General features: G+C 53.8%; 9 protein-coding genes, 1 long non-coding RNA gene and 1 other non-coding gene across 17 annotated transcripts in view; 2 read left to right on the plus strand and 9 right to left on the minus strand.

Annotated features, from left to right (window-relative positions):
* Positions 1–13,720: 13,720 nt before the first annotated feature.
* On the minus strand, positions 13,721–18,950 carry MCRIP2 (MAPK regulated corepressor interacting protein 2). Its single transcript, XM_090277364.1, has 5 exons — positions 18,760–18,950; positions 18,540–18,654; positions 14,676–14,803; positions 14,338–14,439; positions 13,721–14,107 (listed from the first exon to the last, which is right to left on the minus strand). The coding sequence occupies exons 1-5, from the start codon at positions 18,809–18,811 to the stop codon at positions 14,037–14,039; spliced, it is 468 nt and encodes a 155-aa protein (XP_090133490.1). The 5' UTR covers positions 18,812–18,950; the 3' UTR covers positions 13,721–14,036.
* A 3,974-nt stretch (positions 18,951–22,924) lies between these two features.
* On the minus strand, positions 22,925–26,170 carry LOC150009540 (uncharacterized). Its single transcript, XR_016511180.1, has 3 exons — positions 26,080–26,170; positions 24,223–24,607; positions 22,925–23,185 (listed from the first exon to the last, which is right to left on the minus strand). It is a non-coding gene; the product is annotated as an uncharacterized LOC150009540 (long non-coding RNA).
* On the plus strand, positions 25,824–25,894 carry TRNAG-CCC (transfer RNA glycine (anticodon CCC)). Its single transcript has one exon. It is a non-coding gene; the product is annotated as a tRNA-Gly (tRNA).
* Positions 26,171–26,211: 41 nt separating the features above from the next.
* Positions 26,212–28,056, plus strand: METTL26 (methyltransferase like 26). Of its 3 annotated transcripts, none has more exons than XM_090277367.1 (6): positions 26,212–26,481; positions 26,624–26,786; positions 27,005–27,064; positions 27,510–27,598; positions 27,686–27,764; positions 27,834–28,056. In XM_090277367.1, the coding sequence occupies exons 1-6, from the start codon at positions 26,285–26,287 to the stop codon at positions 27,879–27,881; spliced, it is 636 nt and encodes a 211-aa protein (XP_090133493.1). In that variant the 5' UTR covers positions 26,212–26,284; the 3' UTR covers positions 27,882–28,056. The 3 variants fall into 3 exon arrangements, with proteins under 3 accessions (XP_090133493.1, XP_090133495.1, XP_090133494.1); XM_090277369.1 differs by having other exon boundaries at positions 27,564–27,598; XM_090277368.1 differs by having other exon boundaries at positions 26,213–26,481; positions 27,531–27,598.
* A 426-nt stretch (positions 28,057–28,482) lies between these two features.
* On the minus strand, positions 28,483–31,957 carry WFIKKN1 (WAP, follistatin/kazal, immunoglobulin, kunitz and netrin domain containing 1). The gene is made up of 2 exons (XM_090277370.1): positions 30,737–31,957; positions 28,483–30,031 (listed from the first exon to the last, which is right to left on the minus strand). Exons 1-2 carry the CDS (start codon positions 30,905–30,907, stop codon positions 28,559–28,561), a joined length of 1,644 nt encoding a protein of 547 aa, XP_090133496.1. The 5' UTR covers positions 30,908–31,957; the 3' UTR covers positions 28,483–28,558.
* A 46-nt stretch (positions 31,958–32,003) lies between these two features.
* Positions 32,004–64,009, minus strand: RAB40C (RAB40C, member RAS oncogene family). Of its 2 annotated transcripts, none has more exons than XM_090277366.1 (7): positions 63,811–64,009; positions 62,855–63,080; positions 40,728–40,788; positions 40,155–40,215; positions 35,178–35,255; positions 34,660–34,882; positions 32,004–33,828 (listed from the first exon to the last, which is right to left on the minus strand). In XM_090277366.1, exons 2-7 carry the CDS (start codon positions 62,994–62,996, stop codon positions 33,548–33,550), a joined length of 846 nt encoding a protein of 281 aa, XP_090133492.1. In that variant the 5' UTR covers positions 62,997–63,080; positions 63,811–64,009; the 3' UTR covers positions 32,004–33,547. The 2 variants fall into 2 exon arrangements, with proteins under 2 accessions (XP_090133492.1, XP_090133491.1); XM_090277365.1 differs by lacking the exon at positions 63,811–64,009 and adding an exon at positions 63,214–63,256.
* A 4,726-nt stretch (positions 64,010–68,735) lies between these two features.
* On the minus strand, positions 68,736–79,498 carry PIGQ (phosphatidylinositol glycan anchor biosynthesis class Q). The gene is made up of 10 exons (XM_090277371.1): positions 78,800–79,498; positions 76,769–76,900; positions 76,494–76,614; positions 74,424–74,550; positions 73,979–74,132; positions 73,724–73,835; positions 72,826–72,906; positions 72,078–72,192; positions 70,350–70,411; positions 68,736–69,517 (listed from the first exon to the last, which is right to left on the minus strand). The coding sequence occupies exons 1-10, from the start codon at positions 79,486–79,488 to the stop codon at positions 69,365–69,367; spliced, it is 1,746 nt and encodes a 581-aa protein (XP_090133497.1). The 5' UTR covers positions 79,489–79,498; the 3' UTR covers positions 68,736–69,364.
* Positions 79,499–85,793: 6,295 nt separating this feature from the next.
* NHLRC4 (NHL repeat containing 4) lies at positions 85,794–86,158 on the minus strand. The gene is given in 2 exon segments (XM_090279378.1): positions 85,794–86,029; positions 86,032–86,158. Coding segments are annotated over 2 exon segments (333 nt in total). The 5' UTR covers positions 86,129–86,158.
* Positions 86,159–88,725: 2,567 nt separating this feature from the next.
* On the minus strand, positions 88,726–90,991 carry PRR35 (proline rich 35). The gene is made up of 2 exons (XM_090279188.1): positions 89,866–90,991; positions 88,726–89,597 (listed from the first exon to the last, which is right to left on the minus strand). Exons 1-2 carry the CDS (start codon positions 90,957–90,959, stop codon positions 88,964–88,966), a joined length of 1,728 nt encoding a protein of 575 aa, XP_090135314.1. The 5' UTR covers positions 90,960–90,991; the 3' UTR covers positions 88,726–88,963.
* An 8,962-nt stretch (positions 90,992–99,953) lies between these two features.
* Positions 99,954–126,508, minus strand: CAPN15 (calpain 15). Of its 3 annotated transcripts, none has more exons than XM_090277372.1 (12): positions 126,457–126,508; positions 105,819–107,286; positions 104,653–104,861; positions 104,389–104,572; positions 104,089–104,312; positions 103,156–103,281; positions 102,920–103,076; positions 102,332–102,489; positions 101,928–102,160; positions 101,696–101,847; positions 101,444–101,622; positions 101,133–101,377 (listed from the first exon to the last, which is right to left on the minus strand). In XM_090277372.1, the coding sequence occupies exons 2-12, from the start codon at positions 107,262–107,264 to the stop codon at positions 101,200–101,202; spliced, it is 3,246 nt and encodes a 1,081-aa protein (XP_090133498.1). In that variant the 5' UTR covers positions 107,265–107,286; positions 126,457–126,508; the 3' UTR covers positions 101,133–101,199. The 3 variants fall into 3 exon arrangements, with proteins under 3 accessions (XP_090133499.1, XP_090133498.1, XP_090133500.1); XM_090277374.1 differs by having other exon boundaries at positions 101,307–101,373; XM_090277373.1 differs by lacking the exon at positions 101,444–101,622 and having other exon boundaries at positions 99,954–101,377.
* A 3,735-nt stretch (positions 126,509–130,243) lies between these two features.
* The window catches only part of RAB11FIP3 (RAB11 family interacting protein 3), a 113,496-nt gene continuing 106,015 nt past the window's right edge, over positions 130,244–137,724 (minus strand). For both annotated transcript variants that reach the window (XM_090277376.1, XM_090277375.1), the window contains 6 exons: positions 136,469–136,609; positions 133,843–133,924; positions 132,853–132,990; positions 132,472–132,627; positions 132,215–132,355; positions 130,244–132,130 (listed from right to left, as the gene is read on the minus strand). In XM_090277376.1, coding sequence (XP_090133502.1) covers positions 132,017–132,130; positions 132,215–132,355; positions 132,472–132,627; positions 132,853–132,990; positions 133,843–133,924; positions 136,469–136,609 — 772 coding nt within the window. In that variant the 3' untranslated portion in view covers positions 130,244–132,016. The remainder of the gene's footprint in view (positions 132,131–132,214; positions 132,356–132,471; positions 132,628–132,852; positions 132,991–133,842; positions 133,925–136,468; positions 136,610–137,724) is intronic.

The following is a 137,724-nucleotide window of genomic DNA, read 5'->3' on the forward strand; positions in this document are numbered from 1 at the left end:
CCCATTTCCAATTCTTGTGCTGAACGTTATATTTGAGTGAAAAGAAAAGTTGTTTATTTAACAGTTACACATATCCTCGCCTCCCCTCTACCAAACCTAACCCGTTTTAGGGGGGGGTCAGAAACACCGTTTCCCTACTTCCTAGGCACAGTTCAGCTTTACCAGCAGCTGCCAATCACTCAATCTGATTGGGGAGGTCCTTTCTGTGCTGTGGTGCCCTCCAGCTCTCGGTGCAGGACCACCTGGATTCTCAGCCTCCTTGCGAACTGTCTTCTTTCTGTAAACCGCGTGGATCTCCTCTTCTTCTCCAGAGCACCTCTGCGAACACTCACCAGCGAGGGAGACAGCCCCCGAGCGTGCCCCCGCCACCCAAGGTGTTCGCAGCTGCCTATATATCCCTGACTGCGTCCTCTGACGCAGTGGGTGTTGCCAATAGTTCTGACCATTGGCAGAACCCCACGTAGGCTCTGTGCGCTTTCCATACAGTCCCCTGGTTCAAGACTCCTCCCATCCACCTGAGGCTTTGGATGCATTAAAGCAATTTACATAATGAGAGGCACCGGCCATCAGCCTCAGGCATGTGGAGGCATTCTGAAAGCTGCTTCCTTCTCCCCATCCCCCAGCCACAAACTCCGGGGATTTTCGGACTCCCCTGTTTCTGTAACAGTTTCCCCCCTCTCAGACTTAGACCCTTTATAATCTTATAAAGGACAATGGGCGAAGGTCTCATGCTCTCCTAACTGCTTCCTGCTGGATGTGGTCGTCGTCCTCCCTACCCTTGGGTCTAGAGATCCCTAATAAGAGTGGGGATGTAGGGGAGGGTGGCCTTTCCACATGGGGAAAGATCTTGCAGAGTCCAGCTTAGTTCGCTGTTTCTGGGTAGCGGTATGCTTAGTTTCCAAGGGCTCGCACTGCTGCACAAGCTGGCGTCCTTGTCGTATTCTGGAGGCAATAGATTTAAAAGGAACAGGGTTAAAAAAAAAAAAACAAAAAAAAAACACACAATTCAACCTACAACCACTATATACAAAAGACATCATTAAAACCATAATCACTAGATGACAGAAAAAAAAAAAAAAAAGCAGGGATTTATCTCTCAGTGCCTCACATTACAAAAACAAATGGCTTCTTTGGAGGAAGGTGTGCAGGGCGTGTCACACCTGTCTAAAGCCCTTTTGCCCGCTTCACTTAGCTTGGGCTGAGGGGTATACTTTAAGATTTCCCCCCCTCTCAGACCTCTGGGCCCTTTCTGTCCAAACCACTATGACAGAAAAGACAGACCAGTTTTAAGGTGAAGCCCACAGACCACCCCATACTTCACCAACTCAATCACTCAGTTCAGCCAAGCCGTTGAGTCTCAGGAGGTGGGAATGCAGATGGGCTTCTTCAGTGAGGCCTATACATATGGACAACCGCTCAGGTAGAGATCATAGGTTTATGCCCTATGAAAACAGGGGAACAAAAAGACAAACTAAAAACAAAACAAAACACACACGTTAATTCACACAACACGATTCACAAACCGGTCTCTCAATTTGCGAGACTGTCCTATTGGGAAGACCTCCAATTGCAAGGCCCCTGCTGTTCTTCTTGCTTGTGAATAAAGCGTCCTTTATAATGCCACAGACCTGGTCCAACTTTTAAATGAAAACAACCCTTAAATGAAAATAAACTTTAGGGACAGTGAGCTGCACTAGTTTATGGTCTACCACTGAGCATTATGATTTTCCTTGAGTCTTGATTTTTCTCCCTGAGATCACCCTCCTTGTCAGTAAAGGGACGGCATTAAGTCCATTTATAATTTAGCCTGTTCATTTGCATAAAAACAACAAGAGCAGTGATTGATCACATATGATCTTTAAGTCTACTTTGCTGGAACTTACAGTAGGAACCTTCATGTTGACTTTTAGTTTGCCCGTCAGGGCACAGGAGCTGAGCCACACACCTGCCATTCAGCCTTGTCTTTAAGCACCTGCTTTCCCAAATCCTTCAGGTTTTCCATTATGCCTTAAGGTTCCTTCTAGCCACCTTTCAGGAAAGCAACCTTCGTTCCTTCCCTCGAAAGGTTGCCGTGAACCGCACAACCAACCACGGTGCCAGGCTTTGTCTTCTGGGCTCTCCTTAGCTTCAAAAGTCAAGTCTGGTTCCTCAGGGCTTCCTGGTGACAACCAGAGCCCACGCATGCCTTCCTCAGGCATGTCATTCCAGCCAAAGTCTTGGTAAAAACCCCTATTAACAACTGGTCTTGTTAGTTTTATGCAAAGAAACCTAATGTCATTACCTAATTCTTCAAAATTGCCAAATTCTGGAGGGATCAGGTAAGGAGAAAAATACACAGTGTGGAGGAAAATCCTTGTCCATCTATATATGGCCAGTACCAATACACAGAGTTCCAGACCTCTCCTAGGGCTCAGAGAATTCTAGCCAATACAGAGAATTCCAGACCTTTCCTAGGTCTGAGAATTCTAGACCTTTCATAGGTCTCAACGGCCAATACCAATTCAGAGAATTCCAGCCCCTTCCTAGGTCTGAGAATTCTAGACCTTTCATAGGTCTCGAGGCTAAATGCCAATACAGAGGTATGGTAACCATACAATAAGACCACAGGTTGTTGAGATTTCCTTTTCCCAGGTTTAAAAACTTTCACGACCTTATTATACAACATTTCCAGGCTTGCCATATATTTACCCATTCGGATTTCAACCATAACCCATTTCCAATTCTTGTGCTGAACGTTATATTTGAGTGAAAAGAAAAGTTGTTTATTTAACAGTTACACATATCCTCGCCTCCCCTCTACCAAACCTAACCCGTTTTAGGGGGGGGTCAGAAACACCGTTTCCCTACTTCCTAGGCACAGTTCAGCTTTACCAGCAGCTGCCAATCACTCAATCTGATTGGGGAGGTCCTTTCTGTGCTGTGGTGCCCTCCAGCTCTCGGTGCAGGACCACCTGGATTCTCAGCCTCCTTGCGAACTGTCTTCTTTCTGTAAACCGCGTGGATCTCCTCTTCTTCTCCAGAGCACCTCTGCGAACACTCACCAGCGAGGGAGACAGCCCCCGAGCGTGCCCCCGCCACCCAAGGTGTTCGCAGCTGCCTATATATCCCTGACTGCGTCCTCTGACGCAGTGGGTGTTGCCAATAGTTCTGACCATTGGCAGAACCCCACGTAGGCTCTGTGCGCTTTCCATACAGTCCCCTGGTTCAAGACTCCTCCCATCCACCTGAGGCTTTGGATGCATTAAAGCAATTTACATAATGAGAGGCACCGGCCATCAGCCTCAGGCATGTGGAGGCATTCTGAAAGCTGCTTCCTTCTCCCCATCCCCCAGCCACAAACTCCGGGGATTTTCGGACTCCCCTGTTTCTGTAACAGTTTCCCCCCTCTCAGACTTAGACCCTTTATAATCTTATAAAGGACAATGGGCGAAGGTCTCATGCTCTCCTAACTGCTTCCTGCTGGATGTGGTCGTCGTCCTCCCTACCCTTGGGTCTAGAGATCCCTAATAAGAGTGGGGATGTAGGGGAGGGTGGCCTTTCCACATGGGGAAAGATCTTGCAGAGTCCAGCTTAGTTCGCTGTTTCTGGGTAGCGGTATGCTTAGTTTCCAAGGGCTCGCACTGCTGCACAAGCTGGCGTCCTTGTCGTATTCTGGAGGCAATAGATTTAAAAGGAACAGGGTTAAAAAAAAAAAAAAAAAAAAAAAAACACACAATTCAACCTACAACCACTATATACAAAAGACATCATTAAAACCATAATCACTAGATGACAGAAAAAAAAAAAAAAAAAGCAGGGATTTATCTCTCAGTGCCTCACATTACAAAAACAAATGGCTTCTTTGGAGGAAGGTGTGCAGGGCGTGTCACACCTGTCTAAAGCCCTTTTGCCCGCTTCACTTAGCTTGGGCTGAGGGGTATACTTTAAGATTTCCCCCCCTCTCAGACCTCTGGGCCCTTTCTGTCCAAACCACTATGACAGAAAAGACAGACCAGTTTTAAGGTGAAGCCCACAGACCACCCCATACTTCACCAACTCAATCACTCAGTTCAGCCAAGCCGTTGAGTCTCAGGAGGTGGGAATGCAGATGGGCTTCTTCAGTGAGGCCTATACATATGGACAACCGCTCAGGTAGAGATCATAGGTTTATGCCCTATGAAAACAGGGGAACAAAAAGACAAACTAAAAACAAAACAAAACACACACGTTAATTCACACAACACGATTCACAAACCGGTCTCTCAATTTGCGAGACTGTCCTATTGGGAAGACCTCCAATTGCAAGGCCCCTGCTGTTCTTCTTGCTTGTGAATAAAGCGTCCTTTATAATGCCACAGACCTGGTCCAACTTTTAAATGAAAACAACCCTTAAATGAAAATAAACTTTAGGGACAGTGAGCTGCACTAGTTTATGGTCTACCACTGAGCATTATGATTTTCCTTGAGTCTTGATTTTTCTCCCTGAGATCACCCTCCTTGTCAGTAAAGGGACGGCATTAAGTCCATTTATAATTTAGCCTGTTCATTTGCATAAAAACAACAAGAGCAGTGATTGATCACATATGATCTTTAAGTCTACTTTGCTGGAACTTACAGTAGGAACCTTCATGTTGACTTTTAGTTTGCCCGTCAGGGCACAGGAGCTGAGCCACACACCTGCCATTCAGCCTTGTCTTTAAGCACCTGCTTTCCCAAATCCTTCAGGTTTTCCATTATGCCTTAAGGTTCCTTCTAGCCACCTTTCAGGAAAGCAACCTTCGTTCCTTCCCTCGAAAGGTTGCCGTGAACCGCACAACCAACCACGGTGCCAGGCTTTGTCTTCTGGGCTCTCCTTAGCTTCAAAAGTCAAGTCTGGTTCCTCAGGGCTTCCTGGTGACAACCAGAGCCCACGCATGCCTTCCTCAGGCATGTCATTCCAGCCAAAGTCTTGGTAAAAACCCCTATTAACAACTGGTCTTGTTAGTTTTATGCAAAGAAACCTAATGTCATTACCTAATTCTTCAAAATTGCCAAATTCTGGAGGGATCAGGTAAGGAGAAAAATACACAGTGTGGAGGAAAATCCTTGTCCATCTATATATGGCCAGTACCAATACACAGAGTTCCAGACCTCTCCTAGGGCTCAGAGAATTCTAGCCAATACAGAGAATTCCAGACCTTTCCTAGGTCTGAGAATTCTAGACCTTTCATAGGTCTCAACGGCCAATACCAATTCAGAGAATTCCAGCCCCTTCCTAGGTCTGAGAATTCTAGACCTTTCATAGGTCTCGAGGCTAAATGCCAATACAGAGGTATGGTAACCATACAATAAGACCACAGGTTGTTGAGATTTCCTTTTCCCAGGTTTAAAAACTTTCACGACCTTATTATACAACATTTCCAGGCTTGCCATATATTTACCCATTCGGATTTCAACCATAACCCATTTCCAATTCTTGTGCTGAACGTTATATTTGAGTGAAAAGAAAAGTTGTTTATTTAACAGTTACACATATCCTCGCCTCCCCTCTACCAAACCTAACCCGTTTTAGGGGGGGGTCAGAAACACCGTTTCCCTACTTCCTAGGCACAGTTCAGCTTTACCAGCAGCTGCCAATCACTCAATCTGATTGGGGAGGTCCTTTCTGTGCTGTGGTGCCCTCCAGCTCTCGGTGCAGGACCACCTGGATTCTCAGCCTCCTTGCGAACTGTCTTCTTTCTGTAAACCGCGTGGATCTCCTCTTCTTCTCCAGAGCACCTCTGCGAACACTCACCAGCGAGGGAGACAGCCCCCGAGCGTGCCCCCGCCACCCAAGGTGTTCGCAGCTGCCTATATATCCCTGACTGCGTCCTCTGACGCAGTGGGTGTTGCCAATAGTTCTGACCATTGGCAGAACCCCACGTAGGCTCTGTGCGCTTTCCATACAGTCCCCTGGTTCAAGACTCCTCCCATCCACCTGAGGCTTTGGATGCATTAAAGCAATTTACATAATGAGAGGCACCGGCCATCAGCCTCAGGCATGTGGAGGCATTCTGAAAGCTGCTTCCTTCTCCCCATCCCCCAGCCACAAACTCCGGGGATTTTCGGACTCCCCTGTTTCTGTAACAGTTTCCCCCCTCTCAGACTTAGACCCTTTATAATCTTATAAAGGACAATGGGCGAAGGTCTCATGCTCTCCTAACTGCTTCCTGCTGGATGTGGTCGTCGTCCTCCCTACCCTTGGGTCTAGAGATCCCTAATAAGAGTGGGGATGTAGGGGAGGGTGGCCTTTCCACATGGGGAAAGATCTTGCAGAGTCCAGCTTAGTTCGCTGTTTCTGGGTAGCGGTATGCTTAGTTTCCAAGGGCTCGCACTGCTGCACAAGCTGGCGTCCTTGTCGTATTCTGGAGGCAATAGATTTAAAAGGAACAGGGTTAAAAAAAAAAAAACAAAAAAAAAACACACAATTCAACCTACAACCACTATATACAAAAGACATCATTAAAACCATAATCACTAGATGACAGAAAAAAAAAAAAAAAAGCAGGGATTTATCTCTCAGTGCCTCACATTACAAAAACAAATGGCTTCTTTGGAGGAAGGTGTGCAGGGCGTGTCACACCTGTCTAAAGCCCTTTTGCCCGCTTCACTTAGCTTGGGCTGAGGGGTATACTTTAAGATTTCCCCCCCTCTCAGACCTCTGGGCCCTTTCTGTCCAAACCACTATGACAGAAAAGACAGACCAGTTTTAAGGTGAAGCCCACAGACCACCCCATACTTCACCAACTCAATCACTCAGTTCAGCCAAGCCGTTGAGTCTCAGGAGGTGGGAATGCAGATGGGCTTCTTCAGTGAGGCCTATACATATGGACAACCGCTCAGGTAGAGATCATAGGTTTATGCCCTATGAAAACAGGGGAACAAAAAGACAAACTAAAAACAAAACAAAACACACACGTTAATTCACACAACACGATTCACAAACCGGTCTCTCAATTTGCGAGACTGTCCTATTGGGAAGACCTCCAATTGCAAGGCCCCTGCTGTTCTTCTTGCTTGTGAATAAAGCGTCCTTTATAATGCCACAGACCTGGTCCAACTTTTAAATGAAAACAACCCTTAAATGAAAATAAACTTTAGGGACAGTGAGCTGCACTAGTTTATGGTCTACCACTGAGCATTATGATTTTCCTTGAGTCTTGATTTTTCTCCCTGAGATCACCCTCCTTGTCAGTAAAGGGACGGCATTAAGTCCATTTATAATTTAGCCTGTTCATTTGCATAAAAACAACAAGAGCAGTGATTGATCACATATGATCTTTAAGTCTACTTTGCTGGAACTTACAGTAGGAACCTTCATGTTGACTTTTAGTTTGCCCGTCAGGGCACAGGAGCTGAGCCACACACCTGCCATTCAGCCTTGTCTTTAAGCACCTGCTTTCCCAAATCCTTCAGGTTTTCCATTATGCCTTAAGGTTCCTTCTAGCCACCTTTCAGGAAAGCAACCTTCGTTCCTTCCCTCGAAAGGTTGCCGTGAACCGCACAACCAACCACGGTGCCAGGCTTTGTCTTCTGGGCTCTCCTTAGCTTCAAAAGTCAAGTCTGGTTCCTCAGGGCTTCCTGGTGACAACCAGAGCCCACGCATGCCTTCCTCAGGCATGTCATTCCAGCCAAAGTCTTGGTAAAAACCCCTATTAACAACTGGTCTTGTTAGTTTTATGCAAAGAAACCTAATGTCATTACCTAATTCTTCAAAATTGCCAAATTCTGGAGGGATCAGGTAAGGAGAAAAATACACAGTGTGGAGGAAAATCCTTGTCCATCTATATATGGCCAGTACCAATACACAGAGTTCCAGACCTCTCCTAGGGCTCAGAGAATTCTAGCCAATACAGAGAATTCCAGACCTTTCCTAGGTCTGAGAATTCTAGACCTTTCATAGGTCTCAACGGCCAATACCAATTCAGAGAATTCCAGCCCCTTCCTAGGTCTGAGAATTCTAGACCTTTCATAGGTCTCGAGGCTAAATGCCAATACAGAGGTATGGTAACCATACAATAAGACCACAGGTTGTTGAGATTTCCTTTTCCCAGGTTTAAAAACTTTCACGACCTTATTATACAACATTTCCAGGCTTGCCATATATTTACCCATTCGGATTTCAACCATAACCCATTTCCAATTCTTGTGCTGAACGTTATATTTGAGTGAAAAGAAAAGTTGTTTATTTAACAGTTACACATATCCTCGCCTCCCCTCTACCAAACCTAACCCGTTTTAGGGGGGGGTCAGAAACACCGTTTCCCTACTTCCTAGGCACAGTTCAGCTTTACCAGCAGCTGCCAATCACTCAATCTGATTGGGGAGGTCCTTTCTGTGCTGTGGTGCCCTCCAGCTCTCGGTGCAGGACCACCTGGATTCTCAGCCTCCTTGCGAACTGTCTTCTTTCTGTAAACCGCGTGGATCTCCTCTTCTTCTCCAGAGCACCTCTGCGAACACTCACCAGCGAGGGAGACAGCCCCCGAGCGTGCCCCCGCCACCCAAGGTGTTCGCAGCTGCCTATATATCCCTGACTGCGTCCTCTGACGCAGTGGGTGTTGCCAATAGTTCTGACCATTGGCAGAACCCCACGTAGGCTCTGTGCGCTTTCCATACAGTCCCCTGGTTCAAGACTCCTCCCATCCACCTGAGGCTTTGGATGCATTAAAGCAATTTACATAATGAGAGGCACCGGCCATCAGCCTCAGGCATGTGGAGGCATTCTGAAAGCTGCTTCCTTCTCCCCATCCCCCAGCCACAAACTCCGGGGATTTTCGGACTCCCCTGTTTCTGTAACAGTTTCCCCCCTCTCAGACTTAGACCCTTTATAATCTTATAAAGGACAATGGGCGAAGGTCTCATGCTCTCCTAACTGCTTCCTGCTGGATGTGGTCGTCGTCCTCCCTACCCTTGGGTCTAGAGATCCCTAATAAGAGTGGGGATGTAGGGGAGGGTGGCCTTTCCACATGGGGAAAGATCTTGCAGAGTCCAGCTTAGTTCGCTGTTTCTGGGTAGCGGTATGCTTAGTTTCCAAGGGCTCGCACTGCTGCACAAGCTGGCGTCCTTGTCGTATTCTGGAGGCAATAGATTTAAAAGGAACAGGGTTAAAAAAAAAAAAACAACAAAAAAACACACAATTCAACCTACAACCACTATATACAAAAGACATCATTAAAACCATAATCACTAGATGACAGAAAAAAAAAAAAAAAAAGCAGGGATTTATCTCTCAGTGCCTCACATTACAAAAACAAATGGCTTCTTTGGAGGAAGGTGTGCAGGGCGTGTCACACCTGTCTAAAGCCCTTTTGCCCGCTTCACTTAGCTTGGGCTGAGGGGTATACTTTAAGATTTCCCCCCCTCTCAGACCTCTGGGCCCTTTCTGTCCAAACCACTATGACAGAAAAGACAGACCAGTTTTAAGGTGAAGCCCACAGACCACCCCATACTTCACCAACTCAATCACTCAGTTCAGCCAAGCCGTTGAGTCTCAGGAGGTGGGAATGCAGATGGGCTTCTTCAGTGAGGCCTATACATATGGACAACCGCTCAGGTAGAGATCATAGGTTTATGCCCTATGAAAACAGGGGAACAAAAAGACAAACTAAAAACAAAACAAAACACACACGTTAATTCACACAACACGATTCACAAACCGGTCTCTCAATTTGCGAGACTGTCCTATTGGGAAGACCTCCAATTGCAAGGCCCCTGCTGTTCTTCTTGCTTGTGAATAAAGCGTCCTTTATAATGCCACAGACCTGGTCCAACTTTTAAATGAAAACAACCCTTAAATGAAAATAAACTTTAGGGACAGTGAGCTGCACTAGTTTATGGTCTACCACTGAGCATTATGATTTTCCTTGAGTCTTGATTTTTCTCCCTGAGATCACCCTCCTTGTCAGTAAAGGGACGGCATTAAGTCCATTTATAATTTAGCCTGTTCATTTGCATAAAAACAACAAGAGCAGTGATTGATCACATATGATCTTTAAGTCTACTTTGCTGGAACTTACAGTAGGAACCTTCATGTTGACTTTTAGTTTGCCCGTCAGGGCACAGGAGCTGAGCCACACACCTGCCATTCAGCCTTGTCTTTAAGCACCTGCTTTCCCAAATCCTTCAGGTTTTCCATTATGCCTTAAGGTTCCTTCTAGCCACCTTTCAGGAAAGCAACCTTCGTTCCTTCCCTCGAAAGGTTGCCGTGAACCGCACAACCAACCACGGTGCCAGGCTTTGTCTTCTGGGCTCTCCTTAGCTTCAAAAGTCAAGTCTGGTTCCTCAGGGCTTCCTGGTGACAACCAGAGCCCACGCATGCCTTCCTCAGGCATGTCATTCCAGCCAAAGTCTTGGTAAAAACCCCTATTAACAACTGGTCTTGTTAGTTTTATGCAAAGAAACCTAATGTCATTACCTAATTCTTCAAAATTGCCAAATTCTGGAGGGATCAGGTAAGGAGAAAAATACACAGTGTGGAGGAAAATCCTTGTCCATCTATATATGGCCAGTACCAATACACAGAGTTCCAGACCTCTCCTAGGGCTCAGAGAATTCTAGCCAATACAGAGAATTCCAGACCTTTCCTAGGTCTGAGAATTCTAGACCTTTCATAGGTCTCAACGGCCAATACCAATTCAGAGAATTCCAGCCCCTTCCTAGGTCTGAGAATTCTAGACCTTTCATAGGTCTCGAGGCTAAATGCCAATACAGAGGTATGGTAACCATACAATAAGACCACAGGTTGTTGAGATTTCCTTTTCCCAGGTTTAAAAACTTTCACGACCTTATTATACAACATTTCCAGACTTTCCATATATTTACCCATTCGGATTTCAACCATAACCCATTTCCAATTCTTGTTCTTTTTTTTCCTGCACTGTAAAGGACTATACTCAAACTCAGTATCTGGCAGCTAAAAATTCCCTAGATTTGCAGAGATATCCTGCAGTTTTCTTAAGCTTAAGACTTTGCAAACACATGTCAAGCAGCAATGACCTGAATGTTTATAGACATACACCATTTTACAAACAAAGCACATCACCTTAAGAGCATACCTAACCCACCATTTTGCCCACTTCAAAGACGGTAGCATTACATGCAGCATCTTTAAAGACAGCGGCACCCATAAGTGCCACCCACAAGACGGTGGCAAACCCACGTGACTCTACCACCATGGTGCAGCACTCACGTGGCTTACCCAAAATGGCAGTATACCTATAAGGCTCAGTGTCCAACTCACAAGCTTCATGCGGGCTCTGGAGGGAGAGACCCATTTCTCCTCCTGCAGGGGTGGAGTCATTGGCTTTGCAGTCACTTCAGAGGCCAGAACCAAAAAGGGTGGTACGAGAAAAGTCCCTTGAGTTTGCAAAGGGGTGAGCACTGCGGAAGCCACTCCCACCTGTGGAGTGGGTGGTGTGGTGGAAGCCGCCTCCACCTGGGGAGAGGGCAGTGCCGCAGAAACGACCTCTACCTGGGGAGAGGCAAGGACCAGAAAACATATATACCACGTAGGCATCCCCCTTCTCAATTTTTTTCTTTTCACTCTCCAGGCGTATTTAGGCGGTCGACGCCCTCAGAAGATGTCTTCCAAGGGGATCGGCCTGCCACGGGCAATTTATTAATGTCCCACCTGGGTCGCCAAATTCTTACAGAGCCCCTGGGCTGCTCCAATTGAAAACAAACCCACGGGCTCTTTAGTGAGGGGTCTGATTGCCCGCCGGCAAAATTACAACTCTGAACGTTATATTTGAGTGAAAAGAAAAATTGTTTATTTAACAGTTACACATATCCTTGCCTCCCCTCTACCAAACCTAACCCGTTTTAGGGGGGGTCAGAAACACCGTTTCCCTACTTCCTAGGCACAGTTCAGCTTTACCAGCAGCTGCCAATCACTCAATCTGATTGGGGAGGTCCTTTCTGTGCTGTGGTGTCCTCCAGCTCTCGGTGCAGGACCACCTGGATTCTCAGCCTCCTTGCGAACTGTCTTCTTTCTGTAAACCACGTGGATCTCCTCTTCTTCTCCAGAGCACCTCTGCGAACACTCACCAGCGAGGGAGACAGCCCCCGAGCGTGCCCCCCCCCAAAGTGTTCGTAGCTGCCTATATATCCCTGACTGCGTCCTCTGACGCAGTGGGTGTTGCCAATAGTTCTGACCATTGGCAGAACCCCACATAGGCTCTGTGCGCTTTCCATACCGTCCCCTGGTTCAAGACTCCTCCCATCCACCTGAGGCTTTGGATGCATTAAAGCAATTTACCTAATGAAAGACACCAGCTATCAGCCTCAGGCGTGTAGAGGCATTCTGAAAGGTGCTTCCTTCTCCCCATCCCCCAGCCACAAACTCTGGCGATTTTTGGACTCTCCTGTTTTTGTAACAGGTTCACACACACCCATTGACAGTCCAACCCTTTCGAGGGAGCGTGCACACCTGGGTACTCCATCTTAGGCATAAGACCTGGGTTCTGAGAATCCAGGTCTGGTTTTAGCAAGCCCCGGCAGTAACTGCTGGTGTCTGGGACTGCCTAACCCCCAATAAATCTGCTGCCCCCTCAGTAATCGCTGATGCCAATGATTGCCTGTGATCTTAGCCTGCTGACAAAGCCTGTGTCCTTCAAAGATGTCTTAGCTTACTGGCAAAGAATTTAGTAACTTTTCTGTTTTAGTAAGCTTCTTTGTTCTGAGAGCCAACTCCCCCAAAGCCATCAACAGTCTCTTCCACTCCCTTCTCCCTTACCCCTTTAAAAATCCCTTTTATGTTGTCTTTTTTTTTTTATTTGACCATCTAAGGGAAAAAAATCAGTGCCCCTGACTAGTCAGATATTGCATGTTTCAAAAATTCTTGCAGCACACTGGTTGATAATCATTGCTCTGCATTGTAAAATCTTTACATCTTTGACCCTAGTCACTAAATGCAAGGAGCCCTTTCCAATCACTGACACAAAAATGTCCCTAGTCTCTCGCTAGAGAAGACATAACTGTTCCAAGCTGAGAGCCCTACAAGTCTGGGCTCTGTGAACAGGTCGAATAAGGAATACAGCTGTGAGGATGCACCACTGAACAGGAGCTGACCAAGTTATCAAAGATCCGTCCTCCTGTCCACACTTAGGTGCATCAGGAATAAAGAAAGAAAAGAAATCCCTTTGTTTGCTGCTGACACCTTCCTGCCTTCCTCCTTGACCTGTTGTGCAGCTGGCCAAATATATCTTTTATTAGACTCATGGCCTCTTCTCCAGTTGTTTTTCCTCTCTCACGGGACCTAACACTCCACTTCATCCTGTTAGCTGTTAAGTCAACCGCCCAACCAGCTAAGCAATGTCCCACAAGCAGCTAAGGCCAAGAAACCCCAGATCCCACACTCACCCCAGGGCTCCCCCAGATCTGTGGTACACCTTCACCCACTGTCCCACAACAGGTCTGAGGGACAGGACGATGGGTCCTGAGGCCTGACCCCAATCCGGGGTCACTGGGACCCCATCCCAAGGCCAGTTACATACAATAACTTCTCTGGGCCTCCAAACTGGCTCAGGCACCTGCCAACACCAACAAGGAGAGAAAGCAGGAATAGAGGTGAGGTGGGGTAGGGTGGGGTTCACAGGCTTCCAAGGAAGATGAGCTGGTGCCAGCACTGCTGTCAGGACACAGGAGGGCAGCTAGGCAAGAAGCCGAGAGGACCCTTTACCCACCCCTCCTCCCACCACAGACCAAGTAAAGGCCACTCTGAAAAGATAGTTTCTTGACTTTATTAGTCTGGAGCTCTACCATGCCAGTCCCAGAGGCTGGTCCCCAGGCACAGTGAGCAGGATTGAGGTCAGACAGGTTCAGCCCTTGGCCCCTGGCAGCCTGGGGCAGCTGGGCCAAGGGGTCAGAAGGTATAAAAGTCCAAAGCTGGCACTTCAGGTGTGGCCGGCATCCAGCCTGGCCCAGGGGGAAACACCATCTGTAGAAGTGGGTATATAGGGTGCCATGGTCCTCTTCTTGCAGAGGGTTGGCCACGGGGCAAGGCCAGGCCTGCGCAGGCAGTGTTCCTTCCAAGGCAGCGGCTAGGAGCAGTTAGTGATTCTAGCCAGGAACTGCTGTGCCCACCACTCATCCAGGTCGATAGGCACGAAGTCTATGGACAGAGCAGAAGGCTGAGCAGTGATGTCACCTCCCAACCTGTCAGTATCTCTCCCCTCAAGCTGACCCAAGCCCCTCACCCAGACTCCAAGTGTGGCAGGTAACTGTGAAGATGTGGGTCAGGTTCAAGTCCCCCCTGCCATTCCCTGGGGCTAGAACCAGGCAGGCACCAGGTCAGGATGAGAGGGAGTGGAGGGGACTCCCTGAGGGTGGGGGAGGGCTCACTCTGCAGCCTGGGGTTGGGGGTCCTCTCCACATACTGCACAGGCCTCGGACTGCTCTCACCGGCTGGGCCACCACCCAGCTGCTGCTCCACTTGCTGCCAGGCTGTAGGGAGAGGGCAGTCAGGCTGAACCAGGCCCCTGGCACCTTGTCTCTTCCCCAGAGCCTGGTGACCACTCTGGACCACAACCCAGAAATGGGAGTGGGCAGCCCGCTGGACAGTCACAGGACAGACAGGCCGAGAGCCCAGGAAGAACCCAGCCACCCCGGCAGCTGCCGAGTCAGGTTACAGTGGGGAAGGGGACCAGTGGCCCAGGCCATACCCTTGGGCCTCAAACTACCTTCGGACACAAAGCGGACGTTCTCCTCGTGGGCCAGTGTGTAGGTCTCCTGGGTTGCCTCGATGGATGGAGATGTGGTAGGAGGCCGCCGGCCATTCACTCGATTGAACACGAGCCTTGGCCCTGGACTGTGGGAAGAAGAAAGAGATGGTTGGTGATTGTCCCAAGCCCAGGTAATGCCTGACAAGAGTCCCAGGAGCAGCCTCAAGCCGCACTCACCACCCCGAGGCCAGGCCCAGCCTCAGCCCATCCTTGAACTGCAGCCTTCCTACAGCTGGTGGCCAAGGCCTCTCTCCTGCAGGCCCGACCCCCAGCAGCTCAACTCACACCTGCAACCCCTGGCCATGAGGAACACCTGTGTCCCAGTTCCCCAGCAGGGCTCCATGCTCAAGGGACACAGGCAACCCCCTCCAAATGTCTCTCAGGCATCCCTCCTGCCTCCTGCTTCCCACCTCTCCTGGACTAGTCAGGCCTCCAACAGCTGAGGTTCTGACTGGAGCTGTGACCAGGTCACTCTGTCCCAACCCCACCCACCAGGCAGAGTTCTTGGACATCTTCTCCACAAAGAAGCTTCTCCATCTTGCCGATGCCTCAGTGTGAGAAGAAGAACCCAAACAAGAGCCTGGTGGCCTTTGCTCCAGGCTCCATAGGGATGAGCCCCAAGGAATGGAACCCAGTATGGTGTGGGCCATCTTGCATGGGGAGTGTGTGACTGCAGCCCTGGTCCATCCCTGCAGACCCGGCCCATCCCTGCAGACCCCAGACAAAGGCAAGGCTCTTGCCCACAGGGGTGGGAATGCTGAATGAGGAGAATGCCCCCAGGTGCTGGAGCTCAGCCCGGTGGCCATGCTATGTGCAGTGGGCCACTGGTCCCATCCTGGCCAGCTGGACCCAGGGCAGTGATGGGCCGTGGAGGGAGCGGGGCCGCACCTACAGCAGGAGGTGGGAGCCAGGAGTCCTGGGCTGCACGTGCCACTCCGCCAGGCACTCGCCTGCTTGCCATCCTGGTCTCAGGTGCCCCACCGCCGCTCGGACTTCCTCCTCAGCCAACAGGGGCACTAAAATAAAGAGGAGGGTCTTGAGGGGCCACCAGTCCCACCAGCTCTGGGCTGCAGGGAATCTAGAGGGGCAGAGCTCCTCCCAGTCTGAACTGCACAAACAAGAGGGCGTGACTTGGGCATCCTTTTGTCTACCCTCCACCCCAACCCCTTGCAAGGGCTGCAAGCTTCAGGTAAGTTTGCAGGCTGGTCAATGAAGAAGGAAAAACAGAAGGGAATTGTAGCCCTGGGCTTCAAATAACAGGGACCAAGGTGGTGGCTAGTACCCATCTGCCCCTGCCCCTGCATGAAATTACTGTGGTTACATAAAGCCAATACACAGGCCCTCTGGGAGAAAGGGCATGGGCTCCCACGTGCTCCTGTGGATGAAGGCCACCCTGTGCCTGCTCCCAAGGACGATGCCAACAGGCAAGTTTCAGCCCACAGCACTCAAGTCTGTGCTCAGCACCAACAGGGCATCCTCTCACCTAATCCCCTCCATGACCCCCAAGGTAGACCACCTGCTGGTTTTCAGCCCAAGAACCTGGGCTCAAGAGGGAAACGCCCAGTCCGAGGTCACGTGCTATGAGTGGGTGGCAGCATCAGGACTCAACTGCACATCTGTCTGACCTTAAAGCCCACTGCTCAGTACAGTTCCCCAAGCCCCTTTCCTACCCACCTGATTGTCTGCCCCTGGACCTCTGGTGATCACATGACCCATTTAATTTTCTCCCAAAAGTTTATATCACCTCCATTGATCTGATTCTCTCTCCTGTCTCTGGCTGGGAGGGAGAGCTTGTCAGAGGTACAGATCCATGTGACCTGTTCACCATCGTGGGCAGCACCCAGACCCCATGACCAGAGAGAATCCAAGCCCATCCATTTAGCAGGTCAGACACTGTGAGAATCCGCAGAGCACCAGGCCTGCAGGATGGATGTAGCAGTGGCCCAGACACCCCCCACCCGCCCTCTTGGGCAAGTCAGGGTGAGGGATGGGGGGTAGCGAAAAGTCTCTGCAGAGAAAAAAAGCAGGGAATGTGAGCTGGAAGTCAGGGCAGAGCCATTTTAGAATGGCTCCTGAGAGGTTGCAGGAGTGGAGGTGGGGGTTCCTCCAAGTGGAGGACAGCTGGCTGTTCTGGCCTCCTGGGAACTGGAAAGAGGCAGTTCAGGGAAGGGTGAGTGACCTGGAAGGGAAGGACAACCAGTAGAGCCAGCACACTCTCTTCCTGCTCACCACTCCTCTGCTCCCTGCAGGACAGTGTTACCTGGGTAGGCGGCCCAGCTTGTCAGAGCCCTGCTGTATGGGCCTGGCTGGCATGCAGGAAGACGGAGATCAGGCCTCTTGGAAGTTTTAAGGCTTCTGTACTATCTTTCCCACATCCATCCCCAGCCCCCCCCCCCAAACCTGCCACTTGGCCTTCCCCAGCAGGAGGGCCATAGAGAGGAAGGCAATGAGTTTTTCCAGGTAAGAGGGTGGGGTGCACCCTGGGCCATTCCAGCCCCAAGCTCCCTGACTGGGCGACCAGTGGTAGCTACACACCCAGGCCTAATTCCCTCCCCTGCAAGATAGGGGGGTGGCTGTGAAGTCCAAGGCCCAGTTGACAGGGCAGTGTCACAGCACAGTCTGGGTTCCAGGGAGCACCCCTAAAGGCCTGCTCACCTCCCTCCCCAGGAGGCACCTGTGGCTGGCCTAGAACATTTTCCTCACTAGGACCAAGCCACAAATTATCAACATGCCCCCAGCAGAAGACCCCTGGGAGGGAACTCAGCCCAGAAGGGTCTCCACAGGGTGCCCCCACCTGTGGCATTTAAGGTCTGTAACTGAGGGGTAGGGGCAGGCTAAGGAACAAGCCAACCCTCCCACTTCCTGCATGTGTGCGCTAACACCCCTGACCTCCTGGCCAACCTTGGAAGCTGTTTGTCCTCAACTTGGGAAGATCCCTAGCCAGTACCGTCCTCCTGAAGCTCTCCTCAGCGCTGCCTCTGGGGGCACTAAGTCTGCTGCCCCCACCCACAGCCTAGGCCAGTAACCCTCAGTCTGTGTGGGCCTGGACCAAAGCCAACTGCCCAAGAAATGCATAGACTACTTGGAGCCAAGGCCAGGGCTCCAGCTAAGTAAAAAGTTCAGCTTGCGGGGGGAAGGGGATCTGACCTCCACGTCACAGTAGCATGGAGACTGAAGTGTCCAGTACTGAGCCTCCTGTGGCTGGCCTCAGGCTCTTGGCACGAGCAAAACTGCTGGTCAGAAGAAGCAAAAACTGCACTCTCCAGCAAGCCCTGATCATTTGTGGGGCAGCCCAGTGTATTTGGGGTGAAGGGCAGAGGAGGGCAGTGGTTTGGCAGGGCCACAGGGAACCACGTACTCCTCCCACCCAGCGAGCTCTGAAAGTAGGAAGCTGGCAGCCAGAGACAGGATCCCGAAGGGTCAGCGCGGGAGTCCAGCCCGCCTTAAACCTTAGGCTCTAAAGTCCAAGGTCGCCGGGATATCTGACTCAGACACCTGGAGTCCCTCCGACCTTGGAGCTAATAGCTTTCTTCCGGGGTCCCACAAGGCCCTCAGTAGGGGTGTCGCGTACATCGGACCCAGTTCCCTTCGACCCAGCTAAACGCCAGGAGAGACAGACACGCTTAAGTGTGGGGGCCGGAGCAGCTAGCGAGGGCAGGGCGGGCACGGGCGGGGTCATTCCGCCCCGCCCCTCTGTGCCCGCCCACCCCGAGCACGTGGCCGGTTCCCCAGTAACCTTTCCCCAAGGTCACCCTCTGGGCCCTAGGGCGGACGGAGGGGGAAGGGAGAGCCGGACTCAGGTCAGGGCCGCGCGAGTCTCACCTCGACAGGGGCCAGGGTCCCGGTGGCTGCTCCCGCGGGGGCGGCGGAGTGGGCGGAGTGGGTCGGCATTTCAGGAGCTCGCCGAGCCTGCTTTCCACTTGCTGCTGCGTGGGCCCTGCGGGTACAGGGAGGGCCGGTCAGCCGCCCATGCGCCTAGACCTTGGGCTGTCCACGCGCACGGACTCCTATCCGGCCCTACCCGCTGCCCTTCCCTGCGCACCTGTGCGGCGCTGCGCAACCAACTTGCTGGGCCCCTTGGTGATGGTGTACATGGTGCGGAGGGCCGCGCCCGCACGGTGCTAAGACGCACGCCCTCGCCTTTCTAGCCAGCGGGCAGGTCCCGCGCCCTCCACCACAGCTTGCGCTAAGCAGGCGCCGTGAGCGCTGTCCCTTTAACTGACGTCCCTGCACGGCGGGGCGGGGGCGGGCCCGCTACACGCCCCTCGGCCCTTAAAGGGCCAGTGCAGCTTGGGCCGGCCCAGGAGCACAAGGCGGAGGCGGTGTTCCGGGTCTTTGCTGGAGTTGACCAGATCCTGCGCGGCGAGGCCAGGGCGGGGCCGGCTAGAACAAGCGCCCCGCCCCACACGGCTCGAGGCCAAGGCACAGTTAGTGTCACGGGACCTGAGGCGCAAGGCCACCGGGCTGCCCAGAGGCCAGGTGAGCCAAGGGGCACTCAGACGGTGGGCGAGCCTCTCTCCCAAGCCCCTTGCGAGGTCAGCAGTGTTGTCCAAGAAGCCAGCGCCCCTGCCCTGGACAGGCGGTGGGGTGTTCTGTGTGCACCCTGGAAGGGAGGGTGCTGCCACTCTTGTCGGTGGTCTCAGCCAAGGTGTTTAGGTAGGCCGGGCCAATGTGAGTGGTCCCTCTTGGTCTGGGTGTTGAGACTGAGGGGGTCAGAGACGAGAAAAGGGGTGACCCCCTGGGTTTGGGCAGTTGACAGACACCCTGGAAATCTTCCTTCCATCCCACGAATAGGAGCAGTGGGTGCAATCTGCTCCGTGTCTAAGTCTCCATGCCCAGGTGTACCCCCAGCTCCAGGGTTGGGGAGGCCATTTACCAATCCAGGAGCCAAGTGGGGGATGGCATGTGGGGAGAGAGAAGGTGGGCCAGGCGGCCCAGCTTGCCTGTCATCCTGCATGGGAGAGAGCAGTTATCCCAGCCACCCTCCCTGAGGCATTGGGTCTGCCACAAGACCCACTGCACTGACTTTGCCTCAAGGCCATTGTCTGTTATCTCCAGGCCCAGGAACCAGGTAGGGGGTGGGGATGGATGGCACTGCACCCTAACCCACATGGCAGCCCTATCAAGGAGGGTTCTTCCCCATAGGTTTACCTCATGAGAATCAAATGAAGGTGATCTTCCTCCCAGCTCGTAGGCTGCTCAGGGCTGTCCCAGGCTGTGAGTTGAAGACTTAGATGGGGAGGGGGAAGCAGAGCACTCTGGGTTCCGGGTTTGTTAGCTTGAGCACCCAGTGGTTCCCCACTTGGTCGAGATCAATCCTTAACATCCTCTCACCAAAGAAAGCAAACTGCTTAGATTCCAGGGGTCATGGAATCTGCCCTAAGGCTTGTGCAACCACCTCAAGCCCTCAGGGCTTTTGCATTGCTCCTACAAATATTTGAGGAGGCTCTGGTACCAGGGCCTGGGTTGTCCAATGGGGCCTTATCTCAACGTAGGAGCCGCTGCCCCCCACCCCCGCCACTACTGGGAAAGGGGTCTTGCTCTCAGCACAATGAACCAGTGGGTTCCTGGAGCGAACCCAGCGCTCTCCCCAACACCCCACCTTCAGAACAGAATGCTCTGAAGCCTCACAGCCAGGGAGGGCTGTGAGGCCAGGGCAGACAATAAGCAGAAACCACAACGAGAAGAGAAGAGGGGTGTACAGGGCACCAGACCAGCAAGAGGAACCCCTCACCCAACATGCTCTATGCTCTGTGCTGAGTCCCTCCTGGGCCACTCCATGTGCCTGAGTGACCAGGCCTGCTCAGAGACCCTCAAGGAAGGTTGCTTGCATCCCAGGGCTGGCTGTGCAGTCTTTCCTGTCTTGTGCCCCCCACACACAGCTCTTTAGCTCTCCATCCCATCCTAAGCAAGGTTCAAGAACAAATGCCCCCTCCCAGCTGCCTCTTCGGGCTGAGCTAGGCCTGTGACCCTGAGAGGCAAGAAGAGGGCTGGGCACCTCAGACAAGAGCATGTCCAGGGAGTCCAGGATTCCCTGTCCACTCCAGTAGTACCCGTCCCTCCCCCCAACAGCATCAAGGCCAGGGTGTCCCTGCATCATCTGTGTGGGCTGTCTTGGCTTTTCTGGTGGTCTCCAGCATGCTGCTCACTCACATCTGGGGAGACACCACAGGGTGAGGGGTCTGAGGGGGGCCTGTGTCCCAAGGGTTTGTGTTCCAGGCAGAGGGAGCAAGTCCCTGGAGCACACCCCCACCCCTCATCCCCCAAGCTGACACGGGTTCTCTGAGAGCTCCTCCTTCCTAGGCACCCCCTCAGGCTGACCTGGATGAGGCGAAGGACAGAGCCCATTAACAGGCAGACAGTCCCAGCTTTTGCTGAGTCCTCTGGTGGCCAAGGCCCCAAGGCTGTAATGTCCTGGCCCTGCTCACAGGCCTTGTCTGAGGTCAAAGGTTGGGTCCAGAACCCTAGGAATGGCCCTGGGGAGATGAGCCCAATTGGAATGGTCCTAACAAATGAGAGGGGAGGGGGCACAGGTCAGGCAGGGGGCTGGAGGGGTGCAAGAGAGCCCAGTGGTTTCCGGGAGACCCTGAGCCAAGAGAACAGGGGAAACAGAGGAAGGCCAGGTTGTGGGGGGGCGCCTGCCCACAGGGGCAGGCCTCCCACAGAGGGGCCTTACCAGCCTCACTGCTCCCAGAACACAACTATGAGCAAAAGACACACCCTGGCCTGGGGACAAAGTCTGGCATCCAAGGGGCATGGGATGTGCCCCACCAGAGCCTCCAAGAATTCAGCTTGGTTCTCCTGAACCAATAGGAATACCAGTCAGCACAAGGTTCTGCCCTTCCCCCAACCACCACCTCCCTGGCCTTCCCCTGTGTGGAGAGACTGTTCAGTGACTTCACTACTGTGGGACCCTTGAACTAGATCTAGCCAGAACAGAGATTGCTTCCCCTAAGTCTCCTCAGAGACTGTACAACAGACCCTTCTGTGCTCCAGGCATGCTGGGTTGTGCTAGTTCCTGGAACAGGCCATTGCCCTTCCCCAGGGGAGCATGTAAGGTGTTTTTTCGCTTATCTGGGGCAGATCACACCCCAGTACTCCCACCCATCTTACACTGTCCTATGTAACTCCTTAGTGCCTGCCACATTAAGAATTGTTAACCTGTTTCTTTGGTCTCTCAGCCTTGGGAAATTTATGTAACATCCTGGATCATAATATCCGTAATGTTGAGTTGTGCAGAGGCAGCATTTTTCAGCCAGCAACTTTCCCCTGGTAGAGAGATTAGAAACCCATCCTGGAGTTGGACAGGGAGGGTTCTCAGCCAGCATGCAGACAGTGGTTGTCTGCGTAAGAAAAGGCCTTGACCTCACAGACCCCAGTCATCATAATAACAACAGGTACTGCTTTTCTCTTTAAAAGGGTGCTAGTGGGCTCTCTCAGGAGCACATCCACGCCTGTCCCTCCCAGGCATGCATCTTTACTTCTCCTAAACTCTAAGGGTCCCCACGAGACCTGCAACCAGGAGAGCAGTGGGCAGCAGCAGCTCTTCCTCGGCTTAAATCCTGAACCTGTCTCCAAAGCCCCCTTTCCTCTGACTTCAGTGAGCTTACAGCAGCGCCACCGCGTCTCACTTCTTACCTATAATATTCTTAGAGAGCCAAAGCAGAGCACCGCCTATGCTCTCTCCTGTTGCTTCTACTCTAAAAAAAGATTCTAGATACAATACTAAAGTTTTATGTAAAAGAAGAAGCTTCCATTTTCAGTCATCCTCAATCACTTTCCAGATCTGAAATCCTTGCCCTACCAACCCAGACTGGAGAATGGACTTCTGCCAATGGAGGAGTAGCCAGTAGCTCCAGGTAAAAGCTCTGGCTGGATGCTCCCACATCCACTGCCCAGCCTTTAGGACTTGCCCCCGGTCCATTCCCAAATCCAGGTGCAGTGGGTTGAGTAGTGGCCCCCAAAAGATATGTGCACCCCAAGCCTTAGAATGAACTTATTTGGAATAAGGTAAAGATTGTGAGATAAGGTCATCCTGGATTAGGGTGGCCCCTAAATCCAATGATGAATGTCCTTGTAAGAGAAAGGGATATTTGGTCACAGACACACACACAGGAAACAGCCAGGTGAAGATGGAGGCAATCTGGATGAGGTGGCCACAAGCCCGGGAATGCCTGGAGAGGAAGCAGTGAGGAAGGAGCCTCCAATGTGCTTTGAGGGAGTTGACACATTTATTTTATTATTATTTTTATCCCCACCCGAAGACATTTTTTTCATTGCTTTTAGAGAGAGAGGAAGAGGAAGGGGAGAGGGAGAGAGAGAGAAACACATCGATGTGAGAGAGAAACTTCTATTGGTTGTCTTCTCATACATGCCACATTGAACCCACGACCTTTCGGTCTGTAGATGACGCTCCAACCAACTGAGCCACACCAGCTGGGCTGACACGTTTATTATGGATTTCTGGCCTCCAAAATTGAGAAAATAAATTTCTGTTGTTTTAAGCCACCAAGTTTTAGGGTAATTTGTTACAGCAGATATACTAAGGGAAATGGTAGTGCGTGAAGGAACTGGAGGGGAAGCACCCAGGGTATGCAGAGGGCCTGGGAGGAAGTGAAAACCCCAACTGGGGTGGGGAAGGGGGTTCAATGAATAGTGGGCACATAGGCCTGGGCCCTGCTGTTGGCTCTGGTTGTCTTGGGACCAGCACTCAGGGTCTCTTGCTCTACAGCCCCTTTGTGGATGAGTGCGACTGGGAAGAGGTGGGGAACCTTGCCCAGGAACCTTTCACTCACCAGGCACTTCCTGAGCACCTGTGCACAGGCCCCGAGTCAGGCCTGGAGATGGAAGTGCAGTATGGGATGTGCCTCCTTTGAAGGAAGAAGTGCATCCGGGTGGGACTGAGGCCTGAGGCCAACAGCAGAGGGAGATGTGCAGTGTGGGCACTCTGAGTCTGACACACATCCAAGATGTTCCAGAAAATGTGTGCTCACATATGTTCACACAAGCTCATACATGCACACATTCACACACTGCCCCAAAGGCTGCCACTCAGCCTTGTCCAGCTGCATCTGTCACAGGCTCTGAGCTTGGTAAGTACTGAAGGCAGATGTTAGCTCATACTGCATCCAGCCTACAGTGATGGACGTGACAGGTGATTATCAACCTGAGATCAAGTACTATTAAACCAAAATTGTCGCTGGCCATTTAGGCAGTTCCTTAAAGCAGCCCATATGACATGGAGGAAGCAAGTAGGTCCGATAGTCTCGGACTCCTCCCCTCTGAAAACACAAGGGTTGTAAAGGAAAACTTCTTTTTCTATATTTATAAATACTTCTGACATCAAATGTGTCATCACCAAGCTATTCTCCAGTTCTCTGTGCTTTTGACAGGCCAGCTATAAGTTGGGGTTCCCACAACTGATCTCCTTGGGTTTCATAATTAAAGGGCTCACAGAACTCAGGGAAATGCTTTACTTGTGTTACTGATCTATTATAAAGGATACAACTTGGGAAGGGCGTGGAGCTTCCGTGTCCTCTCCAGGAGTGCATCCTCCCAGCATCTCCACATGTTCATAACCCAGGTCTCCAAACCCCTTCATTTAGGGTTTTTATGGAAGTTACATTACACAGAATGATTAAGTATTCGTCCTTGGTGATTAGTTCAGTCTCCAGCCCATGAACCTCCAAGGAGGTCAGGAGCCAGGCTGAAAGTCCCAACCCTATAATCACAAGGTGGGTCTCCTCTGGCAACCAGTCCTCATCCTCCAAGAGTCACCTCAGTGGTATAAACCCAGGGTAGGGCTGAAAAGGGCTTTTTAATAATAATAAATCCTCCTCTCACTCCATCACTCAGGAAAGCCCAGTGTTTTAGGAGCTCTGTGCCAGGAACTGGAACAAAGATGGAATATATATTTATTATTTGACAATACCACAAGGTGGCCCATGCACAGGGAATCCCAGGTGAAGCCAGCAGGAAGCTGGTGCGTTAGTGGGCTAGGAGTGGTGGGGGGCCTGGGTGGTGAGAGTCATAGGCAGTGAGCCCTCAGGTGACCTCACTGGTCACAGGTGGAGGTCAGGGGCAGGGATGTGCATTGAGAGACACCTCTCCTCTACCCTGAGGACAATGCTCAGCGACAAAACAGGAGAAAGTGAGGCAAAAAGCGAGTCAAATAGAAAAGAACGCTGAAGGACGTCTCATGGTCACAACGCAGAATGCCAACAGGTCTTCCTGGAGGGCGGGAGGCCCGTCGCCAGTCCACTGCTGGGACTTTCCCTGGGGGCTGTCTGGACCAGCAAATCCCACACCACTCAGTTCCCTCCACGCCTGACCAGATCAACACCATGGCGCCTGGTCCCACCCTGCACGCCCCGTGACGGGCAATCCCAGACTAAAGTCTGGGTCAGAGTCTGAGTGCCATCGGTTATGGGGTCTCAACTCGTGAAAAATTGCCCATCAAAGGAGATAAGCTAGTCTTGACTGCGGGGCACGGTCCTCAGCCTGCGTCAAAGGGCCCCTCTGAGACATGGGCCCCAAGATGAAACTGAGGAAGGACCCTGGACACAAATCGGCCTCGGATTCGATTTAAGGATCACAGACCCCTCACAACATCCGCGGGCCAAGGGCTAGCGCTGGTCATCTCCGTGTCACAGACAAACCCTGATAATCAGACTTTCCTTCCCTCAGGCCTGACCAGTTCCCGCAGGCTGGGACCGCCCCGCCCAACTGCAACCCCGCTCACTTGAAGCTCCGCGCCAATAGGAGCCCTGCCACGGACCCCCGCCCCCTCCGGGCCTGGAAAACCCACGGTTGCCATGGTTTCCTCAATGTAGGCCCGAATCCAGGTGGTCCACACATCCGCTTCTCTCATCCAGTCTCCTTCCCCTCCAGCGCTGGGCACCCAAGGAACACTGACACTGAGATAACTCCCAGCACCGTGGACTCCGTTCAGCCGGCATTCCTACCCTAGTTGACGGCTGCGGCACGCTGGGCCCTACAGCCGCCTTGGCGGTGGCGCAGCGCAAGTGTTAGGACGTTTCTGGGCGTGCTGAGCGTAAGTTTGCATCACAAGCTCCTAAGTCTCAGGAGTCAAGGTTCCCTTAACGAGCGCCGCTGGTGTAGTGGTATCATGCAAGATTCCCATTCTTGCGACCCGGGTTCGATTCCCGGGCGGCGCACTACCTTCCCTTTTAGGTTTTTCTCCCCATCTCAAAAAAGTAGGGGAGATAGAAATTTCAGGACAACAAAACCGGAAACATGGTGGAACCATTCATTCTGTAGCACCACGAACGAGACAGTTTAAGGGTCACAAGCGCTATGAAAATGTTAAGACAGGGTGCTGAGTTGAGGAGCGTCTACATACCTGTAACCCAAACTCTCTGCCCGGTACTCCGCTGAAGGTGCCACTTCCGGCGCCCCTTCAGAGGATTGCGGGCCCTTTAAGCCGGTGCACGCGTCCTTCTGGGAACTGTAGTCCGTGGAGGCGAGCTTCGCGACGGTAGGACTACAACTTCCGGCCGGCCTTGCAGCGACCGGACTATGGCTCCTGGCGGACAGGCTGTGCGGTCATGATGGTAGCGGCGGCAGCGGAGCGGAACAAGGAACCCATCTTGCGCGTGCTGCGACAGTACGTGGACCCGGCCCAGCGCGGCATCCGCGTCCTTGAAGTGGCCTCGGGCTCCGGCCAGCACGCAGCCCATTTCGCGCAGGCCTTTCCCCATGCCGAGTGGCAGCCGTCTGACGTGGACCAGCGCTGCCTGGACAGGTGCAGGGGAGGGTGGGACCCCGGGTGGTGAAAGTGGACCCAGTCCCGCTACGCAGTCTCCCCACGCCACTGTGAGCAGGGCTGCAGGGGGCAGCAGGAACGGGTGTACAGGCCACTCCCACGAAAGACTTCCCTCCGACAGCATCTCGGCCACCACTCAAGCCCAGGGACTGTCCAACGTGAAGGCTCCGCTGTACCTGGACGTGACCTGGAATTGGGAGCAGTGGGGCGGGATCCTGCCGCGATCGCTGGACCTGCTGCTCTGCATTAACATGATCCACATCAGCCCCCTCAACTGCACCGAGGTCTGTGGGAGCGTGGGCGAACTACCCAAGGGTCAGCTACCTGCCCCATGCTGCACCCTTCCTCCTGCTTTGGAAGGGAGTGAGGTGCCAGGCTTGCCCCATTTCATAAGGGGCTGAGGCCTGGAAGAGGTCAGGTAGAGTCTCCAGCCCCCAGCCCACTGCTCTTTTGGAGGCCTAGGGAAAGTTTCTTGCCGCCACCCTGCCTCTCCCCTCCCTAGGGCCTCTTCAAAGCAGCAGGACACCTGCTCAAACCCAAGGCACTGCTCATCACCTATGGGGTGAGTATGCCTGCCTCAGATGGCACTCTCCTGGCCACATTATCCCAGCCAGCTTCAGCTGTCCCCTCCTTTCTGGACTCCCTCCCTCCTGTCTCAGTATTTTCAGTTGCTTTCTCCCCAACTACCTGTCACCATTGAAACAGGCCCAGACCTTTCCCTCTCAAACAGTCTCCCTGACCCTGGATGATGTAGCTCAGTTGGTGGGAGTATTGTCCCATAGACCAATCTAGAGCCAAGCATGTTCGGTTCCCAGTCAGGGCACATGCTGGGAGGCAACCTATCTCTCTGGAATTGGGGGGGTGGGGTGGGGTGGGGGGCAAGGCTCCCTGTATACCCTAGGCCCGTGGAAACAGGGAGCAGTGTGTCCTTTTCATCCTCTGGGAGCCAGCCTGCAAGTCTGCCTGGTGGCTGACTGAAGAATGGCTGACCCTGGGGCTGTGGACAGTGCTGCGCCCTGTCTCCACAGCCCTACGCTGTTGATGGGAAGATCTCTCCACAGAGTAATGTGGACTTTGACCTGACCCTCAGAAGCAGGTTAGAGCTGGGTGGGTGGTGGGCCTGCCTGGGAGGGCAGGTGAACAGGGTGACCGCCCACCAACTCTACTTCTTTCCCTCCTGCAGGAACCCAGAGTGGGGGCTGCGGGACACAGCCTTCTTGAAGGACCTGGGCCGCGCTAGCGGCCTGCTCCTGGAGAGGATGGTAGGTGAGAGGGCTGGGGGCCTGGGTAGCCACCCTGGGCAGCTTCTCCAGCCAGAGCATCTCTCCCAGGTGGATATGCCAGCCAACAACAAGTGCCTGATTTTTCGGAAAGAGTAACCTTCACTTCTCCCACATGCCTGTGTCTCCACTGAGGCCTCTTCTGGGACAAAGCCAGACAGGCAGCCCCTGCCTCCCTGGACCAGGCCATGGGGACTGGTCCTGCCCATTTGGGGGGCTCTTGGCCAGTGGCCACAGGGCTGCAGAGAACCTGGGAATAAAGTGTTTCCTGCTGTCCTATTGTTCGAGTCCATTATGCTTCCTCCTGGTGGTACTAGGTGGGCAAGCTATGTCTCCAAGGCCTCCATGACTGGGGGCAGGAGGGGTCTGGTCTGTGGGGTCAGGGCTTGGGGACATCCTGGACCCTGCTGCTCCACTTGGGCAACAGAGAAGAAAGGGAGAAGATCCAGGGACTGCTGAGGCAGGACTGAACTGGCTGCATGGCCCTCCTACCACCGGAAGTGACACCTCCCTCCAGGGCTGGTCATGGTTTGTGCTCCTGCAGGGAGACTGGAGACTCCCCAGCTGGGGGGAATCCCTGGTGATTCTGAATTGGAGCCAAAGCCCCAGTGTGGTGGCAGGACCCCAGCTGGATTACAGACTGGATGGGGGAAGAGTGGTAACCCTTGGGAGACTCAGCACCAGCAGGCCACACGTTGGCTCCTGGGAAATGCGTTTATTTGAGGGGACTGGGGGGACTGAACGGCAGGGGCAGGCAGAGCTCCAGGCAGGCGGAGCTAGTCCTGGAAACGGTTGAGCAACTCGCAAGCCCTCTTCTCTAGCAGCTCTGAGATCTTCTTGATGCGCTTCTCACTGGCGATGCGGACATAGCTGCCAGCGTCCAGGATGGCCACACCATCCCGCACTTCACCCATAATGACCAGTGGGCCATCACCTGCTGTCACATTGGGGCAGGGGCAGGCCCAGTCCATGCCACTCAGCGTCACCTCCAGATACTTGGTGCCCAAGAACCTAAGGCCCATCTTGTCATCCTTGAGCACATCATCTAGAACCACACGGGCAATACTGCTGCCACCCACCTCAGACTCCTCCAGCACCTCCGTGAGCCGCCCTACAATGGCAAAGTCACTGCGGCATAGGCTCAGTGCCAGCTTGCTCCTGAGACGGCAAGCCCGGCAGGGCGGCAGGCGCGGTATGGGGCAGGCATCCTCACAGCTCTCTTGGCTCTCAAAGTTGTTGCTGTTGCCTTCACAGCCGCCATACACAAAGGGGTGGCACTGCTGCAGCAGCGGGCTATAGGCCCAGCGTGGCTCCCAGCCCTGGCAGGGGCCCTGCACAACTGGTAGCACACAGTTATCCCCAGGTCCACGGGCACAGGCTTGCTGGCACTCCTCATAGGTCTCAAAGCCTTGGGCGCCCCCATCACAGCTGCCAACTGGGAAGGTCATGCAGCCACCCCGCTGTGCGTCGAAGTGCCAGAGGACACGGCTGGAGAGGGGGCCAGCACAGGCCTGTGCATTGGGCAGGCACTCAGCAAGGGTGCTGGGGGCCCTGTCCCTGGCCAGATCCCGCTGAACCACGGAGAGTGGGAAGTCAGCCCGCAGCAGGCCAGCAGTGTTGCGTGCAGTGCAGGTGTAGAGGCCAGCATCCTCAGGCTGGGCATTGTAAAGCACCAGCTGCCCAATGCTGGTAACCACCACATTGCCATACATCTGGTCTGGCCGCATGATCAGGTTCTCCCGTTGGTCACTCTGCTTCTCCCAGGTCACGGTGGGTGGTGGGCGGCCACTGACATCACAGTGGAGGCTGGCAGTACCCCCCACATACACCACCTGTGGGGAAGGGCTACTGTAGAGTGCAGGTGGCACCGGGGTGTCCCCAGGCGTTGGACGGGCAGTGGTCTCAGGTGGCCCTGGGCTGCTGGGTGGCCAGCTGAGGATGTGTTTGCAGGGCACGACGTGCAGGCGGAGGCCACGCAGGCAGGCCTCTGCATCCATGTAGCAGCGATTGTAGTAGGTGAGGCCATCTGAGGCACAGGTGAAGCTGGGCTCCTTCTCACAGCGGTCACGGCAGCGGCACACAGGCTGCCCGTCCCAGATATCGCAGTCGGAGCCCTGCTGCGGGCACGAGAAGCCCTCGCACGAAGCCACCAGTGCAGGCGTGGCCAGGCCACCCTCCGGGAATCGGGCAGCCACACAGCTCTGCAGCCCGCACACGTTGGTGCAGCACTTCTCAATGGCCAAACAGTCCTGGGGGGTCGGGGGCGGCTCAGCAGGCGCCCAAACAACCCTCCAGCCCCCTACCCCCACCCCAAGGCTCTGGCTTTGCCAGGCATGTTGTGCCCTTTTTGTCTCCCTGAGGTTCAGTTTCCCTTCTGGAAAGGTGAGCATCTTTGTACAAATTTGTCTTACATTCAGTGCAATGAACTACACAGCTGCCTCACTGTCAGTCCTATATGTCATCTCACTGAACTCTCAGAACCCCCACCAAAGGTTTAATTATTATTCCCATAGTACAAATGAGAAAACGGAGGCCCAGGAAAGACACACAGCCACTTCAGGGGATGCATGGCCAGGCTGCAAAGGTGGGACATTAAAATGTGGCCCTTGCCTTTCTACCTGGCTAGTCCTGAGATTGAACATACATAACCTGATAATGGTATTCGATTAACTCAATTAAAAAACAGAACAACACACACAGAGGGGAAAGAAGACACTTAGAAATGATTTTTCTTACTAATAAGGGTGGGCCGGTTTGGGGAATGATGAGGGCAAAGACTGGGGGTGTCCCTTGAGATCCTCCTAGGAAGCATGGCCTAAAACCTCCACAGGAGTGTAGGAGGAGGAAGTGGGCTCCAAGGGCGGGGGAACAGGGGTGGGGTCTGGGCTTCCCCCAGGTCACTCTCCTTCCCTGGAACCCCCACCCAGCTGGGTGGGGGTGATGCCCACACTCACCTGGTCCCCGATGCACTGGCGCTCACAGGTACTCTGGGCATCTACCCACAGGTTGGGGCTGAGCTGGTTGGGGCACATGCCTGGGTGGCTTCCGGGTCCCTGCAGCAGGCTGGCCCCCGAAGTCAGCCCAACCACAAGGAGTAGCAGCAGGAGCAGCCTCTGGGTTGACATGGGGACCACTGGCCCGGGGGCAGAGGTGTGCGGCTGCCAGCGCTTCAGGCTCCGCTTTGCTCGATCCCTTCAGGCATCCACCCTTCCAGTCCTGTGGTCAGCGCCCCTGACTTTGGGCCCCTGGCCGATCCTCTGGGCTCCCCTTTGGCCCTCAAGATCTGAGCCCACAGCAGATGCTCTCAACACCCCTGTACGAAGGGGCTCAGTGGGTTCAAATCTCTCTGAGCTCTGGCTCGACCCCCTTCCCAGCCTGGCTCTTCTGGTCAACGCAGGGCAGGGGCGTTGATGGGGGGAGGGGCTGAGGCCCTGGAGCAAGGAGACACTGGCCAGGAGGGTTACTGAGGGGCGGAGAAGGGCCGGCTCTGGCCGGAGTGGGAAGGGGAGGGAACACTGTAACCGGAGGCCCTCCCCCTCTCCAGGCCCTGGGCTCAGGGGGATGAAAGCAGCCTCACAGACCCTCCCAGCCCGGGTTCAGAACCCGGAAGGAGGGGGAAGGGAGATCAAACACAGGGGCTGCTAGAATCTGCCCTTCCAAACCCTTCCCTGGGGTCTGGGGCCCCAGAAGCATCTGTTTTGAAACTGGATGGAAAATGTCCCGGAGACCCTGTGTCTGACCTTCTGACCCAGGAGGCAGGGTAATAAGAGCCTGGTCTGGTCAGAAAATGAGAGAAGAGACACCTCTGTCTGCCCTGAGAATGGCCTCAGGCATTGGGTGGGGGGCACTGGGCCAGATTTTGGATGGGGCTCAAGGCCCAGACTGCTACAAAGCTGTAGCCTGAGTCTCTGGCTCTATGCTACTGCCCTCTCAGGCAGCAGTGAGCTCAGTGGTTAGGCCCTCAGCAAGGGTTCAAGATCTCAGGCTCCAGCCCTTGGGGTCAGCAGGGAGCAGATGGTCCCTCGAGCCCTTTGCTTTGCTACTCCACAGGGAGGGACAGGCTGGGGCGGGATGCCTGCCTAGCCCACTGAGAAACGCAGCTCACTCTCATGGCCAGTCAGCGAAACCAGTCATGGGGAGTGGAGGGATCAATAAAGCAGCCCTGGACCCACCATGTGAGAGTGCAGACTCACCCCACCACATCACACCTCCAGCCCACCAGCCAGTTAAAACCAGAGACTTTAATTCACATAAAATGTAGTAGCCTGGAGGTCAGAGCTGAATTACATTTACTGTACAAAGAAAGAAAAAAAAATGTTCAGAATGAGCTCAGGAATGGCGCCAACCTGAGCAGCAACGGGTAGTGTTTATGTGGTGAACACAGGACGGTCCACACCCTCAAAATAAAGTCCAGGTTATTTGGTTCAAAGTCCAAAGAAAGGGGCTCCGTTGGCAGGACAGGACAGTGGAGCCTCCTCTGCCTAACTTTGCTGGTGGCAAGGCCTCAGTCAGGGTCCCCAGGTGCCCCTGCTCAAATGGCCCATGGCCCCCTGCCCAACTTGCCTCCCAGAACAGCAGGCGTAGGGCTCCCCCAGGGCACACCCACTGCAGGAGTCCCAGAGTGAGGAATCTCAGGTCCAGGGAGAGCCTAGTAGGAGGTAGAGTTGAGCACCAGTGTGACCAGCAGCTATGTCACCAGCCAGGCAGGCGGAAGGCCAGGCCTCCAGCTAGAGGCTGGCTGCAGAAGGAGTCCACCGCAGCCACTGCTCCATGTGGCCTCACTAGGAACTGGGTCAGAATGGTTCTGGTGACATGTGACCTCAAAGAGGGGCAATCCTGGATGAGGAGCAGCTATGGGGTGACACCCAACATCAGGGAACAGAAGCTGGCAAGAGTAGGGTCCAGACGCCCAGCAGGCAGGCGAGTGGGCTGAGATTCAGTTCGAACCTGCAGAGCGCCGGCAGCCCGAGTATTTACCTACAGACAGCTTTGCATCTCTTCACACAGAGAGCTGAGCCTGTCTCACAGAGCAACATATGTAAGTTACGGAAGGTGCCTCCACACAAGGAGGGATGTGAGGTGCACCCCACTTCTCTTCTCCCAGAAACACTGCTTGGAGTCCATGGCTCCGAGACACACAGGGACATCACCCAGGAAGCTGCAGCCCCTCTGTGCAGACCACCAAGCCCACACTCACACTACTGCCCAGTACTGTGTGGAAGGCCCACTAGCCACCATGCTCAGAAAGGCCAGCATGGGGAGCGCAGTACAAGATTGCTGCCCAAAGCTCCATGGGTGCTCACTGGCCCCTGCATAGCCCACACCCCAAGTGAAGTGTACGTGATGGTGGATTCCTTTCCATCTTTGCCTCCAGTTCCACCATTTCACATGTCCCAAAGCTCATCCCCACGAGCAAATATGAGCTCACCCCGTGGCTATATTAAGGCTTCCCTGTTGGCCCTTTAAAAAGGTATAAAATTGGTGAAATATTTTCTATATAAATAAGAAAGTGAGCCACGCCCACAGGACCTTGAGGCAGAGAACGTGGGGACTTGCGTTTGTTTCAAAGCACAGCCTCTGCTGTCCCACAGGGCTTGTCTTGCTGAGACCACCTGCTTACTAGGTGTGCCCCAGGTTCCCAGGAGGGGTCGCGAGGCCAAAGTCTTCCCTGCACGTGGTGCTGTCCCAGCACCTGGAAGGAGCTTCCCCGAGCCTGAGACCTCACTCCCCGAGTGTGTCCAGATGGGCAGCACCTGCCTGCCCTGCTAGGAGATCTTGCAGTTGCTCCTGGAGCAGTTCTGGGGCGGACTCTGCGGGGGGCGGATGGACTTAGACCTCTTGAGGCTGTTGCCTTTGCTGCTGCCACCCCCTGCCCCACTGGCCAGCGAATAGGAGCGCCCATGCATCATGACAGCGTTCATGCCATTGGCCATTGAGAAGGACTTGAGGTGGCTCTTGATGGTGACGGGCAGCGGGAGCTTGTCGATGAGGTGAACGGGGGTGCAGGAGACGATGGCGCGGCAGCAGAGGTCCTGCAGGCTGAACACTGTGGAGGGTCGGAGGGGCAGAGTCAGACGACAGGGGTCAAACCATGGGGGGAGGGGGTCAGTGGTGGGGAAGGTGTCAGGTGGGGGGAAGATCAGACTATGGTGGTGGTCAGATCACAGGGAGGGTGGTCAGATGATGGGGAGTCTCAGACTGGGGGGAAAGGCAGTGAGGTGTCAAGAGATCTTGGGTCCTAAGGACCCAAGGTGGGGGAACACTGAGGGACGAACTGTCATCTGTTCAGATGAGCACAAGTGATGCTCAGTGGGGACTAGAGGTTCCCAGGCCAGGACGCTAGATGCTCCGCTACTCCACTTGGTGCCGGGCACCATCGGGAGCAGCCCCTGGAAGGCACCCTGCTCATGCTTTCTCCCTAGAGCTGCACACTTAGAAGTGTCCTTTGGGACCTCACTTCTGAGGGCCTAGCCAGCTCTGCCCTCAGCACCTCGCAGGAGACTGAAGCTTCCAGGAACACTAGCCACCTCTGGCAGCTCTGGGGGGTACACAGCTTGAGCCTGAGGGACAGGGAAGTACACAGGGATTAGAAGCCGTTCCCCTGCTTGCTCTGGGATACATTAGGGTCCACAGCAACCCCCCCGCCCCGGCATGAGGGCATTATCAGAATGTAATGCACAGTTTCCTCCCGTAACTCTGGGACCCCCAAACAACACACATGCAGGATGAAAGCTGGTTCAGCTGCACTGCCTTGTGGAAGTTCTATGTCTGGGGAGCCTGGACACCTGGGAGGGACCACAATCTCTGAAGAGTTGCCTGTCCAATGCCCACAACACTCAGGTCTCAGGGCCCAGTGGCTCCACTGGCCGCGCCTCACCTCGGTTGGGCCTCCAGATCTTCTCCATGCCATGTCGCATGAGCACGATACGGGACAGCTCAGTGAAGGACTCAGTGACATTGAAGTTGCACAATGGGCTGACCTCGAAGAAGGTCATGCAGTTCTTCTCTGCGTAGGCACGTGCCTGCTCTGTTGGAACTTGCCGCTTGAAGGCCAGGTGCAGCCGGTTTCCAACCAGGATCCGGGGGACCCCAGGTGCATGCTTGGGGAGGTAGAGGACTCAGCACAGGTACAAATGCAGAATGCCCCCCTCTTAGCTGCCCCCATCCCCTGATTCTATGACTAGGTGGGGCTCGGACCCATGAGCCATGGTCCCTTGAGGCATGAGACCCTGATCTTCAAGTGCCATGGTGATCAGTGTAAGAAAGGATGCTCAGGGCTGGGGCCACAGGAGAGGCAGCAAATGGGAGCCACAGAGGCTCTGGTGAGGGATGGGAACACACGCACCCTGGGAAGGGGGTGACCATGGAAGGGGGTATCTGCAGGTGCATATCTACCTCATCAATCTCCTTGATCCACCGGTCAATGCCATCAAAGGACCAGCGGTTGGTGATGTCATATACCAGGAGGATCCCCTGCAAGGAAGACACGGGTATCACAAGCCTGAGGGGTCAGCCAGATGGAGGCCTCGTTCTGTCATGAAGCCCAGTGTAGATACACACCCTCACTCCTAGCAGAGGCAGGGTAGGGACACTTGGCACAGCAGACAACTGTCAGGAGACCATATGGGTTACTTAACATGCGGCAGTGTAGACAATGCACCGTGAGGCATCCAATCATAATTAAGAAAGGCCTCTGGTATTGGGCACTGTGACTCCTCACCTTGGCTAGGCCCATGTGACCCTAGACACCCTCATGTGGGATGGTATGAATGTCATCGACAGTCAATGATCTCATAGGCTCAATGCTGCCTCCTCCCTTTCTTCAGTGACTTGGCTGGGGCAGAACTGGCATTTTTTTCAACTTCTTTCCTCCAAGCAAATTGTAAGCACTATCCCATGACCATTTAGAAGTCGTGGGAGCTAACACAGGTGCAGGCAGATCTAGGGTGAAGGGCAGACCCTGTGGACAATCCTGGCAGGCAGATGTGGACAGCGTCCCTGTCACTTGGTCCAGCAGTATACTCCACTTTGGGGTAACAAGGGAGCTGAGCAAAGGTGTTTTGAGTCTTCCAGCCCAAACTTGCAGAGCAGGACATCAGTCACTCTGGCAGCTCATGTACAGCCCCACCAGCTAGCAGAGGGTTTGCTATGGGACTTTTCTGTCACATCCCTTCGACTAATATCTCGGAACTCAGCTCTGGGCTGTCTCCATTGGCCCTGAATGTCTCAACAGTGACCTGTCACAGGCCTCAGGAAGGTGACTTCAGAGAGCATCCCCAGATGCCACCCCACCCACATGGCCCTGCCCTCCACTCTTGAGGCAGGCTCACACCTTCCCCATCCCGCCGTCTTCACTCAGCCTATGTGTCCATCACACATAGGCAGGAAAAAAGTGCAGCTGAGATGGAAGGCGCAGGATGTCTCCATATCAGAATGAGTGATTTTAAAGCCTTTCCCCTTAAAAATGTCCTTAAAATTTTGGGAGGCTTAAGTGTTACCCCTAGGTCTTCTTAAGAGGAATGTAGCCATTACTTTAACACCCACCCAGTGTCTCCTGCTCTTTGGATGGGAAGCCTTGTACAGAACAAGCAGAGCCGCCTGCCACCCTGGGAGGAAGGGCTATGTCTGGAAGAAAGACCCCCTTGAGTCCACTTGAAGAAGCAGACACCAGTTTGGTGAGAGTAGAGAGTAAAACTGGAAGGGAACTACATGGTAGCAGGAGTGAGTCCTGTAGCCCAGGGCACAGGGAATAAAGGCCTCTGGTCTGGGGTCAGGTAAAGACGTGCCACCAACCCTCCAAATCTCCTCCTAAGAAATCACTGAGGATGTGTCGGAAGACCAGCCCTCGCAGATGTTCATCACAGTAAGAAGCAAACTGCACGCACAGTCAGGGGGCTGCTGAGTAAGTCAAGATGCAGACCTGCCTCACAGATGATCAGACTAACAGCGGTGCAACTCAGAGCACATGTGTTGGTCCTGGGGCAGGTACATAACAGATTGCATGGTGGGAAGCATGTGTCCCAGGCAACATGTACAGTGTGTGCCTTAAAACAGAAATATAGCCCAGGCTGGTGTGGCTCAGTGGATTGAACGCTGGCCTATGAACCAAAACATCCCCAGTTCAAACCCCAGTCAGGGCTCATGCCTGGGTTGTGGGCAAGGTCCCTAGTTGGGGGCCTGAGAGAGGCAGCTAACTGATGCTTCTTTCTCACATCAATGTTTCTCTCCCTTTCTTTCTCCCTCCCTTCCCCTCTCTCTGAAAATAAATAAAATCTTAAAAATAAATAAATAAAAAAGAAATATAAACATCCAGCACACCACACGGAAAATGTTTCCAAGATCTAACTGCATTTTGAAAGGTTGGATGAGGGTTTATCTTCTTGCTTACACTTACCTATGCAGCATTTAAAAGCTTAAACTACTCAGCAAAAGCCTATCTTACAGGCAACTCTCAAATGGTCCCTGACCTATATACCTAGCCACCTGGTCAGTGACAAGATGCATGGTGGGGTCCTAATTAGCACTCACTGAATGATAAGTGCACTCCCCAGACCATTTTCCATGTGAAACCCCTTTTTCTGTGAACAAGTTGATCCCTCTCTCCAGGAAGAGACCAGCACCTAGCCCTGCTCTTCCAGTTGACCATTATCCCTCACCCCTCCTCCAGCTCTCTCAGCACCCTGAGCCCAGGGGACCTGCTCTCTTCAGCAGCAGAGGTCCTGGTCTTCCAGGGCAAGGAGTGGCCCCTTAGACCTCAGCAATAGGAAAGAAGGGCCATGGGTCTAGGCAGTTGGGGACAGAAGGGTTATTTCTCACCATGGTAAGAACCACAAGACAGTCCTATTGCTGAACAGGTGACAGCAGTCAGCGGTTGGCAGTAGCTTTTGTGACCTGGGCCCTGAGGGACCCATAAGGTATCTAGTCCTAACCAAGGGTGGGAGAGTGACTGGAAATACAAAACCTGATTGGGAAAGGCAGTCCTGCTCCTCAGCGTACCATCAGGGGCTACACAGAGCACCAGAACTGGGTGGGGCTTACTCTCGATACTGCCTTCTCATCTGCACTGCCACCATCAGGCAGGATGGGAATGGGACAGAGCAAAGCAACAACACTGAGGGAAGAGCATCCCAGGGCAGCCTGGAGCACAGAGCCCACTACTCACCACTCAGGCCCGAGACATGCAACTGGCTCCCTCGGCCCAGAGTCAACAAGAACCTCCAGAATTAAAGCAAGAGCAACAACAAACACAACTGACTGGACTGGACGCTTTGGAGAGAGCAAGGATGTGATGACACAGTGTTTGCTTCCCCCAAACACTGTGTAATTTGGCAAATGTCCAAGCTTGTTAGGTGTCCTTAATTAGCTGAACAGAAACGAACGTCTGGTATGTTCCACGCTCGCACCCAGGGTGCACAGAACAGCTGAGTCCTCTCCGAGTTGACCTCAGTGCCTTCTTGATGTTTCCCCATTGCCTTTGATTACTACTCTTTATCTCTTCATTTCCTTTTTTATTACAAAATTCATATGTGTTTACTGCAGAAAAATTAGGAGATATTCAAAAGCAAAAGGAAGACAACAGAACTCAGTCACCCTGTTGTTTGGGGTAACCAACACTGCCATCTGGACCACAGCTTTCTCATCATCTTGTATGTATAAAGTCTTTCTTTTTTAATCCTCACCCAAGGATATGTTTACTGATTTTAGAGAAAGAGAGAGAGAGAGTGAGCAAGAGAAACATCGATGTGAGAGAGAAACACTGATGAGCTGCCTCCTGTGCGCACCCTGACCAGAGACTGAACCTTTTGGTGTACAGGAAGTCACTCCAACCGAGTCACCTTGTCACTTTGCCAGGGCTGCAGTCACGTCTTCTTTAAAAAAAAAAAAAAAAGGGGACCCATGGGACATGCTCATCTGAAGGGCACTGGGTTCTGCAGGCAGTTCTTGCCACTTAACCTCACCTCTAGTGCTGATGTGAGGTGCAAACAAATGCCTCCAAGCTGTGGCCCACATTCTGATTATTTAGGATCAGCTGCTTCAGGCCCTGCAGGCCCCCAACACCAGCACACACTGTGGGGACCATCAAGCTAGGGCTCCAGGTGCCATCATGCACATCTCTGCAGGAGCTCCCAGGGCAAGAGCTGTTAAACCCAGCCTGGGGGTCCTCCGCACCCCCTTCGGCAGAGAAGAAGGCCACATTCAGTTTCTCCCTGCATCTCACCATGTCTGAAAGGCCACTACTAAGGGAGGCCCTGGAGAAAGATGCAGGATGGGGTCCCCAACAAAGCCTAAGCAGATTCAGCCAGACCTCCGCCACAGACTTCTCTCTCTCGGCCCCTACAGATCTAGTGTAGCAGCAAGATCAGCAGGAGTGCAGAGCGCCAAGGCAGCTGCAGCCTTCATCAATCCTGACTAACAAAGCAAAAAGGATACCCCAGGGGGGGCTCCCCATGAGCCCAAGCCAGAGTGAGGGGGGTGACAGGAAGTCACAGCTCCTGCTCAGTGCAGATCCACCTGGAGCTCATGCCCTATAGAGTGTGATGCCCCCAAACATGCCCAGGTGTTCTGTCTAACACGAGTACATGCTATTCCTGGCAGAGAGCCCTGACAGTGTGTAGAGCAGGGCTGGGTAGGTCTGAACTTGGGGCTCTCCTTGGCAATACGAGAAGTCTGGGAGTGTCATGACCTGTTCTACATTACAGACAGGACTGATGAGGCCCCTCACATTGACAGTGGCGACAGCCTATAGCTGGCCTGTTCATGCAACTACTTCTCCCCTCTCCTTTGAGCCTCGAGTCATACACTGCTCCGCTCAGCAGGCAAGCATGCTCGGGTAGCTCAGAGGACACAGAGAGGCTTGAGCGAGCTCTCATGTTCTCCCCTAGGGTGCCCCCACATGTTCCCCTCAAAATGCCCCTGTATAGCACCCAGGGTGCCCTTGCACCCCTGCACACCCACCCAAACTTGGGTGCACTTCCATGGCAGCCCCAGGATACCTTCCACCTCCTGCTCTTTGCTAACATCCTGCTTCTGTGAGCAACCCTGGTTAGGGATCCAGCCCAGCTGCCCTGGGAGCCTCAAGTCCTGTGATAGACCGGGCTGCCCTAGCAGCCTCCTCGCTCCAGGAATTCATTTTTGGTTCCTGGACCTAGTGGCATTGCCATAGTATAGGGTCCCAACACCAGCCACAGGAACTGGTGGGGACACAGAGAAGAAACACAGTGCGGGGACACAGGCACCTGGTGCCCTCTGACAGCTGAGGTCCCTCATGCAGAGGGCAGCCTAGTGGAAGACAGTCACGTAGGTGGAGTCTGACAGCACAGAAATATGACTTGTCCCTCTGGAGAGCAGCACCGGCAGTGTCGTTGGTCTTACCTGTGCGCCCCTGGAGTAGGACCTGAAGATGGTGCAGAACCTGCCCTGGCCCGATGTGTCCCTGAAACACATGGCAGACAGTGAGATGTGGCCTGTGCGATCATGGCTTGCGCAGCGTGATCCATGCAAGGTGCCCTCCCTCCTCCTCCACAGCTTTCACTGGCTAACCCTGGTGGGCCTGAGTACCCCGGGAGACCACTCTGTCAGGCTGCGGAACCCCAAACCTACGGGAATTGACATCTAGATTTCAAGGTTCTGGAAAGTGCTCCTTCATGTGTAGCCCAGTAACAGGCGAGGGGAGAGGGGCCATGGCTACTGTGGAAATGAGTCTCTACAGGCAAAGGGAACTGGGTTCTATTCAGAATAGCCCTGGACCTTTTGGTTTCTGCATCGCAGAGCAGAATCCATTCCATGTTTACACAGGATCTTTTAAAACAGCTATTCCACTTAAAATGTAAACAGGACTCCTACCTTCCTGTTCCTTTAAGGATTCTTGACTTACTTCATTTACCTTCCAAGGCTCTAGCAATAACTCCACCCCGAAGCACCGCAACCCCGCACAACCGGACTCACCAGAGCTCTAGCTTGACCCGCCGGCCATCCAGCAGGATGGTAGTCGTTTTGTAGTCAATCCCTGCAAGGAAGCAAAGGGCGGCTAGAGGCAATGCCTGGAGACGAGCCTGCCAGGACTTATCTTCCAGAATCCTCCTCGCCAGGGCTCAGTTGGGTGGAGGGGCATGTTACCCTCAGCTGGAGTCTTTCTTGTGGCTCCAGTCCAGGGAACCAGGAGCATTGGGCACCACAGCACTGGGCAAAGGGAAGACGGTACAGGAGTGGAGTCCAGGAGGCTCCTCTCCCACTGACCTACTCTGTGTAGATCTCAAGTCGATACATTTCTGAGTTTCTGGGTTCACCATAGCCCCCAGGTACTGACTACTGGAGTGTGCTTGGAGCATTATTAAGGGTAAAGTAATTTCTAAAATGTCATTTCTCTGGAGAGCTCCCTGAAGAACCTATGCATGCCATAACTTTAATTTTTAATTTTTTACACACAGATGGGAAAAAGTCCAAGAGAGGTAGGTAGGATCAGTGCTAGATAGGTTACCTTACTCACAAGACCTTCAACTGGTCTATGGACCATCCAGAAACTTCCTAAAAGCTCAGTGTTTCCTCCTTCCTTCTTAAGCCTTAAAAAAAGTCATCAGTTTCGTGACTTTTTATAATGCTTACTCCAAGAGGGCTTGGAAATGGGCATTTTCACAGAGGTGTTTCTCTCACACAGTCTGTGCGTGTAAGCTGTACAAGTTGACCTCAGAGTCTGCAGGCGGCACCCTCCTGGTGCCTCTACCCACACTGTGCTTCTGCTTGGTCAACTCCTAACTGCAAGTCAAAACCTGGCTCCCAAGCACCAAATGACACTCAACAGAAGAAAAATGCAATCCATGAAATGAAAGAAAATATTTGGAAATCACATATCTGACAAGGGATTGCTGTCCAGGATATATAAAGAAATTTTACAACTCAACAACAACAAAAAAGTCCAATTAAAAACTGGGCAAAAGACTTGAATAGACATTTCTCCAAAGAAGATCTACAAATGACCACAAACACATGAAAAGATGCTCAACACCACTGATCATCAGAGAAGTGCAAACCAAACCACAGTGAGAGATCACCTCATATCCACTGGATGGTTCTCACCAAGAAAAACAGAAAATGACAAAGGTTGGTGAGGATGTGGAGAAATCAGAATCCTTGTGCACTGCCGGTGGGACTGTAAAGTGATGCAGTCACTATGGAAAACAGTATGGCAGTTCCTCAAAGAATTAAACACAGAATTACTATAAGACCCAGAATTCCACTTCTGGGTTAGTACCCCAAAAAAATGAAAGCAGGGAATCAAACATGTATGTATTTGTACACCCAGGTTCTTAGCACTGTTATTCACAATAGTCAAAGGTGGAAACAGCCCAAGTGTCCAATGAGTGATCAATGGATTAACAAAATGGTCTACACATACATTGGGATACGATTCAGCCTTAAAAAGGGATGAAATTCTGATACATGCTATAACATGGATGAACCTTGAGGATATTATGCTCAGGGAAATAAGCCAGTCACAGAAGAGCAAATACTGTATGATTCCACTTCTATGAGGTTTCTAGGGTAGTCAGTTTCATAGAGACAGAAAGTAGATTAGAGGTTACCTGGGGCTGAGGGGAGTCAGTATTTTTTTTTAAAAGATTTTAGAAGAGAAAGAGAGGGAAAGAAATATTGATGTGAAGGAGGTACTTTGATCGGTTGCCTCTTGCAAGCGCCCTGACCTGGGACCGAATCTGCACCCCAGGCATGTGCCCTGATTGGGAATCGAAATGGCAGCCTTTGGCTTTGTAGAACAATGTTCAACCGAGCCAGATGAGTCAGGGCTGGGAGTCAGTGTTTAATGAAGACAGAGGTTCATTTTGGGAAGATGAAAAAGTTCTAGAGATGAATGATGAGTCACACAACAGTAAATGTGCTTATGCCTCTGCCCTGTACACCTACAAATAATTAAAATGATAAATTTCATGTTATGTATATTTTACCACAATATTTTTTTAAAGTGAGAGAAGATTCTCTTGCACATACTCCCATGGGAAAGAACTATTCTTCAGGAAGAAATAAAAGACAGACCTGTCTCTACTGTACCTCCTCTGCATTTGCCCTTCCTCCAGCTCTCCTTTGCTGATAACCAGCTTCTTTGGGTGGAAGCTCCTGAATTCAAACAGGAAGCCCAAATTTGGCCCAGGACTCACCTCCTCTTGGTCCTGTCTCCACAGCCCCTATAAGATGGACCCTGTGAGGGTAATTTCCAGGAAGACTGTGGATGTGGATGCCGATCCTCTAGGCAACGTCAGATCTGCCCCCATGTGGCAGATCAGCCCCCCAGGCTCAGGCCTCCGGAACTGGACACTGACTGCTCTGCTTCACTCCCCCAAGCCAGCCCTCTTGAAAGGAGCCACCCTGCAGCCAAGAGGCCCTGAGGTGGCACTGTAGCCCAATGGCCCTGCAAGAAACTGCAGGGAAGAGAGGGAACCCAGGAAGGGCTCAGGAGGAAACAGGGTACAGGGGGTCAGTTTCACCCTCCACTCACCTCTGAGCTCCCTCCCGTAGCCAGCATTGTAAATGTTGTGTGCCCTGGGCACCGCGCTAACCCATCTTCCTGAATTCCAGTCAGGGCAACAGGACGTGAACTTTGGTCAGAGTCAGAAAGGATGCCCAGTCCCTCCCTGCTCTCTAGAAGCTTTTCAATGCTCTGCTGAACACATGCGTGGAACCTGTGCGGACATGCACTCAGAGCTGGGAACTTTTAACAGGAAGGGCTACCGTCCTCCCAACACCCCTCCTGCTGCACAGCTTCCCTAAATGAAGGTCAGAGGGCTCATTAGAGAACACGATTTCTCAGCGAACACTGCAGAGGAAAAGCTGGAGTTCAGTTTGATGGCTGAGCAAATATCACCACTGAAGTAATTTAGACTCAGACAGTGACTGCACTCTCGAGCCCTCTGGTGCTGGCCCTGGCTTCTAGGAGAAGGTGGCCCCCACGCCTGGCACCAGCATAAGCATCCCCAGGAAGGCTGAGCACCCATGTAAGTGGACTAAGGAAAGTGGGCAGCAGGTCCCTAAAGGGTAGAGCAGGGAGGGTCCAGCTGAGAGCTGAGGACAAGCCCCCAGAGCCAAGAGGTCAAAGGGGGAGGGCATGGTGGGGATATGGCATGGGTGGAGAATGCTTCGGCTCACACACTCACTTGGATATTGTAAAGTTCAAATTAAAACATATTATTTAGCCCTGGCTGGTGTGGCTCAGTGGATTGAGCACCGGCCCATGAACCAAAGGGTCACCAGTTAAATTTCCATTCAAGGCACATGCCTGGGTTGTGAGTCAGGTCCCTGGTTGGGGTGTGCAAGAAGGAACCAGCTGATGTTTCTCTCCCTCTCTTTCTCCCTCCCTACCTCTCTCTCTGAATACAAAATAAATAAAATCTTAAAAAAGAAACATATTCTTCATGCTCATGCTGCTCTTCACCCTGCCATATTCCAAATCTAGATAAAAACTTTTTTAAAATTACATTTTATTGATTATGGTATTACAGCTTTCCCAATTCTTCCCCCTTTGTCCCCTTCCACCCAGCACCTCCCACTCCCTCAGGCCATCCCCTCACCATTGTTCATGTCCATGGGTCATGTGCATAAGTTCTTTGGCTACTCCATTTCCTATGCTGTACTTTACATCCCCATGGCTATTCTGTAACTACCTATTTGTAGTTCTTTAAAAGATGTTATTTATTTACTTTTAGAGAGAGGGGAAGGGAGGGAGAAAGAGAGGAAGAGAAACATCGATTGGTTGCCTCTTGCACACCTCCAGTCAGGGACTTGGCCCGCAACCTGGATATATGTCTTGACAGGGAATCAAACCGGTGACCCTTCAGTTCGCGGACTGACACTCAATCCACTGAGCCACTCCAGCCAGGGCTATTTGTACTTTTATATCCCCTCACCTCTTCACCCATTCCCCCACAACCCCTCCCATCTGGCAACCATCAAAACGCTCTCCATATCCATGATTCTGTGTCTGTTCTTGTTTGCTTAGTTTATTTTTTAAATTTAATTGACAACTATATATTTATTACCATTCTATTAGTCATAGTTTTGATCTTCTTTTTCTTAAATAAGTCCCTTTAATATTTCACATAATGGTTTGGTGATAATAAACTCCTTTAGTTTTTTCTTGTCTGGGAAGCTCTTTATCTGCCCTTTGATTCTAAATGATAGCTTTGCTGGGTGGGAGCAATCTTGGCTGTAGGCCCTTGCTTTTCATGACTTTAAATATTTCTTGCCAATCCCTTCTAGCTGCAAAGCTTCTTTTAAGAAATCAGCTGACAGCCTTATGGGAACTCCTTTGTATCTAACTGCTTTTCTCTTACTGCTTTTAAGATTCTCTTTATCTTTACCCTTTTGTATTTTAATTATAACATGTCTTGGAGTGGGCCTCTTTGCATCCATCTTGTTTGGGACTCCGTGTTTCCTGGACTTGCATGTCTAATTCCTTACCCAAGTTAGGGGAGTTTTCTTTCATTATTTTTTCAAATAGATTTCCAATTTCTTGCCCTTTTGCTTCTCCTTCTGGCATGCCTGTGATGCAAATGCTGGAAAGCTTGAAGTTGTCGCAGAGGTTGCTTATACTATCTTCATTGTTTTGGATTCTTTTTCCTACTTGTGTAAGGGATAAAGAAGCCAGTGACTCTCAAACCATTAGGAGATAATTAACAGACACATCACGGAAAAGGGGCGAGGAAATGACATTCCGTAGCTCCTCACACATATCTCTGGGATCAAAAGGAGGAAAGTTGTCATCACCAAACACAGAGAAATGGGAAGATGTAGCCAGATAACTTTGCAAATAAGTTGGAGATAGACCTATAACTAGATTACCCTTAATCACACCCTTAGTTAAGTAGTTAATCACATTAGATTGTGAACCTGGATTAACCAGTAAAGGAGAAACGTGGGAGGAGAGGGGAGGGGAACTAATCGGTTTAGGGAGGGGGAGATAATTGCATTAGTATAAAACCAGTTTACTTTGTCTACTTTGCGATCACATGCCCCTGGCTGGCTGTGCACTCTGCGGACTCATGAATAAACATCTCACTTTGCTGCTTAAGTCCTGTGTCCTGGTGTTTTATTGTGAGCATTTCTCACAATTGTTGTTCTGATTGTTTTTTGCTTCCTTATGCTCCAAATCACTGATTTGATTCTCAGCTTCATCCACTCTACTGTTGTTTCCCTGTAAACTGTTCTTTATTTCAATTAGCGTTTCCTTTGTTTCTGACTGGATCGTATCTATGCTGCTGAGATCCTCACTAAATTCCTTGAGCATCCTTTTTTTTTTACCCCGGCGGCCCGTCTGCTTTGAGCATCCTTATAAGCAATGTTTCGAGCTCTGTATCTGACAGATTGTTCATCTCCATATTGTTTAGTTCTTTTTCTGTAGTTTTGATCTGTTCTTTTATTTCGGCCATGTTTCTTTGTCTCCTCATTTTGGCAGCCTCCCTGTGTTTGTTTCTCTGTATTGCATGGAGCTGCTTTGACTCCCTGTCTTGGTACCGTGGCCTAGAGCAGATGTCCTGTAGGGTCCCGTGGCACAGGTTGGGTATTTGAAGTGTACCCTTCGTATGGGCTAAGTACACACTCCTCTTGTACTTGAGCCTTGGTTGCTATTGGTAGGTCAATGGGATGAATTTCCCCAGGCCAGTCAGCTGCAAGGACTGGCTGTGACCACTGACCACCAACCTTCACCCTCCGTGGAGGATCAGCTGTGCGGGGGCAGGGTGCTGATTTTCTGGTGTCGTCTGTAGCTGTCCACTGGGTGCGCAGGCTCTGGGATTTCCTGGGTGGTGCAGACCAATGTTAGCCCCCACCCTTCCTGAGCTATAAAGCCATCTGGGATGGCTGCTACTTGTGCTGGGGTTGGAGATCCCCAGGTGAAGCCAAGCTGTCAATCTAGGCTGGCTGCTCCTAGTGCCTGGCCTGGGGCCACATAGCTGTTGCTTGTTTGATAGGATTTAGGAAATTGTGAAGTATGAGCCAAGACCAGCCATTCATATGGAAAAGTCACGGTTAACAGTTTGGATGGGCCCGTAAATTGGGTGAGATGGAGTCTCAGGGGATCTCCAGGGCGGAGCAAACAGTGTTAGCCAGGTTTGATGGAGTCTCAGATAGGGCATTCACCTACAGGCTCTGTGGTTCCCTGGGGAGAGGGCTCAGAAAAGTGACAATGACCTCTGCCTGCCTTTCTGTCTGGGAGAAAACTGTTCCCCAGCTCCCACCTTGAAGCCAGACACCTCAGTTCCTCCCTGTATGCCACTGGTCTTTCAAGCTGCTCCCCCGGTGGTGCTAGAGCTCAGAGGAGTGTGTCTGTGTGACTCCATGTGTGGGTTCTTTAAGGGGAACTGCTTGGGGCTTCAGCAGTTTCTTCCACTGACTCAATCCCTGCTGGTCTTTGCAGCCAGAAGTTATGAGGACTTGTCTTCCTGGCACTGGAACCCTGGGCTGGGAGGCCTGGTGTGGGGCTGGGACTCCTCGATCCTGAGATATCTGTCCTGAGTTTTTATCCACCACATGTGGGTGTGGGACCAGCCAGTTCCACATCACCACCCTTTCTACCAATCTGGACAGATGTGGTTTCTTTAATTTCATAGTTGTCAGACTTCCATTCAACTCGATTTCTGATGGTTCTGAGTGATGGTTGTTCTATATTTTAGTTGTAATTTTGATGTGGTTGTCTGAGGAGGCGAGCCATATTTACCTAGGCCACCATCTTGACCAGAAGTTGTCCTTCAACTGGATAAAAACTTACAGTGTGCTTTATAAAGCCATAGAAAATATAGACATAGCAAGTCCAAAGAGAGAGGCCCTTAGAAGGTACACTCCCCCTGTGGTAAAAAAGATAGGTTCCAACCAAACTTCACTATGAATCAGCTCTGACAATTCTTTGGTCTGAAGATTTGTTGCTAAAGAATTTCAATCACTTACTGCCTCACTTCACCCCATCAGTCCTTAAACATAGAGCAGTTATGTCCAGTGTTCTGGGAGGTATTTTTCACTTTCTATGCTGGGAACACAGGAGCCCTTGAGGTCACCAGTTCACCCCTCTATCCACATGCTCCTCTGTCCCAGATCCTGGCCTCCCATTAACCAGAGAGTGACCTAATGGCCAGTTTTCTCATCTTTTGCGTCATTGCTGTTTTGTTTTGTTTTGTTTTTTAGATTTTACTTATTCCGACTGGTGTGGCTCAGTGGATTGAGCACCAGCCTATGAACCAAACAGTTGCCAGCTCGATTCGCAGTCAGAGCACATGCCTGGGTTCTGGGCCAGGTCCCCAGTGGAGGGCATGCGATAGGCAACCAATCAATGATTCTTTCACATATCAATGTTTCTCTCCCTCTTTTTCTCACTTTCTTCCCCTTTCTCTAAAAATAAATAAAATCTTTTTTTCTTAAAGTTGTCCATTTTAGAAGAAAATCTCATCACCCATAGTGACACCTATACTAGGTACATTTTTACTGTTACCTTCTCAGCATCTAGTACAACTGTACCCAAGCACTGACCTACCGAAATTCAAATGATCTTATGACACCTTGCATCCCTTTCATTCTCCTTTATATTACATATATATATATATATATATATATATATATATATATATATATGCATGTCTGTTTTAGTTCTGAGTGTAAATAGAAGATTATCTACAAATATCTTTTTTTTTTTTTTAAATCCTCACCCGAGGACATACTTATTGATTTAGAGAGAGGGGAAGGGAGAGAAATATCAAACAGTTGCCTCTTGTACATGCCCGACCAGGACAGAACTCACAACCTAGGCATGTGCCCTGACCGGGAATCGTATCTGCAACCTTTTAGTTCACAAGATGATGCTCTGACCAACTGAGCCGCACTGGCCAGGATTGAATTTCATTCCTTTTCAGCCCAGTAAAGGGAATGTTGCAAAGCAGTGGTCCAGAAGGACAGGCCTGGCCTCAGTGTGGCACATGCTAGCAGCCTCCCCACACCATGCCCCTGCATTGCTGGCCTTGTGTTCCAGTGATGCCCCCATGACCCTGTTGTCCCTTGACAACAGCCAAGGCCGGGAGGAGCACAAAGCAACTCACACACTCCAGAAAAATGCTGACATAGGCTGGAGTTGCAGGAACATTGTCATTACCTGTCTGCTGACCGCCATCCTTTGAAGAGATATTTCATAGCACAAACTCAAAGGAGGTAGAGGAGGAAGTAGGAATGTTACAAAAACGATCACTAAAGTCTCAATGTTCTGGAAAATCACTTCATTTTCCAATAGTTGCCACATCCTGGTGATTTGGGGAGTTCACCCTTTCTGCCCACTGAGACCCACTTCACCAGGAGCTGTAAGCAGAGTTGTGGGGATGCAAAGGAGGAAGGCTGAGCGCTGAGTGGCACTGACGAACAGGACGTCAGGTCTGTCTTCACCTGGCCTCCCATACTCAGGAGTGGGGCATCCATGGCCATGTAGCCAGACTGTCAAGGACAACGTGGTGCACAATCCATTCTTCTCAGGCTGGTTACTCTCTAGCACAGCACAGCAGCAGTTCTGCTGGCTGAAGTCAAGGCACAGTGTTCCATCAGAAGCCACGGGACAGAGCAAGCTGAAAGTCACAATTTCCTCCTCTATGTCCCTTCTTTTGGAGGTTCACAATGCTCACAGGTCTGTTAGCACTGACATAGAACAACAGACCCCCAAGAAAACCCACCCTCACTACAGCCCTAGAAAATTACGAGGTAATCAGGGCATGGGAACGAACACACATGAACAAGAACCAAAAATTCTCAGCTGTCTTTTTAGATCCACCCTCTCAGCTTTGTTTTGGGTGCGTAAATCAAGATTTTTGGATGTTTTTAAGTTCAATTATACAGTGTTCAGAGGGAGCATGGGCCAGTCACAATGAGGACCACTATTCACAATGTGGCAGTCCTCTGGCGGAAGGCACTTACCATGCACCTGCCCAGATTCCACCTGGACCAAGCAGAGGGAGCAGGCAAGGAGGGATGTCACTTGCCCAGATGGCATGTTCCTGAACACCTCTTTTCCATCTGAGGTTTAAGTCTTTTGTGGAAGGAATGGCAAACGCCAGTGTGTAATTAGCCAGCTACTTTCCAACATGATTAAAAGCCACAGGAAGACTTTTAAAAAATTCTTAACACTGAACAAAAAATGAGGAATGAAAGACTGGATTTAAGAATGAAACAGAAAATGTTAAACAATGTCTTCCATTGCAGTGTTTAAATCAGGCACCAGAAACTAGAATGCTGGCTGGTGTCCAAAGGAAAGGAAACCATTCCCAGCAGGTTTTCCCCATAGTGCAGCTCCATGATGGGACTGGAAGCATCCCTGGGCAATGTGAACCATGAACATCATGCCTTCACAGTTAGGTAGAACCAGCTGAACCTAGGTCACCTAGTGATTTCAGAGAAGGCTCCAGTGCAGCACTGCCCCTCCACACTGGTAGGAGATGCTGTTAGGTTGAAAGCCCAGCTTGTTAGTTTTCTACATAGTTCCCAGATCTCACCTCCTGGGAAACACAGCCCTAGCCAGGCTGTCTGAGTGAAGCACACTCCTGTGTTTTCAACATGACATCCAATGCTGAGAGTGAGGATACCACCCCCAAACCCAAGACAGGCAGCTGCTGTTTCTTAGTGTTACTCCTTGGGGGGGCGGGGGAGTGGGGCGGAATAAGCTCCCAAAGGCACATGAAAGTGAAAACAGAAACCAAAAAAAACTTTTCATAACACAGGCAGACACAGGAGGTGTCCTGGGATCCACACATCAGCCATCCAGACAGGCCCAGGTGGTCCTACTGTACATGCTGCAGCCTGAGACTCTTGACCAGCCTTCACTCCTCCTCTCCCATGGGAAAGGCCACAGCACTTATCTATCCCAAGGAAATACTGGTGTGCTAGGGGACAGAAAAGGGATCTCGCTAAGTCCCAGCAGGCATGCAACCTGGTACAGCTCCACGGAGGCAATACTAAGCAGTGTGGCGGGCACTCTTGGGTGACCCAGGATCCTGCCTCCTGGCACTCATGCCTCTGGGTATATCCCTCCCCTTGGGGGTAGCAGGAGCTGATACTTGATTCTGACCCGAGTAAGGCCAAGTACTGGATGCTCCCTCTGTGATCATGTTACATAAGACTCCAGCAGGCAGATTCTCTTCCTTGCTGGCTCTATGAACAAGCTGCCCTATGGAAAGGACCATGTAATCAGGAAAAAAGGTGGCCAGGTGCTGCCAACAACCATGTGAGTTTAGAAGGGATTCTGCCTCAGCCCACACCTGACTACGGCCTGGGAGAAACCCGGAGGCCCTGTGAGGACTTAGCTAAGCTGGGTCCAGATTTCTGACCCAAAAAACTACGTAATAATAAATGAGTGCTGTTTAAGACACTTAGTTTGTGGTAAGTTCTTAGTTGGCTTGGGCTGCTATTAACAGAATATTGCAGATTGGGGAGTTTATAAACAACAGAAATCTATTTCTCACAGTTCTGGAGGCTGGAAGTCCAAGACCAGGGTACCAGCAAAGTCAGGGTCTAGTGAGATCTTGCTTCCTAGTTCACAGACAGTCAACCTCTTGCTGTGTCCTCACATGGCAGAAGGGGCAAGGGAACTCTGTGGGGTCTTTATAAGGCCCTATTCCAATTCATAAGGCTCTCCACCCTCAAGACCTAGTCACCTCTCCAAGGCCCCACCTCCTAATCCATCGTCTTGAGGGTTAGGTTTCTCCATATGAACTGGGGGGGCGGGGGGGGGGGCAGCGGCACTAACATACAGGCCATAGCAGTAACTAATACCAGTTATGACAAACATACACTCCTCTGACCAGCCACTATATCTATGAAAATCTATCAAAACAAAACAACAAAAGAAGTTTTTATAAAGGTGTGGTGATAGAGTAACAGTCGGACACACCCATATCCTAATCCCTGGAACCTGTGAATATGCTTTCTACAGGACCAAGGCACTTTGTAGATGTGACTGGGGTCATGGACCTTGAGAGGGAAGAGGATCCTGGCTTATCCCAGTGGGCCCAGTATCATCACATGAGTACTAAAAGGTGGCGACCCTTTCCCAGCTGAGTCAGAGAGATGAGATTGGAAGCAGGAGACTCAGCTGGGAGGGATCTTGATCTGGCTTTGAAGATGGAGGGAGGGGAACACAAGCGAACAATATGGGCAATGTCTAGAAAGCTGGCATGGTTCTCAGCTTACAGCCAGCAAAAAGCAGGGACCTTGGTCCTATAACACAAAGAACTGAATTTTGCCAACAACTCAATGAGCAAAGAAAAAGACCTCCCCTAGAGCCTGCAGAAAGGAACACAGCCCAACAACACCTCAACTGTTGACTTAGGACCCATACACAGAACTGTAAGATAATGTTACAGCAGTAACAAAACAGCAATATCTAGGTATAAAAAGTAACTAAAGGGTATTAACTATTTGTATTAGTTTTTTCATTATAAATAAACTGGACACAAACTAAAAGAATCCAACCACTGTGGAATGTTTAAATAACAGAAGGTGATCCACAGAATGGAGGCTACACAGTTGTTATAAAGAAACAGGCATCCGATGAAATGAAAGCAGGAGATGGAGCAAATGGAACTTTTATATGCTCCTGATGGGACAGAAATCGTTTACTTCGGTAAACTGTTTGGTGGTGTCTGCGAAGGCTAAACATATGCACACCCTACAACCCAGCAATCCCATTCCTCAAAGTATCCCTGACAGAAATGTGTGCATATATGCACCAAAAACACGGACAGGCAGACTTTGTTTTACTGCTCTACATAAGTGTGTGTTTTTTACAAACTAAAGGCAAGACTTTCTACCAGCAAAAAGATTACAACTTGCTCTACCGAAGTGATCTAGAACTGAACCCATAATATTTCCAACGTGTGCCTGTGTAAGAATTTTTGTAGAAACACTATTCAGAATACCAAAAAAGCCATCTGCAGAAACATAAACACATGGCAGAATATAGTGAGGTCTATATAACACAAAGGAGTGAACTACAACTACACAGAATAACGTGGGTGGCTCTCACCAAAAATGGAGAAACAAAGAAGCCAGAGACACAAAAATACATATGGTGTGCTTCCATTTACAGAAAAACTCTAGAAATGCAAATTAGTCTATAACAGAAAGGCCAGCGGTTGTCAGGTCTGGGGACAGAGGGGGTTGGTATGCAAAGAGCACAAGGACTGAGTATGCCTACCTGCCAACACTCATTAAACTTGAAACTTTACATGGATACAGGTTTTTAGTGCAATGGAACCCTCATACATTGGTGGTGGGAACTCAAAATAATACGAGTGACCTGAGGACCCAGTTTGGTGAGTTCTTGTAAGTTAAGCAGACACGCAAGGACTTGTGCATTATGAATATGCTTCAGGCCACTGAAGCACACACTTAGAAGTGGTGAATATGATAAATATGCATATTTTACCATAAAAATTTTTTTTTAATGTTTAAAGGATTTGTACAAGAATGTTCATAGCAGCATTATTCACAACAGCCAAAATCAGTATTGATAAGTAAATGGATAAACAAATTGGGGTATACTCACGCAAAGGAATGTTATTCATGAACAAAAAGAAATGAACATGAGAATTTCACATACATTATACTGAGTGAAACAAACCATAGATAAGGAAGACTGTATTGTATGATTCAATTTACGGGAAGTTCTGGAGAGGCAAACGTACCCTAGAGGGACAGGAAGCAGACCAGTGGGGGCTGGGGCTCGGGGACCCATGTTCAAGGGGCCGGAGAGAACTTGCAGGGGAGATGGAAATGTTCTAGGTCTCAATTAGAGCAGTAATTATGTAAATATATGCACTTGTCAAACTCGTCCAACTTAAATGTACACTTGGAATAGGTACATTTTATTGTATGTAAATTATGTCAATAAAATTCATTTTTTAAAAAGTAAACCCACAGGATATTGACCTGCTCAGAGTTTAGATTAGTAGGCCTTTTGACCACAAGGGCCTGAATTACCCCACGAGATAGGTCTGAATACGGAACAGAGGCAGGTGTGAATACCTGGCCCCTAATGTGTTGATCGCACAGACATTCTGGGCAAAAGGACGACCCGCGGGTCACTCATGCCTGCCCTTCTATGGGCCAGGGTCTACCACCACGGGTACATGTACAAGCCTGTAGCTCAGGAGAAAAGAAGGGGGGCTGCCTGGTGAGGAACGGAAAGAAAACAGAAGTTACTTAATAAATTTCAGAATGCTTTTGTGTCTACACTGGCATGCTGGGTTTTGGGGTAAAATGCTAGGGCAGTGAAGAGCTTTTCCTTAATGCCTTAAAAACCACACCAGACCAATTCAAACCAAAGCTTTCTATTGTCCATAAAAGAAAACAAGCACATCCATACATAAAACCAGGCAAAATACACAACACTTAAAATTAATCTTAACCCCAAAATACACAGATAACCACTGTTAATGTTTTCATGTATTTCACTCCACAATTCTCTTTTATTTGACACTCATTGATACACTATATAATTAAGCATACTTTTTTCTCACTTAAGATATCAAAGGTTACCCTATATCATTAAATATTCATTAACCATTCCTCCAAATCAGCATATTAAAAAGCTGTATAATAATCTCACCCTATGAATATATGCTATTTCCACTACTGAACCGTTAGTTGTTTCAGATTTTTCATTTTTATTAAAAAAACAAACTACAGAGCCTTGATTTTCTCTAGCTGTGTCCCATATGGTTCCCCAGGAGCGATCCCTGATTACTTGGTCAAAAGGGAAGACTTCTTAAGGCTCTGAATACATGTTGTGGAGCCCCTTTCTGAGAGCACAACATGCATGCACAGCCCTGGTGCACTTTGAGTGCTGAGTGTCAACTGACTTACTCTGTGACAGACTTACAGGTGATTGTTGCAACCTAGTGAATTTTAAGGTTAAACATCTTTCCATGTATTTTTTATCACAGCGATTTTCAACCAGTGTGCTATGGCAGGCACAATGGTGTGCCACAAGAAATTTTAAAACATGTGATACTTGACTATTTAGTCAGGAGTACTGACCTCTTTTCCCTTAGCTTGTCAAATTAAAAAATGATAACAGCCAACATAATAGTCATCTGGTGTGAATGAATCAAAATTATACCTATTTTTTTGTCACATCAGCAAAATACATTTTTTTTGGTGCACTGTAGAATTTTAGTCATTAGTTTATGTGTGCCGTGAGATGAAGAAGGTTGAAAACTGTTTCATTAGAATCTCCTCTCTGTGACTCTTTGTGTAGCCAACTGACTAAAATAAGGAAAATACTCCTACTGACAACACTGCCACCAAATTGTTCCCATCCATTGAGGGACTTGGTCACCTCTGAGCTGGAGCCAGTGAAGTCAGTGCCAGCTCCAGTGACCAAGAGAGCTATGTGCACATATGTGTGTGCATGCAAGCATGAGTGTGTGAACCACAGACGGCGACTCCTGTGGGAGATCTGTGTCACAGGCCAGATCAGCAGCTTCTCCAAGTTGATGAGGACTCTGTCATCCACACTGCTCCTGAGATCTGCACCCGGGGGCAGGCTTTCCCCCTGCCCAAAGTGTGACTTTAAGAAAGCCAGACTCAGCTCCTAAAGCCTTCCAGCAGTTTGAGGACTGTCAACACTGGACCCAAGAAGAGAGAGGACCAAACAACAGGAAACAGAAATCAATAGAAAATGATTATGTAATGAGTGCTGAACACAAGTGCTAAGTGGTGCATTTGCAATAGCAGTGCAGGGCCCAGAGACTTTGAGGCAGATACCAACAATGGTATAGGGACAGGGTGGACAGTCATCACTGCTGCCAAGTTACAGCTCCTAATTCCTCCACAGTGATTCTTGGACCTAAATACAGAACCTTAGTACAATATTAGATGTCACTATGCTCCTCAGTCACATAAAGCTGTACAATGCATCCAAATCCCCAAAACGTCACTTAACTTGTCACCCATCCCTCCCAGCAGAGACCTGAGTAGCGAACACTCACCCTACCTTGGCCCAGTTGACAACTGCTTCCTGGAAGGTCCAGGCTGGCAATGACTCGGCTTATGGCCCAAGAACTGCCAGATGGAACACAGGCCCACATCAGCCATAGTGCTGCCACCCAACCTAGGAACCACCTGGTGACTTCCTGGGCTCACAAACACATGCTCATCACCCAGCTGAGATCCCTGTCTAGGGCTGACATTAATTCACTTGCTCAGAGATCTGTCACCTGGCTGTCTGCACTTTGACACTTTTCAAAATCTGTCAAGTGCCTGCCTATCCACACATGGGCCTTCTTCATTCTCTGTTCTTCCTCAAAGATGCTGAGATGTCTCCTCTGAATTGGGGAACCCCCTCTCTCAGGATGCTGGGCTCCTGATACCACACCCTCTGCACTACTTGGTTAGACCACTCCTTACTTTCCCTCCCTCTTTACAATCTGGAAGGCCTGTCTTTCCCAGCAACCTCCACCCCACATGAATCGCTTCCCTCTCATGAGTTTAGCCAAAGCACCATACCCCTCTGCAACATCAGCACCTAGCACCCTAAGGGGGAGAAGCTTGTCTGGCCATGGCCACAATCCTGCTCACGTCCTTGGGTCTTCACCTTCTCCATCAATGCCAAGTTTACCTGTCCCCTGTCCCTCCTCTACCCTCTGAAGGGCACAGGTCCACAGTCAGTGAGATTATATTCCCATTTTGGCAGACGACAATCACTGTGGACATCAGAGTTTGCCCATCACTACTGGCTCTATACAAGCACAATCATAGCCAGGAAACCTCGGAAACCTCAGTTAAAAGTTCAAGTTCACTTTATTCACTTGTATTTACCCTCATTTCCCATCCTAATGATGAACCCTCACACCTATTGTTAGCTCAGCCCCTCTCCTGGTCTCTGATGCCTGTGCTCACAGTCCCAACAGTCTGCCCAAAACCAACTCCCCTCCCTTCTCCCACTCTTTCTGCAGCTTGCTCCAAGCCAACGTGCCACACTGAAACCTTTCCCCACTTTCTCCAAATACCCAACAAACAATGCCCTGGCTGATGTGGCCCCAGGCCCCGCAACACCCCATCAAGAGGCATGTCACCCACACTAGGTGCTGCCCACAACCCGGGCCTGGCTATGACTCTATCCCTTCTTTTCCTCCTCTTCCTCACCCAGAGCAGCTAGGTGGCCAGGTTCTCAGGAACCAACATGTCACGTTTTGCCAACTGCAATTCATACACAACAGGTAGAAAAGGTGCCTGCAAGACCCTCTGACTTTCTTCCCCACTTCCCGTAACACGTTTCTATTCAATTAATCATTCGAGCCACAAACATTCTTCTTGACAATGGAAACGATGACATTACATGTACACAACACAATGCAGCAATGTCACTGTGATCACACAACCCTGAAAAGGGGGCCCAACTCTGCACAGCAGTGTACCTGCCACAGAAGCATTTGCCTGTTATCTGCTTAGCTTACAGAAAGTGCTAAAGATTGGGGGGAAAGTTAATATTGAAAATATTCTATCTGCTCTACTGTTTCCTGAAAATTTAGGAAAGGCTACGCCAGTCCAAATTACACATTAGCCCAGTTAGCATAATCTGAAGCAGATAAGGTAATCTGTCTCCCCTGCTCCCCGCCTGCCACCATCTCAGGCAGGGGCAGGTTGATCTTTATACCATATACGGCAGTTGAGCGCCCCTGGCAAAGGGGCAGACAGGCACAGGCGGATCTATGCAGGGCCCTCTATGGCCTTCTGGAAATCCATGCTTTGCTGCCCCGGTCGGGGGCCGACTGGGAGCTTTTGGGGCTCTTGGGGCTCTGCTGCCCTGCTGGATGCAGGCAGGAGGGAGGCAGCCAGGCAGGAGCAGTGCAGTGAAGGGAGAACAAATGAACCTCCGTGACTGGTCCCAGGCCCCAGAGCAGAGGGAGGAGGCAGCCCCAAGACCAGAGACAGAGGTGCCAGGATAAGGAAAGACTTCAGTTTGGAATGCACTGAAAACATGCAAGCTGAACACATAGGAAGCACTAGAGAGGAGGGTGTGATCATTGGAGAGAGGAGCCAGGCCCAGGTCTAGGGTGGAGGTGAGGGCAAGGGAGCAAGAGCACCTACTGAAAAGGGGGTCACTCCCACCTGTCAAAGCGCAAGCCCACATGTAGGAAGACAGGGGTTCCAGGCCACATGCTGCCCAAGACAGCTGCAGGTTCTCAGCCTGTCTGAGTCTTGATTCCTCATCCATAAAATGGGATGGCCGTGGGCCTAGCACTTACCATGCTCAGGCCAACACCCACGTCAGAATCTGGCCTCTGACAGAGAAGACAAACCCCAATAAGTTGCCCAGAAAATGGATGAGAGCCAGACATGGGCACCCGAAGTACAGAAAGAGAGAGGGACTGGGAGGGGTTGCGTGGTGACTGTCGGAACAGGGATGCGGCACACAAGCTGCACCTTCATTTAGAACACACACTTAGTGCCTCCTGTGTGCAGGACTCACGCTCGTATTGAGGACAATGCGGGTGTACAGGTCAGAAGGGCGTCTGAAGACACCGTATACTCTGAGGTTTGAACTGAGGATGGAACCTATTTCCAGCCAGGTAAGAAGAGACATTTGCAACTGTCCAGTGAAAAGCCATGGAGCTGGAGGACATGATGAGCTCTGGCCTAGCTGCTGGGTTGTTTACATGGGTCATAGCCCTCCGTCTGGCACCCTGGGGATGCAGGCACACAGTGTCCTCCCCCAGCAGGCACAGTACTAACACAGAAATAACCAGCAGGCCCAAACATTAGTGGCAGACCTCAACACTTGCCCAACTTTGTCCACACCTGTCACAATTGCCTCACACCTCCTGTCCATCGGACCTCCTTCCTCCTTCTCTGCATGCCCTGGGCTTAAAGGACATGATCATCCTTCACACTCAGCAGCTCCCACCAACACTGATCCTCAGAGGAGTAGATGGACAGAGAGTTATGCCTACTCTCAAGTCTTCCAAGACATGGGCATACCAGCTACACCAAATCTTCTTGTTGACCCTCAACGTGAAGATCATGAGAGCCAAGCCACAGAGGACACAACTGTCTTAATCAGGACCTTCACCGCCCTTGGAAAAACAGGGCAGGCTGTGCATCTGGGTATATCCAGCACACTGCCTTAGGGAACAACAGCCTTGGAGCAGAGTCAGATCTGGCAGTGCACTCAAGAGCAGAAGCTGCTCATGGAACGCTCTAACTTCTTCCCGCCAGCTTTCACAACCCAGACTCCTTACTGCTTATGTTCTGGAGCCTATTTCCCCAGCAGATGGCCCAGTGGAACCTCTACACAAAGTGTTCTGCTCTGTCAAGGAGAACACAAACACTCCTCTAAAATCACTGCTGTGTACTAAGAAAAGGGAGAGCACACCTCCTGAGAGGAAGGTCTCTAAATCTACGAAACCTATAAGCACAGTGCACAATAACATCACCAGACTCCAAGAGCCACTGTGGGCTCCCACAGGACTCAGCACGTCATCACAGGTGGCTCGTCACTACTTCAGGTGCGAGCACTAGAAAAGGCCGTTTTGATGACTCACATGGTTATGAAGCTGGGGAGAGCAACATGTACTCATGTATATGTCTGAGGAACAAGCTAGACAAGACTTCAATATGGGTAAGTCATCTGAGTGGCCCAAGGAAGGGGATTTGATTACACACCTGTCACCAGTGGGGACCTCCCTGCTATGGCTGACTTGCTCCTAGTCAGGAGAATCACAATATTTTAGGCGAAAACAAAAAGCCTAGAAACATGCTGAGGGATTTTAACAACAAATGGGGAAAAAATAATATGTATATCCTTTGTAAGAGGATCAGAAATTTTAAAAAACTCCTTAATATTACAAGTTTTTTAAAGGAAAAATTCCCATATTACTGAGTCCTGAGAACCAGCTGCTCCAGAGCTTCCAAAACCCTCAACAAGTCTCCCTTAGGAAGCCTTCAGAGGAGCAGAAAGTATGCTCATATTCACCAACTTCACCCTGATAAAGAACAGTGGGAAGCCCTGGCTCGTGTGGCTCAGTGGACTGAGCATTGGCCTGTGAACCAAAAGGTTGCTGGTTCGATTCCCAGTCAGGGCACATGCCTGGGTTGCGGGCCAGGTCCCCAGTTGGGGGCACATGAGACGCAACCACACAGTGATGTTTCTCTCCTTCTCTTTCTCCCTTCCTTCCCCTCTCTCTAAAAAAATAAATAAATAAAAAGCATAAAAAAGAAAGAATAATAAAAATAAATAAATATATTGTAAATTAAGAAACAAAAAAAGAACTGTGGGCTCTGAGATCAGTAGTGAGCTGATGTCCTGACCACAAAGATCCACTCCTCATATTACACACACCTCTATCTCAAGGACCCCTAGACACCGGCCAGGCACTCTGCCTTCTCTGCATAATGCCATGGCCCTAACAGCACATGGAACTTTTCTGAGAGAGGCTTCTTCTCCATTTCTGGCAGACAGTCCTCAGTTGGACCAAACAACTCCGCTTTCAGGCAGGTCTCTACATTTTACTCAGTCAGCCTGTTACAGGAAGTGTGGCAATGCACTGCAATTTGACAGAGGGGACAGAGGTGGTTCCTATCTCTCCAGCTAGGCTCTGTGTTCCCTGAATGCTCACTGCACCCTGCTGTAGTACCTGATGGTGAGCCTAAGCTGACCCTCAGAAGTGCAAATCTATGTCCCAGGAAAATACTGCTGTCCCCGAAGAAGCCCAAACCCTCTTACACACCACTAGCACCCAGGAGCAAGACTCCAGGAAGCAACACTACCACTGGAAAAGCAACCTGACCACCCACTGTCTGAATCATGAGGAGCACCTCTGACAGTGGCTGCCAAGTATCCATTATGGTGGCAATTACTGGTAGAGGGGCCTGCTAAAGCCCCCCAAAAGGCCCTCTCTCTCACTCCCTGGTCGGTCTCACACTTTTCTTCCCTCATCAGAAACAAATCCAGAGTTCCTCCTTTCTTGCCCTTTCAGATGTCTTCTCTCAGTAAGGGCTGAAAGCACATAGTTTGGGAGGTGGCACAGCGTGAATCTGGCAGAGTTGCCCACTGCTGAAGCTGCTACAGCACAAAGGGCATTCAGCCAGTACAGGTAATCCAACAACCTTGACAAGTCCTATATCGAAAGAGTCAGAAAAGCTGCATCCACACTCTCAGCTGCCCAAAGGCAAGCAATTTAGCAAACAGCAAATGCTCAGAGCAGTCAGATAGGATTGAAAAGAGCCCAAGAAACAAAGCAACGAAGAGTGTGGAGGGCAAGGATTTGAAGTAAAATTAGTGAGACAAGAAAGAACTTCAAGAAGCACAAAAGATCCTTGGAAAGACTGGACACTAGCATACTACAGGCAGAGTTCCTGGTTCTGCTAAGGAAACACCCTGTGTGGCCTGGGACAAGGGTCCATCACAGAATGGGGATAGGCCACACTACTTCTTTTTATTTATTTTTTCTACTTTTTTTTAAAAAGTATATTTTATTGATTATATTGTTACAATAATTCCAATTTTTTCCCCTTTGCTCCCCTCTGCCCAGCAACACCCCTCCCCCAGCAACACTGCCCCCCCCCTCGCCCCGTCCATGCCCATGGGTCGTTACTTTTTATGTTTTTAAGGTTTTATTTATTTACTTTTTAGAGAGGGGGAAGGAAGGGAGAAAAAGAGGTAGAGAAACATCAATGTGCAAGAGATACATAGATCAGTTGCCTCTTGCACACCGCCAACGGGGTACATGGCTTGCAACCCAGGCATGTGCCCTGACTGGGAATCAAACCGGCAACCTTTCTACTCACAGGCTGGCACTCAATTCACTTGAGCCATACCAGCCAGGGTGCGACACTGCCTCTTGACCAAGATAATTATGTTTTTTATATGAAATATGTAAATTAAGGGGAGCTCAGACAAGTGCTAATGATGTACAGAAATTTTAATCCTCACTTGAGAATATGTTTTTTACTTAATTTTTTTTTTTTTTTTTTAGAGTGTGTGTGTCGGTGGGTGGGTGGGGACATTAAAGTGAGACCAATCGGTTGCCTCCTGTACTTGTCCTAACCAGAGCTTGAACCCACAACCTAGGTATATGCCCTGACCGGGAACTGAACCTGCAACTCTTTTGGTGTACAGGATGATGCTCCAATCAGCTGAGCCACCCAGCCGGGATGCAAACAGAAATTTTAAAAGAAATTTTAATAACACCATGAATGGGGCATTTTTTTCCAGCACAAGGTGTTGCTTCCCTGAACACTGAGTGAACACTTCAGGTGAAAAGCCTGACTTTGAGTCCTACGCCCCATTTGTGCACACAGGCCAGATTCATGAGAAAACCCTGGCCATACCTGGGACACCTTGTCACAGATTCTCCACCTGGACTCCACAGAACCTGGTCGCCCACAGAACCTTGGTGGCCATGAGACTACTGGATGCTCCCCACTCAGGTACATCCTTCCACCAGCTCCTGAACAATATTTTCATCACACATCTCCCTGGTCGGCTGTCACCCAGCAGCCACCAAGCTGCTCCTTGATGAAAACCCTTCTTCAGAAGGCTCACAGCAGAATCTCAGTCTCCCATCAAGCCATTAGCATCTATAAAGGCCTCTACGCCTCGAGCTGATAACTCTAAGTGCCAAGCTGATTATACAGAATCCTGCAGCTTTTTCTCGGCCTCAGGCCTCCATTAGAGTTGAAAATAGTGAGAAAAAAAACAGATTGCAAATTGCCACAGGCCTGCTCACTGCCAGGCAGTGTTAGGCTTTAACCACAGTGAAGAGATGAAGAAAGGCAAGGCGTTGATCCTCGGCTCCTAATTGCAGCCTAACCGGGTAAGGCAAATGGCTGGTTGGTGCAGTTCTCATTACAGACCCGATGTGACAGATCTACCGGGAAAGGCGCCTCCCAGGCCAGCTAACTGTGGGGACTGCCTAATGCTCACGCCGCCTCCGAGCAGCTCTGGGCCCAGCAGGGAGAGCCCTGCCAACGAGCACCCTGCGCCCTTCCAGGGAGGGAACGGGGACCGGCTCTCCGAGGACAGGCCAGCGGCGGGGCCTCCTTACCGTTGCTGTAGGCGTACGGGGATTCGGCCGCCCCGTCCTGCAGACTCTCCAGGATCTCGCCTTTGCCCACATCGCTGTCGCCCACCAGCAGGAACTTGAGCAGGTAGTCGTAGCTTTTGATCGGGCTGCCCTGCGTCCCCATCCTCGCTCACGCGCGCGCAGGCCGCATCCGCATGCCCACGGCGCCAGCCGCGGGAGCACGGCGGGGAGGAGGCCTCTGACCGACCTGCAGGGACCAGGAGTGGGTGAGCGGGGGCCGGCGAGGCCCGATCCGCGAGGGCCCGACCGTCCCAGACTGCCGCACCGACCGCCCGGGACGCAGCGCCCGCCACCCGCACCTGCTCCGCCTCCCGCCTCACCTAAGCGTTGCCACCGCCCCGCCGCTTCCCGCAACGCGCTGCGCAGCTCTGCCCCGCCCCCAGACCACGCGCCGCCATTGGCTGCTCGCCGCCTACCTGTCCCCACTCATTGGCGCGCAAGCACGTCCTTCGCGTCCGTCCGCCCCCACCGTTTCCCACACGGCGCAGCAAAGCCTCCGATAGCCCCGCCCCATTCTACCTCCTTGGGACCGCCATTGGTCGCCCACCGCCCTTTTTCTAAGATCACTGGCCGCTGTGCACATCCGTCATGGCTGTCCGCCCCCACACCGTACCCCACACAGCGTTGCGGAGTCCAGCCGCCCCGCCTCGTCGCCGTCGCTACTCGCCCCTTTAGTTTCCCAGAACCACTGGTCCGCCTGCACGTCAGTCAGTACCTCTACAGCCCCAGAGTGTCCCGGAGCCACCCGCAACCCTGCCCACTGCCCCCACCATATCTTGAGTTCTCGCCGCCCCGCCCCTCCCCGTCGCCATTGGCCACCGCCACCCCGTCGTCCCAGAGCCACTGGATCCCCAGTACGTCGATCATGGCCCTCTAAACCTATCTCCCATTTCCCACCGCCTTCCCTACACGCTCACCAATCACGTGCTTGTGACTCCAGGTTGTTTGCATATGCCCTCTTCCTTCCTGTGGACGGGAGCTGTATCGTGGCTGTCCCCGTGATGAGATGATGAAGCTGGGTCCGGGAGGACTAAACCCTTTAGTAAGCTGCAGCTGGCTGGTCCCGCAGAGACTCCAGAGAGCGCGGGGTGGCCCCCTGGAACTGCACTAGCGGAAGCCGCTCTCCCGCGACGGGGGCGTAACCCGGGAGTGGCGGGGCAAAGGCAGCCAATCGGCGCTGGGGATCTCGGAAAGGCGGGACTTTCTCTGTCAGAAGGGGGCGGGACCGAGGGGGGCTGTGGCTAGGTCGGGCCTGTGACCCTGCCGGGACTGTGGACGAGACCCCTCCTCGCGGGTTAAGCGAACATCGCGGGGGTGCGTGCCGGGGCTTCTCTCCTTCGCCCTGGGCAAGACAGTAGGTCACAGCGCGTGGCTGTGAAGGCCTAGCGTTCTAGAATCACGGCGCCTCCGCTGACGGGTGGCGCTTCAGCCATTAGATCGTGGGAGCACAGGCTTCAGCAGCGGGGTGACAGGGCTCTGCCCCCAAATGTTCGCGGCCGAGCCTAGATGTCCAGCCGAGTCCGGTCAAGCTAGGTGAGGGGATTCAGGAGGGCCCACAAGGCGCGAGTCAGAACGTGGGGCTCTGAGGCTTGACCACGGAGGCCTCCAGGCGGAAGTGACTTCGGGGTTGTTTACAGGGCGGATGGGTTATCTTTCTTAATAGGCAAAGAAGTATGAAAAGCCTGTGAACATGTGTGAAGATGTTAAGTTTCACTCTGCGAAACGGAAATTAAAGCAAAATAATATCCTTTTCACCCATCAAATTGGCAACATCTCTTGTGGGCCAGGATGTGGGGAACAGCTCTTAGGGAGGTAGGTTGAACTGGCTAACAATTCCACATCTGATTTAGCATGGGGAAGTCCTCAGAAAGGAGCTCAAAGAATTTCATTGCAGCATTGTAGTGATGGTGAAAGTCGGGAAACTGACAGGGGGCTATTAAGCTAACTGGGTGAGCAACATAAGGTGCTGACAGCACCAACATAGGAAGAGAAGAAAGCAGATCAATGGATAAACAAAATGTATATCCACACGACTATATTCACCCATAAAAAGGAATGAAATACTGATAAGTGCTACATCCCATTTATATGAAACTTTCAGATTAGTGGTTGCCAGGACTTGGGATAGGGAGAAATGGTGAGTGGCTACTTAAGGGATATGGGTTTCTTTCTGGTATGATAAAAATGTTCTAAAATTGGTGATGGTCATAGTACTAGGTAAAGTTATCATACTACAAGTCATTCTGTTGTGCACTCAAAATGGGTGAATTTTATGATATGTAAAATAATGCCCTCAATAGAGCTGTTAAAAATAATAAAAGTTATCAAAATGGAGCCAAATGCAGCCCTTACTAGACCAGGCACAGAGTGGTGTGTGCTAGGGAGAAGCCACGTAAGAGTTAGGGTTTCCTAAAAATCAGATCTGTGCAGAGGGAACAATGCAGCAACCAGGCCTCAGTATGCTGCACCAAGGGCAGCCTTCCTGGCATGTCCTTCCAGCAGGCAAGGAACAGGCAGTAAGAACTTCCCTTCCAAGGGTCACTGCATCTGTACCATGCCTTCAACAGTAGGTGGTCTTCACAGAAAGCAAACCCCTTCGTGGGCTGCACCACACCAAGCGACCTCCCAGCCCAAAGCTGAAGACAAGCCTTTACTGAACAGGAAGCCCCATGGATGCTGCCTTTTCATCTTGGCATGGTGCCTGGGGGAGACTTCCTAAGGAGTAGGTCCGTTTGTTAAGTGGGCAGGACCTGATGAGTTTCCTGGGCCTTCCTCACCTGCCTTCAGTGAGAGGCTCTCCAAGTGTCCTCACAGACTTCTGGAGAAGCAGAAAGCTGGAACACTTGAGAGCAGAGGCTAGTCAGGGATGGGCAGGGCCACTAGGAACCTTGATGGTCCTGCTTGTGCATTTCCTTAGGCTATGTCCCTTCTCCAAGGAATGATTGTTCCCTAGATGCTGGATTACTGCAGACACCCACCTCCCAGGTTTACAGAAAGGGCACACCCACCCACAGCACACATGTTTACAGAAATAGCCAGAAGGCGGTCTTGTTGGCTCTCGATGGTCTGGGGTGGAGGAGTGAGTCCCCAGAGGGGCCAGGGACTTAGCACTGACTGGTGTAGCACAGGGGGAGCCAGCAGCTTGTTCTTGCTCACCCATGAACCTCTACCTGACAGGTTATGGAGGGCCCTTGGGGTCATCAGGCCAGGAGTCTCTGTGCCCAGCCTTTAGCCTGCCTCTGTCATGGCCCTGCCCACTCCCTGCTCTAAAGTCATCCAGTCCCCTCTCCTGGAACTGGAAGCACTGTGGGGTTAACTTTTTATTTTCTTCTTTTTTTTTCACACAAGGACCTTTTTTCCCATTGTTCTTAGAAAGAGGGGAAGGGAGAGTGAAAGAGAGATTGCCTCTCACATATCTAACCCCAGGCATGTGCCGTGACTGGGATCAAACCCACGACCCTTCAGTCCATGGGATGAAGCTCCAACCAACAGAGCCACACGAGCCAGGGCAGCATGCACATGACTGGGCTTTTCCCAGCACGGCCCATGGAGCAGCTGCAACCATGCCTGCTTTGTAGGTTGGGAGCCTGTCCATGGGGTGTGATTCTGGGAGTAGGACTGGGAGACCCCTGCCAGGGGATTCTGGTCCTTTGCTGGGATCCTACATCTCAGACCCCCAGCCACAGAGCAAAAAGGCACCACAGGAACCCATAGGTTATGGGGCAGTGGGGCCCAGTTGAGGAAGGATTGCCAGAGGGGTCCCACTCCCCAGTGTCCAGGAGGCCTTGTGGACAGAATAGCTGGCTTCACAGTCAGCAGCATACCCTGTGCAAGGATGTCTGAGGGCTGCCTGCCAGGCCTGGCCTGGGGCTGAGGAAGGGACAAGACAGCATTCAGCTGCTGAGGGACCTCAGGCCAAGGACGAAGCAGCTCACACAGCCTTCTGCTTACAGGTCCTAGGTCAGCCCTGCTGAGGCACTACGTGTTAGGTGGTTGAGGAGGCCCAGGAACTGTCCCTTGTGATTCCCACACCCACTGGCTCTGGCCAGGGTGGGGACAGGCCTCCAGACCCAGACTCTGTTCAGGTATGGAGTTAGGGTACTAGGGGAGAGGTCTGGGGTATCTTTGCCCCTCTCCTCCAGGGGACCATCTGTCCTCTATTCTACATCCCAAGCCCTGCCCTCTGAGAAACATCTGGGGTTTAACCAATGGGGCCCAAAGACCATGCATGGCCCTGAAGCTCTGGACAGAGGCTTTCTGGGAGCACCCACACAGGTCTCAGTTGCTCTGAATGTCCTGGCCCAGATCTGGTGCCATGGAAAGGCCCCACTGAAGTCCCACAGGTGGACAGAGCCAGAAACCTCTCTGTGTATGTCTGGCAAGAACCAGGCCTGGCACCAGAGCTGGCACTCAGTAAATGGTCAGGCAGCCCAGAACTTGGCACAGAGGGTGACAGCTCTCAGGCTGACCTGTGACATGGTCACCATCCTGTAGTGGTCTGGGCCAAGCAGCAGGATGCTCCCCTGATGGGAGCCCCAACAGGAGGGGTAAAGGGGCAAAAGTGGGCAAGGATGAACAAGTTGGCCGGGGAGAGTGGGGAGAGAATTCAGCAAATTCCAGGAATACAGGTGCAGAGGCCATTCTCAGAAGGTGCTGTAGGTGCAGTCCCTGCCCACCAGGACCTGTGCAGCCCACTGGGGTGGAGATGCAATACTGGGAGTTGCTGAGTGACTTCTCGGGGCCAGCCCCTCCCCTACACAGTCAGGACAATAGATGCAGAGGAGGCCACCTGAGGATTCCTGGAGGCTGTAGGACAGTCAGGGAATGCCTCTGTAGAGTCCTGAAGTTTCGAATGATGACTTAGTCATCAGAGCCAGAGTGGCTCACCCCTGAACCACAGGGAGGCCTGCACCCCTGCCCTGGGAGACATCCCCCCGCCCCCCCCACGCAAAGGCAGGGCTGAAACCAGAAAGCAAGTGACACTGCGTCCAACCACCCACACTGGGACATCTTCAAGGGGCCGGAGCTTACACACCCACCCACCAGACCTGCAGAGAGGCCTGCTCCAGGAGACAGGCTGCTCAGTGCCCCCTATCTTGGAATCACCAGAAAAGATGTGGTAGTCATCTCAGAACAAACAGTGGGGACCAGCTGTCCCCAAGAGAAGGGAGCCCCTTCGTTCCCACTGCACATGGGACAATGAAAAGGCAGAGTGTCACACTCAAACACATGGAAGGCTTTAATGTCATAGCAGAGAGAGGCAGAGACAGGGCTGGTCCCATCAGATGGTGGGGGCTCCCTGAGCAGCCCCCACCCCACCCAACTATGGCACAAAGTTTCCAACTCCAAGATGACAAACTGCATATGATGCCACCATGCCTTCATGCTTCCTCACCCTGTGGAGACTCTATGACTCACACACAGATTCTGCAGCCAGCCAGCAGGCAGATGCAGCCTGAGTGACAGGACTCTTCCCCAGGGGGCATAGAAGCATCTTCCCAGGAGCTGCCTGCTTTGGCAAGAACCCAGTGAAGGAAGATGGGAGATGTGGTCAAGGGGGCTGTTCCTGCAGGAGTAAGGGGCAGCAATGGGGCAGGAACTGGGCAGCTGGGTGGGCAGGCACTCATCTTCTAGCAAGGCAGCTCTGAGTACCCCACATAGCCTGGCTTCACACAGGGACTCCCAGAGGCCTGTGGGTAGCTCTTCCTGCAAAGCAATTTCCCCCAGAAGCGTCACAAGTAACCCTGTGTAATTCAGGGTGGGAGGGGCACTGCTGCTTGGCTTCCTGGAGGGCCCTGCCTCATTGGGGATGCTGGTTTGGGCCAGGGGTCAGCAGTTGCTTGGATCCCGCATATTGGCGGCGGCTGCTCCACTGAGGCAGCTAGGATATATTGGGGACTCTGAAGTCTATCTGCAGAAAAAAACCCAAGGAAGGAGATGCTTGAGGGTCAGTCTCAAGGGCTGTTGAGTGCCACCTGGGAGGAGTCCCTCCACCTCATGACAGGGTTAAGCCACCATGAAGCATCCAGGAAGACTTGTCAGCTCACCCTACTGGGAAAGGACATGGTGGGCAGAGGTGGGGCTATGTAAACCCCTCCCAGGCAGGATCTGGTTCTGAGGGGAGTCAGTGTGGGTTCCTGGGTAGGTGAGGGGGGCTGGTGGGCATTGAGCTAACAGCGCCATCGTGACAGACTGGAAGTAGGTCCTGAGGCAAGTGGTGCTTGTTATGGAGCGTAGGCCAGCTGACCTGGCTAGCCACCCTGCATCCTCCTGCTCACCACGTCTATGACCTCAAATTCAACCTCATAGTTGTAAGGATATGTGACAGGCAGGGCCTGCAAAAGTCCCAGATGACTAGGGGCAGGGAAGTCAAAATGCATGGCCACCTGTTGCCTGACAGTCAATGCCACCCAGGGGAGAGGGCTGACCATGGCTGTGGAGTGGTACCGGTGGGCTGGTGGCTGCAGTCCCTCAGTCCTGTTTGTCTCCTCTCTGCCTCCAGGGGTAGATGAGCTCCCCGAAGAACAGCTTGCGGCACAGGGAGCCCCAGGAGTACTTGGGATGGCAGCCACAGCTGGGGAGGCGGTAGATGTGTACCACATGATTGTAAGACAGGGGGTTTATCTGAAAGCATAAGGGCAGCAGTCAGCCTGAGCAAAGCCTCCAACTCTCTGGGACTTGAGGTCTCTGGACTGCAAAAACCCTTATAGGGAAGTCCCTGGGCTAAACAATTGTATGGCAAGGCTGGTTCTGTGCCAGATGTGCTCTCACCAGTGGTCCATGTGGTAGGATGAGCAGCTCAGGAGAAAATGATCTGCTCTGAGGAGGCTACAGGGAGGAGAGGTGGGCTGGGCTGGCAGAGTGCAGACCCCTCAGCATTTGACCTCTCCCAGTGACCCTCAAGCCAACCTTGCCTGCCTGGATCAAACACTGGCACCAAGTCACCCAGTGGTGGTGGTGGGGTCACCCAGCAAATAGCCTGCTCCCTCCTGAAGGCTGGAGGCACCAAGACTGTTTCAGATAAGAGTCCAACGGAGAACACATGTATCCTGAGGCTTTCGCCAAATCTGTGCTAATCTGCCTGGAACAAGAGCTCTTGGGGCCTAGGGCAGGATTTGGGGTCCCTGGGCCAAGCAGGCAAGAGCCCTATGTGGCCAAAGGCATTTGAAGTGCAGGGGATCCCATCCATGGGCTCTCTAGGGAAGGTTCCAGACAGAGATGGTCATGGTGTCCAGAGGCCTTGGGGGTGGGAGAGTCTCCCCTTGGGCCCCACCCATCAACTCTGCTGGGCACTTCTTCTTGTACCTTACCCTGAACCTGTGATGTTCCAAACCCAGGGTGGCACAGAAGAGCCTGAAATCCAGCTGCCCAGGAACATGGGCAGCATCATGGTTGGGGGGGGAGGGGCAGGATCATGTCCACAGGCAGCAGTGTTAGGGGTGCACAGAGTCCTTACCTGCATCAGGAGGCGGAGGGGCCTGCCAGCCTCATGCTCCAGGACCCGAAACTTCACACCAGCTGGAAGGAGAGCATGCTGTTCATGTGGGAGGGGAGTGGCCTTCCAGGGTTCCCAGGGCCCAGCAGACAACCCCCATTAGCCCTCCTGCTGTGTGTGTCAGCAGAGGCAGGCATGGACAGAGGGGCTTGGGCAGTGAAGGCGCCTTCATCTCTGGCTGGCACTCAGGGCTACCTGGGCTCTTCTACCCCTCCCACCTTTCCCATCTGCTTCTGATTTGGCTGCTGGGCAGGTATCAAAGCCACCTGCACAACTCCACTGAAAGGAAAAAGCTGAATGTCTGGCCAGGAGGGAAGAGCAGCTGGGCAGTGGAGCAGAGAGCCTGTGCAGTTTTCCGAATGAGACTTGGGTTTTTGAACAGAGCTAATGGGCACTTGCTGGGTGGTGGCTGTCCTACTGGCATCTAAATGTCTTCCAAATTCTGTGTGCATGGCCAACTAGGACCCACCAGACCCCAAGCCTGGGAATTCCCAGGCCGAGGGTTTTTTGAAAAGAGAAATAGGAGTTAATTATCATTTGATGAAGAGGCCCAAAGCAAACTCAGGGAAGAAGAGAGGAGGCTGCTGCATCTGTAGGCTTTCATGTGATGTTAAAACAACTCTGCTCTGGCAGTGAGCCAGGGTATGGGGGAGGAGGGTGCAGAGTCTTGGGCTCTCCTCTTGCATTGCCCTAGCATTCTGAGATGTAGGTGAAGACTAGGGGCTGAGTGAATATGGGCAGCACAAGTAGATGGGTCCCTGGCCTGGCCATCTGTGGGGAAAGTACCTTGGAAAGAGGATTTGAGGATATTCAGCAGGCAGACTTTAGGTCCAAAGCCCGTGGAACACCATACTCACCCTCTGGCTCAGAGCTGGCTGGGAGCAGCCACCATGAACTCTGGGGTGTGCTCCAAGCTGCCCAGTTGCAGACTAGGTGCAGGGCCTCCTGGGCACTGTGATCACCTTGGGGACCATATGAACAGCTAGTAGCTGCTGGATAGGGGCTGAGCTAGAATTCTCCAAGTTCCCTGATATATTTAAAGATCCTGCACCAACCCACAATGCTAAGACCAGTTAGGTGGGCCTCCCGAGGTCTGAAGTGGGGACAGCCTCCATTTAGGGGCATGTGGCCAACACAGTGGTTAGTGTTAGCATGCAAACAAGCAGCCACCTGTACAGGGGATGGCCAGAGGCAGCTGGGATGGGGGCGTGTTGTCCCAGCGATCAGTGGCGTGCTGGGTGCGGAGTGGGAGGGCACTCCTGTCACACAGATCTGGCTAGCCCAGAGTCCTCCATCCAGGCCTGTTGCCTCCACAGCTGAGGGTCACCAGAAGGCACACACAGCCCCACACAACCACACAGGGACACATCTTCTCCAAGCCACATTCAGGTACCACCTACACCACCGTGGATAGACCTCAGGGTAGATATTCACACTTGTCACAGAAAAGGGTGAAAAAATAAAAGGGTCATCTCTGTAGCCTCTGAACCCAAGCACCAACTGAGCCCTCTACCTCCAGCTCAGCGCAGGCAACTGGTCCAGCAGATGCCCTGGGACCAGGGGTCTCTGTCCTCCCTGCCTACCCACCCCATGCACACCACCACTTCCAGGCAGGAGGCACATGTGGTGCAGTTGGTGCTTCTCCAGGGCCCACAGGTGTAAACCTGTCCACCCAGCACACAGACCTACCTGCGAGTCTGTAAGGCCGGCAGAGCCGGAGACCGAGTGCATACAGTGGTAGGGAGTTGATAAGATCCACGAGCAGATGGATTAGACCCTGCACAGTGACCACCAGGAGCCGGAGCTGCAGCATAGAACAGTGCTCATGGCCTCTGAGGCAGGACCATGGCCAGACCCACGCTACCATGCCCATGCACAGAGCAGCCTGATGGGTCCTGGGCCACAATGAAGGGTGACCAGGGATTCAAGAGCCTTGGGAGAGCATGGATCCCACCCTGAGGAGAGCACAGACCCTGTCTGGAACCTGAGGCCCAAGCCCAAGAGGCAGGGAAGCAGCAGGCAAGAGTAGCTGGCCCTCCCACAAGGTCAGGAGATAGTGCTCTGATGCAGTAAAGTGAGTCACTGGCCCCTCGGCCCAAGCCACCTAGGTGCTGCCTCCTTCCCTCTGAGCAGCCCCCATGCCAGGCACTAAGGGGAGACCACCACCATGACCCACCCACCATGGGTCCTACCCTCCCTGAACCCAGCTGAGTGTCCCAGAGTAGTGGATAGTATTCCCCCGGGGTAGGACCCCTACCCACTCCAGGGGCCAGCATACACTTCCCAGAGAGTCTAGAACAGCCATACCCCACATGGCCCCAGCAATGGATGGCCTCCCCCAAACTGCCAGGCTGGCAGGCACAGCTAGCAGTGACCACTCTAAGCACTGTGGGGAAGGCCCCTCAGGCAGGTATGCCCAGAGCCCCCCATGGCTCACCAGGGTGAACACCAGGTAGTATAGGGCTGTAGTGGGCAGCAGGAAGACCAGGATGGTGAAGAGCAAAGTCCCAATGAACAACTGCCGGGAGAAGAGGCACCCTCAGCATCAGCCAGAGCTCACACTGGGGACAGCCCCACCAGCACTGGCCACACCCCTGCTTCCCATCCCCACCAAGCCTATACTGTAACTGAGCAGAAAGGGGGGATGATTGCTGGTGGGACACTGGCTTCCTGAGACAAATTGGGAAAGCCTGTTCATGACAGTCCTCTTCAGTGCTGTGAGGGGAACAACCACGTGCCCTCCAGACTCAGTGGCACATGGGAGCTGGGGGAGGAGGACAGAGGACCAGCCAACAGGGTGTATAGCCATGTGCACCAAAGACAAAAGGGTTGTGAAAATTAGGCAAAAACAAAAAATAAACAAGCAAACCCCCCCCCACCAAAAAAAAAAAAAACATGCCTAGGAGGGCACAACTCAGGGTCCATGTGTTAGGTCTGAGCAAGGTAATAGGACAAGCCAGAGCCAGGCCCTGGCCTGTGTCACCTGTAGGCCTACTTCCCAGGTCACCTCTTTCTAGGCCCCCGTCTTGGGTCATCTTCAGGGCTCACTGCCAAAGTCACTTCTAGTGCCCGCTGACCTGAGGCCCAGTGGCCTCTTGAGAGCAGGGTCCACTCTCCACCTGGGGCAAGGTTCTGCACTAAGGGCCCCACATTGACCCCATCCCTCACAGACTCTCTTGCAGCAAGTGAGCTGTAGGACAGGAGTGGCTGCCCCCTGATGGTGCCCAAGCAGCTACACCGGCCAGACCCATTCAGTGGGGTCTGTTGGACTGGAGCTGGGAGGTCACACTGGCCCGCTGGGGTCAGAGTGCCCCCCCTGCAGTCCTTCCTAATACCTGGTCCAGGTCGTAGGAGCAGGAGTCCACCCGCTGGCGCAGAACATTCCACTTTTTCCCTCGGAACAGACGCCAGAGTGAGGACAGGCCATAGATCTTCAGGCAGTAGAGCCTACAGGACATAGGCGCCATCAGGGCCCAGCCTGGGTGCCGCACCACCCCTACAGCAACTCAGTCCACAGAGCCCATTTGCTGTGCCCAGGGCATGGAGAGCTGCACTGGGCCAGCCTGGAGGGGTTGGGAGCACACACCCACCTGGCACCATAGACATAGAAGCAGTAGATGTGGAAGGTGAGGAGGGCGATGATGTCCGACAGGATGGACAGGGCAACTGTGAGGCCCAGGCAGGCTGAGAGGCCCACGTGCCACAGGATTCGCTCGATGAAGGGGGACATGAGGTGGATGTAGCCTGGCAGGAGGGGTCATCCCTGAAGGGGTGCTCAGGGAAGTCCTGGTCCCCCCTAGGCCTCACTAAGGATGGTGCTTGAGGTTGCTGGAAAACTGTGAGTGACAGACTATGCCACTGGCCATCCTTCAGCAGAGCAGCCATCCTGGCACAGCAGGGATCCACACGCAATGGACACAAGGAGGGCGGGAGGCAGGGACCAAGGGGATGGTGCCAGGTCTTGAGGCACACGCTTTAGGAGCCAAGTTAGGGGTCAATGGGAAGTACCCTGGCCCACCCACCCACAGCACTCACTGATCCACAGGTGGATGTGGTACAGGAAGAAGCGGCCTAGCACCTGGTCCAGCGCCCGGTTCATCTTGAGCCCAGCGGGTGCACCCATCAGCCACTGCAGCAGATGCTGGAGCTCCTCGGCCACTCGCTGGGAGGACACAGAGGGGCATGTTGTCCATAAACTGGGCCAGCCCCTCGGCTCAGGGCAAAGGTAGACTGGGCTCCCTCCTCCAGGGGTCTGGACTGCCATTTCCTATCATGACAGGTACATGGGGTTTCCCACACTTGTCTGGCCGAGGGACCCCTCTTCACAGACATTATGGGATGTGGGGCTGGGAGGCACAACCTACAACGCTGACAACCTGTCCCTGGTCCTCTATAGACAGGTAGCCCCTGATGGGAGTCAACCTCTGAATAAAACATCCTTTCCCCATCTCACCACTCTGGCCACTGTACCCACAGGAGCCTTGGCCCCAGGCTCCAGGATGTGGGACAGACCCAGGCCCACTGCAAACCTTCCAGAGGGAACCCTATGGGCCCACCCAGTCCTCCTCCACCAAGGACCCACACCACCACCTGCCACAGCTGAGGTATGGGCCTGTCCTGGATGAATGACCTCAGGTGAGGGTGAGGGTGTCGAGCTCCTCAGGGGCCCAGGTAGTAGGTAGGAGGTCTCATAAGCAACCAGGGAAGCTGTCAAGCCTCCTGGCTGCCTCAGGAGGAAAGCCAATGTCTGTGTGCTATGCTGGCCCCAGTGGGCAGGCCCTGAAGACTCACAGCCTCGTCATTAATGCTGAGGCCACAGCAGTGACATCCCTGCCTCACAGTCAGGTCTGCCACCACCCCTACCCACTCACCTTGCAGGCCTCTCCCAATCCTGCATGAAGGCCTTTGCCATGTCAGGAGCAATGAGAAGGGGAATAGAACATGCTTTATAAAGAGAGCTTATTTAATATTTAAAGGATAAGAGCTTGGCAGCAGGAAGAGGCTTTCATTTTTAAATTAAATATTTATATTTCTGAGCAGATTTCCAGAAGAGAGGTCTAGGGTGAAGTTAGCCACAGGCAGAGTGTAGAGGAGGTGGCGAAGCAGCCAAGCTCCTTTCTCAGCCCCCAGACTCTCCTTTCTCCTTCCTCATTCCTCTCAGTGGGCCACTCCAAGAAGCCATGGACACTCTCAGCCTGTGAGGGCTCCTGTCCTGATCTGGCCCGGCCACAAGTAGGTCCAGTAAGCACCCATGGCTGGATGCTGTTATGGCTGAGCCCACATGGGCCACCCAGTCAAGCCTCAGCCACTTGACCACAGGAGGCCCCTGAAGAGGCCTGTGGGTAGCCCAAGGAGCCAGAAGGACTGCCCTATCCAAGAAAACCAGCTCCCAACAGAAGTGACAGGGCCTTAGGTTCTGAGGAAGGGACACAGAGAAGCTAAGTGAAGCAGGTGGACCCTGAAAGGATGGTACGGCAGGGAGGAGGGGGATGGCACCCAGGCTCTAGAAACATAGCACAGATGTGCAAGGCAAGTCCAGGAGCACAGCAGATGAACTGGTACCTCTGGCTCTCAGCACGGGAATTACAAAACCAATGCTGGGAGTGATGTGACCACTGAAAGGTGGGAGGCCAGGGCTCAACCACACACAGAGAGCCCTGGACACACAAAAGGCTTTCATGATACTGACTGAGGAGAGGGGCTAAGCCAAAGGCCAGCCAGGAGAGCAGAAAGAATCATGCACTGGGGTAGACAATGGGGACACTCTGACACTGGGCTGGGTCGGGAGGAGGTGGGCTCCCCCTAAAAGCCTTGACCACAGGAGGTCCCCCAGACACAGCCACCTTTGGGAAGAGAAGGTGGAAGCCAGGAGCTGCAATGTGACCCAGCTTCGGAGAGTGGGTACCTGGCAAACCCAAGTCTCTGAAGCTCTCAGGGAATTGGCCTGTGGTCAGTAAAAAGGGCTACTCTTAATAGTCACAGAAGTGGAGGGGAAGAGCTGCTCTGGCTAGTTGAGGGGCCTCTGTTGCCTCCAGGAAGGGCCCCACCACCACCCCAAGAAACAGGTGCTGGAGTCCAGACCTGGCTCTACCCCATTCAACTCACATCAGCCACGGGGACTAGGGCATCAGCCAGCTGCCCAATTCGGTCTTTCCCGTGGAGCCAGGACAACAGCGCAAGGCCTAGGGCCACATCAAGGAGCACGGAGACAAGCATGTTGGCCTTCCTGGAAGGAGGGGTTCAATAGGAGTGGCCAGTGAGGACGGCCTGGCTAGAAAGGGTCAGCAAGAATAAGTCTGGTGCAGAGAAGGGGGTGGGGAAGGGGTTTGGCCTATGAGGTATCTGGCTGCTGCAGAACAGTCCCAGGGCGGGCCCCTAACCTCATCAGCTGGAAGGGGTTCTCAGCCTTCTGGGTGCTGAAGATGAGTGTGAGCTGCTCCAGCCGATACCTGAGCTGCTCACATGTGGAAAGCTTGCTCCAGATGAAGGACAATGGCCACAGCTTGAATATCCTGTGAAGAAGCAGAGATGGATGGGCCTTCGGTTCCCCCTGGGGCTCTCCTGCCTGCCAGGGAGCAAGGGCTGCCTCAATGTTGCCAACAACCCTCACTGTGCAGACAGGAAGGATCAGTCAGAGTCACTGGTGGCCCCAAACACTGATAGTCACACTCCTGAACTCAGCAGGGCAGGAACACAGGTGAGAGGGCCCAATAAGCAGCCCACTGGCACTCATGATGCATTCAGGACCATTAACTGGGAGACCAACCATCTCACAAAGTGCTAACCCCAGGCCAACTGCACCCCAGTAGTGAGAGAATGTGCTGTCTCACCACCCAGCTCCTTGCCATGATGGATGAGTGACCTTCGTTTAAGGGCCTCTGGGCTGACATGACTGTCCAACAAGACTGATCTCTCACCAGGCAAAGGAAGCACTTGACATGCTCCCACAGACATTCAAACATTGAGGGGAGATGCTTGCAAGCAAAGATAAAGAAAGTGCTACACTGCAACTCAGCTGTGCCCAGAGCCCCTTTCCATTCATGACCTTGCTGCCAGCAGGGGACAGAAAGGGCTTGTGCAAAGCGGAGAGTCACCAACCAACATGCACTTAGGTTCTTGGGAAGGAAGAGGTCTAGACCTTGAAAAGTTTAAAGCCTTCATCTCCAATCAAGTAGCTTTAAACCAATGCTAAGAAATGAAAAAAAAAAAAAGAAATGAAATGCATTCAGCATACACCCCTCCCCAACCAGCTCCAATCAAGTGGCAGGGGGCCTCGCATTGGCTGCACAGAGACCCCTGCCTGCACAGAGGTCTCCCCAATGTTAAGATCAGCCCTGGGCAGCCGAGGACCCGACCGCATCTCTGGGCCTGCCCGGGGAGGAACAAGGGGGCTTCGTTACTGCAGTGACAGCCATAACTTATGTGAGTGTCCCTGTGCTCATAACCACTACCAGTCATTGCCCAACACCTGACTGATGGGCTAATCCATATGTGGGGCACATGAGCAGTTCTTAATCTTTCTTGGGTCCTTGAAAGCCAATAAAAACTAAGAACCTTCTCTCCCCCAAATCGTACCTAGTCCCAGACATACTTTCACATACTTCATTCCAAGGGAGTCGTGAATCTCTGAAACCCACCCATCCCCTGCAGCCCCTACACCCAAGGTGTGTCCACACAACGCTGCCAAGAGCACAAGCAAGGCCAGTCCCCAAACCAGACAACTTGAATGCCTCAACCTAAGGAAGGGGGTGCCTGAGGGTGTAGCACAGCTGCTCCCCAGCAGGGAGATGGCTTCCCACAGAAAGAGGGGCCCCAGCCAAAACACTCTGGTGCTGCCCCAGCATTCCCCAGGGCCCTCGGGGGCTTTTGCAAATCCCTTGGCCAGGCCTGCAGCCAGAAGTGTTCCAGGTGATTCTAGAAAGTAGCCAAGGTTGGGGACTACCGCCCTACACCCATAGCTGTCAGTGAGTGCACACACTCCCAGTCTCCAGGGCTGCCTGTCCTCCTGTGGGTGCCAGGGCCAGCGAAGTGGGTGGGCGTACGTGTGTTCAGGACAAACAACTCCCAGGCAGGACAAACATCAGCTGTCGGTCAGCAACAACCCTGTGTGTCCATTGTCTCATCTCCCTCTCATGGGCTGGAGCCATCTGAGGTTCGGCCAGTACCCCTACCCTGTGGTCCTATGCAAGTGCTGAGGTTGCTAGGCAGCCTGGCTCTTCCTCAGGACTGAGGGCACCAGAACAGCCGCCATCAGAATGCCCTCCGAAATACCAGGGAAGGGAATATGAAAGAGCTGAGGTGTGGGGGGTAGTTATGAACCTCAGAAGGGCTTGCCTGGGCCTCCACACTGAGCGGGTGGGCCTAGGACTCAGGAGTCTACTCCTTCCCACCCCAGCCCCAGGGGCACCTACCAGCAGGTGGTGGCAGCTGAGATGAATGACAGCAGGCAGGCCAGAAGCAGGCAGACAGGCCCCGAGGCCTGCTTGGCCAGCTCCACGAGGATGCTGGCTTCCACACCCTCTGACTGCCAGTGGCTCAGCCGTATGAGGCCCTCATCAAACCGGTCACTTCGGAATAGTGCCTCGCTTCGCGCCACTGTGTCAAAGACAGCAGCCAGGCCGCAAGCGCTGGCTGTGGCATCTCCAGTCTGGCGATCAGGCAGCGCTGCAGATGGGTGCAGCTGGGACAGCAGCACCTTGCGCTGGTCATAGAAGATGAGCATGACCTGGTCCTCACTGGGGACACCAGGGGAGGTAGGCACCAGCTGGTGGGTGGCCTTGCAGCTCCAGAACTTGCTGCCACTCTCCCGGCACAGCTGGAGCCAAGGTTCATGGGAGAAGATGGCACCCAGACCCTCCAGGAAGTGGCCCAGGCTCTCCTCAGGCTCCTGTTGACGGTGGTACCAGGTGCCAAGCACGGCCACGCCTACTCGGCTGGCCTGCTGCACCTGGGCCAGGAGCTCCTTGACCTGGATGGGAGTGAAGGGAAAGTGCACCACAGCCAGGACCACGGCGCTGCTCTGCTCTGGGACCCATCGTCCAACCAGTAGGCCGCTGTCTGCCGAGGCGCAGCACGTCGGGAAGAAAGCTTTAAGCACCATGCTGGGCAAACTGGAAGAGAGGGGAGCGGCTTAGCTCAGAGCTGCTGCCACCGCCACTATGCCTCCAGTGTGGCTGACAGCACTGTGGCTGCAGGCCATGGCCAACATGTGGCACAAACACCCTAATGGGCATAGCCCACATAGCCATAGAGACCAGTGATCGGGGTGATCCAGTTTTGGGTTTGGTCATGGAGGTTGGTTGGAGGGGGCGGGTCCCTGGCTGTCCATCTCCCATGGGCACTGCCCTCACTTTGCACTGGGCTGTTGTAAGCACAGGCCCCAAATCACCCTTCATCCCCAGCCCAAGGCAGGTCAGTGCTTTTCCCCACTTCAGAAACAAGCAGGCTGAAACAGGGGTGAGGTTACATGGCCATCTCAGTACTACTCACAGAGTGCAGAGATGAACAAGAGGTTTTAACTTTTGTTTTTAAAGAAACATTCATTTTTTATGTGTAGCACCTGGAAAAATGTAGTCTTGTTAACAAAATAATGCAAACTAAAACTCTGAAGAACCTTGATTTACTTATTAAGTTACCAAAAATAAAGATGAAAATTTAAACAAATTGCTGCTGGGCTAAGAGAAACCAGACATGTGCATGCTGCTGGTGGCTGTAGGCAGGCAGTAGTGCAGATACCCCAGAAGATGTCTAGGGACATACCTCGTAAGCTAAGCCCATCTCCCTGCCCACTGAGCCTCCTAGAGGAGTCTCAGTGCTCAGAGAACAGGCTCAGCTCTCACAGTGCTTCTAACTTTACTCACAGCTGGGCCTATCCTGCCCTGGGAGCCCCATCATTCCACCATTTCAGGGCAGGGCTCCCAACAGGGGAGTGGTTCCTCTTGTTACAGCTGAGGACTCCCTTTGGGACGTATTCTTTCAACCAGGGAACTATCTACAAGTGGGAGTGGGAGAAGTTCACCAGCCCTGGGTAATGGGAGAGATACCATCATCTTCTCTCAGGACGAGGGACACCAGCCTTCCTGGCCTCTCACTATCCTCACAAAGCCTCTAAGCAACAGGAACACGCTCAAGCAGCTGCAATTCCTGAATTTTGTGGGACCTTAAGCCTTAACTTGCCTAGAAGTAAGCTCACTGGGGATGAGGGTTTCTCAGCAAGCACCTTATTCTTTCACCTGAGCCTCTCCCAGGGGGGCCAGACAAGCAGCAGGACCTCACCCAGCATGGACTGAGGGTATTCATCTTGAGGCATGCCCATTCTCAAGACACTGACTGCCCCCATCATCAGCATAAAGGGCAGAGCAGCCACCTTGAGCTAAGATCCCCAAGTTGGAGCCCACACCAGAGGGAGAAACACAGGCCTCGGACAGAGCCTGGATCTCCAGGCCTCAGTGCTCACCAGCCCCTTGGGGATAAGGGAACAGAGACATGCATGCTGGGGCAGTGTTACATTGTGGAAGGTGCAGGGAGCCTTTTCCTGAGGATCAGGAGGCACTGGGAGGCCTCACACAGAAATGCCTAGGGCTTAGAGGCCACTGATGCAGCTGCTTTCCTCCCTGCAGGCAGCCCAGCCTGGGCTGGAGAGTGAAGGCTTCTCCCAGCAGCTTGGAAAAGGGGCCTTTCACAGCTGTGGGTTCCAGCTGAACAGGGTCCCTCTGAGTCCAGCAGCAGCAGGACTCCCGAGTGCCCCTCCTCCAGTGACCAGGGAGAGCAGGCAACAGTGGGAGCTGGCAAGGGAAAGCCTAGAGCCTGATAGCAGCCTGGGGCCAAATTCCTGTGGCCATCAATAAGGGCATCCAGAGCCAACTTATCTTCCTGATCCTTTTGCAGGGACTGTCCTCCTGATGGCATCGTGAGAGGAACAGAGCAATTTTGCCTGTGAGGAACCTGGTGTGTCTGGCTTGGCGCCTACCATTGGGACCAGCCAGCACAGTCCAAGCCTCTGAATGCCAGCCCGTCAGGACATATCAGTTCAGCCAAATGACAGCATCACACCCTGCTTGGGGACACCTTTCACAGGAGCTAAGGAAAACTGTTCATGGTTACTGTTGGAAAAGCAGCACAAGTGGCCTAATGACGAGCAGATGCTCTGGGGGAGATGGTGACACGGTGTGCTCGCTTTGGAAAACTTAGTCGCGTTGCACACTTTCTTTGTATGCATTATGCTTCATCTACAAAGTTTACTGAAACAAAAGAAAAAAGAAGCAACTCCTCATGTCTAAGGAACAGCAGAAGGCAGAAGCTGATGTTCTTATCCGTGGGGTAGTAAGAAAGAACTCATAACAGATTATGGGGCAAATTCCAATTCCTGCTCCCACCTCAGCCTCTGGGAGTGATGAACACAAAGAAGTCTGCTCACATCACACAGCCAGAAAGAGATGAAAGAGCAGGCAATCGATAGTAGAGGTGTAGATGGGAGAAAGCAGGGCACCAACTTGGGCAATGTGTACATCTTTAAAGACTGTGATTTAAAAAAAATAAAAATGAAAAAGAAAAAAAATAAAACAAGGACATACACATGGAAAAGCCTCCTCTGTTAAGAATGACACCAAGTTCCCTTATGAAACAGCACATTCCCAGATCAGTCAGGGTCTCTGAGGTGCCCCTTCCCACAGAACCAGAGGCCAACAGTCTACCTTATGAAGGACAAGGTGTACGCCCCTCTCATCCTCTGCATGAACTGATTCCAGGGAAAAGCCAAGATATGACTGGCCAGGGACATTTCACTGGCTAAAACCCTCCTCTGTGAAGCCTCCCAGTCACTGCTCCTCTACAGCTCACAATAATTATTTTTACCCCATGTCGTTTATGTTTTAAAAGACATTCTTTCCTCATGTTCTGTGAACCGTGCTTTTCTTTTCCCCCTCTCATTTCAGAAGAAGGGACATGAATCTAGGATTCTGGTTTTTGCCCTTTACGGTAGTCAGGGACAACTATAAAGTTCCTCTGACCCTGAATGCCCTTCCAAAGAGTCCACAGCCGGGCCCAAGTAGGGTGGGTCAAAGGGAACCAACCAGACGCCCTTCCCTCTACAGAGTTTTGGGACCAGGCTCCTCGCCAAAACAACCCACGCGGCCCGGCCACAAATTCTTCCGGTCTGGGAAAACGCACTCCTGGGGCGGGAGGCGGGGGAGTAGGTTGCGGGGGCCGCTCACTGCCCTCCTCAGTCGCAGGCCGGCCCCGGGCCGTGGCCAGTGGCGTCCCCATTTTACAGATGATGAAGCAGAGACTCCGAGTGGCAAGAGGCCTGCGACGTCTCCCGGTGAAGACTCTGGTAGACCTTTTCGCTCTCCGTCGCGTAGGCCCAGTCCCGCGGGCGCCGGGGAGTCAGGACCCACAGCCCGGCGCCCCAAGGTCGCACCGCACGGACGCCGGCCCTCCCCGTGAACGCTCACCGGCTGCTCCTGGGAGAAGCGCGCCCTCGGGCGGCGGGCTCGGGATGGGGTTGGGGACCGCGTTGGGCTGGCTCGGGCAGACGATAGTGGTCGCAGTTCCCAGCCGTTCCGCGGGACACGAACCCCATTTCCGCCGGCTCCTAACGTTGCCGCGCGACGGTCCGGCTCCCAAAGGCGCTCGGACTGCCCGCCGGCCTTGCCCGACAGTTCCGCGCAGGGTAGCGCTCCCGTCCCCGGAGCCCGTTGCTGGCACGCGCAGCGTCCTTTCCCCTCCAGCCTTCTTGTTCCCCACCCCCACAGCGCCCTCGCCCCTCCATGCAGCATTTTGTGCTCCCCCAGTGTCCTTGTGCATCTCTCAGCGTCCTTGCCCCCCACCCCCCACCCCCAGTATCCCCAGCACCCCTGCCTTACAGTTCCTCCACCTTCCCACAGTTGCCAAACCTTCCCGGGGTTTCCTCACCTGAAGAACCCAGGCTTTTGAGGGTCCCCCACTCTCCCAGAGTGAAAGGACCTCCAAGCCCTATGTGTGATCCCAGAAAGAGCTCCTCAGCCCCAGGCTGGCACCTTTCCTTAGCACACTGGCCTCTGTAGAGGGTCGCCCCAGGGTCCCACCCAACTCCCCACCTTGCCCAGGAACAGGTGGGCTAGGAAGTGGTTGGGCCCTGGAGGACCAGCCCAGAGGCTTCTGCCATCTGATCATTAGGAGGCGTCCTGGCCTCTCCTGCTCTGGGGAACAATCACCCTAACACCAGCAGCAACAACAATTGAGCACCTACTGCACACACTTTACATTGACCCATTTAATCCCCCACCCACAGGGCTGAACCATATGCAGGGAAACTTATAAGAGGTGAATGGCCTAAAAACCACAGACCCCAATGTCCTGGTGATAGACAGGAGCACCCCCTCATCAGCCCTCAGGGGCAGGACCAGGCACTGTCTTTTCCCCCTGAAGACCCTTCACTGGGACTAGGAGTGTGGCTAGGCACCAGACTCAGTCACCCTGCACTTCCCCACCATTTTGGGGCTTCATTTCCCTGCTGGCTTTTTTTTTTTTTTTAAGTTAAAAATGTATGTTTATTGATTTTAGAGAGGAAGGGAGAGAGAAAAATATCAATGTGAGAAAGAAACATCTATTTGCTGCCTCCCATATGTGCCCCGACCTGGGATAGAATCCACAACTTTTTGATGTATGGGACACTCCAACCAGCTGAGCCACAATAGCCAGGACTCACTGATGTTTTTAAGCAACAAGTCTGTCTGCGTAGGAAGGCTCTCCTAGGCTGGACCACTGACCGGAGCCCTCCCAGCACCCCTACCCATGAGCTTGGAGCTGTTTGGTCCTGGTTTACAGAAGAGAAAACGAATGATTAGACAGCCTGTGAAACAGTCTCAGATGAAAGAAGTGGCCAGGGTCATGCAGGTTCCCAACCCAACCATGTGACACCCCAGGGTGCCTGCAGGGTACCCCTCATCTGCCTCCCCCTTACCTCAGCTGGGCCCAGAGGCTGCAGGAGGCTTGGAACCTGAGGTGTCTGTGAGGATGAGGGACTGTGAGGGGCTGCACCCTGCCCAGGCCACCCAGCCTAGCCTAACCCAGCCCAGCCGCACCCTCCCTGCCTGACTGTGACTGATTACGAGACTGGGACTTGGCCACCTGGTGGGAGAAACTGCCTGGGTAAATGCTGGCTGCTGGCCCAACACACCAAAGATCTTTAGGCTTCAGCTGTGGGCCCCAGAGCCCAGGCTTCTTGGGCCCTGAGCCAGTGGACCAGGGCCTGAGTGGACGTGGTGACAGTGAGCACTGGGGCACAGTGAACTGGAGCATGGAGAGGACTCAACTTTGGAGGCTGGGAGGCAGCTAACTTGTGATTTCTGACAAAGTCTGACTTCTTTCCAAGAGGAAGACAGGAGGCCAGCCCAGGGTCTGGCCCACTAGGTGCTCAGCAAACGTGCAGGATCAGGAAGACATGGCTGGCAGCCCTGGAGGACTCCACCACCCTGAATGTTTTTCTCATGGTGGTCTGGGAACCTGGAGGCTGGACCTACACACAGTGAGGAGGCTGCTACCATCTGAGCCCACCTACTCAGGCAGATACAAGTGGTACTGGTGTTACTGGGTAGGGACCTGACTCTGAGTGGGTCTTCCTAGGGCTAGTTGTAATGTGTGGGTTCTTGACTTTGTGTAGGAAAGATTTTACAACACGAGTCCAGGTGACTATGAGGATACATTTATTAAAGCTGGGGACAATGAAACAAGGAAGGGCTTGGCATAGATGAAGCAACAGGAGAGCCTAAGCTGGGTTACTTTAGCTCACTGGGAAATCAGAGAAAAGGGGACTTTGGAGACAGGTTCAGGGTATTAGCCTGGGACAAGCTGCCAGCTTCCCTGTTGCCTTAGAGTTTAGAAGACACGTGCCTGTGAAGAAAGGAGTGGGGGGAAAAGGGAAAGGGAACAGTGTGGACTGTTTTCCAGAGGGGGAAAGAGCACTCTAGCTGGGTCCTTTGTCTTGAGGCTTTTTTCTCTCTCTCCTGTAGGGGGTAATCTTAGGGGAGATTTCAGAGGAGGGTTTCAACAGAATATTCATCAATTCTCCAGGTGTGCCCTTTCAGGGTCATGGTCTCCACTGATGGGTCAGTGACAGGGCAGGGGTCTTTAGTCATTGCAGCTGGTTCTGGCATCGCCCACATGGTTTTGCTGCTTTTCTGGGCCTGGAGCTGAAACACAACTGAGGTCTAGATGTTATCTCCAGGGAGGAAAAGCCAGGAGAGAAGAGGTTATCCTGGGGAAAAAGTCCTTGTTTTCCTAGTTTTGCCCCCTGCCAGGCACTTGGGTCCCCAGGGTGACAATCTGGACCTGTCTGTAAATTGCTCACCCATTGTGCTCAGCTATCTGTCTCAGTTTCCCTATTCTACTTGCCAAGGAATTTTCCTAGCTTCTTACTATCCTGTCTCACTGGTACATCTGGATGTAGCTATTCCCTGTGTCTACCACCATGAGCTGGCCCTGGGGCACACAGGCCATGCCCAAGGGCCACCCCAACCCCTCAAACACCAAGCAGATGGGTGCCCCAGCTTGGCACTGCTGCTTGTCTGTCACAATAACATTACCCTCTGAATCAGTGCACACATAGGCCGAGCAGCCAAAGGAATGCCCTGTCAGGCCCCCCAGGAAGCCCAGGGGTGGCAGACACTGCTGAACAGCTGAACATCCCCAAACTCCTCACTCCCAGCAAAGCCCCCATCGGGCTCCAGGCCCACCCAGCAGGGGCCCTCCAGACCCAGCATGGAGGCTGGGGCCAGCAGCTTCAAGGTGGGGCCCAATGTGAAGCTGTGTACAGCCCCAGGCATATAGTCTGTTACCAGGAAGTGGCCAACAGCAGCCACAGCCAGCCGCTGAGGGGTCAGGAAGGTGTCCACTGTCACCCAGTGGACTTGGGGGCTCGGGAAGTGTGCTGGAGTGCATGGACAGCCCCATGGACAAGGCCACTGACCACCATGAGCCCCGCAGCTATCAGAGCCTTATCCTCTGGCAGGAAGTCCCCAACCCCTGGCACTTAACAGGGCAAGTGGCAGACAGAGAGTCTTTCGAGGTCCAGCACATAAATGCAGGGAGAAGACCCAGCTGTCAGGAAGAGCAGGCCATCTGGGGAGTAGTGCAGACCCCAGGGCCCCCATCCAGCCCCTGAAGGCACCAGCACCTGCCTGAGCAGCCATGAGTGAGTGGAGTCTCCAGATTGGTCCAGAGTGAGGTGAAGACCCTGGGGGGCAGCTGACCAGCTGGCAGAGAAGGCCAAGGAGGTCAGAGCAGGAAGCCGGAGGGTGGATGTGCTGGCACAGCCTCTCTGAAGTAAGTTGCTATGATTGAGTTAAGTTTGGGGCTGCTAGAGAAAAAATGCTCCAAAGTGTGCCAAGCAGCAGCTGCCTTGGTCCTCCTGTGCCCTCCCAGGCAGTGCTGGTGTCACCTGTTTTAAAGATGAGGCAACTGAGGCACAGGGTGAGGAGTGAAGGAGCTAGATTCAAACTCAGTTCCACCAGGTCCTGAGTCCAACTCAGCCTGCAAACCCACCTGCCAGCTGTGTCTCTGAGTCCTGTTTTCCCCAATGTCATACCTGGAATATAATTCTGGGAGACATAGACCCATGAAGGCCCTGTGGGTTTTGCTCTGAGGCCTGAATGAGCTCAAAGGCATTGAGATGTCCCAAAGTGGGGGTTGGGGTGAAAGATGAACAATATTTCTCAAATTCATCTGCCCAGGGACTGCCCTCACACAGTCCCTGGAAACTTCCAAGCCCTGAGAGATGAGGTAGGAGTCCTGTCCTAGGCCTCTCCACCTGCCTTACCCAGCGGGAAAGGTCTCCTCCTACCTGGGGCCAGGTCCTGGGCACTGCTCCACTAGCAGCCACTAGAGCCTGAGGGAGTGGGAGGGGCCACCTTGACATGGGCAAAGGAGGAGCCACTGGGCCCTATGGAGTGCTGACACTCAACTGCTAAACCCCAGGGCCTTCCCAGTGCTGCTACATTCCTGCCTTGGGGCCTTTGCACTGGCCTCTGGGACATCCTTTGTGCTGCCCCTGCTTGGTTGGATGTCACTCATGGTCAGCCCAACAAACTCCTCTCCAGGGAGGCCCCCACAGCCACCCACACCCCACACCCCACACCCCTCTGCGATGTAAGTCACGGGCAGCCCCACCCACCATCCCCCAGCAGGACCAGAGTCCAGATTGGAGGATCTCCAGGAGTCCATCTTGTCCCCCCACCCCCAGACTGGGCAGGTTGGATACTGTCTTCCTGATCCCATTTCTGTACCTGCGAAGTTGGGGTGATCTCCCCCACCAGGGCCAGGCTCCCATCCGCCCTATGGGTGATGAGAAATCAAGGAGCAGCAGATACCACACCTGTAGGTGCTGATGGGAAGCTAAGGGCTCAGGACCTGGGGGTTCTTTGGATACCTTGTGACTCAACCCACCATCCCCTGCAGCTCTTCCAGGAAGCCCCTGGCAGGGGGAGGATCAGCCTCTGTCTGCAACTCGCAGCTCTCCCCGCCTGGTTGGCCTGCACCCTGCTCTCTGGACACTGGCTCTTAACGCCCCTTGGTGGGGAGGGCAGCCGATGCTATCTGCTGCCTGCCCGCTGCAGTTAATGGGGCAGCTACAGGTCCTGCTCCGACTGGCCCCAGCCCGGCTGGCCCAGCTCGGGGAGCCAGGCACAGGCAGGAACTGCCTTCCCTGGGGCCATTCCTGAGTGGACACATAGGTGTGGCCAACTCACAGGGAGAGAAGTGATTAGCTGGGTCCAAGGGTCCCCTGGGAACCCCTTCTACCTGCCCCCCACCCCTGCCTGTGGGAAAGGCCAAGTCCGGCCCAGCTCTGCTAGGAGGGAGGCAGCGATCTGTGAAGGCCACCCGATGCCTATCATGGCTGCAGGGGCTGGCAGGGACCCAGTGGTGGCCATGCTGGGCAAGCAGCCCTGGGCCACAGAATGTGGGGGGCTCCTTTTAACCACAGTGGAAGCAGCCTCCAGCATGAATCTGACATTAGGGCTATCCTGCCAGACACAGGGGCTGGAGGCTTGCCCGGAGGGCCCTGCCCACCACCCATGTGCTGGAACATGTCTGACCAGCCCCCAGGCCACATGCACCTGCCTCTCCTTGCTCTGTCCCCTCTGATGGAAAGCTCCCCAACTCTATCCCCAGATTCTGCCCCCCTCCCCCAGGGAGGGCCCAGTCTACAGGAGGAAAGTCAGGACCTGAAGGTAGATACCTGGCAGGGAGGCCCAGGACACTGCCTACCCCAGATGCTCAGGCTGGGTACATTTCCGCAGGGGGGAGGTGTTCTGGTAGTGACAGTGGAAAAGCAAATGAGAGAGGAGGCTCAAGCACAGTATGTGAAGATGGTTTCTATTTTAATGTCCATAACTGTGATCAATAAAAAGCCATGATTCTCTGCTGTCCTGTGTGGCACCAGAGGCAGGCCACGGCCATGGTCGGTGAGGTCTGTCCATGGGCATGCTGGACAGACCTTACCCCCAGGGGGCTGAGGCAGGTAGAGGGCCAGGTGGTGGGCATGGGTTTGGGAAAGGGCCCCTGTCTGTTACAGGAAGCAGTGGCAGCAGGAGCTGTAGTCAGACCTCAGCACCTGCGGAGCTCTGTAGGCCGGAGACACCCTCTGAGGGCCAGGAGCCCCCAGCCCTGCCACGGGGGCCCCAGCTACTGCCAGGAATGACAGGGTCGTCTGGGGCTTGGAGGGGGAGACCCGGGGGTGGGACACTGGAGTCAGCCTCACACTTGGTGGTATGGCCAGAAAAAGGCTCAGCTGCTGTGGAACCCAGCATTCTGGGTGGCTCAGGGGTCCCCTGGGCCAGTATGGAACCCAGGTCCGGTTGTCCCCAGGTCCCCGAGGTCACCTCGGGTACCTTGGAGGGTGTCCGTTTCACAGAGAGGTCAAGGGGCACATCCGAGGGCCGTACAGCCTGCTCTAGCACCTGGTGGATGGTGAGCAGCTCCTGGCGGATCTTGCCCAGCTGTTCTCGCAGAGGCCGTGGGGCCAGGTCCCTGGCAGGTGCCAACAGGCCCAGGTGCTGCTCCACCCTAGCATAGTCACCGAGGGCCCGTGTCAGGTCCTCGCACACATGCCCAGGGACCCCCAGCACCAGGCCCGATGGCTGCTGGGGCCGGAGGGGAACGGGGCCCAGGGTCTCAGGGTCGCCTGGCTCCTTGTCCTCAGGCCAGAGAATCACAGAGGGACCAGTCTGCAGGCTAGGGAGTAGGAGCCAGTCAGAAGGCTGTGCTGTGTCCCTTGCACCCCAGCCTCTGCCCTACTCCCCCTTGTGCCCCCCTGTGCCGTCTGTCTCCCTGGCCTAGAGACCCGGAACCCCAGAAGGCTGGCTTTCTGGTCTCAGTAACCTCTCTGTGGCCTGAAGCCTGTAATTCTGGACTCTGAGCTCAGGACACTGACCCAGCCCTCCTCCCCCAACCTCAGCCACCTCTCCCCACCCACATGTGACTGGGGGACCTTGATACCTACCTGCTCTGGGAACCAAAGTTGGCCATGCTGGAGGGGGCCTTCGGGGGCTCCAGCCTGTTTCCCAGGGGCAGCTTCCTCTTGGGGTCACTCTGGGCAGTAAGTTCCAGCCCACCCTCCTGCCCTGGGTCTCTGGGGGCAGCACAGAGCCAGGGCCCAGCCAGCCCAGGTACTGGCACTTTCAGCAGCCCAGGGGCCGGAGTCCCATGGGATCCCTTGGGAGGGGCAGGGGGCTTGGCAGGGGCAGCCTTGCCTGACTGCAGCCCCAGGCTGTGCTCCAGGAGCAGAGGGTAATATACGTGGGGGATAGGAGTGGGGCGCTCAGGGGGTTGCAGGGCTGGGAAGGCAGAAGCTGGGGGAAGCAGGGGGCTGGCTGAACCCAGGAAGGGCATATGGGCTGCAGCGGCCAGGGATGGCCCCAGGTAGGAGAAGAGGCTGGGACCAAGAGGGTAGTTGACCCCCAGCAGGGACAGCTGGAGGCTCTGAGTCTCAGGAAATTCACTGGAGGTGGGTGGAGGGTAGCAGGGGACACTGCTCTCAGGGCCCACTGTAGCTGAGTCTACCATAACTGTGCTCCTGGGGCCCCTTCCTGGCCCCGGCTTCCATGATTCAGCCAGAAGCCCACCAAGGCCTGCACCCTTCTGGGCATCCTTGGCCACAGGGGCTGTGCTCCCTGGGGACCCCTCAGCCTCTGGTTTGGGGCCCCCAACACAGCGGTGCTGGGAGAGAATGTCAGTGACAATGAGGTCGGGTGTGGTGGGACTGTCTGGAAGCTGAGCTCCTCGAGGATGCCTGCCAGGGTGTGTGGGGTCAGAGGGGCAGTCTGTGGTAGGCCCAGGGGGCTGGGGTGCAGTCGGGGCACCGCGGCATGCCCAGTCTGGAGAGTCAAGCAGCAGCGAGAGGGAGTCCTTGCAGAGGCTGTACTTCATGTGGTTGTACAAGTGTGACTTCTCCAGGCAGGTGAACGGGCACTGGAAGCACTTGTAATTGTAGGGCTTGCCCCAGGGCCGAGGGATGTAGTGTGGCTTCTTGGGCTTCCGGGCCCGCGCCCGGGCCCCGGAGCCCAGGCGGCATGAGCCTGCCACCTCTCGGGACATGGCAGCCTGCTAGTAGATGGGCAATGGCACCATGGCACCTGCAGACAAGGGAGCCTTGTTCAGTGCCTCAGTCAGCTCCCAGAGCTCCAGGAGTAGAAGCCTGGCATGGCACCACCTCCACCCTGCAGCCTGGGTCTCCCTGGACTTTGCCCTTGCAGCCCCCTGACCTGGAATGCCCTCCCCACCTCACCCTTTAGTTCCTCTTCAAGCACACGTCTAAGGTCACCAGGTGTAGCTGATAAAAATGTAGGATGCCCAGTTACATCTGACTCAGATAAACCACAAATACTTTTTTAGTATAAGTGTAACCTAGCGAATATTTGGAATATACTAAGAAGTATTTGTTTACCTGAAATTTAAGTTTAACTAGGCACCCTGTATTTTATCTTTGCCCCAGCTCTGGCATCTCCCCAGCAGGTCCAATAGTGGGGTGATTCCTTCCAGGCCTGTTTCCGGCTATCCTGCAGGCATTTAGTGAGTGACTGGAGGAAGCCACATATGACCAGGCACATTTCTGGGGGACATCAGCTCTTTCTTGTCTTATTCCCTTCCAGAGACCCCTTTTCTGTGCCAGGAAGCTGAGATAAAAAGTCGCTCAGATGAGAAACTGGCAGAAGGCTCTGAGCCTCCGTGTGCACACCAGCGTGTACTCCTGCTGGGTACTGGAGGTCTCTGAGGGGGTCAGCCTCACGTGGGGCTTGGCCAGGCTGGGGGGCGTGGACGTCACAGCACGGCCCCACAGCACAGCCACCTGCTCAGCCTGGCTCCATCTGGGTGGCTTCGGGCAGGTCAGCAGCCGAGCCCGCAGTGGCCAAGCTCGGCCAAGACCTTCCTCTCCCCATGCCCTGCATGTTCACTCAGAAGCTGCTCTGCACTCCATCTGGGCCGCCACCTGGGCTGTCCACTGCCCTGGTGATGCCTGTGTGGGGCGCAAGGAGAGTGTGCACACACACGCCTGTGAGGCGCTACATAGCCCTCACTGAGTGCCTTGAGAGAAAACCTCTGCACAGCTGGGTTGGCTGGGAACAGAGCGGACCACCAAAATGCATGGGGCACATGCACACAGGAGGCACACACCACACTCAGAGTAGACATGGTAACTGCATATGAGGGCACTCGCAGCACAGGGTGGGTATGAGCAGGCACGCAGACGCAGTGATCAGCACATACACACACACTACACAACCGAGATACACATGGTTATGGACACTCTCATGGATATGGATGGAAATACTCGCCCTGTGCCCCTGTGCTCAGGGATGGCCAGTGGGGTAAACAGGGGGGCTGGGGCAGCCGGGCAGCCACTGAGAGCAGGTTGTCCTTCCTGATGGCCTTCAGGCTCTGCACATGGCAGGCAACCATGTCTGCTGCCCTCAAACACTGGGTGGGCACCCCCATTATGAGAACAGCCAGAAGGATAGAGAGGGTTGTTCATCGAAGAGGCCCTTGAAAGGGGGGGTCAGCGTGGTCAAGCAGAGACTATCTGACTGGTCTGTGGATGTCCACATCTGGGAGGAGAGGGGGCTCCAAGAGGGGTGCAGGGGTTGGGAGGAGGGGGCTGGGGCCAGGAAAGGGTTTGGGGCTTCCTGAGAGGCTGCAAAACCCCTGGAGTTGGTGGTGGGTGCAGAGGCAGGCCTTATCCCAGCCCCCAGCCCCCCCTAAGACACAGATGACAAATGGGCGTGTGTGCTGGGGAGATAGAGACGGCTGTGCCGGGGCCATCGATCACCCAGCCCTGGGAGCCACACAGCTGTGCCGCCTGGTGCCACCACCCACCTCACCTCCCAGCCCAGCCGCTGGACTGGGGGTGGGGGGGGGACTCTCCTTCCAGGTCTGATAGCTCAGGAGACAGGGGTGGGACGGCTTGTTCAGGAACTACCTCAGCAGCTGCTGACCCCACAGGGACCCAGAGGATGCCTGACACACACCTGGTATGCTTGTACACAAGCAGAAGACACCCCCAGGCACCAGCACGCATGCATATACACCCAAAGGCAAATTCATTTGCCCATGTGTCCCTACCCATGACTGGGTACACACTTCCAGAGGGGACTGCACCCACAATCGGCCAGCCCACACACCCGAACCCCACTAATTCCTTGGCTGGGGAGAACTGGTGGCAGGCCAGGAGCAGGAGTCTTCACAATCAGCGCCTGGAGCAACCCCTAACCATCAGGGGATTACAGCTCACCCATCCCACTGGCCCCTTTGGGACTTGGGGAGCACCCCACAGGGTGTGGTTCAGAGGGGATGACAGGGTTCCTCCTTGCCTGAGGATGAGACCCCTTTAGCCCTCCCCAGCCTCACCCTGGAGGGTGCCCTCCTACCGGGACAGGGCTGCTTCGTCCAGATGTTCCGGGTATAAGAAGGCTAGACGCTGGGAAGTGGGGAACGTAGGCGCTGGGGTTGCCTGGAACGCGCCGGACACTCCCGGCGTCCCACCGTCCCCCATAGCTCTTGCGCCCAACCCGGCCCCACTCGGCCCCCGAACTTCGCAGGATGCGCTGACGCCCGCGCCCGCCTTACCTGCTCCCTGGCCAGAACAGAGCCTGCGTTGCTCCAAGGGTAAGGCAGAAACTTCTCGCCCCCGCCCCACCCAGCACCCTTCCCCACCCCTCCACCCCCCGATCCCCGATCCCGCTCCCCCTCCGCCGGCGCGGACCGCGACTCCAGGCCACGCGAAACCGGCTCAGGCTCTCGGGGTAGCGGCACGGGGTCCTGCAGGGGGAACTGAGGCTCTGTGCTGGGAGCGACCCCCCGCGCGGTCTGTAGTCACTCACTTAACAGCGAGTCTCTCAAGCCTCCGCCACCGACCGCGTCCCCCCGACGCCGACTCTCATCCGCCGAAGTTGGCAGCAGGAGCGGCCGCGCGTGCGCCGCGGCGCCGGGCTCCTGGGGGCGCTACGACCTCTGACACCCGCTAGCGGGGGTTTGCGGAGGCGGGGGTGAGTGGGGAGTAGGAGAGCAACCACAGGTTGTGGTATCCCCTTGGCCACCCGGTGACCCGCTTCCTCCCCAGCCCCCCCCCCGCCCCCCGCCTCCCCCTACCCGGTCTCTCCTTCTCCCCTTGCCCAGTCACCCTCTCGGGCGCACTCACCAGCCTGGCGCACTCAGGACTTGCTCAGCTCTCTCCGCAGCGCCCTTAACTCTTGGATAGAGCAGTGGCCGGTGACACCAGTGGCACCATGAGAAACAGGCAGCGTCGCAGAGGAGCCAGGAGTGGAGGCGCAGGTGTGCAGACGAATGCGGGGCGCCTGGTACCGTCCCCGCCCCCCGTCGCCTGCAGGCTGCTGCCGGGGTGCGCAGAAGCGGCCAGGTCTCCCGGGGTCCCCACAGCGGTGTGATGGGGCGTCAGCGGACGAGGGCACATGGAGAATGGCCGTCAGCACTCATCCGTCAGGGCAGGGCTCTGGCCCCTGACAGCTGCCCGCCTGAGCCAGGGCCTGGGGGCCAAGCCCCAGGACAGGGGGTGTTATGGGGAACAGAGCCAGACTGGGGGGGGGGGGGGCTGCAGCCCAGCTCAGGAGAGGACAGAGCCTAGTCCTGGGAGGGTGAGCCAGGAGCTGAGTGGCACAGCCCAGTGCATAGACAGTGGGGCAAGAATACTTTTCTGGCCAGCTCTGCCTGGCTGAGCCTTGCCTCCAGTGCTGTTTCCACTTTTCCAAATAGGAGACTAAATGCATGCGCACCCCTAAACCCTTGCCCTGCCCACTGACCCATGCACACACACACACACACACACACACACACACACACCCCACTTCCTGGAAGCATTCCCACCTCTCCTGTTCCCAGCCCAGACTCCTCACTCCCCTGGCAGATGCCCTAGGGAGATTGCACAACCAGGACTCCTCTCCATTTCAGGATGACCTGGGGTGGGTGAGAGGTGAGGCCAGGGAAACGCTTGGATATTGAGGACCCACCATGACACCTCCTCCCTCTAATGTCCTCATGGACAGAGCTGCTTCCAGCCCTACCCAGGGGATACCAGGTTTCATCTTGTTCCTTGAGCTATCAAATCTTAACAGTCTGGGATCCCACTGCTTTTCAGATGGGGTCTTATGAAAATTTATTTGACCAGCCAGTTCCATCCATGCTGGACATAAACATAGACATGCCAGTATAGGGCCAGGTCATGTTTCTCCCAGAGAATCTGCCTCATTCAGGGGCATCCCAGAGATGTGTGATGGTGCCAGTTCCGGTAAGGTATGGCATTTGCAGCCAGAGGGGTGAGTGCTGCTCCAGGCCGGCTCCGTGGAGGTACAGAGGGCCCATGAAAGCTCACTTGGCTCTCCCTACAGGCTTAGCTACAGGCTTCCTGGGGTATCCCTAGCTCAGTTTAGGGGTCAGGAGCACAATGGGGAAGGGGCTTCTGGGTGTTGCCTCTTGAATGGGGAAAGAGAACTGGAGAGAGCTAGATTCAGAGTCTAGCGTGTCCTGGGCTTTGTAAGGCAGGCCTCAGTTTCCCTATTGGTGCAGGAGGTTGACAGGCCATGGTTCAGTTCTTGGCACAGGTCTCCCTCTTCAACTATAACAGGGCCCTGTGGTTCTGGGTGCACCCAATGTGAAGAAACTGATATGAGGGCAAGTGCCCAGTTCGGTCTCCCTTCTTGCCCCACTGCCACCTTTCCTGATGCAACTTGGGGTGGCTCCATTTCTCCCCATTGAGTCCGCAGGGCAGGAAGAGCTGCTGTGGGTAGCAGAGCATGCCAGTCTTCTCCTCTCTGCCCGCCTGGCCTGGTCCCTGGCTGGCCAACTGACCGTGCAGGCAGCCCCAGGCCGAGAGACAGCTTGAATAGCCATCATGACAGCAATCCTGTAGAAAGTGGGGGCCAAGAGGCCTGCTCCTTCTGCACACAAACCCCAGACATGCTCAGCCAGGCCCAGGCCCTTCTTCACAAGCGCTGCCCAGAGAGGGCAGGGTGTGCAGGTCACCTGGAGATGGTGGGAATGGGGATCCCAGGCCTTACCACTTGGTAGCAGGAACAGCTTTGGGCCTCCACACCAGTCACTGGCTGGCCCCTCTGAGGAGAGGCCACAGCTACCACCACGTGATGGGCTGGTTGGAAGCTCTTGCCGTCATTCAGGGAAAAGGATGGTTATGGATCAGGAAGTTTGCTTGAAGCACATGGGGCGAACAGGCCAGCAAAGCCCAGGTGACCAAGGAGTCCCTGAGAGGAGGGGGGAGGCTAGGGGTCTGGGTTCTGAGAAAAGGTGGCGGCCAAGGGGTACAAGCTCAGAACCAGACATGGTAGCCACTATTGTGGCTTTTTTTTTTTCCCCTAGAAATTTGGGTGAGAGGTGAGGTAGCAGCACCTCCAGAGGAACTTGGCACCCAAGGGGCATGACCTGGGTATGTTTCTAGGCTTCCAGGAGAGGTCTGTGCAGGGAGCGCAGGTGGACCCTAAGCTTGTTGCCTGGGGTTGGGGGTTCCTAAGAGCTCAGTTGCAGCTGCAGCCTTGTGCCCCATGCATCGGGGTGCAGGTCAGGCCAGCCCATCAGGTGCACAGATGACCATCTCCATCACCCAAGATAGGGAGAGGCCAGGACATCAGTGCCAGCCCCCTGTGCCTCTGTACTTTCTGATCGCGGCTCTCCAGGCACATCTGCTCCCTCACAGCTGGTACACATTGTGCCTGGGGCCTGTCCCACTTTCCACCCAAGTAGGGTGTTGCCCTGAGTCCTGTACCCTTGCCTTGGTCCCCTCACCTGCAGAATGGGTGGTGGAGGCTTAGTGTCTGGGTGCTTCTGGCACCAGTGAGGTCCTGAAGAGCAGCCTTCTCACCTCAGTTGGTTCTAGTACAGGGAGCTATGGGGACCCACAGTTCCTTCCTCTGCTTCCAGCCAAAGCTCATCTTGGCCATTAACCTCTGCCCGGCTTGCCCACCGTCCCCTGCCTGCCCCACCATTAATGCTGCTATGGGCATACTGGGGGTTGCAGGGGCAGAATGGACAGCAGGCCTAGAGAAGGCAGGGGGTGGTGGCACGGTGCCCAGTAGGCCCGTCTCATCCCCTCAGTGTACACACACAGCCCTTGCCAGGATAGGGGCAGGGGCTAGACCAGCTTGCACATGCCCAGTGAGTGGAGGAATAGGGGACAGGAGCCTCCAGCCAAGGCCTGTTAGCCCCTGGGAGGGGTCAGCGCCATGCAGGCTGATGACCATGGCTCATGTTCACCCACTCACTGATGTTCCCTAGAATACATGGCCGCCTCTGAGGCCCAGAACATGGATCATCTTTGGCACTTCTCCCACGTTGCCCATTCGAGGTGGCCTCAGGGACTGAAGGCTGAGTGGGATGGGCCCAGAGCTTGGCTGTAAGAGGGTCATATCTGAGGTCACTGACCCCAAGAGCACTGAGGACCCACAGCAGGACTGTGAGGGGAGAGTCAGAGCCAGAGTGATGGGTCTGGGTGACTGTGCGAATGGAGATTCCAGTAGGTTTTCAGAACCTCACTGCAAGCACACACAGGGCTGGGAGTTCCCCAGGGATTCTGTGAGGCGGGCTGCCTGATCTAGCCCACTCTAAAGGGGCCCAGCTGAGAGACTTTTGATACCAGGGGCCCTAGAAGGTCTGTCACCGCTCTCCTGGGCCAGCAGACTGTAGGGTAGCTGGCCCCTGCCCTCATGCCTGCATTTTCTAAAGCTGCAGGGCTGTCTCCTTTGGAAATCCTGCCTGCCCTCCGCATGTACTCCAGCCCCAGACCCACTAGGTCATCAGCCACCGCAGTGCGGGGCCCTCTGTGTGCCTCAGGCTGCTGTGACAGAGGAGAGTGGCTGCAGTGGAAGTGAGCTCCCCGTTGTAGGAGGCATGCAAGCTGGGGCAAGAGCCTTTGAATCACTGAGGGAGCAGCCTGGCCAGGCAGGTGGGATGAGAGGCTTGAGCTGCCTGAACCTCCACCGCCTTTGGAGGCCGCACTGGCCAAGCAGCGCCCTGGGCCGACAGCAACCATATGTTGGAAGAGGAGCTGTGTGCATTGCTCCTCGGGCCTCGGGGGCTTGGCCTTCCTGGGCCTGTCACAGCAGATTTTCCTTGCCTGAGTGGCAGGCTGGCCAGTGGGTGGGGGCTGCAGAGCCTCTGCATGGCTCATCTGTCCCCCACTGCTCTTAACACTGGACCTAAAACTCTAGGTGCAGGCCCCCAATATATCCCTGCACACTCCACCCTCTGTGGTCCCATCCAGGTGGGTTGGGCCCCTGAGAGGAGCCCTAGTGGCTAGGGGCTGCCCTCCTGTTCCGTTGTGGGTGGGTGCCAGAGGTGCACGTGGGCTGTGTGGCCCCAGGGCAGGCGGGAGAGGGCCCGGAGCCTCAGCCCTATCAATCCTGCGCCCAGAGCTGTGCAGAGGGAGGCGGGAAGCAGAGGCTAATTTGTACACTAAGTGCTTTTGACAGGGATGCTTCACAAGTGAGAACACATCACCGCCCGCCCTGGCCCATGGGTGGGCAGAGGCAGCCTGGGTGAGGGGCCGGGAGAGAGGGCCATGGGATCATACTGGGCCCACCCAACTGGCAGAGACAGGGAGGGGCCAGGGGCTTTGGGAAGTGGGAAGATGGGGAAGAGAAGGGGAGGGAGAAGTGCCCAGAACCAGAAACCGCCCCCAGTCAGCATGCTAGAGATACAGCAGGTTGAGATGGGGAGCCAAGCCCAACAGTGAGGGGAACAGCCCCCACAACCTCAGGCCCTCTCCCTGCTGTGGTCGTTTGCCCTGTCCACTCCTCACACCTGGACTGGGGCCCAAGTGCCATCCTGAGGTGGCTGAGAGCATGACTGGTTAAGTCTAGCTCTCAGGTGGGTCTGGCTGCCTCCCCCCATCCCCCATCTTCTCTCACCACCAGCTGCCTCCCCCTGGACCTGGTCTTGGTCAAGCCCCCACTTTGGCACCTCCCTCAAGCTTCAGTATTATGACTAAGGGTCTCATCTGTAGGGTCCCTAACTCCTTGGACACCATGTATCCAAGTGGGATTGGGGGCATCTGGCCCCCCTTTCCCTCATCCCCTCCCCATTGGAATCTCCTCCCCTGCAGGCTGGTGGGTCTCCAGCCTCACTGTGATGACCCCTGTCTGACTGGCCTGACACTACAGGGATGACGGGTACCCACTGCAACACTAGTCAAGGCTGCCCAGCATGCCCTAGGGTGACCAAGCCAGCTCTCTGATGACTGCAGGGTGGACGTGGCCCTGCCCCTGCCCCATGGGAGAGGGTCCAGCGTGGCTAGCGCAGCCTCTGCGAATCAGGGCGGGCGTCTTCGGGCGTGGATGTGAGATGTGTTGTGGCAGCTCCCCCCGCTGCCTGAGGCCCGCCTGGAGCGAACACTGCTGGTGGCTTTAATTGCTTTCACATTCCATAGGCTGGCCTGTGACAGGCCTCTTACACCCCCTGAGTGCCAGCCTCTACACCCCAGCCATCCATTCATTCAAGGAGGAACTCAGAGGCCGAAAACCACAGCCCAGATAGGGGGAGCTGCTGGACAAGCCCAGCCTCAGTCACTGCCTGTGAAATGGGGATGGTAGCTCCCAGAACGAACAGGAGAGGACCCAGGGCCAACCAGGAGCAGGTCGTCACCCACCAGAGAAGTGAGGGAAACTTTTCTCTCTCTGCGTGCCTCCTCCCCCACCATACTCCATCTGCTCCTGCCTGGTGATTGATGAATTCAGACAGGCACCCCAGACACAGACATTTCTCAGGGACAAGTCGCACAGACGTACTACCCTTCCATCTGCATGAGGCTGAGACTGTATGGGGACCGGCCTGCTGACCACCCACAGACTGGCCCAAGCCTCAGCCCTGCCTGGATGCTTGGCCTTTCTGGGGCAAAGACAGCTGGTGAGCAGGGTGCCCCTGAAGGTTCCTTGTGAGGCCGACCTCGGGTACCAGCAAGCTACCCCCACTGTCACCAGGCAGGCCTGGATGTCCCTCTGCAAGGCTCTGCACATAGAGTGGAGGGGAGGATCCCAGAACCCCTGGGAGAAGTGACAGACAGATGAAGAGGCATCATTATAAAACAAAACGTTTTCATTTGGTCCATCAGAGCCTGAGTCTGGAAATACCCACGGAGGATCATCCTACAAGGTTGGGAAATGACTGATAAAATAGTCTCTGTGTCAGAAGAGCTGGCTGTATGTACAGGGTTAAAAATATTCACAGCTCAGAGTAAAAGGAAAAGATATAAAGGAGGCTCAAAGGGGAATGTAGTGCTTCTTGGTGTTTTTCCAGTGGTAAAAACCCCACAAGCCCCATGGGAAATGAGGGGCGGCAGGCAGGGCTGCCCACTGCCCAGGGCTGCAGGGCAGTGAGGCCAGGTGGGCCTCCGGAAGTTGGCCTCAGATATCCACAGGCAGATACAAGACTTTGAGCAGCCACAGGGGAGGACAGCTGAGGGGCAGCCCAGCAACCTGGGCTTTTGAGGCAGGGGAGGGACTGGGAGGAGCCACATCCTGCCGTGTGTGTGCCTAGACAGGGCTGGCCAAGGCTTTCTGTTGGATCCTTGTCCTCAGGGCAGAGGTCAAGTGGTGCTGAGGACAAACCACCTCACCAAATGGCAGCTCCTGTCCCGCAGCCCTGGGGGCATGGCTTCAATCCTGACCAGAGCTCCAGGAATTGCATAGTGTAGCCAGAGGGGGCAGCTAGGGCTCTCCCATCCCTGGCCCTGAGCCCATGGTTGCCAGGCACCTGCCTCCTGGGACACACTGCTGAGATGCCAGGGACTCCTGCTTGCCTTGTGGGAGTGGAGGGGATGAGAAGAAGATGGGCTCTTGGGGCAAGCTGGGGAGAGAAGGCTCATGCCCACAGAGGGGGTGGTCCCTGCTCACCCTGGGGTCCTGGCCTCTGACCCCAAGAGGGGTGGGTGGTCCCTGATAACCCTTGGCTCCTAGCTCTGACCTGCCAAGATTTGGTTTTGTAAATGGACCTCTTGGCTGTCTCACACAGGTAGGAGCCCCCAGGCCCATAGGAAAGGGGCAGCCTCACCTCAGCCCTGGCAATCTGAACCTGACCTTGAGGCAGGCTGGTCAGAGGGGCTGGTGCATAGCCCCCTCATGCTAAAAGCGGGTTGGAGGTATTCTGCTTGGCGGCTAGGAGGTCTTAGACAGGAGGGAGGGGCCGGAAGAAAGATCCAAGGAAAGCTGCAATCCGTGGCTGGCAGCTCCCTGGGCAGGGTCCTGAGATTCTGATTCAAGCGTCCTCTGTTGGGGTCTCCCTCCTAAAGTGCGTGTACGGGGCCAGGCGGGCAAGGGCAGGGAGGTCACAATGGCCGGGGCACGTGCAGGCCAGCAACCTCGGGCGTGAGTGGGGGGCTGTGGGTACCCCTGGAGGCCGTCCAGTCGCTGAGGAAAGCCTGGGCTGCCTTGCGGTGTGCCAGGCGGTGGGTGATGGAGAAGCCGGCGTTGCCCTCGAGCTGGGACAGGATCACCAGGACCTGCCTGGGGGAGGGGGCTGGTGAGGGCCAGTGGAGGCCAAGAAGTCAGGGGGTCTGGGGCGGTGCCCACCTGTGCAGGGGTGGCACACTGTCCTGCGTGCGCAGGCTGCCGCGCGTGGACACCACATTGAAGCTATCAGAGCAGTCACACTGTACATGCAGGTAGGACTTGGGGTGCCGGTTCTCTACCACCACGATGAGCCCCGCCCAGCCATGTGTCAGGTAATAGCAGGTCATGCCCTCACGTCCCTGGGTACAGAAAGGGCAGGTGTGGGTGGGGTGAGGCCTCCTCCCTGCCCCTCCCCTTCAACGCCCACCTCACCTCGTGCCGTTCTCCCCGGCTCTCCGTGAGCAAGATGATGGCATCTGCCAGTGTAGTTGGCTGGGCCTCCACGGGCTCCACCATGACCAGCCTTGAGCTGTACACAGCCAGCACATGGCCGGGTGGCTCCAGGGAGCAGCGTGGGCTGGAGGCTGTGGAAGGTGTGAGTGAGGGGAGCCTGGGGAGCCATGGTGGGGAGCGTTGGGGGTCGGGGTGGGGAGGGCAGTATTACCCTGTGCAGCAGTTGGGGGGCCCAGTGTGGTGGGGCTCCAGTGGTTGAAGGCACAGCACACCACAGCGTACTCGCCAGGCTCCAGCATCACGTCACAGTTGACGAACTTTTTGACAGCTCGTTTGCTGTGGGCCAGCAGGCGGCCCAGGCTCAGGTGGCCACCGCTGCCGAAGGAGGCTCGGAACACCAGGACGCACAGGTCCAGGAGGTGGCTGTCGGCTGAGTCTGCACGCCTGCAGCCAGACCCAGGAGGGGTCATGGGCAGTACCTGCTGTCTGTGGCCTCACTGGCCCACAGACTCATCTTGCCCCCACTTCCACACATCCCCCAGGTCTGCCCACCTACCCCAACCAGTGCTCTAGCCCCACCTACCCTCTCCCCAAATAGCCCACAGCTTCCCCCACCTGCTGCCCTCCTGGAAAAGGGCAAATTCCAGGGACGCACGCTCTAGCACGGTGAGTGCTGTCACCCCGACAGGCCCACTGGCCGAGTTGGGGAAGCAGCCCTGCACCCGCACCTCCTGCCAGTCTGAGTGCACTTTGCAGATGTCCACAGAGTCGAAGTACCTGAGCAATGAAAGCATGGCTCCACTGAGCAGCCTTCACCCCAGTTCCAGACACAGGAGCTATACCCATCAGGAGTCCAGGCACTTCCCTAAGCCCCTTCCCCTCCCCACTCTCTGCCCCTCTGTGCCCTGGGCCTTTTTTGGGAGCCCTGGTCCTGGCTGTTGCCCATGGATACCACCAGGGGGCCCCAGACCACAACGATCACCTAGAGAAGACAAGAGTCCGGGGGCAGAATCCAAATTGCCCCCCACCCCTGACCTCAGGTCTGCAGAGGGACAAGACACATCAGGCTTCCCAAGGAGGACACACTGTGGGTCAGGGCAAAGGGGCGAGGGAATCGACAAATCAGGTGGGCCAAATGAAGGTGGCTAAAGCACGGGGTGGCTGGGAGGTAGCCATCAGATGCCCACTTCCCACAGAGTTCAGGTACCTGATGAAGTCACTGTACTCCATCCAGAAGACACCTTCACTGCTGCCGTGTGGCATGAGCTCACCACGCAGGTGCCCTGGCCAGTGTGGCCACTCATCTGACCAACTGCCATTCCAGGAGAAGCGGCCCCATGGGTTCCGGAGGCGCAGGAGCCTGCGGACCACAAGGCTGAGGGCCAAGGCTTCCACCACAGCCTCAAAGCCTGGCTACCCATGGCCAGCCCAGCCCCTACCTGGAGCCCTGGACATCACGGACATCCAGGATGGAGTAGGCATGGCGGGGACGCAAGCCCAGGCTCTCGTAGGCAGCATCGTCCACCTTCATGTTGCCCCCACCACAAGAGGCGCCCATGAGGAACCTGTGCAGGTAGAGTGGCCTGACTGAACGGGGTAGCTTGCTGAGCAGGGGGCCTTTAAAAACAGGTGCCCCTTAGTAACCAGGGACCTCATTCCCTGAGGACAGCTCACTCACCAGAAGACCCCTTTGGCCCTGAGGGTGGGGGGAATTCTCCCTGCCTGTGGGGGAGTACAGATCCTAGGGACCCAGGAGAGACACAGAACTCAGGAAATGTTGGTCTGCTCCCTACACAGTGGCCCAAGAGCTCAGAAGGTCTGGGGCTGGGGGTTGGGCAGGCCTGGATCCTGCCAGCTCAGGGCTACAGTTCCCTGAGGAGATGAAGCAGCAGTAATGCCCAATATCAGCTGACAGCAAGGGAGGGGGGTCTCAGCACCAACACGCCATTTCTCTCAGGCTTAGGGTTTTGGACCCGCCTTACAGACACGCTGGCCAATTCGTGCCGGATCTCAGGAGGCAGCCCACTCCCACCAGGTGCCTCCATGGGGCTTGCTCCACAGGGCTCCAAGCAGGTGCTGATGGTCATCATGGGCCCAGGTCAGAATGAGGCCTTCCAGGTGTGGGCTGATCAGGTGCCCTGGCCTGGGCAGGTGGGACCACCAGCCAACAGTGGGAGATGACAGGGCTGCAGGCCATGCCTCCTAACTGTGGCCAGCCCACACGGGAAACATCTTGTGAAACACAGGGTGCAGGTCAGAGGACACTTGCCCTTGCATCTCCCACCACTCCAGGCCCAGGCCTGGCTGTCCCCTCGCCTTGTCTCTCCTATCCTCCCAAAGCTGCTGACCACCGGAGCGCCCGCCCCTCTTACCCAGCCTCCTTAGAACTCAGCATTTTGGCCCAGATGAGGTCAGTGTCAACGGGTTCCTCGCGGGGGTTAGTGGAGCTGACCTGCAGCGCCAGGCTCTCACAGGGGGCGCCGGTGAGTGTGGCCAGGCCTTCGATGGCGCGCCCTGCCTGGAGGGCAAAGTAGGAGCCGTGCAGCTTGGCCAGCGCCTTCTCGATGAGGGCCACCCACAGCTGCTTCCGCTGGGCCTGCAGGGTGGGGCTGGAGTCATGAGGCCCAATGATGCCCGCCCCTCACCCACCCCACGCCCACCCACGCAGCCACCTGTGAGAAGAGGAGGAAGCCGGCCTCGTCGCAGGGCAGCATGTCATCCACCAGCACGGTCGTCCACGTGCCGTCCTTGCAGAGCCGCACCTGGTAGGCGCCCTCTGTGCACAGGCTGCGTGTGACCATTACCCGCTCAACCAGGTCCGGCCGCTCAGCTAGCACAGCCAGAGCACTCAGGAACCTGTGCAGAGACAGAGGCCTTGCTGGTAAACACAACCAGGCTGTCCCACCACCCAGCCTGAATGGGTGCCCCAAACTCACCAGCAGTTGCCCAGCAGCCCCTGCAGAATGTCTGAGGGTCGGAGAGTGTGGAATATGGACCAGGAGGTGCTGTGGTCCCTGAAGACAGAGCAGTTGATCTCATGAGGCCGCAGCCACTGTTTAACACGCTGTTGGACGCTGTCACCCGCAGGAAAGCCAACAGACTCGGGCCCGGGTGGGAAGCTGTCATCCACGAAGTTCACGTTGTTCTGCAGACCACAGACACACACACTCAGGCTTAGCTGGGTGGCCCCGGGCCCAGGATGCACCTTGCTTTACCTGGCAGCCCAGGACAACACCCTGAAAATACTGCTCAAGTCCCAGAAGAAAGAGGGGGTAGGTGTGTGTACAGTTACCCTGACCCATGTGGAAAACTTGGCTGGGGCCTTATGTGACCCATACTACCCTATGCGGGCATGGGGGACCGCAGCCAACCAGGACACTGAAGGCTGGCAACTGGTCAGTGGGAGGTATGTATGCCCCAAGGAAATGGCAAAGTCCTCCAGCCTGGAGGCTGCAGGGGTGGTGGCCATAAGGCACGGAAAACCTGGCCAGCCTCCACACCTAGGCCATGGCCTACTGCATCAAAGGCCCCAGGAAGAGAGGTGAGGGGACCTGGCTTGGATGGGGAAGGCAGGACACAAAGACTAGATGGGCTGTCAGGGCGGGAGGCTGGCAGTGATTAGGGTAACAGCCCCTCCAGTTGATCTGTGGATGACACTGCCCTGGACTCTGGCCTCCCACAGCTTAGAGCTAGAGAGCACGAGGGGGTGTCCCAACCCTGAGTTTTGGCTGAGTTTCCACAGCTGGCCTGCCTGTTGGCATGAAGCCTCCACCTGCATCTTCACCTCACTGTGGCTTCAATGTCTATGGGATATCACATCTAGAGGGGTCAAGACCACAGACTATGGGATTGTGGACTCTTATGAGCAGAGAGAAAGGGGGCAAGATGTGGACAGTGGGGGCCAGTCACACTCAGGTGAAGGGTTATTTGGTGTCAGGCGCAGAGACTGGGGAAGAGAATGCTGCTGTCTCTCTCGCCACTGGTCCCTCACTCTCCCCTGCTGGAGAAGGGACAGCAGGGAATGGCAGAAGATGCAGAGTGGGGCCCATGGGAAAGGGAGCAACAGCCCTGGTGTATGAACCACCATCCTGAGGAGACTCACCTCCCGGCAGAAGGCCACGATGTTCTCCCAGAGGGCCTTGGCCTCACCCTCATCTGTCTGCCGCAGCTTTTCCACATGCATACTCTCCCTGCGCCTCAGGGGTGCAGCGCCCCGGCGCTGGGCCTCCAGGAGCTGGGGTGTGTGGCAAGCGGCACAGTTCTTAGCCCGTGGTGCATTGAGCAGTGTGCAGGCAGGGCAGGCCCACTGACCTGGGCGTTCAGGTGGTGCCTCGGGAAAGAGGCGGCTGGCCTTATGGACGGCGCAGGGGCCGGGCTTGTCCGTGCTGCAGTCAGGGCAGCGAGCAGGAGGCTCACTGTGCTCCTGGAAGCCATGCAGCTTGGAGCAGCCACACACAGTGCACCTGGGGGCTGCCGTGGGGTTCTTGAGTGTGCACTTGGCGCATGACCAGGTGGTGAAGTCAGGGCTGGAGGGGCTTGCTGGCGTGTAGCGCACAGTATCACCAGCCAGGTCAATGACATCGCTGCTTGGAGCAGTGCCACAGGCTTCACACAGGCTTGCGGGGCCTGATGCGGAGCAGGAGCTGCACTGGCGCAGCACAGTGTCGCATTCAGCCACCTCCTCCTCCAGAGCGCCAAGTCGCTTGCCTGACAGCAGCTCTGCCAAGCGGGAGGCCCCAGTCGAAGTCCGCCCTGGGCCCTGAGGGGGGCCCTTGCAGCCAGGAGCAGGGGAGGGCTGGGCGGCCTCAGGTACCAGTGGCTGCAGCTGGGGGGGTACCTCACGGCGGCTGCGAGGCACGGGGTTGTTCTGCAGGGTGGGCGAGAAAGGGCTGAAGGGTGGTATGCGGGGTGGCTCCTGGTCAGGAGCAGCAGAGGGAGGGTCAGCTTCATTGCCTTCCCCAGGCTGGGGTGGGGCAGGTGTGATGTGGAAGCCGGCGGGTGCCACGACTTCAGGGATCACCAGGGCCTCAGGAGGAATCCTGGGCAGTGAGAGTTTCCGGGGGCCCCCACAGGCAGAGCAGGAGCTGGCCATGGGTGTGTTGTGCAACGTGCAGCGAGGGCAGGCCCAGCCGCTCTCAGGTTCTGCTGCCCCCTCCTCCTTCTCCTCCTCCTCCTCCTCAGGCTGCCCCCCAACTGGCTCCATGGCTACTAGTCCCTCTGTCCGCGCTGGACCCGCCTCCTCCTTGCAGCTGCCCTTGGGCTCCACCAGGATGGTGGGTGGCTTGGATAGGACCCCGTTGATGACTGGCAGCAGGGACGTGCTGGGCACAGGCTCTGGGGCAAAGCCACACACCTCACAGGCCTCCTTGCCCAGGAAGTTCCGGAATGTGCATCGGGCGCAAGTCCATTTCTGCTCCTCCACGCTGAGTCGCAGGATCTGGTCGAGATCAGGCTTGTGCCGGGGAGCCTCACAAATGGAGCACTGGCGCTGGCCGGCAGGGTTCAGGAAGGTGCAGCGTGCACAGGACCACTCTCCAACCGCGGCCATGGACCCAAGCGCGTGTGTGTGGCTGCAAGGGATGGCCCCAGTCAGCACAGGCCCAGAGGACGGCAGCCCAGGGCTCTGCCTGGGACAAGGGGGACCAGGCTAGCAGGATCTGTGTCCTTCTGGGCTGTGACAGATGGCAGGCTCAAGAAGGCAACCTGTGAGGGGCTTGAGGACTATGAGGAGTAAAAGGTTCCCCAAAGCCTCCAAGGGATCCCAAGGCTCGGTCCTCAGACCCTTTCTGAAGGGGTGGACCTGTGGGGATAAAGGGAGGGGGCTGAGCCACACCATCTTAGTGGCCACTGGGCACTGGTGTGGAGGTTGTCTTTGATAAGTCACAGGGAAGAATGTGCGTGAACTTCCTCAACAGGATAAAGGGCACCTATAACAAACCCACAGCTTACATCATGACCTGTGGTGAAGGACTGAATGCTTTCCTCCCAGATCAGGAACTCAGCAATGCTAGTCAAACACTGTGCTAGAGTTCTAGCCAGAGCAATTAGGCAAGAAAAAAATAAAAAGGCATCTAATTGGAAAGGCAGAAGTAAAACTATCTCCATTTGCAGATGACATAATCCTATACAAAATCTCAAGAATCTACAAAATATCTACTAGAGCTAATAAACGAATTTGGCACAAGATCAACACAAAAAAATATCAGCTGTGTTTCTGTGCTAGTAATGAACAATCTGAAAAGGAAGTTTAAAAAAGTACCACTTAAAATAGCACCCAAAATAATAAAATACCTAGGAACAAATATAACTAATGAGTTGAAAGATGTACTCTGACAGCTATAAAAATTGCTGAAAGGAATGAAAGAAAACCTAAATAAATGGAAAAGCATCCCATGTTCACAGATTAAAAGACAATGTAGTTATGATGACAATACTACCCAAAGTGATTCAATGCAATCCCTATCAAAATCCATATGGCCTTTTTTTTTTTTTTTTTTTTTTGCAGGAATGGAAAAAGCTGATTCTAAAATTCATATCAAATTGCAAGAGCTCCCAAGCAGCGAAAACAATCTTGAAAAAGAGGCAGAAAGTTAAGACAGTGTGATACTGGCATAAGGACAGACTATATGTCTATACTATGTGGTCTTTTAAAAAAAGATTTTATTTATTTATTTTTAGAGAGATGGGGAGGAAGAGAGAGAGGGAGAGAAACATTGGCTGGTTGCCTCTCGTATGCACCCCAACCAGGGACTAGATCCACAACCTAGGCATGTGCCCTGACCAGGAATCAAACCAGCAACCTTTTGTTTTGTGGGACAACATCAAATGAACTGAGCTACATCTGCCAGGGCACACTATATGGTCTTTATATGACCAATGGAATAAAATGGAGAGCCCAGAAATAAAACCTCACATATATGGTCAAGTGATTTTTGACAAGGGTGCCGAGACCATTCAATGGGGAAAGGGCAGTGTTTAGCAAGTGGTGCTGGGATAACTAGATATAAACACATTGTACTAAAACATTAACTGAAAATGGACCAATGACCTAAATGTAGGAACAAACACTACAGAACTATTAGGAGAAAACATAGGTAAATTTTCATGACATTGGATATTTGGCAATGAATTATCTGATATGATACTAAAAGCATGGGCAAATAAAGAAAAAAAAATGGACTTCATTTAAAAAAGTGAAAAGACAACCTTTGCAGAAAGGGAGAAAATATTTGTAAACTGTATGTCTGATAAAGGTCTTGTATTCAGAATATATAAAGAACCCTTAAAACTAAAGAAAAACAACTTATTTTAAAAATACACAAAGGACCTGAATAGACATTCCTACGAAGAAGATACCCAAATGGCCAATAAGTATATGAAAAGATATTCATCACTAGTTATTAGAGAAATGCAAATCAAAACCTGCCATGAGATACGATTTCACACCCACTAGGATGGCCAGAATCAAACCTATAGATGTTAACATGTATTGGTGAAATTGTGGAGAAACTAGAGCCCTTACCTACATTGCTGGTGGGAATGCAAAATAATATAGTACAGCTGCTTTGCAAAACAGTCCGGCAGTTCCTCAAAAAGTTAAATTGACCTACCATATGATGTAGCAATTTCACCCCTAGTCATCTATCCTTACGAATTGGAAAGTGGTATTCTAGCAAACACACACGTTCACAGCAGATCTATTCACAATAGTCAAAGGTGGAAACAACCCAATGTCCACCAGTAAATACATGCATAAGCCACAAAAAACAAACAAACATATAATTCTGACACATGCTACAACATGGATGAACCTTGAAAACATGCTAAGTGAACAACGCCAGACACAAAAGACCATAGTTGTATGATTCCATTTATACAAAGCGTCCAAGACAGACAAATCCATAGAATCAGAAAGATTGGTGTTTCCAGGGCTGAAGAGCAAGTACTTATATGATAGGCATGAAGTTTTCTTCTGGGGTAATGAAAACATTTTGCAACTAGGTAGAAGTGATGGCAGCACATTGTGAATGTACTGAATACTACTGAACTGTTCACTTTGAAACAATTAGTTTTATGTGAATTCCATTACACACAAAAAATGTGCGTACAGGAGGGGAAGGCAAGGGCAAACACAGTTCTCTCCATGCCATGACTGAGGTCATCCTAATTCAAAGCCACTCAATGGGTCCCTCAGCCTAGCTGGCTCTCTGCTTCTGGAATTTCCAGGGACCCCTTGGGCAGGGGCCAATTCTGACATGTGCTGAGGGCTATAGATATCTGACCTTAAAACACAACCTAGCAGTGCTCGTGGGCACCTGAGTACATTCCAACCTAGGAGAGGACACAGCCCTTTTGTCCCAGGCCCTTGGACTGACAACTCCTGCACCTCAGCAGTCCCTCTTGATGGCCCAGCCCCTGGGCATAGCCTGAACTCTGTGGAGGCCGAGCACTCTCTACTCCCCTGCCCACCTGGGCCACTCAGTGTCCTGAAGCAACATGCAAACCCTCTTCCTCTCATAGCTCACACCCTGAGGTGGTGGGGGCAATGGTAGGCCCATGGGGTGAGGGTCGGGGCAGGCTGCCCCACTCAGGGAAGAGTGGCAGGGGAGGGGAGGAGAGGAACACCCAACATCAAAGGAGGTGGGAGAAGGGGTCAGCACTGGCCTGTTCTGAGCAGCCTGTGCCAAAGTGCTCGTCACACCCAGCCCTGGGAGATCCTGTGTGCAATAGGACAGTGCCTTCTTGGGGTGGATGGAGACCGGCTGGAAGGAAGGCACCCATATGTGGCTGCAGGGCTGACAACATTCAGGGTGGCCGCCACTCCACTTAAAAGCTCCTAACCCAGGAGGCCTCTGTCTGTGCATTGGGTGGGCTGCTGCCAGATACACCAAGGACAGGTCTATACCTTAGGGGCATGGCAGACCCTACAGGGAGAGCCAGGCACCACAGGTCAGGTGTGGCCAGATGACACAGTACTCCAAAAGCTGCCAGGTCTCAGGCATGGCAGTGGGTTAGGTACATGGAGGGAAAATGGGAAGGAGTAAACAACAGGGAGGTGGGATCCAGGAGACCTACACTTGGCTCCCAGCACCTTGCTGGTGGTGCAGAGTGGGGCAGGGCACCCACCTCCCGCCCCCAAGGATCTCCTTCCTTGTACAGCCCGCTTGGAGCATTGGAATGCAGCCCCTTTTCTGGGTGGGTTCTTGGGTGCCTGGCCTGCCTTGCCTGAGGCTGGGCCTCTGCTCTCCGAGGTGCAGAAGAAAGGCACTCAGGACTACAGCAGGGCAGGGGGGATGCTACCGAATGGTTCTCCCATCCAAGACAGGTCTTGTGTCTGGGGTAAGGGCAAGGCTGGCCCCATTAACCTGCCTCTGAAGGACTAATCTGGACCCAAGGGGGTGTCCACACACCATAACACACACCGCTACACTGCTGCTCTGCTGGCAGAGAGACCAACTGTTCTTTACAACAAGGCACAAAGCCTGTGATCCTAAGGCTATCTATATTCAGGAAGAAAAAACAACTTGCCTCTTCAATAACAAACAAAAAATCTACCCTGGGCAATATGACTGTTCCCCAAGGACCAGAGCAAACTGTGAAACCACCTTCCCATGTGGACAGGCCCTGGGGTGAGCGAGTGGGCGCCCAGCACCAGCAGAGTGGGCATGGCCAAGGGCCAGGTCAGCTTTAGCCTTGGCTTCTGTGCTATGTAAAGCCTAAGAAATCTGCCTGGCCACTACCGAGACCCCCCACTTCCCACCATTCTCCATTAGAGAAGGGCCCATGGTCAAGGTGTGGGGCACAGTGTACCCCCACAGATGTGCACACACAGGTCGGGTCCGAGGCAGCCTCCACCCTGACCCCAGGCTCAGGGCATGGTCACACTCATCCTGTGTACCTCACCTAGCCTGGGAGGTCTCCAGAGGGAAGACTCAGGCTCCTGCCCCATCAAGAAAGGTGGGACCAGGCTCCTCCCAGGAAACACCAACCTTGGGCTCTAGGCCCCTGCTGGTCCCACGCACACTGAGCAAGGAGAGCCTTGCAAATGCTGGGGGGTTGGCAGGGAACCCAAGTCCTATTCACCTGTGTAACCCACCAGCTGACCAGTCCCTGCCTTTGCGCTAGCTACACACAAGGCAAGGTGTCTGCTGGACCTGGCCAGCACCAGGGGACAGGGCAGGTTTCACAGCTGCCCTGGAAGACAGGGAGAATCAGGAAGATTCTGTTTGGAGCTCAGAAAGCTTTAAATGAAAACAGTACCTAAAAATCAATTTTAGCCCTGGGGAAAAAGAGGTGAGCCAGGTAGAAGCAGCAGCCCCTCTGGCTGGAAGGAGGCTCGGGATGGTGGTGGTGGCACAGCTGCAGGACAGGCACTGTGCCCTCTCGCTGACCCCAGCCACCCACACCTTACAGCTTGCACCCATCTCAGTGTCATAGGGTGGTGAGAAGTGGCTCAGGGGTCAGTGATGGGTGAGCAAAGGAACCCTGAGCAGGGGAGCAGCTGCTCTCATCTCCAAAACACCAGGGCTGCCCTCAATGGCTCAGCACACACTCAGAGGCTAGAGACCTGAAATCCCTGGAGTGTCCAAAGGTGAGGCCAGATCGCCAAGCAAAACCTAGGAGAGAAAGTCAGGAATCTGGAGTCAAACCAGACCCTCAACACAGGATGCTCACTCAGAGGCTGAATCACCTGTGCTCCAGGATGCAGAAGCAATCACTTCTGGGAGGAAAATTGGCTGCTCATGGAAAACAACCCACGTTACTCCTTACAACAGAAAGGCCAAGTCGAATGGAAAATTGAGGCAATTGTCCAGAAAAATTCAACAACAAACACCTGCTCTACCCTCATTATCTGAGAGTCACCATCACTCAGTTATAATTCAAAAGGGGGGTTTATGGAGCTGCTCTTGGGGCTCACCATGAAGTCTCTCCAGTGCTCAGGACATGCATGTTCTCAGTGATGTGGCGGCGCAGCCCCATCCTGGGAGATGGCCTGATACTTCCCCAGGAAAACTGAAAGTAGTACATGGTGGCCACACACAAGGACCTCAGTCAAGCCACTGGACTTGAGGCTGGGCTCCCTGGCAGGCCGTACCAGGAGATCCAGGTGCCATGCCTGGCTATGGTAGCCTAACCCTGGACCCCCTGCTGATTCCAAGTGTGCTGGAGGCCTACCCTAGAGGTCACCCTCAGTCAGCCTTGGGTCATTCACCTTGTCTCTGCATCCCCAGGGAAGGCTCAGAGCTTGGAGTATCCAATACCCACACCCATTGCTTTATTGATTAAGATAAGTAGCTCCTGGGACATCGAAGTTCCTGGCCCCAGCCTGGCAGTGAGTTATATGAGATGTGACCACGCCCAGCTCTCTTGGCTTCATTATTGCAATGGGGCACTCCTGGCCAAGAAGGCAGCTTGCTGATGTGGAGGTAGGGGCTGCTGTGCTGCTGGCTTCTGCATGTGCTCTGCCAGTCCCCGATGCCCCTGTCAGAGTTGGGAGGGGTGTCCTGTGCATACTCCTAGCTGCCCCTCTGGACTGTGGTGGATGTGTGCTTATGGGGAGGGGATCATGTCAGGGGTCGGCATATAGCACAGCTACGATATAGTGGGCCACCTGCCTTCTGCACCCTTCCTGCCATCTGTTGTGCCCACCTCCTCTGTCATTCTTTGTCATCTCTGGTCTGGATGCCTGCAAATTTCTCAAGGTCATTAGCACCGTTTCTTCCTGATCTGTCTTTGCCTGCTCTCCCAGTGGCAGACAGTAACCACCTTGAAGTCTAGGCCCGACTGCAGTAGCTATGAAAGGAGCTGTCTGGATGCACCAGCCCAACAGAGAGGCCCGGTGGAAACCAGGAAAATGAGAAATGGCAATGTCACACCACCAGGCACTTGGCTTAATGGCGTGAGTCAAGATCCAAAATCTAACACATACACACATCCTTCAGAGCACTCACAGGAAGCTGCCTGGCAAGCCCCACAGGGGTCACAGCTGGGCTGCTGCTCAGCTGGGGGTCTAGCCTCCTTCCCTGGGATCCAGTAATTCTACTCCAGCAATTTATTCTAAGGAAATAAATGAAAATAAAAAGATGTGTATGGAGAAATGGAAGTCTGAACAGATGCTCAACATCACCAACCATCAGGGAAATGCAAATCAAACCACCATGGGACACCACCTCACACCCACAAGAAGGGCCAGGATGTGGAGAAACTAGAGCTGTCCCCTACATTGCTGGTGGGAATGCAAAATGGTGCAGCCACTTTGGAAAACAATCTAGTAGTTTCTTAGAAAGTTAAATATAAACTTGCAATAAGTTCAGAAATCCCATTCCAGGTATCAACATGAGAGAAATGAAAATATACGTCCATCCAAATATGTATACACAAATATGCAAAGAAGCGTGAAACATAAAAACCAAGGGGAAATAACCCAAATGTCCATCAACTGAGAAATGGATAAACAAATGTGGCCTACCCAAAGGAATATTATGCAGCCATAAAAAGAATGAAGCATTAACAAACGTTATACATGAATAGAGCCTGAACACATGCTTGGTAAAAGAAACCAGACATAGGAGAACACACATTATAGGATTCTGCTTATGTGAAATTTCTAGAAAAGGCAAACCTATAGAGAGGAAGCAGGCAGGGTGTTTGAGGGTAGGGAGGTATTGCTAACAGGCAGGATCTTTGCGGGGCACAGAGATGCTAAAAATTGTACCGTGGTGATGGTTGCACAACTCTATAAATGAACTAAAAGCACTGAATTGTATACTTGTGAGGGATAAATCTGATAGCATGTAAACTATATCTCAATAAAGCTGGGATACAGAAATGCTCACTAGTACGGCATCAATACAGTAACAAGGGGGTATTCTCTAATAATTCACTATACCTCATTTTCAACTTCCACTGGTCCCTACCACTGTCCTGCTCCTGGCACATCCCTCTGGACCTCAAGCTCCTGACTCCTGCACACTAGGGTAACTTACAAGACCTCTGAGGGAACTTCTGGCCAAGATAAATGTGTAGTTAGATATGCCACGTTTCCCTCCACAACTAAGAAGGAATACAACTACCTCAAAACTGGAGACAACCAGAAGTTCCAGAAAATCGAGCTGCATGGAATCCAACAAACAAAGATATAAAGAAGAAATACTCATCCAGACAGGTACAAGGGGTGGAGCCGGGGCAGAGAGGAAGCGGTGTGGAGGCGGCAGTGGTGGCAGCAGCGGTGGCAGGCCCGCAGACAGTGCAGTCACACTAAAAAAGGTAGGGACACTTAAGGAGCTCTCCCAGCACGAGACCAGACCCCGCAGCTCAGGGAAAATAGAGCCTCATTGCTTCTGACTGTGAAAATCAGTGGAGGTTGGTGCGGAGGAAGAAACAGCCAGTCTCTCAGCAGAGTCTGTTTGTTTAAGGGGCCCCCACCACCCTAGAATATCCACAGACCCACCCACTCTGGGAACAAGGGCCAGGAAAACAGCTAGAGAGGTGCCAGTCCCACATGGGAAGTGGGAGAAGTGCCTGGAAAAGGGGCGAGTGCTGAGCAAGCAACATTGTTCCCTCTCAGACCCCTCTCCCACATACAGTGCCACAATGTGGTGAAACGGATCACCTCACACTGACCAATACCTAAGGCTCCACCCCTTATAACGTAACAGGTGCAACAGCTCACCTGACAGAGAGGCAAACACAGAAGCCTGTCAAGATGAGGAGACAGAGAAATATGGCCCAAAGGAGGGAACAGATCAAGGTTCCAGTGGGAGAACGAAGCAACGAGCAGATAGCCAACCTAACAGACGCAGAGTTCAAAACACTGGTGATGAAGATGCTCAAAGAATTGACAGGCATGATGGAGTACGGAAAACGCAGAAGGGAAGTGAAGGCTAAGCTAAGTGAAACGAAAGAAAATCCACACAAAACCAATGGTGAAGGGAAGGAAACTGGGGTTCAAATCTATGATTTGAAACATAAGGAAGAAATAAACAGTCAACCTGTAGAGAATGAAGAAACAAGAATTGAAAAAAATGAAGAGAGGCTTAGGAACTTCTGGGATAACTTTAAACATGCCAACATCCGAATCATAGGGGTGCCAGAAGGAGAAGAGAAAGAGCAAGAAATTGAAAACCTATATGAAAAAATAATGAAGGAAAACTTCCCAAATTTGGTGAAGGAAATAGACATACAAGTTGAGGAAGCACAGAGAATCCCAAACAAGCTAGACCCAAGGAGGACCACACCCAGATACATCATCATTAAAATGCCAAAGGTGAAAGACAGAGAGAATCTTAAAAGCAACAAGAGAAAAGCAGAGAGTTACCAACAAAGGGGTCCCTATGAGACTATCAGCTTATTTCTCAAAAGAAACTTTGCAGGCAAGAAGGGACTGGCAAGAAGTATTCAATGTGATGAAAAGCAAGGACCTACAACCAAGATGACTCTATTCAGCAAAGCTATCATTTAGAATGGAAGGGCAGATCAAGTGCTTCCCAGACAAGGTGAAGCTAAAGGAGTTCATCATCACCAAGCCATTATTATATGAAATGTCAAAGGGACTTATTTAAGAAAAAGATGATCAAAACTATGAACATCAAAATAACAACAAACTTACAACTATCAACTGAGTCTCAAAAAATAAAAACAAAATCCAACTAAGCAAACCAGAATAGGAACAGAATCATAGGTATGGGGATCACTTGGAGGGTTATCAGCTGGGAGGGGGAAGGGGGAGAAATGAGGAAATGGTACAGGGACTAAGAAGCATAATTGGTTGGTACAAAATAGACAGGGGGAAGTTAAGAATAATATAAGAAAAGGTGAAGCCAAAGAACTTATATGCATGTCTCATGGACATGAACTAAGTGGGGTGGGATTGCTGGAGGAAAGAGGGGAGCAAAGGGAAAAGAAATTAGGACAATTGTAACAGCATAATCAGTAAAATATACTGAAAAAATAAAAATAAAAGAGGAGTTCCGAGACTCTCCCACCCAGCTGCGCTAATCCCTCCAGCACCCTCCCAGATGCCTCCTCTGCTAGGGACTCAGGACACAGCTCCAATGCCATCCAAGGAGGCTGGGCCCACTCCTACATGCCCATTAGGACCCTGCCTATTGCCCATCTGGCAGGAGAGCCCAGGATGTGCTTTTGAGAGAAGGAAGATGTCTGTTACCCATTGAACCAAGGCCTGGGCACCCGAGAGAGCATGGGCTACCCACAACTCTGCCCCAAGGTCTGCAGAACCCTGAGTCTATGCTGAGCACCGGGCACCCTTTCCTCCAGCAAGGCCCCAGGACAGGGTGAAAGCAGGGGTGTCAGTGCCAAGGTGGGATGTTGGAGCTTGACCTGCCCTCACACCCGTCACTGCAGCACCTCTGAGGGGAGGCTCTCCAGGTGTACCAATGGATAACTTGGGCTGAGAAACCTGGGCCGAATCTGGCCACAGCCGGAGGGAGCTGGCATGTGAAGGTGGGACCCTGTGGCCTCACAACCCCCCCCCCCCACCCACACACACACCCGGCAGGCAGCCATGTTAGAGCAGGGGTGCCATACAGACAGGGGTCCAAGCAGTGTCCCCCCAATCCTATGGGAAGCAAGCCAGCATTCTTAGTACATGCCAGCACCACCCAGGCCTGGGGTTAGGAGGCTCCCCACCCGCAAGGCAAAGAGCTCCAGAAGCTGCTTCATCACAAGCACCGACTGAGACATAGCTGAGCTCAGGCAGAGGGCCGGGTCTTCCAGGCTCCACCAGGCAGGGAGCCAGCTGGAGGCTCTCAGGGCTCATGCCAGCGAGGGGAAGTGAGCTGCCAGAGGACCCTAAGGATTGGGGATCCCACTTCTCTGCAAGCCCCTTTGCCAAAGAGGGGTGCCCTGACAGAGCAGCACTCCCACCCCTTGGGGCCCACCCATCTTTCTTACCTTTGGGCCTGGGGGTGTGGGGTCTGGTGCTGCCGGGTAACCAGGGCACCACCCCAGACAGGTCCCACAGGGCCGCTCCTACAACAGCCGGCTGCTGCCGGGGGGCCCGTGTAGGGCGGCCCCGCGGGGAAGCCATGGTCCGACTTGGTCTCGGTGGCCAGCGAGGAAGCGGAGCTCCCCATGGCCCCCGTGACGGTGGACACACTGAGAGCCGGGCCTGGTCACATGTGGCCAGAGCATGGAGGGAGGTGAGCACCCACACAGGAGACAGGGTTGCCGGGCTAGTCCAAGTCACACAACAAAAACAGAGAGAGAGAGAATAAAGAGAAAGAGAAGAAACAGCATGATTCACAGGAACAAAGCCCCAGGAGCTCTGGAGGCAGGAAAGGGACAGACATGGAGCCAAGACTGGGGGCCTGCGCCTGACCCAGCAGCAGGCATCCAGTAGCACCCACCCCAGGTACCTCCACAGCAGAGGTCCCCACAGGGCCGACTGCCACGCAGCGACAGGACCACACCCCCCTTCTCTGCTCTTGAAAACCCACACCAGCCCATCAGCTGCCCACAGGGGAAGACCAGTTACTGGTCTTCAAAGAGAATTATCTTCAGCAAGAAGAGAAATGACACAATTTTGTTTTATTGTGGAGGGAAGGATCAAGGGGATATTTAACCAAAGGAAAAGGAAAAACGAGGGAAGTGAGCAAAGTGTAGCCGATACAGCCCTGCAAAGCCTGGCAAAGACCGGCATGACACTACGTCTCCCTGCATGTCCTTCTGAAGCCTTCCTGAGGGGCTTCCTGGGCCCAGAGAAACTTCAGGGGCTCAAGAGGAGATGGGCGACCTGAGGTACCTGGGAGGCTGGCCAGGCCTCCAGGAGGGGACCATTTGCACTCCAGGGGCGGCTCCGGGCCACGGGGAGAAAGGAGACACAGTCCAGGAGCACCCACCCTGAGACAGAGGTGGCATCTCTCATTTCCAATGAGGAAAATCCCAGGCAGGTTAGGAAAGATGCTTGCCCAGCCTCCCCTCAGCCACCCAGCCAGGCTCTGGGCCAAGGTGGGCATCTGCTTGGCTTTCCAGCCCCACACCCCTAGATCCACTGTTACCATTGACACCCTTCTCCCAGCTCCCAAATATGCCCCATGGTAATGGGGGCCAGAGGCTGAAGTGGGACTGGGGGATGCGTCCTTGCAGCACAGGCAGGCTGGTCAGGGCGTAGGATACAGGGTGGGGCTGTGTGGGGCTCCCTACATGAGAACAAGCAGCAGCACACACATAGTCCCTGAGCCTGGCAGGGGCCAAGTGCCACGGGATGTGGGGCAGGGAAAGTCTGGGACCTCTGCCCCATTAAGAGCTTTGGTCAGATGGGCCTAGTACCCCTGCAGCAATAATATTCCCTGAATGCCTTTTCTCCAGGGAATGTGGTGGGACAGAGAAACACCGGTCCTGGCTGGCCTGGTGGTCCCACATGTCACCTGACACTGGCCTCTGCTACGGAGCATAATCTGAGCTGAGCAGTGGGGCAGAGACTCTGTGGTGGCCAGAAAAGCTGACACTGTCCCTACCTGGCCCCTGAAGGACTGTATGCCAGCTCCAGCCTCCAGGATCATGGTCCAGTAGGACCATCACGTGAGCCACAGGGTTTGTGTTTACAATCTACCAACAGCCATGTAAGAAAGGTACGACAGGCAGGTTATGGGAATCCCAATAATGTACCTCATGTAACCTAACACAGCCAGAATGTTACCATGTCAGTATGAGACTGGGTGAAACCATGTGGGAGCCGTGTGACACCACCTTGGGTCAAGGTCTTGGGACTTTTACTGTGGTTCATGGTCATCTCCACGTGGATGAGCCACACTCTGGGGTCAGCAGCCACACATGCCGGTCGCTTCTCCAATACAGAATGCTCAAGAAGGCACAACAGAGGCCTAAGTGCAGGCAGCTGTGGGTGCCCAGTGCGCAAAGCACACCCACCAGTGGTCAGTTTCACATCAGCATGGGTCACTAGACAACTGCCTCTCCCATGATTACATGTCAAACATTAGAATGAGAATGGCCCCCCAAATGTTTTTTTTTTTTAAAAGATTTATTTACTTTTAGAGAGAGGGGAAGAGAGAGAGGAAGAGGGAGAGAGAAACATCAATGTGTGGTTGCCTCCTGCACGCCCCCAGCCGGGGACCTGGCCTGCAACCCAGGCATGTGCCCTGACTGGGAATCGAACCTTTGGTTTGCAGGCTGGCACTCAATCCACTGAGTCACACCAGCCAGGGCTGTTCCCCAAACTTGTAAGCCTCACTCCACAACAGGAGCCCCTTGTGGGAGAAGGGCCTAGGGTCCCTTCCAAAGCTAAATCTTGACTAGGTGAATGGCAGGGAGAGGAGGAGCAGGTGAAGGCAGCTGAGGACTGGAGTTGGAGCCAGGCTCAGTAGAGGTGTCCTGAAGCAGAACTGCTCCTGACTGGGTCCAGGGCAGGTCTGTCCTAAAGAGCTTTGCCTGTTTCCACCAGAAGAGGACTGGGCAGCATGAAGAAACCTGTCCCAAGAACCCCAACACCAGGGGTGGGGGACAGGGTACACATTGCCATTTGCAGCCAGGCCCCAGGTGATGCCACCACATGCATCTGATGCAGGTAGAGCCACAGGGAAAGCCAGCCCCAGTGCAGAGTGATGACATGGCCCTGGGCCTCCCAGCAAAGGCAGGGGCAGCACAGGCCCCTTGCTGGGGGCTCAAAAGAAGGGACAGAGAAGAGAGGTGGCTTGGAAGGGCAGAAGACCACAGAGAGCAGCTGGCTCTAGAAGGGCCTCTTGGGATTTCCGAGGATGACAGCGCTCCAACATCCCCACCCCCTATCTTGGCCCAATGAGAGTGGGGACGGGCCCCTGGGAGTGAGACTCATGAAGAATCATCCTGGCTGGGCAAGGCACCTGGCCAGGCCACCAAGCACAGCGTGGGCTCTGCTGCCCCAAGCTAACCTCAGGGTCCCACCTGCATGGGGTGATGTGTGGGAAGTTCTGCCAGGGCAAGGTGGGTCAATCCATGGCTCCACCCTGACTCCTTGTCGTAATAACAGAGGATGGGAGCTTTTACAAATGCTGCCACCCAGGTACCGTCCTTTGAGATGGAACTCCAGGGTGACAAGCCCTGTACAGCTTTCTCCTACAGGACTTGCTGCTCCTCTTACCCCAGGTGAGACTTCTGCCAGCCCTGCAAGAGCCTAGGTCCTTTGATTAGTTCCTTGCGTGTCCTTTAATTCATTCAGGAAACACCCATCAGGGTGTCCCAGGCCCTGTTTTAGGCACTAGATATAACAACGCTCAGGAACCCTGCCTGCAGGGTGCTCACTGTTTGGCTGCCATGTCTTAAGAACATGATGAATAACACAGCTCCAGGCAGAAGCCAGAGAGCAGATGACAGCACCATCAGCCTCCTGGACTGTGCAAAGGGCCAGGGTCTCAGACTCCAAGACATGGCACCTCAGGATGAGCAGCTGTCCCATAGCCCCAGAGCCCGCACTGGTTCCTCCTGCCCTCATTTGGGAACCACCGCCCTAGATCTAAATGGGGCAGTGGCCTAGATCTGGCCCTGGAAGCACAAAGGTAGGGCTGCCATGGCCCCCAGAGTACGGGGTGTTTGTTACTGCGTACGGGCTGACTGGGCTGTCCACCAGCCCTGGTATGAGGCCTGTGCCTAGCATGGCACTCTGGAGAGGACAGCTGTGGGCCATCCACCAAGAGTGATGAGCACGCAAAAGGCCAGATGAGGATGACTATCTCCACAGGAATCTGCATGGGGTGCACCTGTCTCACTCATGGCAGGTTGGATCCCAGTAGTGTCACCCCACCATCCCTCACCCCTGCTCCCTATTGTCCTGTGGGCCCTCAGCATGTGTGAGACAGGAAAAGGGCACTTCCCTGCGGGTGGTGGGTGAGCTGCTCCCACGAAGCGGTTTACCTGGCCCAGGGATATGGGTGAACAGACACCAAAAGCCTGTGGCCATGGAGGCCACAGAAGGGGAGGTGTAGTCCACACCCAGATCCCAATGCGGAGGGATTGGGTATTCATGCCCTGTTGTACCAGCTCTCAGTCTTGGGGCTCCCTGTGAGTCTATGCCCCCCATGTTAGCCTGTGTAGCACAAGTCCTGTTACACTTTATCAAGATCCAATGCCCCATCCTGTAAAATGGTCCTTCATCGACTGCAGAAACCTGACAGGCTAATGAAATCAGCCCCAGAATGGGGACCCAGGAAAGGGACAGAGTGAGAGTGGCCCACCCAGGGACATCAAGCCTTTCTAGAGCACTGTTCCCTGTGCCCAGGACGCTCATGGCCACCCACCATACCCCAGAATCATACCCACCAGATGTGAAGCTCAGAGCCCGTCAGCAGGTCCCCCACAGCTGAGGGAGGCTGCCTGCCACCTGTGTGAAAACGCCGAGGACGTGAAGCTCCTGCCTAAGTGAAGGGAGCTTCTCCCGTCCCTACCATAGAACAGAAATCAGGCCAGGACCCCACCCTGGAGAGAGCCCCACCCCAGGGAGGCCCCAGACTTTGACCTCCTGGCCCAGGACTGGCAGGACAGAATTCTGCTGTTGACACCTTCCTCAAGGAGTCAGCAGCTCACCCACATCAACAGCTCCCCTAGAGGTGGGAGGACAACAGGGCACAGAGTCAGGGGACGGGCCCTCGGGGACATAATACCCATCTGTGGGGAGCAGCAAAGGGACAAGAGTCAGGGCCCAGCAAAATCCCTCTGCCTAGTGGTGCACCCTGGAATGACAGGACCGTGACCACAAGCCTCAGATGCACAATGCTTGCAAGGCCGCGAGAACCAGGCTTTGTCAGGGCAGGGGCCTGGGCAGTAGATCTCAGGGGGATTCTGTGAATCAAGGTCTATGGAGAGGCCCTAGCACCCCTGCAGAGAGGGGGTGCCCACACTGTACTCCAGGCCCACCACTTCACCACTGGTCCCATAGCCCCAACTAATCCACAGCGTCTGGGATGGGACTTGTCCCCTACTCTGTCGAGATGCCTGAGCTGCCTTCTGTGCCTGTGTCAGTGGCACAGTGAGTCTGCCAATAGCACAGCCACCCAGAGGACATGCCACCTCCCCTGGAAGGTTTTGGACTTTGGCCCTAGAATAGCAGACCCAGCTCCCAGGCTTAGTGGTCCAGGCTCAGTGATTATCTGTGGCTCTTGTGCTGGGCTATGCCCTAACCCCAGGCCAGGGCCACATGGAGGGCTCCCCCTCCACCCCAAGAGCCCTGACAAGAAATTGCCCTCAATAGCCCTAAGAATGCTCCCATGGGAGGTGGCCTGGGGACTACCTTCCTTTTGAAGCTACATCTGTCCGTCACCCAGAGGAGGCCGTTAGTCCCAGGGTATTGACATGGCTTAGCCAGTTTCTCACTGCCTAGTCTAAGCCCCTGACTATCCCTGGGCCAACGAGGGTGGCAGGTGGGGTTGTTCAAGATCCCAAGGCCCCAGCAGATAGGGCCTCCCTTGGCTGGCCCTGCTCACGACAAGGGCTGCCAGGGAAATAGGTCCAGGTGGGGCAGGGCTCCAGTCAAGCAGCCAGGCATCCATCGAGATTCACCTGGACCCAGGTCTTGGCACCATCTGGCACTCTAACCATTGTTGCAAACTGAGTGGCTCTGCACTCATGTCCCCCCACCCCTCCTTCCAAGGCATGTGCAAGGGCCCTGATGCCCACCTTGCTGCAGCCTTCTCCACTCACTCACCATTGTCCTCAGGCAAACACCAAGGCCGGCTACTTCCTGCCCGCAGGGCCGGCCACTGCCAATAGCAAATGTCACAACATTGCTGACCTCTGAGGCAGACTGAAAAGGTTCTGCTGGAAATTATTATAAATGCCCACCTAAGAGCCAGGTCCAAGAACAAAAGCTGTAGACTCCAAAAGTATAACTACCACTTCCCATCAGCAAGCTTGGGAAGAAACACACCTGCCCCAAACACATATCCATCTGACTAGGGTCCACTGCCCAAATATGCCACATGGCAGTCACTGTTCTTAGTGTTTCTGAACCTCTCTGTATGTCAAGTAATTCGGTCCATGAAGGTTCTGGCCACTGGCTCTAGGACGGAAATCAGGGCTCCTCACCGTGTGGCTGGTCCCCACCGGCTCCCCTCTCCTCACCCATTTCCTTGGACCACTCTGAGCAACTGAGACACCTACTGACCCCAGTCACTGTGAAGGACCAGCAGCTGGTGGGCTGGATTCACTCTAGTTTCGGAGGCACCTGATTTCTTGAGTGGGAGGAGACAGACCTCTCCAAGTCAAAGGCACCAGTGAGGAGGCTGGAGGACAACCACACAGGATCCTGGGGCTGCCTCCAAGGAGGTGAATGGGGTCACTGTGGTCTTCTCGTGTCTTTGGAGCCATACACCACCTCAGTTGTGCAGAGTGAAAAAAGGAAATTGTTTTCCATGCAGTACTATCATAGAAACAGGGACACTCTCAAGATTTCAGTTCTAGTCCACAAGTTCAATATTAGTTAATGTTGAATGCTATTTTTAACAGGAAAGGAGAAGGTACCAGACAAGCACTTGTTTTTTGGCACTTCTATTCTACATTTCTGTTTGCCAAGTGGTGGCAAGAGCAGCCCTGCAAGCAGCCACCAGCTCAAACTGTTTCTTGGTGGCATGGGCACCCGAGGCTTCAGCTCACTCCAAAGGAAGGCATTAGGGGGATGAGGGGTTCTCTGGAAAGACAGGGGCTTCAGGATGTGCTGCCTTTCCTGTGACACGCATGGCAGGACGGCAGCATCAGGCAGGTGCAGAATTCAATTCTGCCTGTGTGAATTTAACTCCAAAGGGCAAATCTTCTGAAAAATGTAGATGTGAGTGGGGACTGACTTGAGGAGGGATTCCCTCTGCTTCAGGTTTGGGCTGTGACGACAAAGGCAGAGCAGGAAGCTGTAATGACTGCCTTCCTCTGGACGCAGACACACGTGACAATTCCAAATAGCAGCTATCGACCTGCTTCCTTCCGATATCTTGCAGCACCGTCCAGGCACATTCCCCAACCCAGCCACCAGGGAGGTGGGGACACAGTCCTGGAATGCACCCAGACTTCAGAAAAGCCAGAGAGCAGGGTGTGGAGCAGCTGCTGGAGTGGTAAGCAGTGCACCTAAGGCCTGACCAGAGGCTGCTCTGTTCCAAAAGGCCACGATTGTGGGTAATTGACCCCGTCAGGCTTTTCACCAATCAGCTGGGGCCCATGAATGATATCTTGCTTTGGGGGCCATTTTAGTGCTGCTCCTCAGTAAAATGGGGCTTACCAGAGTGCTGCCCATGAGACAGGGGCCTGGAGAGCTTGACAAAGGGCCTGAGTGCAAAGAAGCTTTAGCAAATATAACCACTGTCCAGCCAGCCATGCCTGGCCCTTCTCTCTGGTGAAGGGCAGAGGGACTCCGCATGACTGGAGGTGAAGGAGGGTCCTAAGCATTGCAGGATTATGGGGCCTGGTCATTTCTGCTCTCAGAGCCCAGGTCTGGGGGGGCGGGGGGGGGGGTGCTCAGAGCAGATTCAGTATCAAAGACCATAGGTCCTTACCTAAAGCCATGCAGCCACTAAGCCCTAGGCCCAGCAGGGCTTAAACCTGGTTCTTGGAAGATCACAAGGTCATGGGCCTATCTGCTCAGGAAGAACAGCTCCAGAAATTTTCAGATGCAGAAGGGAAGGGGGAGAAGAGGAGTGCTCCTCCTGGGAGCAGAAAGACCTGGGAGGATGTTAGATGTGCCTATTCTCAAGGCCAGGCTGTATGGGCTTCCTACAAGATCATCAGCCAGGCCACAGAGCTGGGCTCCAGGCTCCCCTGTCCCTCTGAGGCTCTCCTTCCATGACTTGGGTTGGGAAATACTATCTCTCTTTACATTTGAGAAAGTCACTCAGAGAGGAAGGATGGAATTACCCCACCACCTCCATCAGCCTCTGGGTGCTGGAGTTAATCACTCGCCACACCTAACTGACACACACTACTTCCCAGACCTGGGCAAAGGGAGGGCCCCAGGAATCCCCAAAGCAGGGGTCTTGGGAGGAGCTCCAACCCAATTCAACACCTAGCTGAGCACGATTTCCCCCCAGGATGCCAGGGCTCTAAGTTGCAGGACCCCAAACTCCCTGACCTGGTCTCGCAGAAATCCTGTTGCCTGCAGTCTGGTTACAAACTCCTGTGCATACAGGGGTCCCCAAGAGCCACCCTGTTAGGGCCAGGCGACCACACAATAAAGGTTCACTTCTCAGGACCAGAAGAGCTCCTTTGTGGCCAAACCCCGGTTTTCCCCGCAAACATTCTCAGAGATCATCTTCTGTAACTTCCCTGAGTTGCTCCAGCGCCAGCCCAGAGAGGAACAGGGAAGAGGAAGTGTTAGGGTGGCCAGTGCGCACACAAGGCGCCACATGCGCACCCCCCATTCCATGCAGTCGCCCCCAGGCAGTGCCCAGAGTCCCTCAGTGGGGAGGGCTGCGGGCATCACGGGACGCGTCCCTTAATGCAGTCGAACCAGGATGTTGCCTATAAGATAAGGACACTCAAGGGCAGGCAGAGGCTGAGGCCGCCGTCTGTGTCCGTAGAACCCTGCGGCTGGTCTCCCAGTGATTCAGATGACCTGGTCCCCGCTGGCTCCCCTCTCCAAACAGCGCACCCAGCCGAGTCCGGGCTCGGCCAATACCCAGGAGACGCCAGCGAGGAAGCAAGCTGATCCCGGTTCCAAGGCTGGCAGCCCTGGCACTGAGGGACCCTGCCCTCCGGGCCCGGGCTCCGGCGAGGGTCCAGGCCGCGCCCCCTCCCCGGCTGGCCGGACTCACCTCCGCAACCCAGCGGCGCCTCCTCCGTCCGTGCGGCCTGGGCCGCGCGGCCCCCCGGCCCGCTCGCCCCTGCCAATCGACCTACAACTTCTGCCACCGGCCGCGCTGCCCCGCCAACCTCCCGCACTGAATGGAGGAGCCGCCGAACGCCCAGACCCGGCTGGACCGGCCCGCGTCCGGCGCCCACTCTACGTCGCCTCCGTAGCGTAGCGCCCGGCCGGGGCCCCGCAGCTACGGTGCGCCTAGGGCGCACGGGGCTCTGTGAATCCCGCGCAGGGACTACTGTTCCCACAGGGCCGCGCGGCGCCGCCAGGACGAAAGCTCGGGGCGGTGCCCTGCGCGTGAGGGAATCCGGGAGTTGTAGTCCTCGGGATGACGGCCGACAGAAGCCCCGACGGGCGCCTTCCAGGTGCCGCCGACTTTCTGGGCCTCCCCATCCACCAGTGCCACTTGAGATGGCAGAACCCCGGGCCCCAGGGAGTGCTGCGTGCTGGGTTGGGCAAGAAGTGGAGAGGGGATGCACCGAATATAGGACTGGGACTACGTCTCCCAGGATGCCCTGCTCGAGAGGAGGACTCAGTGTCCGCCCCAGTCAAGGCACTTCCGGCTGCGCCTTGTGGTCAGAAGCGCTGGGCTCTCGGCACTCAAGCTGCTGCTTGTGAGAGAGAATAACCCTTGAGTGCCCGCTGGGCTCATAAACCTTAACTTTTTCCAGGGCCTCTTCAGTTTCTCTCCCACCCCCTCAGTTGCCTCAGAGCATCTCTGCAACTTCTTCGTTCCTTGATTCCCCTTAAGGGCTTCATGTTCTAAAGCTCCATTTTGGTGGGTCTAAGACACCGCCTTGGCACTTAAAATGTGACTGTGTAGCTCTGGAATCACTTAGAGGGCAAATTATTTCTCTTGAGCTTCAGTGTCCTCCTCCTTAAAAGAGGGAAACAACGATCTAATTGAACCATTGGGAGGACGAAATGAGGTACCACCACGGAACGTGTAGTCCAGTGTCTGGCAGGAAGTCCTGAATCCGGGGAAGGGGTGTTACTCGTAGAGGCCTCTGAACAGAACCTGCCCCCCACCCCCCACCCCGTCCGCCAGAAACGAGAGCCTCCTCAGGCTCCGTCTCCCTTTAAGGTCCCTTTCTGCACCGCTGAGGTCACTCAAGCGAACAGTCACAAAACTGGAGCCCCTCTGCCATCTGTTGCGTAGGTGCCCTTGAAGCAGCAGGAGGTGCAGGAAAACTCGTGTGGATAGTTTATCAGATGCAAATGAAGTACAGAGAGCTTGCAGTGGGAAACGAATGCTGAAGGCAGAGCCCCAAGGACTCTGGCACTCAGGGAACACATGGGGAGCCGACCTCAGGAGGACCTACAGGGACAGGGCTCTGTGCTCCTAGGACTTTCCAAGCCCAAGGCAAACCTCTGGTTTACTCTCCAGATGCTGCAGTGTCCCAATGTAGGGGCCTGGGCTTTAGCTGCAGCCAAGACAGAGCTGCTTCCTGAGTGCTCTGAGGTGACAAGCTGCCTGTGGGGCACTGGCATGTGCAGTGACTCAATGCTTCCTTTCCTGCATGAAGGTGACAAGGAGGCTTCTGGCCTGTAGAATCACGTGAAAGGACTGAATCAAAGGCTGATTCCCACAGGTCCCCTTCCCTCCCCATCCCCTTTCCCTGGACACTGCTTGGGGTGGTTGTATCAAGACTGGTGTCCAGAGCCCTCCAACCTCTTAAGAGAAACAGTTGACGTTGAACCTGGTGATCTGAAGGCCCAGGTTCCTGCCAGCTCACTGCAGATTTTTGAGGAGCCAGGCCCTACCTGGGGGTGAGGAGACAGCAGGAGTAAGGAACCAAGGCCTGTTGTCAAGCCCAGTCACCAGAAGAGGGTCTCAGGAGGAGTCTTCAAGACTGTCCCAGGAAGGAGAGTTGTGGCCAGGTACTTCATGGTTGGGGGTGCAGGATCCCCACATGGGAGAGATGCACTCAGGCCTGAGGGGTGCAGGTCTTGACACTGGCCTCACCTGTCCCACTGTGGGCCACTCCATCACACGCTTTGAGGCCTGCCCAGGGAGGCCCTGCTCCTGAACCTGCCCTCAGCCACCTTCTGGAAGAAACTCTCCAGTTAGCCCTCCCTGGGCAGCAGCCAGGCACTGCCCTGTTTCCATTTACCATGAATTTTCATCCTTTGTTCTCCTGCCCCACCCTGTCCCAGTGCTTCCACTTGGGGCTGGAGAACCCTGGAGGGCCAAGGCAGGAATTTCTGCATCGGGGTAACAAGAAGGAAGCAGCTCCCTTCCCCTCCTTCCTGGGCCTGGCCTGATGGTGAAGACCCCTCCCCACTTCCAGCTTCTCCTCCTAGGCAGAGGTGGGCCCTGCAGGTGCCAGAGAGACAGACACAGGGTAGGTGGGAGGGCAGGTGTCTTCTAGCGTCAAAGCAGAGGCACTGGCCTCTTCGTGGGTCAGCCAAGACCCCTCAGTGCAGTCAGGCTGGAGACAGGGCCCTCTAGGGCCCCTGCTGACCTTCTGAACCCACTGTGGCAGTGCTTTGGCGCCCCCCAGTGCTGAGTGGGCCCTCTATGCAGAATTCCACACACCAGGCTCCAGCACAAGGCTGCCCTCCTGGCCAGGACTGGGTCCCATGGGTGGCCTGGTGCAAGTCCAGCAAACTGACTTGATAATGAGAGGGTGTTGACCATTTCCCTGAGAGCGGTCTGGGGAGCTACACCTTCTGAGCACTGGGAACGCAGGTGGGGACCAAGCCAGGTAGATGTGCAGGGACAAGGACTCCACATTCTCTTGCCGTCCCCCTGCCCCAGCTGGAGCTCTGGTGGAAGCTGGGCTCCGGACATAACCCCACCCTCCAGGTTTCTTCCTTAGTGCCACTCCACACAATGTCCAGGGCCCCAAGGCCTCACCCTGGGGACCCCTGGAGTCCTTCTGCTATACCTCTAACTGATGAAGCCTGGGGCCCTGCTTGCTGCAGGCCAGGCTGTGCCCGCCTATCACCATCCTCAGATTATCAACCCCCTTCTCTGCTAGCTGGCTGGTTGTGGTTCTTGGCCTCCGTGAACCTTAAGTTTCTCCACTTGTGTCTGGCATGCAGGTACTCAATGTGAGGGGTGGGGGTAGATGCAGTTTGGCACCCCTGTGGACACCTGGGCTGGGGAGTCCATTTGGGGACTTTTAGCTAACAACCCCCCTTCAAGTCAAATTTCGTCACTTAACTTTAGTTACCTTGGTGGTGTCTGTGACTATGGTGGCAGCTTCCCAGCCCACCTCCCCACCTTTTGTCCCTCCCTTTGAGCCCAATTCTGTGGGGGTCTCGGCCTTTTCTGTGCCTTCAGGTTGGGTACTCTGCATAGCCTCACCTGGGGCCCATCTCTTCATCCCTGATTACATGTTCCATGGGAACAGCTTGTTCATGAACCCAAGACTTGCAATGCTCTCCCTTCCTCAGCCCAGTTGGCCCTTGGTGCCATGTTGGCAGCTGGGCTGCAGTCAGGGGCCAGGTCCTACCATGATCTCACAGCCTCTGGAGTCCATCATGTGGCCCTGCCCCAGGAGTGCCTTTGCACCAGCTCTGCTGGGGGACCAGTCTACAGGTGCCATCCCAGGGCCTCTGGGAGATTTAGTGAGGCCGGGGAGGCCAGGAGGGGCTGGCTTGACTAAGTGGTCTCCTGCTGTCTGAGTTCAGATGACATGTGGCTCCCAATACCCCAAACACCCTCAAGGAGTGCTGAGCCAGGCCCATGACACCCCCACCCCATCCCTTGACCCCCATAGAGGAAGAAGCCAAGCTGTGTGTGTAGCAACAGCTTTAATCTGTGATGACATTGTTGTTCTGGCCTTGCCCTTCCACATCCAGGCTGCTGTCACTCTGCCTGGAAGAGTCTTTCTTGGGAGGATGAAAGCAGGGTCAGTGTGCAAGTCAGTGCCTGGGTGTTTGTGTGAGACATCTCTCGGCAATTTGTATTTACAGTTACAGTACTGCCGAGTGATAGACACACAGAGCCCCAAGGCTGTGTCAGCAGGGTGAGGCTGGGTGCAGAAAGCAGAGTTCCTGTATTTATTATCATACATACATACATACATATATATATATATATATTTCATGTGTATACACATAGTTTTCTCTCTTGGAAGTATTAAAAAAATTGATCAACCTTCAATCTATAAAAAATACCTACTCTACAGGATAGAAAAATCTCTCATCTAAGTTTACATTGATTTACACCCAAGGCTTTCCCCAAAATATACAATACGAGGCAACATCTTAAGTCTTAGTGTAGAAGGTGGACCACGTGGAGGATGGAAGGATGAAGGGCAACACACATGCTTACACACACACATACACATGCATACACCTCACATACGCACTTGCACACAGTAGGGGCCAGTTTGTGTGTGGGATCTTGGCCCACCTGGGAGCACTTGGAGGCTTGTGGCCAGTGCTCGGGCTCAGGAGGGCAGCAAGCCCAGCATCCCTGTGGGGGTGACGTCGCTGCTCCTGGTAGTGCAGGTTCCAGGCAGTGGCAGAGTACAGCTGGGTAAGGGTTTCCTAAAAGGAACCTCCAAGCTGCTGGGAAGGCCCTGTTATCTGCTCTTGGTTTGTCTGCTTAGAGAGCCTGCCTTGCCCAGTCTCCTCCTGCAGAATGCACCTGGGGAAGAATGATGACTTCTAATGACTTTAGATTCCTGGAGGAAACACTGGACTCTGGCCTGGGAAAGTGCGATGTTACCGGAGCCAGCCAAGATCTGCACAGGGAGGTGGGTAATTCAGGAGGCCAGGAAAACCACACCCATGGGGAGGCAGCACCTTGCCATGGCCCTGCCTGTACCCCAGGAGTCAGAGAAGGCTGGCAATGTCCACCCCATCCTGATAGTACTCTCCAGCCCCCACAGGAGGATCAGAGGCCCCAAAGGTTATTGTAGCGGGGGTGCGACTGTGGGAAGAGCTGCATGACCAGAGGCCCTTGGGCCTGAAGCTGTACTGAGATGCCCCTTCTGGCTGGGTGGTGGCCTGAGCAGCTCAGGGAGAAAGTCCCAGAAAAGCTTGGGGGGAGGGGGGCCCTGCTGGTCAGACACTAACTTCCAACAGCCTCGCTGCCTGTCTTTCACCTACCACATTTAGTGCAAGGGTCCCGGGGCCTCTAGATTATCCAGGACTGGGTGAGACTTGGATGGCACCGGGTCAGGGTGTCTGTGAGGACATAAGTGGCTGCAACCCAGATGAGGACCCAATTCCTTCCTTTCTTCTCTGACAGAGCAGGACTGCAGGAAGGTCTGCTATGTGGGAGGGACTCATCCAAGCCTGAGACACTGTCCCCACATCTCTGCAAAGAAGAGGCGGCCAGAGTTGAGAGCAGGCCCAATCCTGCCTGCACCTGCTGTGGGTTCTAATCACCAGGCTTCCCTTTCCTTCTCCCTCTTCCACCATCCTATGTGCCCCAGCTCAGCTGTGTGCTCTGGGCTCGTGGACGTGGGACCTGCTATTCTTGGCCCATGTGTGCCGTGGCCATCTCTGGGGTGTTGGTGGAGTCTGGAATCACCCTGCGCTGGGCTTGCCTGCCTCTACTTGACCTCCAGAATGGATGGGTTGGTCTCCATGATGGCCACGATGATCCTGTCGATGTAATCCTGCAGGCGGAAGTTGATCTCTTCCTGCTTCTGAATCGCTTCCATGAGCTGTGGGAAAAGTAAGGGGTAGGCCCTGGGCACACAGACTGTGGGCACCTTAGAGTCCCAGGCCTAGGGCAGTGGGTACGTTACCTCATCACGGGAAACTGAGCTGATCTCTGCGGCCAGGGACTCAGAGAAGGATGTGGAGAAGAGGTTCTTGGCGCCCTGGATGCTCAGGTTTATGATCTGCCCATTGAGCTCATCGTTCTGCTCCTTCAGGTTACGGTTATCCTGGGGTGGGCAGCAAAACAGCATCATTCCTGGTCTGTGACTCCCCATGCACCCCTCTCCCCATGCCGGCTGCCATGAGGCTTCTTCGGGGCAAGAGGGTGTCTGCCCAGCTGTACCTGCTTCAGCCTGCGAACCTCCTGCTCCAGCTCGCTCTCCCGGGTGCGGCTATTGTACTCCTGCAGGCCTGCACTGTTGCTCCGGCCCCTTCTCTGCTCCGCCTCTAGCTTGAAGAGCTGCAGGTGCTCCAGCTGCTTGCGCAGGTCCTCAATTAGCTGTGTGAACAGCAGGGTGAGCAGCATCAGTCCAGTCCCTGGCTTCAGAACCTCTGCTTGGTCTGAACACTATTTCAGAGGAGGATGACAATGCGACACGTCCCAAACGCACTGAGCACCTCTGCCCAGCATGCCAGTTAAAAGCAGTGGGTCCCCAGTTAGATAGGCCCTATGGATTCTGGGAGCTCGCTGAGTGACAGCCAGGGCCTCCAGGCTTGTGCTCACCTCCTGGGTTGCCTCCTTGTCCTTCTGAAATTGGTGCCTCTCGTGACTCAGCCTGTCTCCTAGCTTCCTCCTGTTTTCCTGCTCATCACTGAGCTGCAGCGACAACTCTTCAATCTCATCCAGCAGCTTCTGCTTCTCCTGCAAAGTGAAACACTTGCCATGGACACACCTCACCTGCCACCCCATGCACATGGCTTTCCTCAGCTGCAAGTGTCCTGAGAGTATCAGTTCACTGATGCCCACGGGGCTGCACCTGAGCTTTCCTGTGAAGCTGACGTGCACACACACAGGCGTGCTCTCTCAGGTCCTGTACCCACTATGAGTGCAGTGCACATGGAAGGAGGGCCTGGGGCGCTCGTGGTGGAGGGCGCCTCCTCCTACCAGTACTGTTTCTAGAGGAAGGCAAGAGAAGGACCTGACCCATGGACACTCAGCAGGAGTTGCTCACAGCAGCCAGAGCCCAGGTGGTCTCCGACTTGCTCAGGATTCAGAGCTTCCCAGGAGACACGCGGCAGAAAGCAGAGGATGGGGGAGGAGAAGCCTCTCAGTGCATCTTTGCAGATTGAGGCTGGAGGGGTCCACCTGAAGTCGGCCCCTCAAGGACATGATCCTTGGGTTCAGATCACAGGTCAATCTAAGTGTGAACCTCTGGGCCCAAGGATCCCACATCTGTGGGAAAGTTGGGAAGGCTTCAGCATCTTCCAGCAAAAGGATGGTGGCCCAAGCTGAGCTTGTTCCCTCACACACAGGCATGGTAGGGCTGAGCAGCATCAGCCTGCTCTTTGGAGCAGCACAGTCCCTGGCCTGCGGTGCACCCCTTGGTTGGCCATACCCCTGCAGACTTACTAGCTGGCCATGTGATTGCTCTGCTTTGGAGAACCTATCTCAGCATATCCTGATCCCTCAACATGCGTCAGGCCCAGAGGGTGTGGAAAAGCACACAGGCCAGCCTGACTGATCTTGGCTTAGTGTTCCTAGCTGGCAGCTTACCTCCTCCAGGCGTTCAATGTTGGCCTTTAGACAGGGCGTGCAGGATCTCAGCTCGCTGTTCTCCTCATCCAGTTGCTGCAGCCTGGGACATAGAATGAGGCTGGGACCTGCTCCCTAGGTATGCGTCTCCTCGGGCATTCTTGGAAACCTCGTAGGAGCTGCCCAGAGATCCATAGAGGCTACCCCCCAATGCCTATGGCCCAGCCCTTACACACATGAGTGCCCTGGGCCAAAACTTTTCATAGGCCAGGATGACTGTTAAATACACTTGGGTTTGGGGATAATTTCAGGTTTACAGAGCAGTTGCAGACACAGTGCAGAGTCCCTGTGGACCTCAGACCCTTTCAGCTTCCCCTGGAAGCATCTACTCATCACTGTAGCAGGTTCATCACAGCCCACACACCCACATCGGGATGCTCTGATCACCAAGCCGTGGATGCGATTCAGCTTTTCCACAAGTGCCTTTCTCTGTCCAGGATCCCTTCCAAGACCACATTGCACTTAGCCATCTCCTTTGTCCCCTAGGGTCTGGGGCAGTCTCCCAGATTTTCCTGGCTTTTCATGACTTTGACAGTTCTGAGAAGTTTTGATAAGGTATTTAGTAGAATGTCCCTCAAATTGGGTCTTCCTGCTGTTTTCTTGTGATTAGATAGCTTATGATTTGGGGAAGAATCTGACAGAAGTGAATTGCCCTCTTCTCACATGAGATTGGGGTGCCAGAGTCCACATGACTCATCATGGGTGATATTGACCTGGATCACCTGGTAAAGGTGTGTCTGCCAGATGTCTTGTCTGTCATGTTCTACATTTCCCATCTATTCTCTGTATCTGGAAGCCAGTCACCAAGTCCAGTCCATGCTCCAGAGAAAGGGAGGACTCAGTGCTCCTCCCCAGAAAGGGGTATATCCATGTATTGTATTTGGAATTCTTCTGTGAGGAAGGTTTGTGTCTTCTTCCCATTCACCAACCATCACATTTAGTTACACTCTGGTTGTGGTTCAACAGTATCATTATTAGTGTGTTGCTCAAATTGTCCCACCTCTGACCTTCAGTTGGCTTATGTCCCTGATACATGTACCTATCACTGTGTGTGAATGCTTTTGTTTGACCACTTTCCTACTTTCTGGTACTACAAATGCTCCAGGCTCCACTGTCTACCCTGGCCCAGCCGTAGACTCAGCCTTTTCTCCAAGGAGCCTTCGTTCCCTCCTGTAGTCCAGTTATCCTCACCACCCTGTTAATCTGCAGTCCCCCTTCCTGTATACCATCATGGTCTAAGGCCATGATGGGGAGATCCCTGTGCTGGGCTGACCTCAGGGTGCTGACCTAGGGCTTCAGGGACCTCTGCGGGCCTGGGAAGCCCCCCAAGAACCACAGGTCTCCCTGTCCCCTACCACACTCCCAGGGAGCTGAAGGAGGCCGATAGGGTCCAGGCCACAGAGCCACTGACCCAGGGTGCACAGGGCAGGCAGGTTTGGTCAGAAAGAGTGAGTCCTGCCTTGCTCCCATAAGGTTGCATGAAACTGTCTACCGCGTGTCCCTCCAGGCTGCTATAGAGCAGGACAACCAGCTGTGTAGGAGAGACACGAGAGGCAAGATGGCCTTGCTTCTCAGTACCCACAGCCCCAGTGAAGAGGGCCCAAAGGAGAGGCTACCAGCATGCACGGATGTGAAATTGCTTTGAGACCACTAAACTGCACTGTCCTAGCTGCCTAGACCTGGCTGTCTTAGGTGGTGGCACCCACCATGTCTGCATGTAAAGAGGCTTCCCTGCCCAGAGTGACCCTGGCACAGCTCTGCATGTAGCCCGTTCCCGTCATCCCACCTTTGGAAATGCCTAGGAGCTCTTCTTATATAAAATCAAAGGGTCTCTTCTCAGCTTTAAGAGCTAGAGAGGAGCACAAGCTAAAGACTGTAGAATCCTTTCATGAATATTTAAAAGTACTATATTTTGTGTTCTAAAAGTGGTACAGACTCAGTTAAAAAATTTTCTATGAAATACCCCTCACCCTCACTACCCACTCAGGGGAGGTGCTCTGGGAGTGAGCACTAAGATGACCTTTTCCACCATTCCTCTGTGAATGGACATTTAAATTATCCATGGATTTGTTTTTATAAACAGAGTTTTAAGAGAAACACCACTCACACGTTAATTATGAGTGCATGCCATTTGCCTCCAGCTGAGTGCCCAGGTGTGGCATGGCCGTCTCCGGGAGCCAGGACTGCTACACCTCCTATGCCTCCAAGGTTTTCCATACAGTGTGCTCATCCCTTTCTCTGTTCCCTCTTTTCCTGACTTACGTAAGGCTTTTGCCTCCAGAGAAACATAAAGGTAATTTATCAAGTTGCCTTAAAAAAAAAGATGGATATTTTCACTGAGGTAACATCCACTAGAGAGATTTAGAGAAACTGATACCCATGTAGAGTCAGTCTTTAAATTCAGATATTTTATGGCCTTTCGTAGAATTTTAGTTTTCTTCACATAGGGTTTCCACTTTTTCTAAAATAAAATTAGTTCCTAGACACTGTGCCTTCCTGGAGTGGGGGTGGGGTTGTTCATGAAAGCGTCCACTGCATTTCTGTTTCCTCACTGACTGCTCTGGAGAGTCATGGTGGCCTTGCCTACCTGGCCTGCAGGTTCTCAATCTCAATGCTCTTCTCTCTCTCCATCTTGCATAAGAGCTCCTTCTGCTTCCGTGTCTCTTCCAGGACCATCTCACAAGCTCTCAGCTCCTGCTCCTTCAACTGCTCCTCAAGGGCATTGGCTCTGTGAAGGCCAAGGGAGGAGGTGAGAGACTTGCTGCCCTTCCACCAAGGGCTAGGTGCTGCATCAGGACCCGGAGAGAGCTGCCCTACCTGGAGGAGGGACAGGAAGGCTGTGAGACTTCCCACCCACAGCTCTGCTTACGGGCAGTTCTGAAGGAGGAGGTGCCCCCCCCCCGTCTCTGCTCCCTCCACTGTGGGCGGTAGTGTGTGGATGGGAGACCCTCTGATGGGCACAAGCCCATGAGCACTCCCGAGGTACCCTGCACTGACATTCCAGGTCCTGGTATACAAACCAGCCCCACCAGTTCACCCACAGCAGAGATAAAAGCAGGTGCCAACAAGAGCACAGAGACAAAGGAAATATTCTCGCGGGGGCCCTGACCCTGGCCCCTTCCCAGACCACTGTGCCCACCCACAGGAGGCAGGAACTGACCACGGCAAAGAAAAGGGCTCCTGTACCCTGTTCATGCAGGGTGCAGAGCCCATAAGCTGTCCCTGCACACAGGGCTCCTCATTCACTTCTTGGTGCCTCACACCTAAGAGTGAATGGATGGCCAAAGATCACCAGCTACCACAGGAAAGCTTTAAACACAGAATGGCCAAAGCAAACAAAAAAAGGACCTCAAAGAAAATGTATATCATGCAGGAAACAGAAGGAAAAGCCCTGTAACTGACAGAGAGTTAAGATACCATACCCACAAAATGATGTCCCAGAAGGAACAGATGACAAAAAGTAACTTAGAAATTAAAAATGAGAAATATTTTAAATTCACTAGAAGAGTTGAAGAAGAAAAGCAAGGGTATTACAGGGAAAATTTTTTTAAATGGGGCCCTGACTGGTGTGGCTCAGTGGGTTGGGCGTTGTCCTGCAAAAGGTCACCAAAAGATCACCAGTTTGATTCCTGATCCAGGCACATGCCTAGGTTGCAGGCCTGGCCCCCAGTTGGGGCGTGCAAGAGGCATCCAATCGATGTTTCTCCCGCACATCAATACTTCTCTCCCCCTCTCCCTCCCTTCCCCTCTCTTTAAAAATAAATATGTAACAAAAAACAAAGAGAATAGGAAAGTCAAGAAAATCAGAGGAAAGGTCTAAGATTTGATGAACAGAAGTTCAGC

This window comes from Furipterus horrens, unplaced genomic scaffold (genome assembly GCF_987537825.1).
Source record: "Furipterus horrens unplaced genomic scaffold, mFurHor1.1.pri manual_scaffold_5, whole genome shotgun sequence".
NCBI classification, from domain to species: Eukaryota; Metazoa; Chordata; class Mammalia; order Chiroptera; family Furipteridae; genus Furipterus; species Furipterus horrens.

Bases quoted from the DNA above. Each gene is read 5' to 3' on its own strand.
- MCRIP2 (XM_090277364.1), bottom strand. From the start codon at position 18,811: ATGTACACCATCACCAAGGGGCCCAGCAAGTTGGTTGCGCAGCGCCGC. The intron at 14,804-18,539 runs GTGAGACTCGCG...TTCTTCCCACAG, and splicing joins GGACCCTGGCCCCTGTCGAG to TCCAGGGCCAAGGCTCGTGT. The intron at 14,440-14,675 runs GTAGTTTGAGGC...CTCTCCCTACAG, and splicing joins CGTCCGCTTTGTGTCCGAAG to CCTGGCAGCAAGTGGAGCAG.
- METTL26 (XM_090277367.1), top strand. From the start codon at position 26,285: ATGATGGTAGCGGCGGCAGCGGAGCGGAACAAGGAACCCATCTTGCGC. The intron at 26,787-27,004 runs GTCTGTGGGAGC...TCCCCTCCCTAG, and splicing joins GCCCCCTCAACTGCACCGAG to GGCCTCTTCAAAGCAGCAGG. The intron at 27,065-27,509 runs GTGAGTATGCCT...GGCTGTGGACAG, and splicing joins CACTGCTCATCACCTATGGG to TGCTGCGCCCTGTCTCCACA.
- WFIKKN1 (XM_090277370.1), bottom strand. From the start codon at position 30,907: ATGTCAACCCAGAGGCTGCTCCTGCTGCTACTCCTTGTGGTTGGGCTG. The intron at 30,032-30,736 runs GTGAGTGTGGGC...CCGACCCCCCAG, and splicing joins GCCAGTGCATCGGGGACCAG to GACTGTTTGGCCATTGAGAA.
- RAB40C (XM_090277366.1), bottom strand. From the start codon at position 62,996: ATGGGGACGCAGGGCAGCCCGATCAAAAGCTACGACTACCTGCTCAAG. The intron at 40,216-40,727 runs GTGAGTCCGGTT...CATGTGTTTCAG, and splicing joins CGGGTCAAGCTAGAGCTCTG to GGACACATCGGGCCAGGGCA. The intron at 34,883-35,177 runs GTAGATATGCAC...TACCTCCCCAAG, and splicing joins GGATCAAGGAGATTGATGAG to CATGCACCTGGGGTCCCCCG.
- PIGQ (XM_090277371.1), bottom strand. From the start codon at position 79,488: ATGGTGCTTAAAGCTTTCTTCCCGACGTGCTGCGCCTCGGCAGACAGC. The intron at 74,133-74,423 runs GTGAGTGCTGTG...CCCTCCTGCCAG, and splicing joins CCACATCCACCTGTGGATCA to GCTACATCCACCTCATGTCC. The intron at 69,518-70,349 runs GTAAGGACTCTG...TTATGCTTTCAG, and splicing joins CCCTCCGCCTCCTGATGCAG to ATAAACCCCCTGTCTTACAA.
- PRR35 (XM_090279188.1), bottom strand. From the start codon at position 90,959: ATGTCCCGAGAGGTGGCAGGCTCATGCCGCCTGGGCTCCGGGGCCCGG. The intron at 89,598-89,865 runs GTAGGTATCAAG...CCTACTCCCTAG, and splicing joins AACTTTGGTTCCCAGAGCAG to CCTGCAGACTGGTCCCTCTG.
- CAPN15 (XM_090277372.1), bottom strand. From the start codon at position 107,264: ATGGCCGCGGTTGGAGAGTGGTCCTGTGCACGCTGCACCTTCCTGAAC. The intron at 104,573-104,652 runs GTGAGTTTGGGG...GTCTCTGCACAG, and splicing joins GGGCTGCTGGGCAACTGCTG to GTTCCTGAGTGCTCTGGCTG. The intron at 101,378-101,443 runs GTGGGCACCGCC...CCCCTCCCCCAG, and splicing joins AGTGTGCCACCCCTGCACAG to GCAGGTCCTGGTGATCCTGT.